Source organism: Theropithecus gelada, chromosome 12 (assembly GCF_003255815.1).
Source record: "Theropithecus gelada isolate Dixy chromosome 12, Tgel_1.0, whole genome shotgun sequence".
In the NCBI taxonomy this organism is placed as follows: Eukaryota; Metazoa; Chordata; class Mammalia; order Primates; family Cercopithecidae; genus Theropithecus; species Theropithecus gelada.
The window spans coordinates 112,730,269-112,874,447 of NC_037680.1; the positions used below are offsets into that span (position 1 = coordinate 112,730,269).

Consider the following 144,179-nt stretch of genomic DNA (forward strand, 5'->3'; position numbering starts at 1 on the left):
GTGTGTGTGTGTGTGTGTATAGTGAGTGGTTTTTTTTTTCTCTCCAAATAATGAACACGGAGTTAAAGAAAAGGTGTTCAGACTTGCTATCTAGTATTTATTCTGCACAGTGACTTTAAAACACCCCTGCAGGGGGAAGTCATTCACAGGACCGTATGTCATTTCCCTGCGGTTCCTTTACACCCACACATGAAGGCGGGCAATTGCTATCTGCAGGGGACACAGCCATTGACACCAGAAGAGGAGCTGGGGGCTGGTTCTGGGGGGGTCCCCTGTGTGTCAGATACCTAGTGTGACCAGGCCACAGCACAGCAGCCACCGCTGACAGTGACTTTGTGAATGGGCCTCTTCCAGGCCCTCTGCCTCCCAGCTTTCCTTCTGGGCATATGAGAAAAACTAGTATGGGAAATGAACCAAAGTCAGAAGCTATCTGGCTTGTCTCCACCTGGACAAACCTGTTCCCTGAAGTCTGTGACAATTGTGAACATTGAAGCTTTAGAAGGAGCTGCAATTGATCATGGCTCAGAAAATGACGATGATTGGACTGGATATCATGTGACCAACTTTGATACCTTCATTGAGTTCAGGGACTTTCTTCTTCTTCTACTTACCCAACTTCATTCCCTCCCCATCTCCTTATTTTATGGAGGTGAATGTTGTAGAATCTAATTGTTACCGTGATATTCCTAGTCTATCTCTTAGTTATTATTATCAATTTCCCCTTGTTCTCTAGTTTCTTATAGACCCAGTTAAAGCACAAACAAGACAATCCTGGAAACCTTAAGAGATGAGAGACTTTTTAAAGTTTAACCAAAAAAGTTTCACATTCAGTTCATTCCCCATATTGTTAGTTATTTGGAAATTTATACTTTAAAATGAAGTGAACTTCATAATGTAGTTTTACATTATATTTTTAGCTGTCTAACAAGGTTATTCATATCTGTAAACGTAACTCAAATAAGTATTATAGATTTTATAGTTAATGAGGGAATGGCAGGAAACAGTTCTATTTAAGGCTTCACAATTTCTGAAGTATTAACCTGAAGATCCTCGTGGGTGTGCAGGGCGCTCAAGCACCCGGAGCGCCCCCTATGCACCACGTAAGAAATGGCATCCGCGGTGGAGGCTGGCTGGGCTCTGGAATCCAGGGTAGGATCCGACTGTCCATCCCCAGGGGTCAGAAGGGCCGAGAGGTATGTCTTTCTCACGCCTATAGTTGGACAGGAAAAAGATCTCCAGTTTCTTTTCATTTTAAACACCCAGGCCACCAGAGAAGGCTTTGTCATAAACGATGGGGAAATAAAATCAGACCTCCATGATTGCTGAAGGTGTAAGAAATACTGTCAGATTTTGGAGGTGATCTTAGAAAACCCGCCTCGGCTTCCTTATAGAATCCAGGTAAGGTTCTCCAGGCTCTGCCTCACCCTGAGCAGGTCCTGGAAGGGGATAGATAGGAAGACCTCGGACGCCTGGGCCTGAGGGTCCTGGGCTGCAGCTGAGGCCACCCTCCCTCTGCAGTTCCATTTGCCTAGTGGGCGGCAATCCCCGCTCTCCTCCACCAGCGGCTTGACTGTGTCCCCCAAACGGGCATAATTAATATAGCACGAGTTGATGTGAGCACTGGGCACTGAACTCTATCGTGTAGCACACGTGGGCCAGGAGCCTGGCCCAGAGAGGATGCTCGGGAGGGCAGCTGCAGGAGCAAGCAGGCTGCAGGGAGCTTGGGGAGCGCGGGCCAGCCAGGGGCGAAAGCCTGTACTCTCGGAGTGAGAGTATTCGTGGGAGGGCAGCCTCTGGGCACCAGATTCTGGGGCATTTATTATTAATTGACTAATTAATTTTTGAGACAGAGTCTCACTCTGACACCCAGGCTGGAATGCAGTGGTGTGATCTCGGCTCACTGCAACCTCTGTCTCCCAGGTCCAAGTGATTCTCCTGCCTTAGCCTCCCAAGTAGCTGGAATTACAGGCACGTGCCACCACGCCCGGTTCATTTTTGTATTTTTAGTAGAGACAGGGTTTCGCCATGTTGGCCAGGCTGGTCTCGAACTCCTGACCTCAAGTGATCCACCTGTCTCGGCCTCCCAAAGTGCTGGGATTACAGGCGTGAGGCACTGCGTCCGGCCTCTGGAACATCTAAAAACAGATCAGAGGCCACCCAATGGAACAGGACGCAGTGTGACATTTCACAACACACGATGCCTCTCCCGGGAAGGGAGAGCCCGCGAGCGCCTCTACTGGGTGGGCACAGCGCCATCCCCATTGCACGAACTGAGACGGAGGCCCCGGCCCTGGAGAGTCCTCCCTCCCGCGTTTGCTCTCAGCACCAAGTCTGGCATCGCCAGGGCGCCAGGCATGGCCTTCCCAGGGAGAAGGCTTTTCTGTCATTTTTTGGATTATTTTACTTTAAATATGTGTGCAAAACCTCAGCTACATTCTTGTGGGCCGGGGAGAGGCAACGCGTGCACCTAGGCCTCCTGCTTGCCCCCACACTCGGTCTCCCCAGGGCCACCCCCTTAACCCCCCCATGCCATCAGAGTTTTGAACACCGCTGGCGATGGAGCGTGGGGGGACGGAGGGGGGCAAAGTTGGGGGCGGGACCCGAACTGCCGGCCAAGGACCTAGGGCTGGCCTCGCCCTTGGCTCCCACCGGGCACCGTTCTCGCCGCGGGACCTTGGCTTGAGCGCGCCCCCTGCGGGCCGCGGTGGGGATCGGCCCCTTGCAATGAGGGAACTGGGCCGCGCGCGCCGGGGCGGGAGTGGCGCTGCCTTCAGGTCCTCCCAGGTCCGGGTATCCCCTCCGAGATCCTTGAGGGAACCCGTCCCGTGCACTACCGGATTTCCGGTCTCTGACCAGCCGGGACTTCATTTCTACGCTTCCTTTTACTGTTGTCTTCCTCCTCCGGCGTTTTTTTTTTTTTGAAAGGAGCAAACATTTCCAGCTTTAATGCGGCCCAATTATCTCGTTTGCACGACTTAAAATGTTTCTCTTTAACTCATTTCAATCTAGTAAATATGCTTCAGCAAGTAGCTAATTTCTCAGGGATGGCTTCGCCTCGCCATTTGCATATAAAGCACGTCGGGGCCCGGCCCCTTCGAGTGCGCGAGTCTCTTCTCCCGGTAAGCGGGTGGCAGGCAGCCAGGCCTCCTCGTCCAGGGAGGTCACCTAGGTTTGGCCTAGGGAAGGCGGAGGCTGGGGTTCGCGACAGTGCCTGGGGACCAGGGTGGCAGGGAGGGCAGGGAAGCTTGGGCCGGGGAGGGGCCAGGACCTTCTTCGGAGTCCCCCAACCCCCGCACCGCCCCGGCCTCCGCCGTCCCGTATTCCGAGGAGGGGCGCCCGTGGGGTAACACGTCGGCGCGAGGGTCGGGGGCGCATTTATCCTCAAGTGCGTTTATTAAATCGCGTCTGGAGATGGATGGACGTGGATACAGGAGAGGAAATCTCAGGGCTCGGTCGAGCAATCTCCTGGCTTTAAATTCCGAATAAAAGTCTCAAATATTCCCGGGTCATGGGGGCACTGTCTCATTAAAACCACTCTCGTCCTGAAACTGCAATGCAGACATTAAAGTGCAGTATTTTTCAATTAGAGCTGACGAATTCAATCAAAATTCCATAGATTAGGATGAAATGAGGCATGGGTCATTTACAGGGGAATTTAATTGCCGAGCCATTAGACAAATAGTATATTTGCCATTCCCGCGTTATCCATCATTTTCGACATCAATACCGGGGCCGCATCTCCCCGTCCCGCGGCCGCCCGGCGTCGGCTGTAAACACTCCCTTCCCTGTGTCTTCTGATTATATCTGATTTCATTTAGGGCCATGGGGGATTATAAATGTTCACGCAATCAAGTTCATTAGGACTTCAAATCGCATTTCTGATTGGGATCGCTCTGCCGCCGTCCTCCCAGCGCCTTTCAAACCCCAGCGCGTGGCTTTCAAAACATCTTTTTGAATTTAAAGCCTCACATCCTTTTGTCTTGCGACGCCCCCTCCCGCCCCACCCCGCCCGGCGGCTCCCAGCTCTTCGGGCCTCCTTCCCGGGGGAACAGCCCTGAACCCCTCTTGCTGCGAGCGGGTCTGGGGAGAGTGGGGCTGGGCTCCGCAGGCTGTCGGAACCCCCTCCCACGCCGCGCAGCCGCGGGGCGCTCGTGTCCCTGAGGCCTGAGCTGGGCGTGGAGGACGGGCCATGCGTGTTCGCGGATCGCTAGTGGGGGCCAGCCCCGCACCTCCCGTCCCGGCCGGGCGCTGCGGGTAGGGGGAGCGGAGCAGAGGGGCCGCCTCCCGCCTTTGAATCTCCTGGCTGAGGGCCTCTGGGTAGCGATTAGACCCACCCTTGGGGACTGGCGCTGGGGACCCCTTCCTGGGCTGGTCCCTTTCACTCCAAAGCCCCAGGTGAAGGCGGTAGCCGGTGGAGCAACGCGCTCTTCCTATCAGCAAACCCAAGAAACAAAGGGGGAGGCTCTTCTAGGGAGAGCGCGACAAGAAAGGCTCAAGACATCCCTTCCAGCACAGCTGAAAAATAATAGCTTAATATTAACTGCTTCTCATAAAAATATACTTTCACAGAGACACAGTTACAAGAAGCAAACCCTCATTTTATCCCGTACTTTGTGCTCATGGCTGTTAGCTGCCTCAGTAATTTAATTGGAATGGAACGTGAGAAATGTGTCATTTTTGAAGAATTTATGCATCACTTCCTAGAAATCTCATTGTGTTAACTAGGAGCCTACTGCGTTCTGTTTAGAACCCATAATCACATTTTTATGTGTCTGTATTACGAGTTAATGTGACCTCCTGTCTTTAGCAGATAAAAAAAAATGTTCTCTTGCGGTAACATCTGTATCAAACTCTGGCTTACATCAATACGCCACAACCCTGGTTTTCCAAGGTTCTCCAAACTTGTGAACTTTCTTAAGAGCAGGGAAAATAAATGTGAATGGAAAAAGTGTCTACCAAATGAATAATTACCCACTAAATTAAAACCCTGTGTTAAACATAGTCGACAGCAAATACTGCATTCTCAATCATGTTTATTGCTTACAAATTGCATTACAAAGAAATCCACTGTTTTTATTGGAGTGATTAAGCAGAGAATGTTAGGACTGCAGAAATACTATTCTGGAAAATTAGACGAAGGCTGAAAACCCAGCTAGTTACATTGCAATAGTAAATGTGTAATTTTGTTAAAGAACACGTTTAACACACAAATGAGTATTGGGCTGTTATTATGGTATCATAAAAGAGTCAACTGAAAATTATATTTATTTATAAACACATTGCCTATAAACTGCACATATTTAATACAAAGGAAGCAGGCAATTCCATAATCAATATTTTAATTACTGAGTTTTTTATTATGGCAGCACGATTCTATACGATAGTTTACGAATCTGTAGTTTTCTAGGCTCTCCTCCCCTTTACCGTGTGAGCTAAGATCTTCCTGTTTTCCTCGTTTTTTAATTCTGGGGAGAGTAGGGTGGTGGGCGAGGGTAAGACCGTTTGCTTATGGCGCCACCTGCAGGCCTCTCTGAAAATGAATTTCAATACCTATGCAATCTTCCGCGGGGTTCTAGATTGCTCAGGCTTATTTTAGCAGTTTAGTGAAATTAATTTTTGTTTTAACAGAGAAAGAGGTTAACAATTTCAAGGCAAATCCCAGAGTTTGAAAAGGATTTTGATGTTCCCAAACTACACTTAAATCCTAGAAATGAGATGCAGTATTGACCGTAATTGAAACACAGGGGTTTCTGCATATCCCATCTGGACATAACAAATTTGACTAAGCAGTAATTTATCCTTAAAATAATGGAATAAAAGATACAACATTCCTGGTTTATCCCTGGGTCCTAGGGCAGCCCTTAAGAGATGAAAAGCACTTGGCAAGCTAATAGTACCTGAAATTGTAGTGATTGAGCATTTCTTAGGTGCCTGGCGTGGACAGGAGGCGGGGGCGCTGGAGTGGACCAGCTCATTCCCCAAGCCTGTATTTTACACTGTTTCTGCAGAAGGTTAAGTGTTCTTTGCAAAAGTTCAACAGCCTGCCCCATCAGTATGTGTCTAAAGGGTCATTTCAGAGATTGGAAATTTGACAATTATATACAGTTACTGGGATCAGCAAATGCTCCATAGACTTAAAGAGTCAGTGGCTTTGATTTTCTTTAAACCATACTGAGTCAGTGATTATCAAGTAACTTAAATCAACATAAATATACTAAAAAGACAGGCCTAATGCTGGGCTCAGAGTTTTAAACATAATATGTCACACAGTGCTGGCTCTGTGTACTAATTGCCTGTGGACGGTGGATTGTGTCTGATGGTCCAGCCGTGATTTTTTCTTCCTGTCCTGGCATGGTTGGTGCTGACAGAGGCCAGCCACCCCAGGACCAATATTGGTGGAGAGCTTCATTTGTGTATTTTATTTTTTTGAGATGGCGTCTCACTCTGCCACCCAGGTTGGAGTGTAGTAGCACGATCTCTGCTCGCTGCAATCTCCGCCTCCCAGGGTCCAAGCGATCCTCTCATCTCAGCCCCCTGAGTAGTTGGGACCATAGGCATGTGCCACCATGCCTGGCTAATTTTTTGTGTTTTTGGTAGAGATAGGGTTTCACCAGGTTGCCCAGGCTGGTCTTGAACTCCTGAGCTCCAGCAATCCACCTTCCTAGGCCTCCCAAAGTGCAGAGGTTACAGGTGTGAGCCGCTGTGCCCAGCCACTTGTTTCTTTTTTAATTCTCTGTGGTCAAATGACAAGTAATAATCAAAGACATTCAACAAAAGTTGGAGGGAAAATATTCCTCTGTTGTCTTTTTTGTTTCTTGGACACAGGGTCTCACTCTGTCATCCAGGCTGGAGTGCAGTGGTACAATCATAGTTCAATGGAGCCCTGACCTTCCAGGCTTAAGTGATCCTCCTGCTTCAGCCTCCTGAGTAGCTGGGACCACAGGTGCATGCCACAATGCCCAGTGAATTTTCAAATTTTTGGTAGAGATAAGGTGTCACTGTGTTGCCCAGGCTGGTCTTGAACTCCTGGGCTGAAATGATCCTCCTGCCTCCCAAAGGGTGGGGATTACAGGCACGAGCCCCTGTGCCCGGCCCTCTGCTATCTTTCTTTTTTTTTCTTTCTTTTTTTTTTTTTTAAGTAGAAACAGCTGGTAAAAGCATCCTTTTCTCTTTTGTTACTTTTTGAATTTTGAGCTGTGTGAATGTGTCATTAAAAGCTAAATTTGAAATTAAAGGAAATAATTTTTTTTTTTTTTTTTTTTTTTGTTTTGAGACGGAGTCTCGCTCTGCCGCCCAGGCTGGAGTGCAGTGGCCGGATCTCAGCTCACTGCAAGCTCCGCCTCCCGGGTTCACGCCATTCTCCTGCCTCAGCCTCCCGAGTAGTTGGGACTACAGGCGCCCACCACCTCGCCCGGCTAGTTTTTTGTATTTTTTAGTAGAGACGGGGTTTCACCGTGTTAGCCAGGATGGTCTCGATCTCCTGACCTCGTGATCCGCCCGTCTCGGCCTCCCAAAGTGCTGGGATTACAGGCTTGAGCCACCGTGCCCGGCCTAAGGAAATAATTTAGGCCTTGTAGAATTGAGTTTCGATAATATATTCAGTGAGAAAAAGAATGATGTTCAATGTGAACTGTGTAAGAAAGGAAAACATTTTTAGACCCTTTAATAAAACAAACCAGAGTATATTTTGTTCACTGGAAAAGAAGTAAGCCAAGATAATTCTAGTCTTAAAGTAGAATGCCCCTTTAGATGTTTATCAACTAACCTCCCTCTCTCCTTTTTTCCCTCGCTGCTTCTCTAATTGCCTCCTTTCCTTTTCTTAGTCTTGTCTCCCTCCTCCTCTTCTTCTTCCTTCTCTATCTTCTCTTTCTTTTTGTTCTCTTTCACAAAGTCTCACTTTGTTACCCAGGTTGGAGTTCAGTGGTGCCATCTTGACTCACTGCAACCTCCACCTCCCAGGCTCAGGTGATCCTTCCATCTTAGCCTCCCGAGTAGCTGGGCCTATGGGTGCATGCCACCACACCTGGCTAATTTTTTGTATTTTTGGTAAAGATGGAGTTTCACCATATTGCCCAGGCTGGTCTCGAACTCCTGGGCTCAGGGTATCCACCTGCTTTGGCCTCCCAAAGTGCTGGGATTACAGGTGTGAGTCACTGTGACTGGCTGTTTCTCTTCTTCTTATTGATATGGTTTGATGTTTTTCCCCTCAAAATCTCATATTGAAATGTAACCTCCATTGTTAGAGGTGGGGCCTGGTGGGAGGCATTTGAGTCATGGGGCGGATCCCTCATGAATAGCTTAGCACTATCCCCTTGGTGAGGAATGAATTCTTGCTCCGGTGGTTCACATGAGAGCTGGTTGTTTAAAAGAATGTGGCATCTGCCCCTTCTTACTCTCACTCCTGCTTTCACCGTGTGACATGCCTGTTCCCCTTTCACCTTCCACCATGATTGAAGCTTCCTGACGCCCTCACCAGGAGCAGATGCCGACACCATGCTTCCTGTATAACCTGCAGAACCCTGAGGCGATTAAAACTATTTTCTTTATATATTACTCAGCCTTAGCTATTTCTTAATAGCATTCCAAGAACCGACTAATATAGAAACTTGGTACCAAAGAGGGGGGTGTTATGATAAAGATACCTGAAAATGTGGAAGCAACTTTGGAACTGGGTTACAGGCAGAGGTTGTAAGAGTTTAGAGGGCTCCAAAGAAGACAGGAAGATAAAGGAAAGTTTGGAACTTCTTTGAGACTGGTTAAATGGTTGTGACAAAATGCTGATAGTGATATGGACAATGAAGGCCAGGCTGAGGAGGTCTCAGATGGAAATGAGGAACTTATTGGGAACTGGAGCAAATGTCACCCTTGTTATCCGTTAGCAAAGAGCTTGGCTGCATTGTGTCTATGCCCTAGGGATCTGTGGAATTTGACCTTAAGAATGATGACTTAGGGTATCTGGTAGAAGAAATTCTGTTTTTTTTTTTTGTTGTTGTTGTTTTTTGAGATGGAGTCTTGCTCTGTTGTCCAGGCTAGAGTCCAGTGGCATGATCTTGGCTAACTGCAACCTCTGCCTCCTGGATTCAAGCGATTCTCCTGCCTCAGCCTCCCAAGTAGCTGGGATTACAGGCATCCACCACTGTGTTTGGCTAATTTTTGTATTTGTAGTAGAGATGGGGCCTTACCATGTTGGCCGGGCTGGTCTCAAACTCCTGACCTCAACTGATCTGCCCACCTTGGCTTCCCAAAGTGGAGGATTATAGGCATGAGCCACTGTGTCCAGCCTGATAGAAGAAATTTGTAAGCAGCAAAGTGTTCAAGAGGCAGCCTGGCTGCTTTTAACAACCTACAGTTAGGGAAGCAAAGAAATGACTTAAAGTTGCAACTTATATTTGAAAGAGAATTAATGCATAAAAGTTTGGAAAATTTGCAGCCTAGCTGTGTGGCAGAGAAAGAAAAAGCATTTTCAAGACAAGAATACAAGCAGGCCATTAAGCAACCATTTGCTAGAGAGATTAGCATGACTAAAAGGGAGCCTAGTGCTAATGTCCAAGACAATGGGAAAAAGGCCTTGAAAGCACATTTCAGAGATCTCCAAGGCAGCCCCTCCCATCACAAGCCCAGAGGACTAGGAGGAAAGAATGGTTCTGTGGGGCAGGCCCAGGGCCCTGCTGCCTTGTACAACCTCAGGACACTGTTCCCTGTATCCTGGCCACTCTGGCTCCAACATCAGCTCAAAGGGGCCCAGGTATAGCTTGGGCTGCTGCTTTTGAGAGCACAAGCTGCCATATACATTGGCGGCTTCCACATGGTGTTAAGACTGCAGGTGCACAGAATGCAAGAGTGAAAGAGGTTTGGCAGCTCCCACTTAGATTCCAGAGAATGTAAGGAAAAGCCTGGGTGCCCAAGCAGAAGCCTGCCACAGGGACAGAGCCTCCATAGAGAACCTCTACTAGGGCAATACGGAGGGGAAATGCAGGATTGCTCAGCTGCTGAATGCAGTTGTGGGAAGGGGATCTCCACCCTCCAGACCCAAGAATGGTAGAGCCACTGGCAGCTTGCAACCTCAAGTGTGGAAAAGCTGCAGGCACCCAACTCCAACGTGTGAGAGCAGCCATGTGGGCTGCATCCAGGGAAGCCATAGGGGTGGGGCTACCCAAGGCCTTGGAAGCCCAGCCCTCACACCAGGATGCAGGATGTGGAGTCAAATGAGATTGTTTTGGAGCTTTAAGATTTAATGACTGCCCTGCCGTTACAGACGTGTGGGCCTGCTGACCCTTTCCTTTGGCCAATTTCTCCCTTTTGGAATGGGAATGTACACTCAATTCCTGTACCACCATTGTATCTTAGGAGTATATAATTTGTTTTTGACCTCCTAGGCTCATGGGTGGAAGGCACTCCAGATGAGACTTCGGGCTTGGCACTTTTGATTTAATGAATGAGCTAAGGCTTTGGGAGGCTATTGCAAATACATAATTGTATTTTGAAATGTGAGAAGGACATGAAATGTAGGGGTCTAAGGCTAGAATGATATGATTTGGGTATTTGTCCTCTCCAAATCTCATGTGGAAATGCAGTCCACAGTGTTGGAGGTGGGCCTGGTGAGTGATGTTTGTCCTCTCCAAATCTCGTGTGGAAATGCAGTCCACAGTGTTGGAGGGGGGCCTGGTGAGTGGTGTTTGTCCTCTCCAAATCTCGTGCGGAAATGCAGTCCACAGTGTTGGAGGGGGGCCTGGTGAGTGGTATTTGTCCTTTCCAAATCTCATGTGGAAATGCAGTCCGCAGTGTTGGAGGGGGGCCTGGTGAGTGGTATTTGTCCTTTCCAAATCTCATGTGGAAATGCAGTCCGCAGTGTTGGAGGGGGGCCTGGTGAGTGGTGTTTGGATCATGGGGGCAGATCCCTCACGAATGGCTCAGTGCCGTCCCCTTGGTGATGAATGAGTTTTCACTCTGGTTGTTCACATAGGATCTGGTTGTAAAAGAGTGTTGCGCCAGGCATGGTGGCTCACGCCTGTAATCCCACCACTTTGGGAGGCTGAGACGGGCAGATCACCTGAGATAAGGAGTTCAAGACCAGCCTGACCAACATGGTGAAACCCCGTCTCTACTAAAAATACAAAATTAGCTGGGTGTGGTGGCGCATGCCTGTAATCCCAGCTACTCTGGAGGCTGAGGCAGGAGAATCGCTTGAACCCGGGAGATGGAGGTTGCAGTGAGCCAAGATTGTGCCATTGCACTCCAATCTGGGCGACAAAGTGAAACTCCATTTCAAAAAAAAGAAAAAAAAAAAAAAGAATGTTGCACCTCCCCACTCTCTTGTTTCTACTCTTGCCACATAATGCACCTGCTCCCCCTTTGCCTTCCGCCATGACTGAAGCTTCCTGAGGCCGTTTCTGAGAACAGGTGCTAGCACCATGCTTCCTATAGAACCTGTAGAACCCTGAGCCAATTAAACCTCTTTTCTTTATAAATTACTTAGCCTCAGTCATTTTTTATAGCAATGCAAGAACAGACTAATACGCTTATCTATATGGAATTATGCAAGTCCTTTAATTGTAGAACTTCCTAACGTGTAACACAGAGCATGGCTAAACACAGTCATTGAAACAATATTTTTGTCAGGCATTTTATTTTATTTTTTGCTTTAACAAAGCAATTTGCTAGCAGTAAATTCTACAAAACTATGAATAAGTTCCATCTCATCTGATGATTAAGATAGGGCCAGAGAACCCACTAGCCATTTTTGTCTTACAGAATCACAGCCATCCATAAATCAGGTACAATATTTAGCACATCTCGACAGCCACTAGAACCCAGGTGACTCAGAACTCATTTCTAGTGCCAGTTGATTTCCTACCCATTCTCTTGCAGCTGTGATGTATGTTCCTGAGAAGTTAGGGGCAGAGTGAAGGATTCTTTCTGAGGAAGTTCAGTTAATTGCTGTATGACTGCTGCACATGGTCCATGCTGACCAAGAGCACTTGGCTGAACGTCTGGTTGCCATAGTTCATGTGATATTGACTTGGCGGAGTGGGACTAAGGGAATGCTTATCACAGAAATCGCCTGACTGCTTGTGGGACACTGATGAGAGCAATGGCCAGGGAAGCCACACGGTGCACAAATTGCCACCTGCCCTGGGAATATGACAGCCCTCATTCAACACAGGCCCATAGGCAGAGAGAACATGGCCAAGAATGGGAGCCCTTCCTCTCCATGCCTTCCTAATATGCCCAAGTTTCTCCAGCAGCCTTGAGACAAGCTGTCCTATATTTGGCTGTGAGCACCAAAAGCAGGAGGGTACCAGTCAAGTCTGTCTTGCTGATGATGGATCCTTGGCCCCAAGCACTGGGCTCCACCCCCAGCAGACTTTCAAAAGTGGTAGTTAAATGAGTGAGCAAATGTCAAGAAAAAAAAAATAGAAACCCAGAAAATAGTTACAGTTGATGAGCATGTGGGGGAATTGGAACTCTTGCATATTGCTGTTGGGAAGGTAAAATTGTGCAGCTGCTATGGAAAAATAATATAGAGGTTCCTTAAAAGATTAAATCCAGAATTACTGTGTCATCTGGCAATCCCACTTTTGGGTATATATCTAAAGGAATTGAAAGTAGGATCTGGAAGAGCTGTTTGCACACCCATATTCATTGCAGCATTCTTCACCACAGCCAAGAGGTGGAAACAGTCTAAGTGTCCATTGACAGAGGCGTGGATACACAAAATGTGGTATATACAACAGAATATTATTCAGCTTTTATTTTTTATCTTTTAATTTTTATTTTTGTTTTGAGAGGGAGTCTTGCTCTGTCGCCCAGGCTGAAGTGCAGTGGCACGATCTCGGCTCACTGCAAGCTCCATCTCCTCGGTTCAAGCAGTTCTCCTGCCTCAGCTTCCCGAGTAGCTGGGACTACAGGCGCCTGCCACCACGCTCGGCTAATTTTTTTGTATTTTTAGTAGACACAGGGTTTCACCATGTTAGCCAGGATGGTCTCGATTTCCTGACCTCGTGATCTACCCACCTTGGCCTCCCAAAGTGCTCACTACAGGCGTAAGCCACCACGCCCGGCCTATTCAGCTTTTAAAAAGAAAGAGGCCAGCCATGGGGGCTCATGCCTATAGTCTCAGCACTTTGTGAGGCCTAGGTGAGAGGATTACCTGAGCCCAGGAGTTCAAGACCAGCTAGGGCAACATGGCGCGAGACCCTGTTTCTACAAAACATTTTTTTTTTTTTAAATTAGCCAGATATGGTGGCATGTGCCTGTGGTCCCAGCTCCTCAGGAGGCTGAGGCAAGAGAATCAGCTGAACCCAGAAGGTCAAGGCTGCTGTGAGCTGTGTTCATGACACTGCACTTCAGCCTGGATGACAGAGTAAGACCCTGAATCCCCACCCCCACCCAAAAAAAAAGAAGGAAATCCTGTGGCATGCTACAACATGGATGAATGTTGAGGACACTATGCTGGATCAAAGAAGCCAGTTGCAAAAGGACAAATATTGTATGATTCCATTTAGTAGGAGGTATTTAGAGCAGTCAAAACTATGGGCACAGTAAGTAGACTGGTGGTCGCCAGGGCTGGGGGGAGGGGAAACAGGGAGTTGCTTTTCAATGTGAAAAAGTTCTAGAGAACTATTACACAGCAGTGTGAATCTACTTAACACTACTGAACTGTACCCTTAAAATAGCTAGGAGGAAATTTTTTTTCTTTTTTTTTTGAGACGGAGTCTCACTCTGTCGCCCAGGCTGGAGGGCAGTGGCGCGATCTCTGCTCACTGCAAGCTCCACCTCCCTGGTTCAAGTAATTCTCTGCCTCAGTCCCCCGAGTAGCTGAAATTACAGGCGCCCGCCACCATGCCTGGCTAATTTGTTTTCTTGTTTTTGTTTTTTTTGTATTTTCAGTAGAGACGGAGTTTCACCATCATGGCCAAGTTGGTCTTGAACTCCTGACCTCATGATCCACCTGCCTTGGCCTCCCTAGTGCTGGGATTACAGGCATGAGACACTGTGCCCAGCTGGGAAAATTTTATATTATGTGCTTTTTACCACAATAAAATGTAAAAAAAAAAAATTAAAAATAGGCCAGGCGCGGTGGCTCACGGCTGTAATCCCAGCACTCTGGGAGGCCAAGGCAGGCGGATCACGAGGTCAGGAGATTGAGACCACCCTGGCTAACAGGGTGAAACCCCACATCTACTAAAAATACAAAAAATTAGCCGGGCATGGTGGTGGGCACCTGTAATCCCAGCTACTCGGGAAGCTGAGGTAGGAGAATGGCATGAACCCAGAAGGCGGAGCTTGCAGTGAGCCAAGATGGCGCCACTGCACTCCAGCCTGGGCAACAGAGCGAGACTCCATCTCGGAAAAAAAAAAAGTAAAAATAAAAATAAATAAATAAATGAACAAACGAGTGAATGGTTTATTCCAAAGGAACTTCATGGATTAACTCTTCCCAGGAGCATCTGAATTTTAAAATTCTTAGGGGTAAAAATAATGAAAAAGAAATAATTCCTCCATGTTGACAAAATTTCAGGCAGCTATGGGGAGACCTTTGGGGATCATTGTGGGAATCATGTTGCTGTTTTTAAGCTGCAATTTGGGGAAAAATAAGTTTTTGGAAACCTAATAATTGATTATTATTTATTAGATTTTTAGAAGTGTAAAGTCAGTATGTATGTATGTATGTATTTATTTATTTAAACAGAGTCTTTTCCTGTCACCGAGGCCAGAGTGTAATGGCGCAGTCTTGGCTCACTGCAACCTCCACCTCCCAGGTTCAAGTGATTCTCCGGCCTCAGCCTCTCAAGGAGCTGGGAGTACAGGCAACTGTCACTGTGTCCCGCTAATTTTTGTATTTTTAGTATAGACAGGGTATTGCCATGTTGGTCAGAGGCTGGTCTCGAACTCCTGACCTCAGGTCATCCACCCACCTCTGCCTCCCAAAGTGCTGGGATTATAGGCATGAGCCACCATGCCCGGCTAAGTCAGTATTCTTTTATATATTTATTTTTTGAGATGGAGTCTCCCTCTGTCGTCCAGGCTGGAGTGCAGTGGTGTGATCTCAGCTTACTGCAACTTCCACTTCCCAGGTTCAAGTGATTCTCCTGCCTCAACCTCCCGAGTAGCTGGGATTACAGGCATATGCCACCATGCCAGGCTAATTTTTTGTATTTTTAGTAGAGACGGGGTTTTGCTGTGTTAGCCAGGATGGTCTCGATCGTCAGTATGTTTTAAAAGAGCTCTGCATTCTTCCAGGACTCTTCAATACATACTTACAATTTTAGAATGTCAACCAAACCGTTTTCTATGGTAGGGTGGGGTGGAAGGCGTGGCTGGAGGGTATAGTCTTAGAAGACAGGCATATTTCCATTTTCAGAATTCAGTGAGGACTGGGCTCCTTGAAGGCCATGGTGGCTGTATTTCTTACTGTTCTTACCCATGCTATTTAAATAACATTGCTGGCTGGGCATGGTGGTTCACGTCTGTAATCCCAGCACTTTGGGAGGCTGAGGCAGGCAGATTGCTGAGCCCAGGAGTTCAAGAGCAGTCTGGGCAACAAAGCGAGACCCCATCTCTACAAAAAACAAAAAAATTGATGGTGTGCACCTGTAGTCCCAGCTGCGTGAGGGGCTGAGGCAGCAGGATCACTTGAGCCCAGAAGGTCGAGGCTGCAGTAAGCCATGTTCAAGCCACTGCACTCCAGCCTAGCTGACAGCGTGAGACCTTGTCTCAAAAAAAAAAAAAAAAAAAATTGCTATTTTTCCCCATTTTTTACAGTCTCTATCTTAATATTGGGCTGTTTTCTTCTTCTAATGATAAAACAATCCTAAAAACAGAAGGAACCATGGATCGAATTCCTTCTCCGGGTTGGGCTCTGGGCCTGGGTTTTTGCAGTTCCTCTGCTCAGTGAGGCCTGCAGACCAGGATCCAAGGTTAATAGAAACCCAAATGCTTGGAGCCACAGAATCTGGGCTCCGCTGCAAACCTCTAGAGTCTGCACCTGCATTTCAACAAGATCGCTTCAAATTTGGAGAAGGCCTGCCTTACATCAGACATCCTACTAATTCCTAAGTAAGTGAGAGAGGCGCAGACACGTTCACTTCCCAGGTAAGCAAATTGAGCCAGTTTCAGTTACGTCATTGTTCTTGTTCAGTAGAGAAGCTCTGTACCTGTCTCTAAGGCGTTACCTTGGGCTGCTACTCATCTTCCAGTGCATTGCATCCCTTTCTGGGACAAAGCGATCTTCCTAGAGTCCCACTGAGACCAAACCTGCTCACCTGCTTCGTGGTACCTCATAGCCTGTCCAGTGAAGTTCAGAATCTTAGGTCTGGAAGCCAAGTACCTCCTGATCTGCCCCCACCTTCTCCAGCCTTGCCTCCTTCCAGCTGCCAAAGCGTGGGGATCCTCCCAGCCAGGAGGGTAAATCACTGTCCCTCCATGGAACCCTGTACTTCCCTGCACCCCTGCCTTCATTCAAGTTTTCCTTTGGAGGCAGTGGTAACTCCTGAAAGTCTATGTAGGAAAGGCTTGGGGAGAATCATCTGCCTGGGATGGGGATCTGAGGGGTCTTGAAGCTGAGTTGACATAGCCCTTTTGTAGGACAGATCAATTGTCTATCTCAAAGGGTGGGTGAAGGTGGGTCAGCTGATGGAGCTGGGGGATGCTGTCTTATCACTCCCTGGGCAGATCCACTGTGTTAAAACTTGATGGTCCACCAAGCTACAGCCTGGCTACCTCCTTCATGATGCCCATCCTCACTTCCTGGGCTCAGGCTGGGCCCCCCTTTCACTCCATAATGGGGTATACTCATGGTGCATACAACATCCCACCTCACCCTGCAGTTATTTGCTGGGGTCTGAATTCTCTTTCCAGACTCTACCAATGAGAGGGTAGTATGGTTTATATATTTGTTCCTTCCTAATCTCATGTTGAAGTTTGATCCCCAGTGTTGGAGGTAGGGCCCCATGAGAGGCGTTTGGGTCACAGGGCCTTTGTGCCCTCCCTGCAGTGTTGAGTGAGTTCTTGCTGGATTAGTGCACTTGGGAACTGATTGTTAAAAAACCCAGCCCCTCCTCCTCTCTCCCTTGTCCCTCTCTTGCCATGTGACACACTGGCTCCCTTTCACTTTCTGCCATGAGTAAAAGCTTCTTGAAAGGCCTCACCAGAAGCAGATGCTGGCACAATGCTTCTTGTACAGCCTGCAGAACTGTGAGCTGAATAAACCTCTTTTCTTTATAAATTGCCCAGCCTCAGCTATTCCTTTAGAGCGATGCAAAAACAGACCAATACAGAGGGAGTGTCTCCTCTGAGGTTCGTCGGAGCAGGAGAGCCACTGCTTGTCCTTGGAGGATGACCATGAAGAGTGTTTGCTTTAAAATACAATGTATTCATAGACAATTCGATGTCTCATAGGCCAACAGATCAGGAGATGATTGCTGTTGAAAAGGTGTTTTACTGCACACTGTTCCTAAGAGCAGAGGGCATGCTGTGACATGGGGCAGCCCATGGAGAAGCCTCAGGGTCTTTCAGGAGGCTGGGGAGGAATGGGCAGGAGAGGGCAAGGCTGAAGTTTGGCTAGTTTGATAATTTCAGCAGACTCTGGGGCATAGGGCTGTCCCAAGTTGTGTGGCAACTGCTCTGGAGTAGGCAGTGGTCTGGCATGTGAGAAAGAGTGGGATATAAGAGGTGGTTGAGGTGTGGGCTCTGGGCTCCAGATTGGTTGGCTAACATTGGAAAAGCATGCTCTGTGTGAAATTGTTTACTGTCTCTAAGAACTAGCTAAGCCTGGTTGGTCAGGGGGACGGTCAGCTCCTCTTGGATCAGCAAGGCCCCAGATGTCAAAGAATCTGAATAGAGAAAGTAAGCTAGGGGAGGGGACTCACTCCTGTAATCCCAGGTACTCAGGAGGCAGAGGCAGGAGGATTACATGAAGCCAGGAATTAGAGCCTGGGCAACATGCGAGATCTCATCTATTTTAAATAGAAAAAATTATCCCAGTGTGGTGGTGTGCACCTGTAGTCCCAGCTGCATGGGAGGCTGAGGCAGGAGGATCACTCGAGCCCAGAAGGTCGAGGCTGCAGTGAGCTATGATTGCACCGCTGGGTGACAGAGTGAGATTCTGGCATATATATATCTGGGCACGCGGAACCAACATACATTTTCTTCCCAGCCAGACCACTGATGGGACAAGCGGGCTTTTCTATGGCTAACTGATCCCAGATAAGTGCACTGGAAAGAGATGCACCATTTTGTGGGAACCACCCTCTACCTCAAGGTATATATATATATGGAATAGAGAAAATAAGACAAGGTTGATATAGTCCTTGATGTCTAGAGCATCTCTCTTGGCATGTGACGCTCAGGCTGAGCTGAAGGCCCCTTCAATCAACCTGTGTCTGTTCTTGGCATCTGACTTCCCGGACTGTTCCTGGAGCTGGAGCAGTGGCTTCTGGTGAAGGTGTCACACGAAGACTCACACAGGATGGCAACTTCTCACTCACCATCCTGCTGGTGTCCTCCTGGGGAGCTCTGGACTGTAACGTGCTTGGGAGCACTGAGGGGAGCTCTGGACTGTAACATGCTTGGGAGCACTGAGGGGAGCTCTGGACTGTAATGTGCTTGGGAGCACCAACAGGCCCTGGGCAGGTGTGTGTGCGGCGGTTGTAAGTGTCCATTCTCAACATGCAGGTCCGTCGTGATCTAGGGTACAGAGCTTCCCTGGGTGGTCGGGCCCCAGCGGGGTGAGAGGCCTCTCTGTGAGGGGAGGGTCCCAAGGCTCAGGGACAGCATGAGGGCTGCTAACACATTGGAAAAATATGTATACAGCAAGTCCTTAAATAATGTTTTGTTTAACATCATTTTATTATAACACTGATGAGAAACAAAACTGATTCCTGGTCAGGGCCACTGTCTGTGTGGGTTTTTTCTGGGTGTTTCGGTTCCCTCCCACATCCCAAAGCTGAGCAGGTGAGGTGAGCTGGGGTGTCTGAATTGCCCCAGTGTGTGTGTGGGGGTGGGTGTGGGGGTGTGTGAGCACCCTGCAATGGAACAGCACCCCGTCCAGGCCTGGTTCCTGCCCTGCACACTGAGTTGCTGGGGTGGCCTCTGACCACCCATGACCCTGAACTAGAATAAGCACGTTAGAATACGAATGAATGAATACAAATTATTGTAAAGTAAAAATTCATAAGGCATACAGTAATCATCCAAATGCATGACAATAAATGATGCGGTATGAGAGGGCCTAGCAAGCCTGCCACATTGGTGACTGTTCTGAACTTCGTGGTGGCAGGAGGTGCTCCTGACAAGGTTCGTTTTGCAAACATTTATTCCTTGATCTAACCCACGAGCAGGACAAACACCATCACTTACTGATTCACTACAAATTGGGCAAATAATTATCTTACTTGTTATTAATCTCTTAAGGGGATGCGTAGCTTGCATTTATCTCAATGTTTACCATTGGAACTGTATTGGTCTTTATTTAGAAGCGTGGCAATCTTTTTGTGACCAGAAATACGCTGTGGGAACATTACTCTTGTTTATATCAATTAACCTCGGGAAAACTGGTTTTGTTACACATCATTTCGCTTACAGCTGGTTCCCAAAACCTATCGAAGACCTTAGGCGAGGACTCACTGTACCTTTTGGCTTAACTGTTGTTGAAAGGTACTTTCCGAGGCCAGGTGCTGTGATAGTCACGATTTCACTGGATTTTCACAAGCGACCCTGAGAGGCAGAAAGGGCTTTTGTTGCCAATTCCATTTCGAGGTGAACCTGCAGCTTGGCAAGGTCTGTGCTTCACCCAGTCCCACCGAGAGCACTTGGGAAGGGAACTGCCATCACCTCCATCTTCACCAGGGTGCTCTCCTCAACACACAGCCTCCACGGAAGGGCAGCGAGGAGAACAACAGCATTGGTTGCAGCGTTGTTTCAGTGCAAAACACCCTGTGGTTCTAAAAGTACATAATTCTGCAGGGGCTTTGGCAAGGGTAACAGGGGGATGAGGTCAAAGCACCTTTTGCCAAACAGTCTGCGAAGGGCACAGCGGCAAAGATGCTGCAGGCAGCGTGGGGTGTGGGCCAAGGCAAAGAGGGACTGGTAGAATGGCTTGTGCATCTGGAAGGGAAGGCAGGTGGATTAGAAATCTGGGCACGTGAAACCAACATACGTTTTCTTCCTAGCTAGACCACTGATGGGACAAGCGGGCTTTTCTATGGCTAACTGATCCCTGATAAGCTCACTGGAGAGAGACGCACCACTTTGTGGGGAACCACCCTCTGCCCCAGGGGCTCGTGTGCTCTCCCAAAGCACAGTTCCTGCCAAGCGAGAGGGGATTCTGACTGGGGTGACTTCAGATGCTCCAGGTGGTCTTCCCGAATTCCGTTTTGCTCTATCCTCTTTGCACAGCAGCCCTGCAGTTCCGGGGTGGCCCTGTTCATCTCCCCCAGTCATGACCAGCTCTTCCCTTTTGCCAGGGAGGGGCTCAGGAGCGAGTGCGTGGCATTGGTCTGGTCGTCAGTCATGCACACATGACTCAAGTCAGTGAAACAGAAAAAACACACACAACTCTTCTCACTCTCGTTCTCTTTTTTTTTTTTTTTGAGATGGAGTCTAGCTCTGTCACCCAGGCTAGAGTGCAGTGGTGCGATCTCGGCTCACTGCACCCTCTGCCTCCTGGGCTCAAGCAATTCTCCTGCCTTAGCCTCCTGAGTAACTGGGATTACAGGCACCTGCCACCATGCCCAGGTAATTTTTGTATTTTTAGTAGACAGGGTTTCTTCATGTTGGCCAGGCTGGTCTTGAACTCCTGACCTCAAGTGATCTGCCTGCCTTGGCCTCTGAAAGTGCTAGGATTACAGGCATGAGCCACCGCACCTGGCCTGTTCTCACTCTCTTTTAATGGGCAGTCACCTGTGGACTTTGTTGTGGATAGATGTAATGCCCACTGCTTCCTTGGTCATATCTTGAGCAGCTGGAGCATGAAGCTGATTCACAGGGCCGGAATAGTATGTCCTGACATGGAGCTAGGCCCGTGGACTCAGGCAGCTCCGGCCTTTCTTTGGACACTGGTTAAGAGAACCCTGGCGTTTTTCAGGCCAGCATGGGGCTCTGTGCTCCTTGAGGCCACGACACTGCAACTACTATAACAAGCTCCTGGCTGTGTGATTATGGAGCCTCCAGAAAAAAAAAACCTAGAAATTGTGCAAATACACCCTCATTTCCCATTCTTCCTTTTTCAGATGTATTACACTTAGCTGAATATCAGTGCAAAACTCCCCATGCAAAGAAGCAAAAACAGACAAGAGTTTTGGACTAAAGGCAGGCGGAAAGGCAGCTCTCTTGCCTGGAATACTTCCTCAGGAATCAGTTCCTTCCAGGACTCTGACACGCAGAGCTGAGGGTAGGAGTTGAAAAGCACCTCGACGACCCTGGGGACCGACGCGCAGGTCTTCAGCACCTGGTGGGAAGAGGTGAAAGGCGCAGCGTAGGCTGACTGGGTTCTGGGTCTCAGTGGGGAAGGGGTGAGGGGGGGGGTGCGGGGAAGCTCTCCCTAGCTGTGTGACCTCCCTATGCCCAAGTCACACAGGAAACAGCAACAGAGCAGTACCACAGGGTTGCTGCAGGGATCACCTGAGTTAGTGCACACAAAGACACAAGGCAACGGCTCTGCAAGGGAGCCCTTCTTCCTGTGATGATGGCCACCCATGCGAAGTCTGGGCCAAGTGCTTAAGCATTCAGTTTCCGGGGGGGCTATGTTGATGGCTTGGTATGCCTTCTTGGCCCCCCAGAGAGCTGCTCAGAGAAAAGGAATGAAGTTCTGTTAGGAGGAAGTGTGGCCCGCGGATGCTCTTCCCAATTTCTTACCTCAATTTTCAAATATGTCAGGAAATTGAGAATTGGGGGAGAGGAATCGTTTTGCTGTTGAATTTCCTTTTGACTTGGCATTTCCATTTTATTTTCACAGTCCCCACTGGCAAAGATTCCTATTTCCTTACTCGCAAATTTATAATTCAAGTCCATTAGCTTCACCATAAAGATAGGAACACTATTTGCTTTTAAAAAATAAACTTTTTTTTTGTTGTTATGGAGAAGTTTGAACCTTCATACACAAAAGTAGCACCAACAGTATGATAAACACCCATGTACCACCCCTCCCATCAACCCATGGTTAATCCTGCCCCATCCACTTCCCGTAAGATTAAAGCAAATTCCATGCATCCTATAATTTTATCTGTATTTCAGTGCATCTTTTATATGACCCTGTGAAGAAACAAAGAGAATATTATAGCACCTGAGAAATTAACAATAGTTTTGTAATATCATGTCATATACAGTGTTTAAATTCACAGATTTCTCTTAAATGCCATTATATTAACAAAATAATTTGTTGGTTTGAATAATCATTCTAGTTAAGGCCGACATAGTGAGACTGGTTGCTGTGATGTATTTTTAGATTTTTTTTTTTTTTGGTTTCATGTGACTTATTTGTGGTGGGAACTGGGTTATTCGTAGCGTTTCTCACTGTGGGGCTTTTGCTGATTACATTCCTGTGGGGTTTGTGGACATGCTGCTCTTCCTCTGTTTTCTATAAATTAGTAGTTGGATTTAGAAGCTGGACCAAATTCAGTTGCCAGGCGCAGTGGCTCGCGCCTGTAATACCAGCAGTTTGACAGGCTGAGGCAGGCAGATCACCTGACATCGGGGGTTGAAGACCAGCCTGACCAACATGAAGAAACCCCGTCTCTACTTAAAATACAAACATTAGCCGGACCTGGTGGCACATGCCTGTAATCCCAGGTACGCGGGGGGCTGAGGCAGGAGAATCACGTGAACCCGGGAGGCGGAGGTTGCAGTGAGCCGAGATTGTGCCACTGCACTCCAGCCTGGGCAACAAGAGTGAAACTCAGTCTCAAAAAAAAAAAAAAAGGAAAAAAAAAAAAGAAAAAAGAAGCTGGACCAAATTCAGATTAGATTTCGGAGAGGTGCAGGGCAATTTCATAGCTCTCTCTTTTTGAGGTCTAAGATTTGCCAAGTGTTGTACAATTTGTTCTTTCTACTTCTTGGTTGAGAAACCTGAAGTTATGCAACTTTACTAAGACCAGCTGCCATATATCTGCAACAATGACTTGAACTACTACCGGGGCCTGCCCTGCTTCATGTCTGCTGGGGCTCTATGGACACAGAGTCAAACAGAAGAAAGTATTGAAGTCACTCATACTGGCTGCTCACTTCACAACTTGGCTCCGTTCTCCACAGCTCCAGGCCTAAAACCCCTTTAAAATACAAATATGACAAACTAAAAAAAAAATATTCATATTCCTTTGGTCAGAAATAACTACTATTAACATTTCGTGTAAGCTAATGTTTTATGTGTTTTTTTTTTTTTTTTGAGACGGAGTCTCGCTGTGCTCCCAGGCTGGAATGCAGTGGCGTGATCTCGGCTCACTGCAAGCTCCGCCTCCCAGGTTCACGCCATTCTCCCGCCTCAGCCTCCCAAGTAGCTGAGACTACAGGCGCCCGCCACCACGCCCGGCTAGTTTTTTGTATTTTTAGTAGAGACGGGGTTTCACCATGTTAGCCAGGATAGTCTCGATCTCCTGACCTCGTGATCCACCCGCCTCGGCCTCCCAAAGTGCTGGGATTACAGGCTTGAGCCACCGCGCCCGGCCGTTTTATGTGTTTACACAGAAAATTAATATATATGACAACAATGGGTGAATGCTTTGCATATGATTTTGAAATCTGATTTTTTTCCATGCAGAATAGATTGTGAATCTATTTACAATCAAGTATTCTTTTTTTTTTGGATGGAGTCTTGCTCTATCACCCAGGCTGGAGTACAGTGGCGTGATCTTGACTTACTGCAACCTCTGCCTCCCAGTTCAAGCTATTCTCCTGCCTCAGCCTCCCAAGTGGCTGGGACTATAAGCAGGTGCCACCACACCCAGCTGATTTTTGAATTTTTATTAGAGACAGGGTTTCACCATGTTGGCCAGGCTGGTCTCGAACTCCTGACCTCGTGATCCGCCCACCTCAGCCTCCCAAAGTGTTGGGATTATAGGCGTGAGCCACTGCGCCCGGCCCAGTATGGACTATTTACTTTTGTTTTGTTTGTTTGACCATTTGTTTTTCTTCCTTTGTGAATTGCTCAATTATGTCTTTTGTTCATTTTTCTATTGGTGTGTTCATTTCTTCACTGATTTGTAAGTACATTTTATTTATTAGGGTTATTTTCAGGTAGACAATACTTTTGTCTATGATGATTTTTTCCTCCTCAATATTAATATTTCTTATTACACTCGCTAGAGCTTTTCAGTTCAATGCTAAATAACAACATTAATAGCATTCATAATTATCTTATTCCTAACTTTAATAGGATTGTCTCTAATGTTTCACCATAAATATAACCTTGAATATTAGTTTCAAATAGATACTCTGTTCTAAGTTAAGAAAATATCTTTCTATTCCTAGGTTACTACAAAGTTTAAGATGTAATTTCATGTTTTGCCTTTTTCTAACCAAGTTGATAGAAAAAGATTTTCCAGGCAGACGTGGTGGCTCATGCCTGTAATCCCAGCACTTTGAGAGGCTGAGGTAAGTGGATCACCTGAGGTCAGGAGTTCAAGACCAGCCTGACCAACACGATGAAACCCCATCTCTACTAAAAATACAAAAATTAGCCAGGCATGGGGGTGCACGTTTGTAATCCCAGCTACTTGGGAGGCTAAGGCAGGAGAACTGCTTGAACCCTGGAGGTGGAGGTTGCAGTGAGCTGAGATCATGCCACTGCACTCCAGCCTGGGTGACAGAGTGAGACTCTGTCTCAAAAAAAAAAAAAGAAAAAGATTTTCCAATACTGACCCATTTTTGCCTTCATAAAACAGGCCCTATGTGGCTATTCTTCTATATTTAATGCACATATTATATATAAAAATATAATTATGATATCACTATATATCAGAGAGAGATATATGTGCTATTATATATACTAGATCACGCTAGATCTTCACTATAATAACTATGAATAAGCACCCTTTTCTCATTTGAAATAGTATAGTATATATAATACAGTGCCAGACTCAATTTACTAAGTTTTTTTAAATCTCTTTTAATAAATAAATTTGGTTTATAGTTTTATTTTTTGAGCTATTTTTGTCAGGTTTTAACATCATGTTATGTTAACTTAGTAAAACTATCTGAGAAAATTTGTTTTTTTTTTTAATACTTGGGAAGAATTTTTTTTTTTTTTTTTTTTTTTTTTGAGACGGAGTCTTGCTCTGTGGCCCAGGCTGGAGTGCAGTGGCGTGATCTCAGCTCACTGCAAGCTCCGCCTCCCGGGTTTACGCCATTCTCCTGCCTCAGCCTCCCGAGTAGCTAGGACTACAGGCGCCCGCCACCTCGCCCAGCTAGTTTTTTTGTATTTTTTAGTAGAGACGGGGTTAGCCAGGATAGTCTCGATCTCCTGACCTCGTGATCCACCCGTCTCGGCCTCCCAAAGTGCTGGGATTACAGGCTTGAGCCACCGCGCCCGGCCATACTTGGGAAGATTTTAAAAAGCAGACCATTATTGGAATTAGGAAGGCCCAGTAGATCTTGCATTTGACATTGCCTATGCCTGGCATTTAGTTGCAGGTCATAATTTGATATTTTTCATTTCTTTCATGTTTACTGGCACATTTTATTTTGATTTCTTCTTGAGTCCATTTTGTTAATCTATATTTTCCTGGAAAATAGTCTTCATTTTAAAGAAATTTAGCATTGCATAGGTACCAGTCAAGGTCCAATAGAAAAGAGATGGAGAGGCCGGGCGCGGTGGCTCACTCCTGTAATTCCAGAACTTTGGGAGGCCGAGGTGGGTGGATCACCTGAGGTCAGGAGTTTGAGACTAGCCTGGCCAACATGGTGAAGCCCCGTCTCTACCAAAAATACAACAAAATTAGCTGGGCATAGTGATGCACATCTGTAGTCCCAGCTACTCTGGAGGCTGAGGCAGGATAATTGCTTGAACCCAGGAGGCAGAGGTTGCCGTGAACTGAGATCATGCCACTGCACTCCAGCCTGGGCGACAGAGCAAGACTCAGTCTAAAAAAAAAAAAAAGAAAAAAAAGAGATGGCGAGTTCGATATGGGATCATTCCAGAAGTGTTTATTGATACAGGAACTATTTAACCAGACGTGGGTACAAGGAAACTGACAAGGGTCAGGGTAGTCATGTGGGGTTGGTGGCAGAGGTATTACCATCCTGGGCTGAAGGCCAGTCAAGTGAGCTGTCTTAGCAGAAGCAGCAATCCTTGCTTGGGGATAGACAGCTAGCCTGAGGCAAAGAGCCAGCCCAGAGAATGCATGTTCTGCCCTCACTCTCCTTTCCTCCCTCCTGCTGCCAGGACACCCCACTGGCTAAACCCAGCTGGAAGGCAGAGGGCCGAGAGCTGTAGAATGAGGTCCATACAGATCCATAAAGGTGGAAGGAAGAGATCTTCACTGTATCGATGAATAAGCACCCTTTTCTCATTTGAAATTCACTGTAATTGTGTTTTCAATGTTTTCCTGTTTAGTTTTGCTGGAGGTTTTTCCATTTTGCACCTTTTTTCAAGAAATCAGCAATGGGATTTTGTTGATCAGTTCTCTTTTAAAATATTCTAACCCATTAATTTTTGCCTTCATCATGATTAATTCCTTTCTCCGATCTTCTTAGGTATGTTTTGTTTCTCTTTCATGCTCCTTGGATTGACTGCGCAGTCAATTTCATAACATTTTTTTCCTAGAGTCGTAATAAAAGCAGCTTTTAAAATGGTATAAATTTCCCTTTGAACGTTGGTAGGGTCATAGCCAAGAGTTTTGAGGCAGTGTTTCCTTCCTTCCCTCCCTCCCGTCCTTCCTTCCTTCCTTCCTTCCCCCTCCCTCCCTCCCTCCCTCCCTCCCTTCCTTCCCCTCCCTCCCTCCCTCCCTCCCTCCCTCCCTCCCTCCCTCCTTCCTTCCTTCCTTCCTTCCTTCCTTCCTTCCTTCCTTCCTTCCTTCCTTCCTTCCTTATTTTGAGACAGGGTCTTGCTCTGTCACCTATGCTGCAGTGCAATGGTGTGATCATGGCTCACTTCAGCCTTGAGCTCCTGGACTCAAGCAATCCTCCCACCTCAGCCTCCTGAGTAGCTGGGACTACAGGCGCATGCCACTATGCCAGGCTAATTTTTAAAATTTTTGTTGTAGAGACAAGGTCTCACTATGTTGCCCAGGCTGCGCTCAAGTGATCTTCCCACTGTAGCCTCCCAAAGTGCCGGGATTATAGCTGTGAGCCACTACACCCAGCTCATCTTTCTTAATGGTCTGCAATTAAATAACTGTTGAGGCAGTAGTTATTTGGGAGTGTGCTATAATGTTTTCAAATGGTTATGTTATTTTTTAAAATTAACAAGCTTTTTACTATTAGTTTTCTGGTATATTGCAATATGGCTGTAGACAATGTCTGTTTCGGCATTAGCAGAAGTCGCATTTCATTTCTTTCAAAATATGTTTGTCACATTTATGATTTGGAGCTACTGCACTTCATTTTTTTTTCTTGGCTCACTTGGTCTGTGATAGACAGATATGAATTAAAAATCACCTAAATTATTTTTCAGTCAATTTTTCTATTTTAACACAATCTTCTTTGGCACATAAAGTTTATAATGGTTATCTTTTCACCATGGACTGTATCCTTGGTCAATATCAAATGACTATTTTTTCCCCTCTCATTTTGTGTATTTCCCTGGAATTCTATTTGCATATTGATATAAAAATACATTTTTTGGGGGTTTGTTTTTGCCAGAATTATCTATCTCTGCTCATTCTTTTTTTTTTTTTTTTTTTTTTTTTTTGAGATGGAGTCTCATTCTTTTGCTCAGGCTTGAGTGCAGTGGCGCGATCTCAGCTCACTGCAAGCTCCGCCTCCCGGGTTCACGCCATTCTCCTGCCTCAGCCTCCCAAGTAGCCGGGACTGCAGGTGCCCACCACCACACCCGGATAATTTTTTGTATTTTTAGTAGAGACGGGGTTTCACTGTGTTAGCCAGGATGGTCTCGATCTTCTGACCTTGTAATCCACCCGCCTTGGCCTCCCAAAGTGCTGGGATTACAGGCGTGAGCCACCGTGCCCGGCACTCTGCTCATTCTTTAATTTTTTTTTGAAACAGAGTCTCGCTCTTTCACCCTGGCTGGTGTGCAATGGCGAGATCTCGGCTCACGGCAACCTCCGTCTCCTGGGTTCAAGCGATTCTCCCTCCTCAGCCTCCTGAGTAGCTGGGATTACAGAGACCCACCATCATGCCCAGCTAATTTTTGTAGTTTTGTAGAGATGGGGTTTCACCATGTTGGCCAGGCTGGTCTTGAACTCCTGACCTCAGGTGATCCACCCGCCTCAGCCTCCCAAAGCGCTGGGATTACAGGCATGAGCCACCACACCTGGCCTCATTTTTAAATTTTAACCTTTGTTTCAGTTTGTTTGAAATGTGTTTGCGAGTCTGTGTTGGTAAGAGGGTAGTTTAAGCGATTTTCATTTATTGTTATAAATCAAGTGTTTGGTCTCACTCCAGTCCTACTTTATTCTTTTTGTTTTTTTCTGCTTCTTGTTTCCTTTGTTTTCTGGTTCTGTTGTACAGGTTTGTATTTTCTTTGGATTCATCTTCCATATTTTGGAAGTATGCACTGTCTTTAAAATGCTATTAGTTACCTTCAAAATAAAAAAATACCAACCTAGGCCTGGTGCAGTGGCTCACACCTATAATCTCAACACTTTGGGAGGCCAAGGCGGGCAGATCATGAGGTTAAGAGATGGAGACTATCCTGGCCAACATGGTGAAACCCTGTCTCTACTAAAAATACAAAAATTAGCTGGGTGTGGTGGCATGCACCTGTAGTACCAGCTACTCCGGAGGCTGAGGCAGGAGAATCGCTTGAACCTGGGAGGCAGAGGTTGCAGTGAGTTCAGATCATGCCACTGCACTCTAGCCTGGGTGACAGAGTGAGACTCTGTTTAAAAAAAAAAAGAAAAAAATCTCTCTCTCTCTCTCTCTCTCTCTCTCTCTCTCTAAAAACCTATGGTTCTCTAAAAATCTAAATAGTATCTTTTATGTTCTGGATATTCCATCACCCTTTCTCTCACATTTCTCTCTTAACCAGTTCTTCTCCCTTCCTTTCTTAATAATACTGGAGTTTGGGTTCAGTTTGTGATTATTACATGATCATATTTTATATTGCATATCTCCTTCAGTAACCATTTTGGTATTTGCATTTAGTTTTACAACTCGCTTCCCAATTATTTGTCACTATTCTAGCTTGGTTGTATGCTCACCACCTGTCCTTTAAGTCATCCCTTCTGTAGGTATTTGCCGAGCTCCTACTAGAAGACAGGGATTGTGTTTTGTCTGCGTGTTGTGATGGCCAGCTCCACCTTCACAGAGCTTTATGGTCCCAAACATAACAACAACAATGCAGGTGCTGTGGTCATATGAGGGGGAGTTCAGGGGAAGATTTCTGGATGAAGTGACATCCAAGTTGAGCCCTGGCCGTGGAGCAGGAGTTAGCGGGGGGAAAAAAAGGCATGGAGAGTTCTGGGGACAAGAGCGTTCTAGGCAGAGAAAACATATTACGCCAGGTTTGGGAGGTGAGAAGGAGCAAATAATGTTGGCTGGGGAATGAGTCTGACATGGGGAGTGCTCGGCAATGAAATAGGAGAGCAAAGCAGGGAAGACTATGGAGTCCATTATCTGCCTGAGAAGGAGGCTGACACAGGGAGCACTTGCCGGGTATGAGTGGAGGAGCGGCCGGGTCTGATTTTAATTTTAGAGATATCACCAAGGCTGGGTGTGGTGGCTCAGGCCTGTAATCCCAGCACTTTGGGAAGCCAAGGCAGGCAGATTACTTGACTCCAGGAGTTTGAGACCAGTCTTGGCAACATGGAGAAATCCTATGTCTACAAAAAATATTAAAAATTAGCTGGTCCTGATGGTGTGCACCTGTAGTCCCAGCTACCCAGGAGGCTGAGGTGGGAGGATTGCTTGAGCCTAGAAGGTCGAGGCTGCAGTGAGCTATGATTGCACTGCTGTACTCCAGCCTGGGCAACAGAGTGAGGCCCTGTCTCAAAAACCAAACCAACCCAACCAACCAACCAACCAACCAACCAACCAACCAACCAAGGAAATATCACCAAGGCTGAATCTGGGGAAGAGTTTAGAGGAGACAGAGAGCCCAATGAAGAAGATGTGTCCATCTAGGGGAGAGATGGTGGTGGCCTCACCTCAGGTGGTGGCAGTCAGGAGGGTAGGGGATTTTGAGAGATATTTAAGGGGCAGAGTGGGGAGAATCTGGGGATTGATTTCCCCATTCCTGAGCTCTTCTTTAGTGTTATCTCTTTGTCAGCTGCAGTACGTCCACCTCAATGGGCATTAGCCCCAGCCATTCCCCCATACTGTCCTTAACAAAGGCACCAATGCTGCTCTTGGCCCAGGCTCTGCCTTGCCAGTGATCCATACTCTGCCTCACTTTACTTGCTGTGTCAGCCATGCCTGACATGTTGACGATGCCTTCTACCTCAATGCAGCCTTCACTTGGCTTCGAGGAAGGTGTGCTCTCATTCTTTCCACCTCGCTGGTTGCCCCTCTTCAGTTTCCTTAGCTGCTGTCTCATCTCCATCCTTCAGATGTTGGACTGTCTCTGCATTCAGGCCTGTTCCTTTTTTCCATTTACTCTCACTTGCTGGTGATCTTGTCTAGTTTCCTGGCTTTAAATACAATACCATCATTTTTCACTGACCCTCAAAGGTATATCTCCAGTTGGCCAAATCTCTCCCTCTCAGATTTGGGCTTGAATACCCAGCTGCGTACATTGTAGCTCCACCTGACTGTATCTCACACTCAACATACCAAAAACTGAACTCCCTGGTTCACCAGGTCCCAATCCCAACCTGCTGTGCTACCCATAACCTGCCCCATTCCCAGTTGACAGCAAACTCATTCTTGCAGTCTCCTGGGCTGGAATCAGAGTCATCCATTGCTCCTGTTTCTCCTATACTCCACATCCAATCTGTTAAAAAAATCCTGTTGGCTCTACCTCCAAAATATATCCAGGGTCAGATTGCCTTCCTTGTTCACACCACCATCATCCCTCATGTGAACCACAGCAACACCCTCCTAACTCATCTTTCCATGTGTGTTCTCCTCCTTCTCAAGTATCTGCTTAACATGGTGCTGAGGGGAAGATCTTTACAAAATATTGTTGGATTACGTCACTCCTCTGCTTAAATCCCTCCAATGGCCAAAGTCATTACAATGTCCTGTAGACCCCACACAACCTGTGCCCTCTCCCCTACCCCCCCAATCTCATCTCCTACTCCCATCCCACTAGCTCCTTCCACCTCCGGCCACACTGGTCCTCTGTGGTTCTGTGCGCAGGGCCGGCCCACTCCAGCCTTAGGCTACAGATGGCTGGTCCTCTGCTGGACTGCTCTTCCCCAGATATCCGCACAGTGGGTCTCTCACGTCTCTCAAGTCTTTGTTCAGCAGTCACTGACCCTAACTGCCCAACTTAAAATTGCAACTGCCTTCCACCCTTTTAATTTCTCTATAGTCCTTATCACCTTTTTGGTCTGCTGATCATGCTCAGTGTTTAATGCCTGTCTTCCCCATTAGAATGTAAGCTCCACATAGCAGGAATACTTCTTTCCCTCATAAGTTCACTCACTTATCCCATGTGCCTAATATGTTGCTGGGACATGACTGGTGCTCAGTAAATACTTGCTGATAAATAATTGAAGTATTTTTTTCTTTTTCAGAAAATGCATTAGAAAGGCATGTTTTTGAACGCTTGATATCTAAAAGTGTCTTTTGTCATCAAAATGAAACTATCTTCACTGAGTCTAAAATTGTAGTGTCCAAACTTTTCCTTTCAAAATCAGTAGATGATATTTCATTGTCCTATGTTACTATTACAGTAGAAATATCTGACTCCAGCCTGGTTTCTATTCCTTTATGAATAGCCTGTTTTCTGCTTAAATACTTTGCCAGATTCTTCCATGTCTTTTTAAAACATTTTTGTTAGAACATATATAGGTATGTGCCTCCCGTCATTGATTTGCAGAGAGCACCCTTTCGATTGCCAACCAAAAGTTAAGACTTTCAGTGCAGCTAAGTTTTCTTCTATTATATCTTTGGTTATTATTTCTGATCCATTTGTCCTAGGCTCTTCTGCAGTAACATCACTTATGTGTGGGTTGGCTCTCTACTCTGTCCTTTATTACCATTACTTTCTCTTTTAGTTTCTTGTTTTTGTTTTTGTTTTGCACTTAAGAAGAGTTTTTAACATTAGTCTTTCATTATAGTGAACATTGAGGTTGACTTTCCAACAATTGAGATGATGAGTTTAATCCAATCATGGTAATCCAATCTCTTTTGCCAGTTATTGGTTCAGAGAAGGGCAGGTTTAAGCCAACTGATGACACTTCCTCAGGGTTTCTAGAAAAAAGGAACAACTGGATATGAACAAGGAAATGGACCCATTGTTGCTGGAAGCCATCTTGTGGCCATGAGGCAGCCATTCTGAGGACAAAGCTGACTCACTGAGGGTGGCACAGCAGAGAGTTGGGAAGCACCAGGTTCTTTGAGGACATCATCCAGACACTGAAACAACCAATTCTGAAGCCTGCTACTTCTGCACTTACTGATATGTGAGATAAAAAGATACATTTCCTTATTTAAACCTGTTTGAATTGGGTTTTCTGCTACTTGTAATTTAAACCACCCGTATCAGAGTCCAATCAGGCAAAGGAAACCAATCCAGGTATTTCAACCAGAAACAACTTTACACATGGAATTGATTATACAGATAATCAAACCGCTGAGATTCCAACAAGGGGAAGGTGAAGTAGCCCAGAGATTAGCAAAATAGAAAGCTGTCATTACTCTTAGAGTTGGTGGGACAGTGGGATGAGGTAGCCTAATCAGAGTCCAGAGAGCAGGGCCATCTGCTGGAACCAAGTTGAGTCAGGGGCTACCCACTGGGGACTGGGGCCATGAAGGGAGGGGCTTCTGGTGGGTGTTGGTGTCACAGAGAAGATGCAGGTCCTGCTGGCGAAGCTACACAAGACAGAGACAGAAGAGGAGAAATACTTGGCTTCTTTCTTCCTCCACACTCGTTTCCCATGGCGTCTCCCACTGGCTGAGTCCAACTAGAAGCCAGCTGATGGGGGCTCTGAGGGCAGTTTGAGGGGGCTTTCCCTTTCCCCCTGTCCCCCAGGATGCAGAGCGGGACCCAGGAACAGCAGGAAAAAGGGTCTGAGGGCACAAGGGTCAATGGCCCAGCACCCATGGATTTGATTCTTTCTTTATGAATCAACTCTGCCTTTTCCTTCTTTAGTGTATACTTCAATCTGTGCTGTTAGTTTCTTGGTATACTGTCTCCTCCATCTTCCGTTTCATGTCACTCTATTGAGTTTTCATCTTAACTAGTACTGTTTCGATGGATCCCAGAGGCAATGTCTTCTTGTACTCCGTAGAGGACGGCATATACTTTCTGAGATTTTCTTGGATCTCCTTTCTGTTTTCTGGATACTGTCTATTTTTCTTTGTTTGTCCTCTTTTCCCCCATGAATCCGTTCCTTTTTCTCCTTATTAGTCTTTGATTAAGGAGAGAAGCAGATGCAAATTTTGCCAACATGCAGGGGAAGTCTGTGGTCCTGCTCTGTGCCCACCCGGGAGACTGCGGAGGGACAGCGTGCAGGGAGGGGGACGAGGGCCTGGTCCAGCCCCGTTCCCAGTTGGATGGTTAGCCCGGTGCACTTGAGCTTTGGCCTGGAGGCTTCCTCCTGCTACCCTCTTCCTGCAGTTGGCAGGTTGCTCTGAAACCGGGATTCCTGCGATTTTCACCTCTGCACTTTACTCTGGCTTCACAGGCGTCCCCCACTGCCTGGCTGACCTTTTTTTTTTTTTTTTTTTTTTTTTTTTTTGGTAATGTCTGCCTGACAGCCTGGAAACTGACGGCCGTGCAGCAGAAGGACATTGGGTCTGGGTCTTCCTAGACTCAGACATGAGGTTGCCTTGTTGTTGCTGTGTGGATTTCCTCTCTCTCTTTCTCTCCCTTTCTTTCTTCCTTCCTCTAATCTGTGCCTTCAAAGCTATTTTTTAGAGGACAGGAGCTGCTCTTTCTAGACTGGGCATCATACTGACACTGTAAGAGCTATTATCGGTGGTCCCCTCCCCACGCCCAATTATTTTTGTTCTCATCCATTACTGTCACTGAGTCAGGCTTAGCAAGCTTTAGGGAAAGAGAGAGACGGAGCATGAACACAGAGACACGGAGAGACCAAGCCGCAGAGGGAATGCCTGGCAGGTGGCCTGGGGCCGCCACAATCTTCCCAGTCCATCTCGCCAGCCCTGTCCCTCTCTGCGCCCCACACATGTTGGTATTTCCGGCTATCATGAGCCCCACTAACATGCCATTTCCTTGTGCACGGCAGTCTCTGATTTCAATTATCCCCTTCTGTGTTGGGAAAAAATCACGCCATTAAGAAAGACTCACGCTGGACCCCTCGGGATGGAGTCTGCTGCTATTTATCTGGTACCCTAGGCGATGCTCAGGTCTTGCTCATCGCAGCCCTCCAGCGACCCTCCCACTGGCCCTGTCACTTCTCTGCAAAATGTTAAATGGCTCCCAGGGACCGCAGGTAACCCAGACATGCCCCACCCTGGGAAGAGCTGCCCTTCCTTAGAGCAAAAGCACCGCCTCCTCCCGCCCCTCCCCCACCGGGTCACAGACTGTGACAGAGTCTTATTGCCTGTCTCTGGGAATTCATTTTCTGTCTCTCCTCTGTTCCACCTCTCTGGGGCTCCCTGCCCCTCCCCGTCCTCTGCATCGTGCCCCCTCGTGTTTGCCAGGCAGCTGGCTGCCTTCATTATTTTTACGCCAACACAGTTTAAAAAATCTCCGCTGCCTCCTTGCTGTCTGCAGAGAGGCGGCTGCCACATTACTCTGACATGCTGATGTCATTAGTATCCACGCGCACTCTCTTCAGCTAATGAGGCGGCAGAAAGAAAATTAAGGGGGAAAATCACACAGGCACATTGCTTTATATGTAGATGGAGAAATAAAACAAGAGCAAGAAAAACACAGGCGCCCTACTTATGATCTCTCCTCCCTCCTCCCGCTGGGGACCGGGTGCACTCGGCTCTGTGAAAACGGGAGGGGAAGCCCTGGTTTTTGACTACTGCTACCTCAGAAATCTCCCACTAAAAATCCTGTGGAATCGGGATAAGTGAAGTCTCTTTACCTGATTCTGTAATTAGGTTAAAAGAAAACATGAAAACTGTAGGTCTCCATTTGCAGTATGGTTAGTGCTCAGAAGCTGAGACAAGACCAGAGATTTGCAGATGTTTCTAGAATCTGTTTTTTTTTTTTTTTTTTTGAGACGGAGTCTCGCTCTGTCGTCCAGGCTGGAGTGCAGTGGCGCGATCTCGGCTCACTGCAAGCTCCGCCCCCCGGGTTCACGCCATTCTCCTGCCTCAGCCTCCCGAGTAGCTGGGACTACAGGCACCCGCCACGACGCCCGGCTAATTTTTTGTATTCTTTATTAGAGACGGGGTTTCACTGTGTTAGCCAGGATGGTCTTGATCTCCTGACCTCGTAATCCGCCCGCCTCGGCCTCCCAAAGTGCTGGGATTACAGGCGTGAGCCACTGCGCCCGGCTTTTTTTTTTTTTAAAGACAAGGTCTTGCTCTGTCGCCCAGGCTGGAGTGTAGTGTCTCGATCACGGCCCACTGCAGCTTCCACCTCCTGAGTTTAGGTAATCCTCCTGCCTCAGCCTCCTGAGTAACTGGGACTACAGGTGCATGCCACCATGCCCAGGTAATTTATTTTTAATTTTTTGTAGAGATGGGGTCTCACTATGTTGTCTAGGCCGGTCTCAAACTCCTGGGCTCAGGTTATCCTTGTGCCTCCCAAAGTGCTGGGATTATAGGCACGAGCCACTGCCTCTGGCCTAGAGTCTGTTATTCTTGCATCAACCTCCATCGCCCATGCGAGCTATGTGAATCCTTCACCTGGACCACCACCACCCCCTACCTTGTGTGTTCTCTACGTTGAGCTTAGAAATTCCAAAATACTGATTTGATGATGTAATCTCCTTCTTTGAAAATTATGTAATCAACTCCTAATATTCCCAAGTCAGAGGCCCAGGCCCTTAAGGCCCCACTTGGCTACCTAGTCTCAGCTGGTGCCCCCTAGCTGTTTCCTCTCCAGCGACTGGGTCATTTTTCCAACTGCACAGGACAACCGTGCCTGTCCTGCTCCAGGACATTTGCCCAGGACGTTTGTCTAGAATGTTTGTCCCCTGTTTCACACAGCTGAGCCTTCAGCCTTCAGATCTTGGCTCACTCATCACACACTTGAGGGAGCCTTGGACCCTGCCCCCCAGCCAGGTGAAACCCCTGTTCTGTGCTTTGCAGCACTTCTCACCACAGCAACTTCACCTTGGTGTGTGCACTTGGCTGATCCACGTGACAAGCAGCCTCACCAGGGTGGGAAATACGTATGCTCCTGCTCCTCCCCGTGACTCCAGTACCAAGCACCCGAGTTCCCCCAAAATGTTTGTGGAATGAATACATAAGTACTAAAGGGATGCCCGTGGGAAGCACAGCCAATGCCTACATGACTTGGGGGAAAATGTTCATTACTGGTGTTGTCCCTGCACGTCCCCGACTGGTGGACAAGTTTGAGTGTGAAGTATTATTAGTATTTCATTTTTACACAGGGGAAAGTGGAAATGCAGTCCCTCTCAACCACAAATCATGCAGTTTCTGCATCTATGAGTTTCTCGTATCTGGGAAAACCGTGCGGGTCATCAGACCTGGAATGCAGTCCAGAAGTCTCACCCTGAGAAAACCACCTTTGTGATCATGGCATCTCCTCTGCCAGGTGGGAGCCTGAACTCTTTACAGCCACCTGCAGGTGCGCTTCCCCGGGCTGCTGCTGGCCTCTGCACCACAGGAAACAGAAGGGCCTTTGGGAAATAGCACAAAATAGGAGACAAGGTAGGAGGGGCTGGAATGTGCTGGCTACGCATGCTGACTGCGAATGAAAAGTGTTCATGGACGGGCGTCATGAACAAATAGAGGAACAAATAGAGCTGGCCATGTAAACTGAGCCAGTGAATCAAGGAGGTTCCCAAATGAACACCTGTGAAGGAGGCAGGGGAGGGCAGGGGTGTGAGCCCTGGCTGGGTGCTGCTACCATCAGCTCTGTGTCCCATCTTGGAGTGGGGCTAGACTTACACCTTCCCACACTCTTTGATGCTCCATCATTTTCTGGGGTGGAACCAGAAATATGCTCTTCAAAGAGGTGAGAAGAGCAAAGTAGTGCTTCCTTGGAAAAAGATCACGTGGGACTTCATGACTGTTTCACACATTTGTCTTCCAGCTAAGGAGAGGCTGAAGGAAAGAGACCCCTAAGCACAGCCTTTTATCCAGACCAAGCATCCAGCCCACAAAGTCACCTGTGGCAGGTGCCAAACAAATTCAGGTCCACATCTGTGTGCGCTTCTCTGCCTTCCTGCCTGCTGCCCAACAGGCCCAGCCCCAGCCTGTCCTGACACCTTCCAGAATCCAAACCTGCCAGAATCCACAGCCTGCCCCCTGTGCCTGCCCTCGACGCCCTGTCCCTGCCCCCAGTGTTAACGAGCGGTCAGCCGGGCAGAAAGGCCTGGCACTGTCAACATGCGGGCTTCCGAAGCCGTGACACTGCTTTGATTCTCAGTGCAGAGCACTGCGCCGGCTCGGAAGGATGCCCTGTGTCCGCCTGCCGCGGCGATGGTGCCTTTGTCTGGGCATGGGGAGCTGTGATTTATGTCATAAGCTCGCTGTGAAACCTTTTGCCTCAGTAATTCTGTGCTCCATGGGTGTCTCTTTACATCTATTCACAGTACGGCTGCTGCCCACGGACGGCGTGCCCTGTGACAGTGCTGGTGGCTCTGCGCTCGCCTCGCCATGGCGCCCGTGTGGTGCCTGCCCAGCATCTTTGTGGCCGGCTGCAGCGTCTGTTGGGTCTGTTGCTTTGATGTCGCACATGATTAGATGCTGTCCCTGGAGGAGCGATTGCAGGGAGACTGGGTGGAGGAAGAGGCTGCCTCTAGCTTTCCAGAGTGTTTTGCTTCGGTTGTGGGGACAAGGCTAGAACATGACAGGCACTGCTGCCTTTGCTTAGGGGATTCTCAGCATGGTGAATGTGTCCCCATCTGCCACCCTCTCCTGGCCAGGTGTAGGGGTACCCGCTGGAGGTTTGGGGGAATCCCCGTGCAAAGAGGTGGACTCCTTATTTACAAAGATTTAGTGCAGGCCATGAGCCCGGAGTGGCTGGAATCCCTTCATTCATTCAGCAAACACTGGTGGAAGGTCGGCACTTGCGGGCGCTATGTTCAGGGAGGCAGTGGTGGGCAATGCTTTTTGGTAAAAGCCTCAAGGTATTAAGATTTCTCCAGAACAAACTGTCCCCCAAATCTAAACCTACCCCCAACCTGAATGGAGGATGAGTGGCATCACTGACTGACCCCATTCCTGTGTGGCTGACATAGTATTGGGGATCCCATCCCAGAACAGGGCCCCTGAACACCCGGAGAGGAGGCACTGTGCTTTGTCCTGCATCTCTAGTCAAGGCAGGGTAATTCCTACAGCCTTGGGAACAGAGTCCAGGGGTCAGAGGTCCTGTTCCAAGAAATGATGCCTGTGGGGCTGCCCCTAGGACTTGAAAGCCTGGTCAGAGATCACTCACATTGAAATAACTTCAAGGCTAACAAAGGATTACTTGTAGTCACTACTGAAATATACTGACTCCTTTCTTTTTCTTTAAAATAAATTGCCCCATTCTGTCCTGGAGAAATAAGTCAGAAAAAAAAATTGCCCCAGATATTTTCCCCTCGTGGCCCATCCTGTAAAGTTTGTTTTCTCTTTTCATTCCTTTTTTTTGGAAACAGAGTCTTGCTCTATCACCCAGGCTGGAGTGCAGTGTTGCTATCACAGCTCACTGCAGCCTCCACATCCTGGATTTAGGTAATACTCCTGCCTCAGCCTCTTGAGTAGCTGGGACTACAGGTGCATGCCAACAGGCCCAGCTAATTTTTAAAAAAATTTTTTTGTAGAGATAGGGTCTTGCTATGTTGCCCAGGCTGGTCTTGAACTCCTGGACTCAAGTGATCCTCTTGCCTCAGCCTCCCAAAGTGCTGGGATTACAGGTGTGAGTCGCCATGCCTGGCCTCTTTTCATTCTTTATGCAGTTTCATATGACAAGGGTTGAAGTGTGTGTTGGTTTAATGCAGACATAACGTGCATGGGAAGGGCAGTGGGTGAGTCTTGTTTCCATGTTATAAGTTGATGGACTAAGCCTGCTAATGATGGGAAACATTAAAATTTAAATAATAAATATAAAAGGTAGCTGTCACAGAACATAAAAATGCTCGCATTTCTTCCCTTTCAGGAGTCCACCATATTGAAATCACTGCATTAGTGGAACACCACAAGACAATTACCCATAGAGGGGGTGAGATGGCATCGGGAAAGTGCCATCCTGTTTGTCAAATAAGGAAACACGAGGGGAGTTGTCTTCGGGGATTTTCTAACTTTTCCTAGATAGAGTCTTTACTCTGAACGCATCTATAATGGAAAGTTAGCATTTGAGAGAAATGTGTGAATCTCACTTCTTAATGGTTCAGACCACTGAGAACACTGTCCTTTTGCATATTAGCTTTTCAGCTATTCAAAACTAATCAAGCAAAAATATGTCTTATGCCTATGAGTGATGAGTCTTGGTTGATGAATTTTTAAATGAAAAACATCCGGGTTTTACATCTAATGGAATGACTCCTTCAATGAAGTCTTTTGGGGAGGACAACCTCTTACTCCAACCAATATTTTGGAAACATTTTCAGTCTTTTGGGTATTTTCTGAGGTGAGAAATCTTTGTTCTTTATCATTATTATTTCTTTTTTCTTTCTTTCTTTTTTTTTTTTTTTTGAGACGGAGTCTTGCTCTGTTGCCCAGGCTGGAGTGCAGTGGCACAATCTCGGTTCACTGCAAGCTCCGCCTCCCAGGTTCACGCCATTCTCCTGCCTCAGCCTCCCGAGTAGCTGGGACTATAGGCACCCGCCACGACGCCCGGCTAATTTTTTGTATTCTTTATTAGAGATGGGGTTTCACTGTGTTAGCCAGGATGGTCTTGATCTCCTGACCTCGTAATCCGCCCGCCTCGGCCTCCCAAAGTGCTGGGATTACAGGCGTGAGCCACCGCGCCCGGCCTATCATTATTATTTCAGGGTAGATCTGACGGGTGGAACAAGGATGAGTTGTTCAGAGTCAAGTCTGCAAGGGTGAGCCATCAGAATGGGGGTGAGGTCCCAACACTGCAATGACCTGGGCAGGGCACTTTACCTGGCCGAACCCCAGGTGGAGGGAGAATATCACCTGCCTCTCGTGTTTCACTGCAATGTGGTGAGGACCGAATGAGAGAAGTCTGCAAATGTACGAAGCGCTCTCATTAACAAGGTGGATGATCAGATTGGGTAATTTCGTTTCACATCAAATGCCAGATGCGGCAAGAGACTGATTTTCATTGTTCTGAAAATTATACCTAAAGAGAGCTGCCAAAATATTTTGAGCTCTGACTGCATCATCGAAATAAGTGCCTGGCGTCCGTCCCCACGTGACTACTTTGAAAGGATGCATTCTTGACATGCAACCCCTTAATTCTCCAGTGGCTCTAATCAGAAGGCTTCTAGGCTCCCGCTCCTCAACATGGGGTCCCAGGACCAGCAGTCTAGGCCACACCCGGGAGCTTGTTAGCAATGCAGGCTCTCCCACCCCAGACCCCCTGAGCAGATTCTGCATTTTCACAAGTCCCCCGAGGGTGCCTGGGCCATTACAGTTTGAGAGCGCCGCATGCAACCCAGCTCCCAGGCCGGTCACTAAGTGGCAAAACTCCAGGGCACGTGCCAGCCCGGCTGGATCCTGCCTTACCTTGGGAAAGGCGTCGGGCCACACAGTGGGCGAGCCGTGGTTGAACAGCGCCTGCACCGTGCGCTGCGGTGCGGCCTGGAGCGCGCAGGCTGCGGTCTGCAGCACGCGGGCCAGCGGCGAGGCCCCGCCATAGTCGAGCGCGCCCGCGTCGGCGCCGTGCCGCAGCAGGAGGCGCGCCAGGCTGTGGCTCGCGTGGCCGCAGGCCTTGTGCAGTGGGCTGCGCTCGTCCTCGTCGCGCGCGTCTGCCTCCGCCCCGTGCCGCAGCAGCAGCGCGCACAGGCGCACGCAGCGCCCGTGCTCATCGGGTCTCCGCGCCGCCCCGCAGGCCACGCTTAGGGCCGTCTCCCCGCAGCCGTTCCTCGCGTCCACGTACGCCCCACGGTCCAGGTAGAGGCGCGCGTGCTCGTCCAGGCCGCGCTGCGCCGCCACGTGCAGCGGCGTGTCCCGGCCCTTGCCGCCCACGCGCTGCACCGAGGCCCCGTGCTCCAGCAGCGCCTGTGCGCACCTGTAGGAGGCCAGGGCCCATCACTTGGGCGCCCCGCAGGACGCCCGCACCCTTCCACCCCCGGCCTGCTGCTCCAAAATATCAAGTGATCCCTGAATGAAAAGATATGCTCCGCTCTCCCATACCAAGGCGTCGGGAATTCAAACTAAGCTGGAAAAAAAAAAAAAAAAAAAAAAAAGAGAGAGATTATGGCACCACCAGTTCCCGAGTGGTGGAAATAGCCAAGGACATGTCATAAGAATTTACGTGCAGAGTTACATTTTATAAGGAAATGTTACCTGCTTGGAGCTTCCTGGGAGGGTGATGTGGTTCAAATGACAGTGCTCCATGCACTGGTTACCTGGGCTGTTTGTCACACCCGGAGGTTAAGCGTTTGGCAGTCACAGTTCTAGGGAGAGGCCCTTGGGAGTCAGATTCTTTCTCGGCCCCCAACTGGCCCTTCTGGAAACCGCTCAGCTTTGTGAGGGTGTGAGGCGAGCCTTGCCTTGCACCACGAAGGGACTTTCCCCATCCCTCAGGACACTGACTCAGCCTGGCACCGCCCTGTCCTCTGACAGTCCGGGGAGCATTAGGTGGGAAGCACAACCATGCCCTGTTGTGAGCCTACCTGTGCTCCTTGAACAGACTGGATATTGGCTGCATCCAAATTCCCCAGTGGTCTCTAGGAGCTTCTAGACCCCCATGGGAGCCTGTGGTCTCCCCCAGAGATGACTGTCTTTCTTCTGCTGCCTCCAGGAGCATGACTGTCCTCTACCCCAGACACCAACGCTTCCTCAGAGCCTCTCCCATCCCCTGGGGGCACGCTAAACAGCTCAGCCTCGCTCAGATGCCTGGTGAGGAGTGTGCTCCAGCCTGGAAGCGGGAAGACACTCATACAGACCCTCCTCCCTCCACTGGTCCTTGTCCTTCACGGACACTGAAAAACACAAGTCCACCCCCAACTTCAGCCACCTGCTCCCACAGTCACCTGCCATCGATAAGGCCGCTCCAGCCCTGGAAGTCTGCAAACATGCCAACTTCAGACTACAGCCCCGGTCCTCTAGCTCCCCAGCGCCTGTTGGTCCTACTCGCCATGTTTGCTCTATAGAGACCTAAGCCCTGGACCTCTTGTTTCTCTCTACCCTTCCTGGCTTCAGTTCCTTTCCTGGGCAGCACTGTGGTCACCTCCTCATCTACAACCTCAGTTCCCTTGAATGGAGGGGACCATGGCCATCCCCTACTCAAATGGCCGAATCTTCAAGCCAGCGTCCATTCTTCACCCCCCTCCTTTTCTCTGCCGGTCTGCCGAGCCCTGTTGGAGGACGTAGCATTCATGGAGCTGGACTTGGTCTCAGTTGGGCCTCAGTTAACTGATACCTTTCAGTGTTAAGGCCACTTCCTCCTGCCTTGCTCTTCACTAGCCACTCCTAGTGTTGACCTTGGTCCTCAAGCTTCCGCCCTCTTTCCGCCTTCCTCCCTCTTAGCTGTCTGCACTGGCTTCATTCAGGGTGCGGCTCCCAGGAACTCCCTCACCTGCCTGCCTTCTGCAAACACATCTGTTTCAACACTGATTAGAATCTGTTTTGACAACTGCTGTTGCCTCCCTCTTCCTCATGCCTAAAGAAGGCACTCCCTCTCGATCATCTTGACCCAGAGTTAGTCCTCTTTGGCCTCTTTGGGGTCTTGCTCTAGATGACTTGCTCCTTGCCATTTTCATGTCCTTCTATTTCCCTGCCCCATTTCAACTGGTCACTGAGCCGTGCTGGGTCCATCTCATCACCTGAACTGCTTCCCCCCTCCACTCCCACTGTCACTGTCCTTTGTTGAGGCCACATCGTTTCTCTGAATGCTTATGAGTCTCTTTATTTGCCCCTTGCTGCAATCTAGCAAGCTGCATACTATGTGGAAGGAACCTTTCCAGTGCGGAGCAAATATGTGCCTGCCGACAACCCCACCACTCCCCCTGCCTGCTGCGCGAAGCCCACACTGCTCTCCTCAAGACCCAGGACACATCATGATCCAGCTCCTGGGGGCCTCACCGGGTTCACCTCCTGAGGCGCCGCCTCTCCATGCTTCAGTTCTACCTGACCAGGTATGGTGCTGAGAGCATACGCTGCCGTGCCATGCCCCCACGCCCTCTGCTTGCTTCTTCCACATTGCCCCGCTGCACGCGACGGCCCACACAGTCCCATCTTTCCTTCCTTTTAGAAACCTTCCTGTGCCACCAGGCAGAGGAAGGGGGTCACACCTCTGTGTTGTCACATGCCTTGCACTATGTGCCCAGGCACCACATTAGTCACCCCATATTTCATGAGCCAGGCACGGTGGCTCATGCCTGTAATCCCAGCACTTTGGGAGGCTGAGGTGAGTGGATCACCTGAGGTCAGGAGTTTGAGACCAGCCTGGCCAACATGGTGAAAACCCATCTCTACTAAAAACACAAAATTAGCCAGGCGTAGTGGTGGATGCATGTAATCCCAGCTACTCGGGAGGCTGAGGCAGGAGAATCACTTAAACCCAGGAGGTGGAGGTTACAATGAGCCAAGATTGTGCCCCTAAACTCCAGCCTGGGGACAACAGAGCGAGACTCTGTCTAAAAAAAAAAAAATGGCACTTTGAATTCCTTGGGTGTAGAAATGGAGGCTTTGTTTATCTCTGATTCCCAGTGCCTACCACACTATTGGTATTCCCTAAAAGCATGTTGAACAAACACATTCCATTAATTAACACCTTTCAGCTTTTCTTTGCCGCTGCTTTTCCTACTATATTTACCTAACTGGAGCTCTGAACAAGATCATCCATTGAGGGTTTCCCGGCTGTCCTTAAATCCATTTATATTTTTACCTAGAGGCTCTCAATATTTTAAATTCTCCCTTTGGACTGTCTGGTTTCTACATCAGCAGTGTCTTGAGAAGTGGTCTGTCTTGAGTGAAAGATCTTTACAAACAAGTACAGTTTGATGTGGAGTCCTTTGGGACCAGGATTGGCTAAGGGAGGATGCAAATTTTACAGTAGAGTGCTTCACTTTGCTTCCTACTTGCTTCTCTGGGAGGAGTTTTGAACAGTGCAGCAGGAGGTTAGAAATCAAGGGTTCCATCTCGTTTTGCCACTGAGCCTGTGAGCACTTGCAAACAATTACAAAACATTTTCTTCTTTTTAAAGAAAAAAATCTTTTAAGCAGCTCAGGCTCTCTAAAGAATTCCACAGGGAAATACGACCAGTCCCCTTTTCCACGTGCACAGCCTGTAGCTGGCTAATGGCCAGGCTTTTCCACATGCACAGCCTCGCTGGCTAATGGCCAGGCTGCTATTTGCAACATAGATACCTTTCAGAGGAATGAGGACACTGGCCCACCCTCTGGAGGGCTGCAGATGCCCTTTTGGTTTTTAATGAAGAGCTTCTAATTGGCTAAACCTTGGCACTTTTTTAGAGTGGGCAATGGTTTAAGTTGCAGAACCACAGGCATGGGGAAGAAACAACACAACAAATTGACTGGGGCATGTCTCTGCTTGCACACAGTGGCAGTCATTAAAAATGAAGGTGTGAGAGCCTATTTAATGGCATGAAATATATTTGCAGTGGATATGTGAAGAGATCAGGTTACAAAATAGCACCACTGTACAATCCCATTTTGAAAAAGCATAAATATATCTATGCGTATATGAAGAATACCAGAAATTGGCCGGGCGCGGTGGCTCACGCCTGTAATCCCAGCACTTTGGGAGGCCGAGGCAGGCGGATCACGAGGTCGGGAGATCGAGACCATCCTCGCTAACACAGTGAAACCCCAGCTTTACTAAAAATACAAAAACTTAGCTGGGAGTTGTGGCAGCGGCTGTAGTCCCAGCTGCTTGGGAGGCTGAGGCAGGAGAATGGTGTGAACCTGGGAGGTGGAGCTTGCAGTGAGCTGAGATTGCGCCATTGCACTCCAGCCTGGGTGACAGAGTGAGACTCCATCGCAAAAAAAAAAAAAAAAAAAAAGAGAATACCAGAAATTTCTCATTTCAGTTTTTAATTGATTTTAATTTTAATTTAATTTTTTTAGAGACAGGATCTTGCTCTATCATCTTGCCTGGAGTGCAGTGGCACGATCACGGCTCACTGCAGCCTTGAACTTCTGGGCTCCAGCAGTCCTCCTGCCTCAGTCTCCCAAGTAGCTGGGACTATAGCCGAGTGCCCCCATGCTCGGCTAAATTTTTTATTTTATTTTATTTTTGTATTGACGGGGTCTTGCTATGTTTCCCAGGCTGCTCCGAAACTCCTGAGCTTAAGTGATCTTCCTGCCTTGGCCTCTCAAAGTGTTGAGATTATAGGCATGAGCCATTGTGCCCTGCCAAAAAACCTAGAAATTTAGAGGGCAATGTGTGTTTATCGCTGGATGATGGGCATAGTGGGAGCTTCTGTTTCCTTTCTGCCTGCATGTATTTTTCAAGTTTTCCAAAATAAGTCAAGGTGCAGTTTGATACAAGAACCACAACAGAGGTTATTAATAACAAAACCCTCCCTACCTGCTCCAGCAACAGCTCATGGATTCTAAGAATGCCCCTTTGGCTTTCCAGGTTCCCAGAATACGCTTGAAATTTCCATTGATCTGTTTAGGTATAGGCAGCATTTTGGAACATATATATGGCAACGCCCATGAGAAGGTGAGGAGAGGAAAGGGCTGGGCTGGCTGGGAGCTACTCAGTGATAACAGACTTGACCCCAGGACCCAGGCCCATCCTTGAAACACTATCATTTCAATCCCTCCTATCAGTGTCACCAGTGGAAGAAATGGCCCAGTGGGGAAAGCATACTGTTTGTCATTTTATTGCCTTCTCTGTATCAATGTCACCAGGGGAAGAAGAAATAGCTCAGTAGGGAAAGCGTCCCTGAAGCTTTGCAGGCCTATGTGTGGGACCCAGCCTTGGCTGAGCCTTTTATTCCAAGGCAAGATTTTGTGAGTGGGTTTCCTGCTCTCCTGATAGGCAAAAGTCAGAAAGGCCTGGGGTCGGGGTAGAGCAGTCACTGTTGGGATCTAAGGGTAGAATTCCCGTCTGAGGATGTCAGAACAACTTTGTCTTTATCTTGCAAGGATTAAGGAGACACCATGTTGTCTCAGCAGCTTCTGATATGAAGCACCTTGGACAAACACATTCATCTCTGGGTCCCTCATCTTTGTCTTCGATAATGACTACAATGACAGGCTGTTACAGGGGCCTAGGATTGACAGCAGAAAGAAAAAGTAACTTAAGCCCAAAGGCAGGAGTTAATAGAGATGAACCCATCAGGGACTGTTGAATCAATGTCATTCCAATTCATGTCTACGGGATGGGGGGATGTGGGACTTTGGCCACTCCCTGCACACCCTCCCGTCCACCCTCTAGCACCTTCCCAAAGCACTGGCTTTTCCTAGTCCCCTCCCAGGGCACAAGGCCTGAAGGCCTCAGCCTGGGCTCTCCCACTGTTTGCTCCTTCCTTTGCCCACCTGTCTCACCCACCTGCTCCCACCTGTCTCACGTGCATGCCAAACCTCCATGCCCCCTGCACGCTCTGCCCAGATGCCTCTTCTCAGCCAGAGCCTGTCCAGGCTTCCATTCTCTCGTCTCCCCTACCTCCTGATCACCCTCTTTATTTAAAGCCCTGGAAATGCTGCTTCTCTGCCTCCTGGTTCTGAACTGAAAGGTCTTTTGGATTCCCCAGTACTTGGTCTTTTTTTTTTTTTAAACAACTATTTATCTTTAGTCCCTGCAACAACTTTGCATTGTAGGTGGAATTTACAGTTGGGGAAACTGAGGCTTAAAAGGCCAGTGACCTGCATAAGGCCATGTGGCCAGGAAGTGGCAAAGCAGAGGTCTCATTGCTTCATGTGGCTTCCCAACTGTCAGTCACACACCCCTCCACTACCCCTTCCAACTGGTTTTATTCGTTAAGCACCTTCTCTGAGGCAGGTTCCGTTCTCGGCATTTTCCACAAGTTATCACTGACCTTTTCATTCATTCAGTAAGCAGAGAACACGTGCCATGCTCCTTTCGAGGCAAGGAGAAGTGTTTCTTCTTTTATCACTCCACAAGAATTCCTGGACAGACTCACCGACAGGACACTGAAGGTAGGGCAAGGCGACCCATGGGCCTCATTCTATGGCGTGGCACAGTAACCAGTTCTCACCCAGTCCTCCCAGCTACCTGGCATGGTAGATGACATCCTCCCTCATTTTTGGTGAGGAGTTCGTCTTTGAGGTTTAAGCAGTGGTCTCAAGGGCAGGGCCTGGCAGAGGCTGGTGGCCTTGCAGTCAGTGTGTTCTGTTTGGCATATGAACTCCAGCCCCCAGCTATCCAGTGGTGAATATAAGGACTCCAAACCACTGAAAGATGATGCTGACTGAGCAATGCAACAACAACAACAAACAACTGCTAAAAATAAGGCTGCATTCAAGACTCAAACGTCACCTCTTTTGTGTGTGTGTGGGGAAAAGGACATTGCTTCTGAACATTTTGTTGGAAATGTTAAATATCTGATTTGGTTTGCTTGTGTCCCCGCCCAAATCTCATCTTGAATTGTGCTCCCATAATTCCCATGTGTTGTGGGAAGGACCCGGTGGGAGCTAATTGAATCATGGGGGTGGTTTCCTTCATACTGTTCTCTTGGTAGTGAATAAGTCTCACAAGATCTGGTGGTTTGATAAGGAGAAACCCCTTTTGCTTGGCTCTCATTCTGTCTCTTGCTGCTGCCATGTGAGACGCGCCTTTCACCTTCCACCTCCCCAGCCACGTGGAACAGTAAGTCCAATAAACCTCTTTCTTTTGTAAATTGCCCAGTCTCAGGTATGTCTTTATCAGCAGCATGAACACAGACTAATACAGCATCTGTCTCCGGAAGTCGCCGGAGTCTTTGGGCAATCCTGAGCTCCTTCTCCTGTTTTCCTTACGTGACTGCTGCTGGAATCTCTTCTGACAGACAGAAAGGGGTTGAGCACTACACAGTGTATTCAGTGGGGGTAATGGGTGTTATGAGCTCATCTTGTTGAATTACTGTTACTGCTGCTTTTCCTCCTCAGGAATGACATGGAGGCAGATGGGCTGGAGACACGTCCCAGGGGAAGTGTGGCTGCAGTTGAAGGCTGGGTCCCAGGGTGGGTGCTGGGCATGTGCCAGCCTATGAAGGCAAGGTAGGGGGAGAGCCTTGGGAGGAAAACAGAGCCGTGTTTTCTAATGAAGCTGCTGCAGGAAGGTTCCCTCCTGTGGGTCTATGCCCCAGCTGACTCTGATGAAGGACGGGGAAGCCACAGCTCCATGACTTTGATGGAGGAGCAGTTCCACTTTATTTCCCTGGACCTTCTGCTGAAGCTTTCCTTTGGGGATCTTCCATCTACCTACTTTCTGTTCTGCATTTTCTTCTCTCTCCCTCTCTCCTGGGATGCTAAGTTATGAGACTATCAGGCATAAATGTTTGCAATTGAAATGGCTGATATGAATAGACAAATCCATCAGGGTAGGAGGGCGACTGAGAAAGAAACTGGTTGGCCATTTCTGTCATCATGGTTTCCCTTGGAGCAATGGCTGCCATATGTTTCTCTGAAGTGTGGGATGATTGCAGTGGATGATGTTATTTTGGGCAAATTCTCTCCCCATTGTAAATGGAACCTTGGCAAACTGAAAAATGATTTCGTGAACAAGATTTGTAAAGTCAGCTCCACTGTTTGCCCCATGATATAGTTTGGATATTTATCAGTGCCGAAATCTCATGTTGAAATGTAATCCCCAATGTTGGGGGTGGGGTGGGGCCTGGTGGGAGGTGGTTGGATCATGGGGGTAGATCTCTCACGAATGGTTTAGCACCATCCCCTTGGTGCTTTCCTCACGATAATGAGTTCATGGGTGATCTGGCTGTTTAAAAGTATGTGGCAGCCAGGTGTGGTGGCTCATGCCTGTAATCCCAACACTTTGGGAGGCCAAGATGGGTGGATCACCTGAGGGGAGTTCGAGACCAGCCTGGCCAACATGGTGAAACCCTATCTCTACTAAAAATACAAAAATTAGATGGGCGTGGTGGCACACGCTTGTAGTCCCAGCTACTTGGGAAGCTGAGTCAGGAGAATCACTTGAGCCCTGGAGGTGGAGGTTGCAGTGAGCTGAGATGGTGCCACGGCACTCCAGCCTGGGTGACAGAGGGAGACTCCGTCTCCAAAAAAAGGTGTGTGGCACCTCCCATCCCTGCTCCTGCTTTCACTGTGTGGTGTGCCTGCTTGCCGTTTACCTTCTGCCACGAGTAAAAAGCTTCCTGAGGCCTCCCCAGAAGTAGATCCCAGCATTATGCTTCCTGTACAGCCTGCAGAACAGTGAGCCAATTAAACTTTTCTTCTTATAATTTCCCAGGCTCAAGTATTTCTTTATAGCAGTGCAAGAATGGCCTAATACACCTCACGTGCCCACTAAGCAGCATCTGACTTTCTGGAAGCTTCTTTGGTGCCCCTTCCTCAGTAAGGCATGCGTAACTTTTCTTCCTCTTTCCCTCATCCCCTGGTCCCAATACACTAGATGAAGAGGAAGATGCAGTAGCATCGGAGTGAGAGGAAAGAAAAGGAGGAAATGGAGGTCAGAGTGGAAGCAGGTGTGAGAGGGTCCAGCAGAAGCAAACATGGCTGCCAAAGTGTTTGAGTCCATTGGCAAGTTTGGCCTGGCCTTAGCTGTTGCAGGAGGCGTGGTGGACTCTGCCTTATATAATGTGGATGGTGGGCACAGAGCTGTCATCTTTGACCGGTTCCGTGGAGTACAGGACATTGTGGTAGGGGAAGGGACTCACTTTCTCATCCCATGGGTACAGAAACCAATTATCTTTGACTGCCATTCTTGACCACGCAATGTGCCAGTCATCACTGGTAGCAAAGATTTACAGAATGTCAACATCACACTGCGCATCCTCTTCCGACCCGTCACTAGCCAGCTTCCTTGCATCTTCACCAGCCTCAGAGAGGACTATGATGAGCGTGTGCTGCCGTCCATCACGACCGAGATCCTCAAGTCAGTGGTGGCTTGCTTTGATGCTGGAGAAGTAATCACCCAGAGAGAGCTGGTCTCCAGGCAAGTGAGCGACGATCTTACAGAGCGAGCAGCCACCTTTGGGCTCATCCTGGATGACGTGTCCTTGACACATCTGACCTTCGGGAAGGAGTTCACAGAAGCGGTGGAAGCGAAACAGGTGGCTCAGCAGGGAGCAGAGAGGGCCAGATTTGTGGTGGAAAAGGCTGAGCAGCAGAAAAAGGCAGCCGTCATCTCTGCTGAGGGTGACTCCAAGGCGGCTGAGCTGATTGCCAACTCACTGGCCACTGCAGGGGATGGCCTGATGGAGCTGCGCAAGCTGGAAGCCGCGGTGGACATCACATACCAGCTCTCACGTTCTCGGAACATCACCTCCCTGCTGGTGGGTCAGTCCGTGCTCCTCCAGCTGCCCCAGTGAGGGCCCACCCTGCCTGCACCTCCGCGGGCTGACTGGGCCACAGCCCCGATGATTCTTAACACAGCCTTCCTTCTGCCCCCACCCCAGAAATCACTGTGAAATTTCATGATTGGTTTACAGTGAAGGAAATAAAGGTAAAATCACTTCAGATCTCTTAAAAAAAAAAAAAAAAGAAAGAAAGAAAAGGAGGAAATGGAAAAGAAAAGACTCTTAGCTTCTTAGACAGGGATGGGGTGAGGTGGGGGGAGCTTTTTTTTTTTTTTTTTTTTTTTTTCCCCGTGATGGAGTCTCGCTCTGACTCCCAGGCAGGAGTGCAGTGGCTGGATCTCGGCTCACTGCAAGCTCCGCCTCCCGGGTCTACGCCATTCTCCTGCCTCAGCCTCCTGAGTAGCTGGGACTACAGGTGCCCGCCACCTCGCCCGGCTAGTTTTTTGTATTTTTTAGTAGAGATGGGGTTTCACCATATTAGCCAGGATGGTCTTGATCTCCTGACCTCATGATCCGCCCGTCTCGGCCTCCCAAAGTGCTGGGATTACAGGCTTGAGCCACCGCGCCCGGCCAGGGGGAGCTTTAAACTCGACGAGAGAAACGTTGTATGCATGCAGGTATATATATATATTTTAATGCAGTATCTTCTGTGAGGTACACACACAGAAATGCACAGGTCTTAAGAGCACAATTGAAGGAATTTCAACAAAGGACTATACCTATGTAACCAATACCTCCATGAAGATGTAGAATATTTCTATTTTGCCAGGAATTTCTCTTGTATTTACCACCAGTCAGTCATAACCCCCATAGGCAACCACTGTGCTGATTTTTCTCACAGTGGGTTAGTTTTGCATTTTCTAAAATTTTCCACTGTTTTGTATCTGGCTTCTTGTGCTCAGCATCATGCTGTTCACATTCATCCATATTGTTGCATGCATGGAGTAATTCATTCTTTTTTAAAGTTGCTGAGTCGTATTCAATTGTATGGATATACCATCATTTTGAGCCATTTTCTCATTGATATTGATGGACATTTGCATGTTTCTATTTTTTAACTATTATGAATAAAGCTTTTATGAATGTTTTTGTATAAGTCTTCCTGAGGACGTATGTTCTCATTTTTCTTAGGTAAACACCTAAAAATGGAATTGCTGGTAGGTATGTATTTAGCTTTGTAAGAAACTGCCAAACAGTTTTCCAAAGAGATATCATTTTACCCACCCAAAACTGTGTATGAAAGTTCTAGTTGCTCCCTAATCTTGTCAACATTTGGTGTTGTAGGGTTTTTTTTTTTTTTTTCCATTCTAATGCATGTGAAATGGTGAATATTTCTTTGTGGTTTCATTTGCATGTCCTTGATGATTAATGATGTTGAGCACCTCTTCATTTGCTTATTGGCCATTTGTATGTTGTTCAGAAAGTGTCTGATCAAGGCTTTTGCCCAGAGTATAAAGTTTTGATTTGGCATGGACTGGCTTTTGGGTATTAAAATGGGACTTGCCAAGTGACCAGAAAGCTGAAGAATGTGCCTGGGATGCCACTGAGGGTCAGGGAAAGGGACACACTTGTAACAGAGGATGTTTGAAGGGAGGTGGCCAGAGATAAGTGGACTACTTCCTGATTATAGACAGTTTTTGGGGAAAAAAACTTCAGTTAACAAAGGAGAGGCAATCTTTTAGCGTCGTTCTCACAAACTTTGGCTTTGGGTCCTGGCTCTGCTGGTTTCTGTTCCTTGCCACCTTACCGGCATAACACGGACTCTCTCTGAGCCTCGGTTTTCTAGTCTGTACCATGCCTTGCAGGCCTGAGAGGTTCAGAGGAAATAAGACATTTGCAAATGCTCAGGAATGTGTGACATTCTGCAAATATTAAATCATCTACTGGGGGCCGCCTTTCTCTGACATCTCATTCTTCAGTATTCCTCAAGATGCCTTAAAGTTTTATTGAACAAGACCATGTTCTCCTCTCTACTTGAATAACCAATAGTCACTCACCTGGGATGTGGAAAGAATGTATTGTTTTCTGGATTGTGTATCAATGCCTGTGAACCTGGCATCTCAGGCAGGTGAACTTCCTGTTCTTAGGTGGAGATTACTGGGTTCCCCAACCCATAAGATAATTAGCTGCTTTTATAGATCCAACTCCAGCTGATGAATCATTTTTTGTTTGTTTGTTTGTTTGTTTGTTTTTAAGACAGAGTCTCACTCTGTCACTCAGGTTGGAGTGCAGTGACGTGATCATGACTCACTGTAGCCTCGACCTCCTGGGCTCAAGTGATCCTTCAGACTCAGCCTACCAAGTAGCTGAGACTACAGTTGTGTGCCACCATGCCTTGCTAATTTTTCTCACTATGTTGCCCAGGCTGGTCTCAAACTCCTGGGCTCAAGTGATCCTCTAGTCTTGTCCTCCTAAAATGATGGGATTACAGGCATGAGCCACTGTGCCCACATGAATTATTTTTCGTTTAGTTGAATTAACACACCTGAGACAAAAAAGTAAACTTGCATGCTTTTCATTAATAAGTTCCATGAGGAAAGCAAGTCATCCTCACTTTTGTTTAAATCAAGACAGCTATAGATAAGAAAAAGAACAGGGCATCAACACATTATTTTCTTATTTTAATTATCTCGAATAAAAAAGGATCAAGGAGAGGAATCTGATAATAAATAGGGCGAGGCTAGCATGCAGGCTACTGATGTGAACACAGTAACTTTACTGGAACTTTTCTTTTTGGGAAAATCTCTTCAAAAGGCTCCTAGATTAAAGCTCTGATATCCCTTTCAGTGTGTTGAATTCTGAATTCTGAAGCTTGCTGGTTGGAAGGAAGCACAGGTAATTTTTTTTTTTTAATCCCAGGAACTCAGAGACTCAAAGGTTTTAAAGTCCTGTGCCCATGGCGAATTGCCAACTAAAAGGGGATGGAGCAGAACAGGGTCCCTAGGTGTGGAGACCATTGTCATCAAGAGTCAGAAAATGGAATGGCTCTGTATGTAGGTCAGCGACCCCCTCTCTACTGTGAGGTAAAAAAATTAAGGATGACCTAAAATCTACTGTGTTTAAAAAGATTGCAGAGAAAGTAGCTCTTTCTTGTCAAAGTGATAATGTTTATACTACCTGAAGCCAGACCTCCTCAGAGTATGACTTTAGGGGGACTCTTTAGAGCTGAAAAGCCATGGTCAAAACCTCAGGCCCTTTCGACATCTATTAACTTTTTATCCTTCAAGGTAGTTGGCTGTGTTATTGTAGAGGTGTTCAATGGGACCTGCCAGCATATTCCATTATCATCATTGATATTGAAGGGATTCTAAGTCAGCTATTACAGAGTTCTGCCTGAAATGCTGGTTTATTCATCACTTATCTTAAACATTCCCCCAATAATCCGGATTTAAATAAGTCAAGAGGGTCAAATTAAACAGCCAAAGGGAAAGATTCCCATAGAGCAGCACAGAGAAGAGAAAATGAAACAAGAAAGAAGAAAGAGGAGGAAGAAGAGGAAGACAGAAGAGAGATTTTTTTAAGTCCCCACTCTAATAAAAAGACATTTAAAAAGTCCTTATTAAACAATGGCCTGGGCCCGTATGATTTTTGTAAAACCAACGGAAGCCAGGATATTAGATTCTGTTGTGCAGCGTGTAAGCTGAGTAGCTCTGGTGGTCTGCAGGATATTAGATTCTATTGTGCAGCGTGTAAGCTGGGTAGCTCTGGTGGTCTGCAGATGGCATCAGCCCCTTATGGTGTCCAAATGTAAGCTTGTTGGCTTCTCTTCAGGAGTACTGTAAGGGTTCACAGCATTTGTGTTTATTTTGTGCTATGATTGGGTGCTGCATTCTCATTTCTTAGTAAGAAGCAATACTTTTCTGATCCTTTAAAGTGGGAGAGAAGTTGGGGCCCAAGGTGTGAAGCAGACTTGATTTTTAAAAACCTTTTTATTTTAAAATTATTTTAGATATCTTTAGGAAAGATAGCATAGAGAGTTTCTCAATATCCTTCACCAGCTTCCCCTAAAGTTAATATCCAATATTATTATGGTATATTTGTCAAAACAAAGAAATTAACAATGGTACAAGACTATTAACCAAACTGTTGACTTTATTTGGATTTTACCATGTTTCCCACTAATGTTCATGTTCGATTTTAGGATCCAATGCAGGATACCATGTTGCACTTAAAGAACTTAATTTTGAACAAGAGAATAATAAATATAACCATGCATTTTGGCAAGGCAGGGAGGGAGGAATGGTGAATACCCTAACTTGGAATATCATCAAGTGGGTTATATTTTCCATAGGAACATGTTATAATGGGGAGTTTATATTCTTGACTAAAGACATTATAGCAAGTAAGTAATAAATGACCAACAACTATGGAGATAAAGAAACATCAAGCCCCCAAATGAATTTGAAATAGTAAAATATAGTTTCAATTCCCATAAAAGAAATACAGTGATTAGACATGAGGCCCCAGCAATTGCAGTCAGCACCTGCGTAATTCTATTTGGTAGGTGCTCTTCTAAGCAAATTAGCTATAGCTATAGTAATTCATTCAATTCTCATAACCATCCTATGTAGTAGGCTCAATTATCATCCCTATTTTACAAGTGAGAACACAGAGACCCAGAAAAATTAAATAATGTGTCCAATGTTGCACAGCTAGTAAGTGTTGGAATTAGAATTCAACCTGGGCCTCAAATGTGTTAAATATGTAAGTATAGATATAAAATTGTATCGTATGAAAATGTGATCAAACTTGAATGCATTCAATGCACAATTGAATAATTTTGCCTCTTTTCTTAGTATATAGAAAGACTTTTGCAATTGATTTGGTTGGCTTCCGTCCTTTAATAAAGCTGATGCTTCTTTCTGTCTTAGAAACTTTCTGGTAGAAATCCACCAGCATCCCATTCTCAACCTCCATGCATACAATATATTTGACATATTTCTGGTCCAATGTTTGGCACATTGCCATATCATTACCTTCCTCTCCCCTGAAACTGCAAGCACTTTGAGGGCAGGGACTATGTCTAATGCAGCCCAGCTTCAGCCCCTCACAGGGTTCAATAACTGGTGATTGAATGCTTGCAGGAATGGAGTCAATATTGGTTGACCTTGGAGCTGTGTGTTTCAAAATAAATGGAATTTCTATAATTTTTTCACAAGGTGACACTTTTTCACATCCCAGCAAATCATCTATCAGATGAGTCAAGAACGAAAATTGCAAGTGAATGCAAGGTAGAAATTAATCCATGTTTAATTAATAATTGGAAAGAAAACCTGCTGGTGGAAAGTGGAGAATGCCTGCAGCTAAGGACAGAAATGTGTCACAAGGTTGGAACTTACTCCCCAGTATGATTGGCAACATTGGATTTCTCAACCTCCCAAAGGCCTTCTGGGCTCCCAGGCTGAGGGTTCTATGAAGAGGATCCAGGCAGAGCCTGGTGAGCTCTCTGAGTGGAGGAGATGGCACTGGAAGTCTAGGGATCCCAGGGCAGCTGGAGTTTGTAGGGTAGGGTGCTGGAGAGGAGAAAGCTTCACACAGAAAGAGCTTCACACAGAAAGAACTTTGCAGGGGGCCCCCTTGAGTATTCAGCTCCATACTAAGTAGTGTGTGGGCATGAGGAAACTGCCTAAGCTGTGGGAAAAAACCACCTGAAAGGAAGGATTAGAACCGACTGAAATGTGTCAAATATATTGTGTGCATAGAGGTTGAGAGTGTGGGCTGGTGGATTTCTACCAGAAAGTTTCTAGGACAGAAGTGGTGCAGTGCTCATCACATGCACAGGTTCAGGAATAGTGGCTGTTCTCAGCAACCAAAGTGTGAAACCTTACAAATAATTAGGTATGGAGCGAGTACCAAAATGAGTTGTCTCAGTTGTAGAAAAAAAAAATGAACCTTAGACTAACCACCGATTGAATTCTGACTAATAAAGCTTAAAAGCAAGACCCCAAAGGATCAAACTATTTCCAAGTACCTTTACATTCCTGAGCAGAGATCAAGAATATTGACAGGAATACAAAAATATCAAACACCCAATGAAATATAGAGAAAAAAAAAAAGCACAAAAAATCAAAAGTGACCCAGAGGCTGGGAGCAGTGGCTTATGCCTGTAATCCCAGCACTTTGGGAGGCTGAGGCAGGAGAATCATTTGAAGCCAGGAGTTTGAGACCAGCCTGGGCAGCAAAACAAGACCCCAATTCTACAATAAATAAATAAGTGACACAGAAATGACACAGGTGACAGAATTAGTAGGCAGGGCCATTAAAATAGTTGTTATAATTATATTTCACTTGTTTGAGAAGCTAGAAGAAAGACTGACCATGTTAAGTAAAATACAGAAACGTAAGTCCTAAAATTGGAATTCTGAAGTTGAAACGACAATGTTGGAGATAAAAATGTACTGGATAAGGTTCATGGCAGATCAGGTATTTCAGAAGATCAATCAATCAATCAATCAATCAGAGAGAGAGAGAGAGAGAGAGAGGCTGAGCAAAATGAACAGAGCATCAGTGAACTGTGGAACAATTTTAAGTGGCATAGTATATGTGTAATTGAAGTCCCTGAAGGAGAGTACTGGTTGTATAGAAAAAAATGTGAAGAAATAATTGCCAAAATATTTCCAAATTGGATGAAAAGCATATAAACCCACAGATCTAAGATACTCAATGAATCCCAAGCATAAGAAACATAAAGAAAACTGGCCTGGCATGGTGGCTTACACCTCTAAGCCCAGCACTTTGAGAGGCCAAGGTAGGCAGATCATCTGAGGTCGGGGGTTCAAGACTAACCTGGTCAACATGGGGAAACCCTGGCTCTACTAAAAATACAAAAATTAGCTGGTGTGGTGGCATGCATCTGTAATCCCAGCTATTTGGGAGGCCGAGGCAGGAGAATCATGTGCATCCGGGAAGCAGAGGTTGCAGTGAGCTAAGATCATGCCACTGCACTCCAATATAGGCAACAGAGTGAGACATCATCTAATAATAATAAAAAAGAAACATAAAGAAAACTACATCAAAGCACCTTATAACCAAATTGCTTAAAACCAGTGATTACAGAAAATCTTAAAGCCAGATAAAAGGATATTTATTAGATTATGAAAGAACAAAGACAAGAAGGGGATAGCAAATTTCTCATTTTAAAAAATCCAAGTTAGAAGACAGTACAGTTATGGGTCTAAAGTGCAGAAAAAAGAAGAAGAAAATAAAAAACTGAACTGTCAACTCATAATGCTGTATCCAGCAAAAACACCTTTCAATTACTCAGGTGAAATGAAGACTTTTTCAAACATACAAATGCTGAAAGGACCCATTACCAGTAGACATACAGTGCAAGAAATGTTAAAGAAAGCCCTTTAAGCAGAAGGAAAATGATACTAGATGGAATTTTGGAGCTACACAAATACATGAAGGGAACTGGAAGTGGTAACTATATGAGTAAACACAAACACTTGTTTCTTATTACTTCAATATATTTAAAAGAAAATTCTCTGTTTAAACAAAAATAATAATGTATTGCGGGACTTATATGTAGAAGTAAAATGTATATTACCAATAATAGCACAAAGGCCAGGAGGAGAGAAATGGAAGTATACTGCCATATAGTTTTTATACTACACATGAAGTCGAATAGTATTACCTGAGGGTAGAATGTGATAAAGTAAAGATGTATACTATAAACCCTAAAGAAATCACTTAACACAACAAAAAGTTATATCTAGTAAGCCAAAAAAGGAAGTAAAATGAAATCATTAAAAATGTTCAGAATAGAAGAAGTTAGAAAAGAAGATAAAGAGACAAATAATAGATGAACCAAACAGAAAAGAAATAGACATTTGCTTTGAACCTAACCGTATCAAAATTACATTAAATATGAATGATCTACACCCAATTAAAAAACAGAAACTGTCAGATTGGATTAAAAAAAGCAAGACTCAATTATAATCTGCCTACAAGAAACCCACTTAAAAAATAAAGACACAGGTAAGTTAAAAAATGAAAGGATGGTGTGGTAGGCAGTCTCTAGCATGGTTTCCCATTGAAGTCTATCTTGTGGTATCCATGCTTTTCTCTCCTCTCCTTGAGTGTGCGCAGAACCTTTGATTTGCTGCTAATCAACAGACTATTGCAAAGGTGACAGGAGATTGTTTCTGTGAATAAATTACAGAAGATTATAACTTCCATCTTGCAAGCAGATCGTCTCTATTGTCTCCTCAGTTTGCATACTTTGATGAAGCAAGTTTCATGTCAGAGAGATCCACATGACAAATGCTGTGGTTGAAATGTTTGTGTCCCTCCAAAATCCATGTTGAAACTTAATTCCCAATGTAATAGCATCAAGAGGTGGGTCATTAGGCAGTGATTAGGCCCTCATAGATGGGATTAGTGCCCTTATAAAAGGCCTTGAGGGATTAAATTTGCCTCTTCCATTTTTTCTGCTCCTCTGCCATGTGACAATGCAGCAACACAATGCCATCTTGGAAGCAGAGAACAGGCCCTCACCAGACAGTGAATCTGCTGGCACCTTGATCTGGGACTTCCCAGCCTCCAGGACTGTGAGAAATACATTTTTATTATCATCACCCCTGGCTAAGGGTTCTCATTATGTTGCTCAGGCTGGTCTCAAACTCCCGGCCTCATGCAGTCCTCCAACCTTGGCCTCCCAAAGTGCTGGGATTACAGGTGTGATCCACTGCACCTGACCTAGACCAAAGAATATTACTAAAGATAAATAATTTCATGATGATAAAAGGTCAATTCTTCAAAAGGACAGAATAATGCTAAGCATTTATGTACCTAATAATAGAGCTTCAAATTACTTGAAACAAAAACCAATAGAACTGCAAAGAGAAACAGACAAATCTACAATTATACTTAGAGAGTTTGACACTCTTCTTTCAATAACTTGTAAAACAAGTCCAGTGAAAATCAGCAAGTATATAGAAATCTTAAACAACACTGTTAGGCAACTTGATTTAATTGACATTTATCACTCCATTGAACACTCCATTGAACATTGAACATGAGAACACTCCATTGAACTACTGCAGAGTATACATTCTTTTCTAGTATACATGAAACATTTGCCAAGGAATAGCATATCTTGGATCATAAAACAATTCTCAATAAATTTAAAAAGGAGTAAAGTCATACAAAATAAATTCTCTAGCCACAATGGAATTAAATTATAAATCATATCTGAAAAATCCCCACATATTTGGAAACACAATAACATACTTCTATATAACCCATGATTCAAAAAAAAAAAAAGAAAATTAGAAAGTATTTAAAACTGATTGAAGGAAAAAACACTCATACTAAAATTTGTGGGATTCAGCTAAAATAGTATGTAGTGAGACATGTATAGCACTAAAAGCCTATATTAAAAAACATGAAAGTTCCTGACTCAATGACATTAGCTTCCACCTTAAGAAACTAGAAAAGAAGAGCCAATGAAACCCAAATGTGAGCAAGAAAGAATAATAGAGAGTGTAGTGGAAATCAATGAAATAGAGAAAAACAATGAAACCAAAAGCAAGACTTACTAGGGGGAAAAGAAGACAAATTCTAGTATCATGAATGAGAGAGGTGATATCACTATAGAATCTACAGCGCTTAAAAGGATAATAAGGAACAACTTTATGGCAGTAAGTTCAACAACTTAGCTGAAAGAGGTCAATCTCTTAGAAAATACAACTATTAAAGCACTAAAATGCTCACTCAAAAAAAAAAAAAAAAAAAAAAGAGAGAGAAAGAATCTGAGTAGCCCTATAGCTAGTAAAGAAATTAAATTCATAGTTAAAAACCTTATCACAAAAAGACTCCATGTCCAGATAGCTTTACTGATGAATTCTACCAAACATTTAAGGAAGAAATAATAATTCTACACAAGGTCTTCCAGAAAATAGAAGAGGAGAGACTACTTCTCAAATTATTTTTGAGGCCAGCATTACTCTGATACCAAAACCAGACAAAGATATTACAAGAAAATAAAACTACAGACCAATATCTTTCATGAACATAGATGTGGATATTAAATATTTTTTCCAGTAAATCAAGCCCAATAATATATAAAAAAGGATAACTCCTCATGATCAAGTGTGGTTTATCCCAGGAATGCAAGGTTAGTTTAACATTTGAAAATTAATCAATATAAAGTATTATATTAACAGACAAAACTTACATCATATGATTATCTCCATATGTGTAGAAAAAGCACTTGAGAAAATTAAATATTAATTTGTAATACAAACTGTCAGCAAACTAGAAACAGAAGAGAGCTCTCTATCTCTGAAAAAAGGAATCTGCAAAATTTTACAGCTAATATCATACTTAGTGGTGAATTAATACTTTCCTTAGGATCAGGAACAAGAAAAATTGTCTGCTCTTACCACTTTTATTCAGCAGCACACTGAAGGTTCTAGTCAGTGCAATAAAACAAGGAAAAGTAATAAAAGGCATCTAGATTGTAGAAGAAGTAAAATCGTATTTATTTATAGATGACATGATTGCTTACAAGAAATCCTGTGGAATTCTACTAGAACAGTGAGTTTAGAAGGGTTATAGGATACAAAGTCAATATGCAAAAATAAATTATTATAAATTTTATAGAGTAGCTACACACAATCAGAAATGGAAATTTAAATATACAGTTGACAACAGCATCAAAAATGAAATAATTAGGGATAAATCTTACAAAATATATGCAAACCCTGTACCTTAAAAAACTATCAAACACAGCTGAGAAAAATTAAGGAAGAAATAAATAAATGGAGGAGTATATTGTGTGCATGATTTGAAAGCCTTAATATTTTTATTTTTATTTTTCTCCAAATTGATTTATAGATTGGACAACATAACCCAGCAGGCTATGTTGTAGAAATGGATGAACTGAATCTAAAATTCATCTGGAAATGCAAAGGAGTTAGAATAGCCAAAACAACTTTGAGAAAGAAGAACAATGGTTGAAAACTTATACTACCTGACTTCAAAATGTATTATAAAGTTACAGTATTCAAGACAGTATGGTATTGGTGTTAAAATAGGCAAATAGAGCAATGAAACAGAATAGAGATGAAGGGGGATGGCTCTGCCGTGGCACCCTGGTGACCCTGCACATATCCACATAGGCCACAAAGCAAACCAGTACTGAATCTACGTCTCGGCAGAACACCTGGATACTCCTGGGTTGGAAGCTTGTAAGGAGTTGCTATAAGGCCCTTGCCCCCTCGCCTGGCTATGTCCCCTAGGAGGCTGCTATAAGACGGTTTCTCAATGCCTTCTGGATCCTGAGGAGGCAGGGAGCTTCCTGCTTCAGCCCCTTCAGAATAGAGATACAGGCTATGAACCTCTCAGTTCAGAGCTAGGCATGGCTGCTCAGAAATGGGGTATTCTTCAACTTGCGTTGACGTTATCCAGCCCCTTTTGTCTAGGTGTTATCCTTTTTGGTGTGTGGGATAAAGACCGTGAGGAGCCAACACCACTGGCTACTCTTCCTTTCACTGTTTATGTAATAAAGTGGCTCCTCACGTCTTCACCAGGTGAACCAGTCAGACCTTGCCCTGTTTTGCACATGCGTGACAAGACAGCTTAGAAATAAACTCATGCATATATAATCCATTCATTTTTGACAAAGGTGCAAAGACCGTTTGGTGGAGAAAGGAAGGGTTTAGATGCACAAATACTTATTTTCGACTAACAGTGCTGGAACTGTCAGATATCCACATGCAAAAATAAATAAATAAATCAAAAGCTTCAATCCATACTTCACATCATATTCAGAAATGAACTCAAAATGGATCACAGACTTAAATGTAAAATGTAAAGTTATGAAATTTCTAGAAGAAAATATAAGAGAAAATCTGTGTGACCTTGGGTTAGGCAAAATTTTTTTTAGATACCATAACCCAACATAATCCTTAAAAGAGAAAAAATGGATAAACTGGACTCCATAAAAATTAAGAACTTCTGTTCTTCAAAACACATTGCTAAGAGAATAAAATCTAAGCCAGAGACTGGCAGGTAATACCTATCAATCACATATCTCGCAAGAGATTCATATATAGAATATCCCAAGAAACCTCAAAATTAAATAAGAAAACAAACAACCCAATTTAAAAAATGGGCAAAAGATTTGAACAGACACTTTATCAAAGAAGATACAGTCATGTACCTTATAACAATGGTTTTAGTCAACAACAGACCACATATACAATAGTGGTCCCATAAGATTATACTGTACCTTTTCTATGTTTAGATACACAAATACTTCCTATTGTGTTACAATTCCCTACAGTATTCAGTACAGTAGCATGCTGTCCAGTTTTGCAGCCTGGGAGCTAGAGGCTAAACCATATAGCCAAGGGGGGCAGTGGGCTATACCATCCTGGTTTGTGAAATACACTCTATGATGTTTACACAATGATGAAACAACACATTTCTGAGAATGTATCCCCACTGTTAAGCCACAGATGACTGTATGTGAATGGCAAGTAAGTTCATGAAACGATGCTCAACATCACTAGTTAGCAGGGAAATGAAAATTAAAACTATAATAAGATATGTCTACACACCTGTTAGAATGTGTACAGTTAAGGCCTGACCATACCACGTATTGGTGAGACCATGAAGCAACTGGAACATGCAGACATCGCTGGTGGGGATGTAAAATGGTACAACTTTGCAAACTAGTTGGGCCATTTCTTAGTTATTATTATTGTTATTATTTTTTTGAGACAGGGTCTCAACTCTGTCACCCAGGCTGGAGTGCAGTGGCGTGAACAGGGCTTACTCCTGTGCTCAAGCGATCCTCCCACCTCAGTCCCCTGAGTAGCTGGGATTACAGGTGCATGCCAACATGCCTGACTAATTTTTGTATTTTTTGTAGAGATGGGGTTTTGCTGTGTTGCCCAGGCTGGTCTCGAACTCCTGAACTCAAGTGATCTGCCTATCTCGGCCTCCCAAAGTGTGGGAATTACTGGCGTGAGCCATTGCACCTAGCCTAACAGTTATGTTCTTAATCATATCATGTGACCTAGCCATTCCAATCCTAGGTATTTATTCAAAAGACATAAAAGCATATGCCCATTCAAAGGCTGGCACACAAATGTGCATGATAACTTTGTAAAAGACCCAGACTGGAAACAATCAAATGTTTCCCAACATATGAATGGATGAGCATACTGTGGTTCATCCCTACCACGGACCACTACCCAGGAATAAAAGGAATGAACGACGGATACACACAGCAACATAGATGAATCTCAAAATAATTATGTCGAGCGAGAGAAGCCAGATAAAAGACTGCAGATTCCATTTATACAAAATTCTAGAAAATTCAGACTAAGCCAAGTAATAAAAAGCAGACGCTAGGGATGGAGAATAAGGAAGGGGCCAGTGGGAGGGAGAACCGTGGGCACCGCGAGGCCACAGGGACAATGATAAATATCTGCCCTCCACGGACTGTGGGGTGTTGCACGAGTGTATAATCTGCGGAATTTATCAAATTGTACGCCTTAAACACGTGCGGCTTGCTGAATGTCAATCACACTTGGGTAAAGCTGCTTTTAAAGAGCTTTGCTAGAACCTTGTTTCCTTCCTCATTCACAAGACTGGCGGGGGTCCACGTGGCCCTCTGAGTCCCCCCTCTGAACTCAGGTGACCTTTCTTAGGTGGGTCCCCTGGCTGGGTCCCTGAGTGCCCAGTAGCCCCGCCTGCCTGCATTGCCGCCCCTGCTGGGCAGGACATCCAGCAGCTTTGACAGTCGGTGGAGAAGCAGCAAGGGCGACGCGGTTTCTGAGAGCCGCACGGGTTCCCAGCGCTAAACGTGGGCGACTTTCCTTAATCTTCCCCTAGAGACAGAAGGTCACGCAATGACAACTCCAAGGGCAGGGGCTGGAGCATTCTGACTAACAGAAATGTCAAGATGACACAATGCAAGCCGAGAAACCCCACCACGAGTCCCATACAAAGACACGTGGCCCCGCTTCTTCTCCGAGCCCCGGAGCACCCGCTGGGAGGGCGCTCTCCAGGGACGGGAGCTGTGGGACCTCCAGACCCCGCGCCCGGGCGCGAACTGGCTGCGCGGCCGCTGGGCCTCCCTAGAGGCCGGCACAGCTCCGTTTCCGAGCGGGCCTGGAAGCCCCGCCCGAGGAGCTAACCATTTATGTCACACTGTGACAATTATTCTGCATAAAATTATCATTAAAAACCCTAATTTTTCAGCCTCCAACCCCGCCAGTGGCCTTTTAGCATCCCCGGCGCCGGCGGCTGGGCCGTGATCACCGCGCTCATTACCTCGGCGTGGCGCCTCCCGCGCGCGCTCGCAATCAAGCGCTAATTAAACCCGCGGGGGCCGGGGCGCGGGACGAGGGCCGGGAGGTGCCGGGTCTGGGGTCCCGGGTCAGGGGTCTTGGCTCTGGGTCCCGAAGCAGGGGCCAGGGTAGGGACGGGGCGGATGCGGCCCTGGGGATCCAGTGTGCAGAGTCAAGGGTGCAGGGTCTGGGTCCGGAGGCGGGGGCTGGGACGGAGGCGGAGGCGGGGTCGGGGGCCTGGGGGAGTGGTCTGGTCTTGGGGTGGGGCGGGCGCCGCGGGCCTGACCTGAGGTCCTTACCCGAGCGAGGCGACCGTGCGGCAGAGGTGCAGAGGCGCCAGGCCCTCGGCGCTGAGCAGGTCGGGGTCGGCGCGGTGCTGCAGCAGCAGGCGGGCGCAGGCGGTGTGGCCCCCGAGGCAGGCCTCGTGCAGGGCGCCGCGGCCGCCGGGGCTGGCGTCGGGGTCTGCGCCGCGGCCGAGCAGGTATCGCACGCAGGCGGCGTGGCCGTGGGCCGCGGCGATGCACAGGGGCGTGGTGAGCTCGCGCTTGTATTCCAGGGTCCAGAGGCCTGCGGGGAGGGAGGTGGAATGTAAGGTCAGGGGGAGGTTAGTGGTGGTGGTGGTGGGCGGTGTTCGTTAAGGCGGAAAGAGGGTGAAGCGTCTCTTAAAGGTAGGTACCAGGTGGGCATGTAGGGAGAAGAGCATAGAATCAGAGACGCACACAGAGACAGAGAGCAGAGAGACGCACTGGGAAGAGACAGGCGGAGACAGAGGAAGAAATACAAAGGAGAGATAGAAGGCTAAAACGGAGCCAGAGAGATGGGGCGCCAGGTATTGAGAAGCAAGAGGGTTTTGCCAAATACGGGGGTGACTGGGAAATGGGGTCAGTTAAAAGCTGTCCAAGCAGGGTGCACGGTAGGCGAATTTAAGTGAGGAATCCACCCGTTCCAGGCCCTGAGTTAGGGCAGCTTGAAAGAGGAAAGTGGGTTGTGGAATTTTCCCGAATCCAGTACTCCCTTAGCTGAGCCCCAAACTTGTCCCTTTGTCATTAAGAAGAGACAACGCACAAAACAAACTGACCCACACATCACCAAGGTTGTTCAAGAAAAGGACTCAGAAAGTTGAGCTCTCTTGCAAGTGGCTGAGTTTTTAGAAGCACGCTTTGATGTGGCGGTCCACATTCAGCACAATTCTGGTTTGTTTCTTTGCGCCTTTTAGGGGTGTGTGTGTGTGTGTGTGTGTGTATAGGGTTGCTCTTTCTTGAGGGATGAATGGAGCAGGTGCTACACATTTTTACTTCTCTGAAAACTTTGGCACTTTCAAAAAGCCCGTGGAAGGTTGTTAGCGGCCAGGAGCGCTCGTGGAAATGGGGGACGTAGTCCCTGGTGAATACACATCAAGGGGCAGGATTTCACATGGCAGGAAGGCCTTCTGATAATGATGGAAGAATCGATACCGTGGCTGTAATGAGCCGCAGAGGAGACCCTTTTCACAGGCCACCTCCTTCCTGGGACCCATGCTGAGCAGCCTTGAAAGCCCATTCATTAATTACCTACCTGCATGTGGTGCCGAGTTCCAGCCGCCCTGAGTCCCCAAGGCCCAGCCTGGAGCTTGTTGCGCACTCGGTGGGGGAAGGGGGAGCTGTGGGACTGGCGTGGAATGGTGGTGGCCAGAGGCTCCGGGAACGTGGACCTGCATGGGTTTGAGCTGCCCTTCCCGGTGAAGACCAGGTCCGATCTGGAGGGGGTGATGGATGTACTCTATCTACACTGTTATCCCGGTGGTAACAATAACCTACATTCCTGCAGGCGCCAGCTCTTGGTTTTTTGATTCGATTCGTTTTTTTGAGAGATGAAAACTACTTACTGCCTTCTCTGGGGAATGCTAAGTCCCCAACCCAGCCCCACCTGACCCTAGCAGGTCAGTAAACCCGCTCTGGATTCCTGAGTCTTCCCAGGGACTGATGGGAAGAAGCCGTAGGTGGGGATCTAGCTCAGCCACAGTATGGGCCAGCACCATCTCCATGTCCTTGGTGATGCAGTCAGGAAGCCTGAATCCGCTTTCTGTAACTCCCGCCCTCTGGTCCCAGTTCTGCCACCAGGAGGGACATGGATTAAGGCTTCTCTGCATGTTGTACGTCCCTCTAAGCATCAGCTCACCCATGTCAGTGCTCTCTATGACTGTGGGCTGGATGGGCCGGCATTCCATCACAGAGGGGCACTGAGGTGGTGGCCACTGGGGACCTGCTCCGTGTGCTCAATTCCCCACCAGGGGAGCTGGAATTGGCCACCGGGAAGTCTTTTCATGGGAGAGCACGTGGGGCCACTGTTTTCAAACAGGGTCTGGTCGTTTCTGCTGCTGGATCTGCTGCCGGGCAGTCAGGTGGCTGTGCTGAAGGAGACTGGAATCCAGGCAGCCTGAGCTTGCCTTCCTCTCTTCCCAGCCTGTGCGGAGGCCTCGGGCCACTACTCACGTTGTGGCTGCGGTTTCCTCCATATCAGCCCACATCCCTTCACTGTGGGCGTGCCCTGGTGTCCTGTTGTCCAGGTGTGCCACAGGACAGCAGCAGAACTTAGGGGTAGGAAGACTCAGGAGGGAAAGAGGAACCTGATTTTGGATACAGAATGTGCAAATGATGGGTGAACATGACTATCTATTTGAAACGGTGACATTTGTGTGTGTGTATGTCCAGAGCTGCAGTTGGTATTTTTGGCCTGGGATAGGTGAGGGAGAGGAGGCCCAGAAGGACTCGGCTGGGACATGCAGCCCTGACAGGAACTGCCATTTGCCTTTCTCACAGCCCCTACCGCCTCACTGATTGGCAGAAGCTGCTTGGCCCACTGACAGTGTTTTGAGTTTATTCTCTTCTCCCATGTGAGGTATAAACAGAACTGTGTCAGTTCTTTGGAGGCCGACCTTCCTCATTCTTTGCCTGCCGGAGCTTAAGAATCAGGGACATGGGACACTGGCCACCGGCCACTGACCTCAGATTCTCAAATCCCATGATCTGGGAGAGCTGCTGTAGATTCCAACGCATGAACCTTCCTGGTAAATATGTTGCATCTGAGCCGGTGGCAGGTGGGGTGCCCAAAGCAGTGCCAGCCGAGAAAGGCCTGGATGCAGCATGGTGGTCAGCAAGCATCTGCACATCCTGAGTAGGCAGGGGGAGGAGGGGACCTCTCTCCACTTGGGAGGTCTGCTTGTCTGCCCAGCGCACAGTCACCATGTTCAGGCAGCAAGAGCACCTGCAGACATGTACGAAGTCAGGACCTCTGGTTGCTTCCCCTTTCCTTCCCCATTCTTGGGATTCCCTAGATTCCAGGAGGAGGATCTACAGAGAGCCCTGGGGTCCTGCCTCTACTGGTGCTGGCTGTGCCCCGGTCACCCTGCTGTAGCTGTGGCATTTGCAGATTCATAGAAGAACTTCACACAGAGCTGTGTGCCAGAGGCTGCTCCGGGCAGAATTGAAGGAGAGACTTTCCTTCTTCAGCGCCCGCCTCCCTGGCTGCCAGATGCAGGCACAGGCAGCTCTGCACCCAAACCAATGTTCCTTTGTAAAGACAAGAGGCACACACAGCGTCATCGGACAGGCATTCCCGCCAATCGCTGCTTTGCCTTTCCAGTTGGATCTCTTATAGGCCATCACCTAAAACCTACACTTTAAAACTACTGCAGAGCAAACTTCGTCAGATGTCCTTTCCCTGTATAGGTTAAACCCAGTGCCACTGTGCCCAGTCTACACGCGGGAGCCTTACATTCCAGGAGAGTATTAGTAGCCCCTTAAAAATAAATGACTGAGCTTTAAAGAACAAGGGTACCTGACAGTCCAAACGTGGCTGGAGATTTCACCTGCCATTCCATCTCATCCTTATTGATCTCAAACACCACATTGGCATCTTGGAAGAACTGGTCCATGAGGGGCTTCAGATGCTCCAGGTCCCCTGCGACCAGGGCGGTGTGATATTCCAGCACTGGAGACCCTGCTCTAGCTTGCGGCTCCTTCTCTGTCTTTTGAAAGATTTGAAGTTTTCCTCTCTCTGGCTCTGGCTGTCTCTCCATTACGATACCGTCGATTTCAGTTCAGGAACGGGAAAGATGGTCTTATGGAGTGTGAGCTATTTCTATTGTCATTACTCAATTGTCATCCAGTTGGGGCTCGATGGTGGTGTATTTATAACTCCTGTGGGCTCTGATGTGATAATGGTTACTTGATATGACCAGGGGCATGTGAGCACTGGGATGTTGCAGTGCTGAGCCACCCCCTTTGTGATGATATAGATGCTAATTCCGGAGACAGAACACATCTGGATAGCTCCAAATCTACTCTCCATGCACTGAGGGCAGACTCCCAGCACACATTTAATTGTGATGGACTTGTTTATCCTGCTGTTGGGCAGATGATTCCCCAGTCTTAAATAGCATTGAATTTACCTGTTTATGTGGAGTAAGAGACTCACTTATAAATATGATGTCAGTGACCAGAATACTTAGCAAATAAGTAATATCTTCTCAGATTTTTTTTTAAAGTACTATATTTAGAATCTGGAAATAAAAGTCTTAAGCTCAGAGGAAAGAAACAAATATTTATGAAGCACCCATTGTATACCAGTTTCTTTTTAAGTATTACCATATTTATTTATTTACTCCCAATAACAACCACATGAAGGAAATAGCATGACCACGGCCTCTTGGCAAGCTAGCAGCTATGCTGTGATTGGAACTCACGTGCGTCTGTCTCAAGAGTCCGTCCTCTGTCCCCCACACCACTCTGCTGGCTTCCAGTTCATCAGGTAGGACCTACTCAGAACTGGGTCAGCACTGTCAGGAGCCACTTTCCAGAGAGGGCTCTTGGCTGCCCAGGATTTAGTCTCTCTCCAAGTGAAGGCGGTGCCACGTAGCAGGACCTACTCACAGGGTGATAGGGCTGAAAGGGTCTGTCTGCTGTCACTAGTCGGCGCTCTCCACTCCCAGCTCTTGTATGGTTTGGGTGCTGCAAATGGTTTCTACATTTATAAATAGTTGGGAAAAATCAAAAGAAGAATAATGTTTCATGATACTCACGGCAACCCTCCACCTCCTGGGTTCAAGTGATTCTCCTACCTCAGCCTCCTGTGTAGCTGAGACTACAAGCATGTGCTGCCACGGCCAGGTAATTTATTATTATTATTATTATTTTTTTTTGTAGAGATGGGGTTTCACCATGTTGACCAGGCTCATCTCGAACTCTTGATCTCAAGTGACCCGCCCACCTCGGTCTCCCAAAGTGCTGAGATTACAGGCATGAGGCACTGTGTCTGGCCAATCCCAGCACTTTGGGAGGTCGAGATGGGAGAATTGATTGAGTCCAGGAGTTTGAGACCAGGCAAGAGAGCAAGAGTCACCCCATCTCTCAAAAAAAAAAAAAAAAATTAGCTGGGCATGGTGATGTGCACCTGTGGTCCCAGCTATTTGGGAGGCTGAGGTGGGGAGGATCATTAGAACTTGAGGCTGTAAGGAACCATGATTGTGCCACTGTACTCCAGCCTGGGCAGTGAAGTGAGACCCTGTCTCAAAAAAAAAGTAATTACTACCTGAAATAAGTGAGCCTTCTCTTTCTTGGTTTGAAGTGTGTCTTTTTGCTTTTTATCCCATTCATGTTCTCTGTTGCCATGACCAGTAATGAGCAGATGTGTGTTCCAAGGGTTGTGGCCAGCCTGAGGATGTGTGAGGGAGGCCCCACTGGACACTGCAAATGACCAGGTTCCAGATAAGTGTCCCTGGGTGTTAGGAGGCTCCATGGGACAGATAGGGGGTTCCCAAAGACATGATCTGGGGTGCTGGTACCGGTGAGGTTCTTCCAGGGATGAATAACTGATCCCCAAATGTGTGTCCCTTGCTGAAGATGAGAAATGCCATATTTTTTTTTTCAAATGAATGGTAACAGTTCTTGATTAGTAACTTATGAGTTATTTACTAAGGTTTGGTTCAGGGCTTTATTTTATTGTCAAAAAATTAAATAAGCTCATTTTTTTCCTTGTGATATAAATCATATGCAATTCCTTCCTTCTTTTTTTTTTTTTTGTGACAGAGTCTTACTCTGTCACTCAGGCTGGAGTGCAGCAGTGTGATCTCTGCTCACTGCAACCTCTGCCTCCAGGGTTCAAGTGATTCTCTTGCTTCAGCCTCCTGAGTAGCTGGGATTACAGATTCTCACCCCCACACCCAGCTAATTTTTTTATTTTTAGTAGAGACAGGGTTTCACCTTGTTAGCTAGGCTGGTCTCAAATTCCTGACCTCAGATGATCTGCCCACTTTGGTCTCCCAAAGTGCTGGGATTACAAGTGTGAGCCACCGTGCCTGGCCTGTTTTTCTTTCTTTCTTTCAACCATTCTTGTTTTTCCCCACTAGGAGGTTGGAATGGGCCAATGATGGTGAGCGACAGAGTTCTTTGGCTTGTGCACATGAGTTACAATACAAACTATGTGAGCAGAGGCTGGAGGGAGGTGAAAGGGTCAGGAGAGCTTTGCCTGGATGAGCAGAGAGAAGGGCAGTGGAGTATGTGCCCGGGAGAGCTAAGCAGACCCTCGCCCAGGGAGGTGGGCATTAGCATGAGCCCCCATTTGCTCATGGCCAGTGTTAGACCTGGGGACCCATGGGATCCCATCCCCACATGGTGTTGCAGGAAGCAACAGCAGAGAAGCAACAGGAAAAGAGATGCGAAATAAAGGAATACAGCTCACTGGGCTGCGCATCCTTGGTCACAGTCGAGCTTCCTAAGCTTCCTCTTATGCTAGTTTCTTCTCTCTCATTCTTCTCTGCACACAAAGGCTGCCCTGTGACTCCCCCTATCTCTCGTTAAGTGCCCCCCGACCTCTGAGTGTCCAACCAGAGCAGGCTTTCTATGTGGGCTCTTTATTTGGAAGAGTAACCTGGCCTTTGGGTTGCCCCTTTCACCAATATCTTTTGTAACTAAGGGGTGCCCAGCAAAGGGAGACCTTTGATTTTCCTTACAAGAGGTTGCAGCAAAGGGTAGAGTAGAAATCACACACATTTATGGTTTGATATAGAGGTATCTTGACCTTTGTTGTAGAACCCTTGTTCTGACCCTTGTTACAAGCATGAGTTTATGTGCACAGACTGACCCCAGGCCTGGAGGTTCACCCAAATGATAAAACCCACCTCTCTTCTACAGAGGAGGGCTGCAGGGTGCTGGGTGGGGAGGGACGAGGCCACGTTTGGACATCTATGATGCAGGGGGGTTAAGGGACAGGGGCTGTGCCATGAAAGCTGAGGAGCTCACACGGGTGAGAGTCAACCTCAGCTGGGTATGGGGGGAGGCTTGGCCACGACCCCAGTTGGTTGCCATGGGGGTCGTGAGTTTGTTTTTTTTACCATGTTTATCTGACCTCTGGGCAAAGACTCAGTTCTGAGGCTGCAGAAGGGCCCACTGGGCTTAGCTCTTGGGGGGTCAGGGCCAGCTGCCCTCGGGGGCTACTGCTCCCTGGACACCCACTGTTAGAGACTCTGTGTCAGATGTATCCCTGCAGGTGGTTACCCTTGAGGTCATTTGCAGGTGATGAAACTGGTACTCACAGATTCAGTTACCTATCTCAAGGTTTCTCAGTCCTGACAAAGCTGTGCCCAAGCACCTTCCCGTGAGTACAAGGGCTTCCTACCTTGCCCTCACTGTTGTCCCTGGAGCACGCCACACCTTAGCATAGGGATCTGCGGTCCCCGGATAGTGCCTTCCTCTCTGCAGGTGTCTGTGCAGGCTGTTCCTTCTGCCTGCGGTTCTTATTTTCCCCTCCTTGCCTGGCCAGCCTCATTCATCCTCCAACACAGTTTAGCCTCCCTTGACCTCCAAGACCAGTCCTGATGTCTGTCCTTGCACCCTGACTGTGGCACTGGGCACTCTAACTATTACTGCTGGTTCCTTGTCTGTGTCCCACTTCACCATGCGCTTTTTGGAGGACGGTGGGGGCTGCCTCTTCCTCTCTGGGAAGTTCTCCATGCCCTGCATGGTGTTCCACACAGAGAACGTCTTCAGTGTCAATAAGGGAGAGAGCGAATGGACTGGACTCTTTGAAATTTGCTCAATGTTAAAATTCCTCTGTAGTTCTTGCTCTTATTCTTGGCCATCTGTTGCCTTTCGCCCTTAGGGAAGAACACCATAGTAACGTGGACGCTCCGCTGGCCTGGGGCAGATCTCGGGTGCTCAGTGTGGGGACTTAGCTCAGATCTGTGGACCTCACTGCACAGCCCATCTTCTCCCACCTGTAGAGATCCTTACCAGGTTTTGTAAGAAGACCTGGTCTGGCACAGTAGGTCATGCCTATGATCCCAGCACTTTGGCGGGTGGATCACTTGAGGTCAGGAGTTCAAGACCAGCCTGGCCAACATGGTGAAACCCTGTCTCTGCTAAAAATACAAAAACTAGCCTGGTGTGGTGGCACGCCCCTGTAATCTCAGCTTCTAGGGAGGCTGAGGCAGGAGAATTGCTGCTTGAACCTAGGAGGCATAGGTTGCAGTGGGCCGAGATAATGCCACTGCACTGCAGCTTGGGTGACAGAGTAAGACTCCATCTCAAAAAAAAAAAAAAAAAAAAAAAAATCTTGGCTACCGTATGCTCCCTGAGAACTCTTTAAAACCTTGTTTCACATGTTTTTAAAGTTTATCTCCCTTATCCACGTCATCAGTAGCAAAAGCAGCATCAATGTCATCAGTGGGAACAGCAGAGATTTTTTTCAAAGAGCCCACTGTGTGCATAGGACTCTGCTGGGGCAGTGGAAAATGCATCAGTAAAGAAGAAATGGACCGTATTTGTTAGGAACTTAGAGCCTTCATTGGAGATCAAATGCGTTTGCATGCATAAAATGACCAACAGTAACACAGTGGAGACCATGTCCCTTCTCAAATGTCCACCAGAACAACATGATGGGCTTCGGGCTCATCTCCTTCCCCTTCAGTTATGTATTCCGTAGTTGCACTATTCATTTCCCCGCAATATGAAGCTCTCGGGGTCTTTCCTTTCTCTAAGCATAGCCATTTTGCCATTTTAGTTTTTCTCGGACTGATTGTTCGTGATTAGATACATTTCTGAAGGACTTACTCATGCACAGCTATAATCTGATCCAACTTGAACCTGTGTTTCACTTTAAACTAGCAAATTTTCTGATGCCTGATATAGCTTGTCATTGGTTATTTTTAAAAGGGGTGGGACACTGGAGGTAAGTCCAGGGATAAAAGCCATTCCACACTGCACCAGATGCTAAATTTAGCTTTCCAGTGTTATTTATCAACAGCTCCCTAAATATCCAAGCTTGATTTCAGTAGGTAAGGCATCGTAGTCAAGAAACAGACTTTTTTTTTTTTTTGAGAGCTTTAAAAATAGCTCATGGTAGATAGCATTAGTTCATAAGTAGGACATGCAGATGACTTCATAAGCATGGCAGAGAGCTGTCTTTTTTTTAAAAAGAACAATAATAGCCACATGTTGATGACTGCATTAAAACAAACAAACCTGAAAACCAACCCATTCATTCATTCATTTTCATTCATTCATTCAATAAGCATTTATTTAATCTTTTTTATGTTTTAGGGTGAGTCTTAAGGTTTGAGGGTTTGAAGGCAAAAAACCTAACAATACCCCTGCCTGCAAGGATCAAACAGGAGAAAGCAAGGAGCGGAGGACTCCAGCAGACAGAAGTTCTTTAGTTTTCTTTCCCAGCAGCTGAACGATGCCCTGTAGTGGCGTGAATAACACTGTTTTCTGACCCAGTGCTCTCGACTGTGGTCTTTGTTGCCTGCCGCCTTCACATTATCTATAGCTTGCTTGGGTCAGGTCATTTTAATCTCATTATTTTTTTGGTCCTCACCCTTCTCCGCTTAGTCAAAGCCAATACATAGCCTCAAGATACAACTCAGGTTTTATCTTCTTTGCCAACTTTAGCACATATACAAATTCAACTTCTTTCAAGAGTGAATTTGTGTATGAAGTTGCTGAACAATTGTCAAAGTCTTTGAGGAACTGTGATAAAACAAAAAAAGGACCAGAAGTCTAGAGGTTTAGTTTTCAAATGGAAAGAGACTTTGGATTGCTCAGACTGATGATCTTGACATTAGACCTGGGCAAGATCCCTACACGGATTATGAAAAAGATGGTCTGGAGCATTTAGAAAACGGAGTGGAATCACCTGGAGCTCCGTGAGCCACTAGGAACACGTCGGGGTGGACTAGAATTTTCTTCTGTGACAGGGTTATCATAAATATGCGGAGGGGGTATAGACAACAACCTGCAATGCCAGTTTCATGACAGCCTCTTGGAGGAGATGGAAGCAGTGTGAGTCTTTCTTTAGGAAACTTTGGCTAAATAATGCAAACTGGAGAAATAATGCACACGATGCCTTGACAGCAGTGGTTCAAACCTTGGCTGCAAAAATGAATCACCTGGGGAACTTTAAAAAACACGATGCCTGGAGCCCACCTGGGAGTTTCAGGCATAATGGGCTGGAGGTGCAGCCTGGGCATCAGGACTGTTAAAAAGTCCCCCGGTGGCTGGGCGTGGTGGCTCACACCTGTAATCCCAGCACTTTGGGAGGCTGAGGCAGGTGGATCACCTGAGGTCAGGAGTTTGAGATCAGCCTGGCCAACATAGTGAAATCCTGTCTCTGCTAAAAATACAAAAATTGGCCAGGCAAGGTGGCATGTGCCTGTAGTCCCAGCTACTTGGGAGGCTGAGGCAGGAGAATCACTTGAGCCCAGGAGGCAGAGGTTGTGGTGAGCTGAGATCCTGCCACTGTACTCCAGCCTGGGCAACAGAGCAAGACTCTGTCTCCAAAACAAAAAAATAGAGTCCCCAGGAACTTCTACCATGCAGCCAAGTTTGAGAACCATTGCTGTGAAAGGCAGGCGTGGAATCTGTGACCCTTTCAATGCAGTGTGGAATGGCTTTTATCCCTGGACTTACCTCCATTCTGTGTGATACATATCGTGATTTGAATGCATATGTGGAAAGTTAGCGATCAGATGGGTGGCATGGAGCATGACACAGCCAAGATTCCAAAAGGTCTCAACAGATCAGAGCAACAGGCTGAGTCAATCAATGCCGCAAGGCAGCGTTCAAACCCCAGGCCCATAGGAATCTGTTATCCTTGCGAATCGCGTGGCTGAAACAGTGACTCACTGCTATGGGTTCCCTGTTTGGGGCACTAGAAGTTTATTTCTCTTGTTTTCAGGTTCAGATGTTGTTGGTTGTTTTGATGCATTGATATTTATACCTGAATTTAGATGGCATAAATGCAGCTAATTATTTGAAAACATTCAAAGCATGTCTGTACAGTAAGAGTAACTCATGTCAGACAGATGACCATTTAAGTTCCCTTTCTCATTGGCACTCTTGGCTTTGTAGAACTGAGAGTCCCTCTGAGAACGCCTGAGAGCCCCTGTGCTTTGCTTCCTGGTGTTGTCCTTGACCTCTGTGTTTGCTTGCACTATGTACCTTCCGCTCTCCTCCCACAATGGTGGCCACCATGGGCTTCTTTGATTTTTCTTGGTTGGTTGGTTTGTTTTCAAGCTAGCCCACTAATAGCATCACTTAGTGTATCTGGCAATCACAGTGAGGATGTGAAGGGGTCCATCACAGTTTGCACAGCCTTATTCCACTTTTCACTTCCATGTCTGTTTCCTTTCTCTCGGGTACAGCCATGGAAATCCTCCCCCTTTTTTCTTCAGTGTTGTTCTGTGCGTTGCCAGGGCCCGTGGGGTTCAGGGTGCAGGTCAAGGAAAGTCAAGGAAATGCTTCTAAACAAATACAGTGCCCTTCTTGAAATAGAGGGATTCTGATGAATGTAACTTTCTCCAAGGCAGTACATTTAATAGTTTTAGTTTTTCAAATGGTGTACTTAGTTGATGAGGAAGCTCATTTGTGTGGGTGGACCATGGCAGAATACTAAACAAATGTAATTGCTGTGGTCTTTTGTTGCAGACCATGAAGTGAATTTAGGAAAAGGAAGGCAAGAATCTCCAAGCAGGAGAGGAGGCCCGGCTTGTGTCTGGCTAACTGAGTGAATAGACCGAATTTCTCTAGTATTTGCCGGGTAAGTCAACTGGATTTAAATATAATTTTGCAAAGAATATTTTGGAGGCTTAAATAATAAGCATAATGTTTCGTCTGCAGGAGACATAAACACTAGTTCTTTGTAACTGAGTCCTATAGTGTAGGTAGCTAATGAGAGGGAGTTTTTGCCTCTGGATCAAATGAGATGAAAAAGGTAAAATCCGCCTTGAAATTATAATGGGGTATCCAAACGGTAGTGTTTGAATGGTGATTATTATTTTCACGTGACATTGGGATCTTTGCTTCCTGCCATTGAGTTGACTAGTGATTTTCTTTTCCCCAGAAGCCTCCAAGGATTAATCCAGCTGAGGCTGAAACCTGGGGCTGGCGGGCTTTGTGGCAGGGTCACGCTCTTTCTCCATGGTCACAACTTTCCATGCCTTCAAGCCAAGAGGTAGAGTTTTCGAGGCTGCAGGACACCCTGCCGTTTTCTTCTGTTCTTGGGGAAGGGCAAATGTTCAGATTCTTTCCTAGGTCATTGGCAAATGTCTGGCTTCCTTCTGGAAACGTCCAAGTGGACAGACAGGGGCAGAAGGTCATTACCCTTGTGGACATTGTGAGATTCCGTGCACTCTTTCTTAAATATGCCAGTGCACGTTGTTGACCTGGTCAATTTCCTTCTCCCCTTTTTTACCTGAAGGGTTTCTGTAAATGGCCGTGTACTAAGTCTGATTGGACTCTGCGATAGTAACATCACTACAAACTGGTGCAGCAGCCCCAGGCCTTTTGGTGGGGTTACTTTCTCACCCTTTTCTGGTCTTTATTCTTCCTGTTTTAATGTCTAAAGCCACCTTTCTTTCACCCCACTCCCTGAAGAATTAAAAAAAAATTAAAAATAAGAAGCTGGGCAGGTATATAAAGTTCTGCTTTTAAGAGTTCCAGGACACATCCATCCACCAGAGTTAGTCACACAGACATTAATATCAAAAATGTTAAAGTATCTCAACCTCCTCTCTGAATAACAATGTTAGCACAGCACACCTCATTTAACAAAACATTAAAACATTTTACTTCCTCAGATCAAGTGCATCTATTAATAATGACTTAAATTATCTGTGCTGATTTCACATTATTAAGAAATCTCATTTCCATCAAGTGGAGGAACACAATAAGGGAGTTTCGAAACCACCTCACTAACTTATTTTCCCGTCAGTGCTACCAAGCCCAGTGCAGATAATGCAGAACAACAGTCGCTTCTCATTATTAATGTGATCTTATCCAAAGGTCAAGTGCTGCTTTCATTGGCAGCCCAGGAGGGCTTTTTTGGAAGCTCAGAAACAAAGGTGCCCTTGAACGCCGTGTATCCGCTGTGGATGAGTGCAAAACGCAGCGGCCCAATCCTCAGCATGCACAACCACGAGTAAATAGCCCTGGAAGGACATTTATAGACTCTGGGGACGTTGCTGGAAAGCGTATCATTGAAGCTCTCCCTTATAAAGGTGACGAAGTTTCTTTACAACTGGCGTGGGGATTTAATTACATGATAAAATTGCAGCTCCTGCCTCTTGAGACAAATTGCATGTTCAGACTGATTGTTTTTTATGAATCTCACACAGAGAGCAAAATACTTCTCTCTTGACGTTGGTTTGGTCTGATTGTTCTGCCCTGTGATCCTTTATATCCCTTCTAGAAACAAGAAGTTTACCTATCCTGCAGTGGAGAAGGGTGGTCTGGGAGACAATTTGGTCAACACTGCATACAGCAAAGTGAGGCCAGTTTTGTCTGACGGAGTTAAATTCCAAAATTAGAACTTTAAACTTCCAAAAAAAATGATGAGAACTATAAGTGACGTAAACCACAGGACCGCTAATCACGTTCAGTTTGACTAACTTAAAATGCAAGTTAAAAATGACAAGAGATCTTTTTGCCTATTGTGAAAGATTTTTTAAAAGTCAAGTTTTTGAAGAGTTCAGTGACACTAATGCTCTCCCAGTTGGCAGGTGGGAGGGTAAATTTCTGTTCAGTTTGGAAATGTTCTATTCGGAGTTTACATGTAGAGAGCACTTTTCAGGTACTAGAAGCTTACAGAAATAAACAGAAATCTGGCCAGGCGTGGTGGCTCACGCCTGTAATCCCAGCACTTTGGGAGGCTGAGGCAGGTGAATCACCTGAGGTCAGGAGTTCCAGACCAGGCTGACCAACATGGTAAACCCCTGTCTCTACTAAAAGTACAAAAATCAGCCGAGCGTGGTGGTGTGCGCCTCTAGTCCCAGCTACTCGGGAAGCTGAGACAGGAAAATTGCTTGAACCCGGGAGGCAGAGGCTGCAGTGAGCCGAGATCGTGCCACTGCACTCCAGCCTTGGCAACAGAGCGAGACTCGGTCTCACACACAAAAAAAGTAGAAATCCTTGCCTTTAAGGAGTGTTGAATTGAGTGGGAGGGCAGACGGCCACCATTAACTAGCGGTGGAATCAGATCACTGCTCTATGGAGGTACAGGTATTAAGATGGGGATGCCTCAAATAAGGAATCAGAGCAATGGGCTAGGGAAAGGGCCCGCTTTCCCCTAATGTGGCATCTGAGCAAAGCGAGAGGGAGGTGCAGGACACAGAAGGTGCATTTCCTCCCCAGAATGTCTGTTTCCTCCTCTTGATCTATTGCTGTGGGGAGCTGTACCCTATGTTCTGGCCTGAGCAGGAGGCGGGTGTCACTAGCCACCATGCTATGGTGCATGGGGACACAGGTGCAGTCAGGAAGGCAGCCAGCCCTTTGATGACGCGGAGGGGTCAGGCCGACGGGCGCCTGAGCAGGAAATGAAGCCGCCACAGACAGCAGGCCTGTGATTCAGGACTGAGAGGAGAGGAGGGGCCTAGATGGTTTGGTGGACACAGAGATGAGCCCCCCAGGCCCCAGGTGTAGGGAGGACTTGTCACCCCAGCTGTTAGCTCCTCCACGGTTTGCCTCAGCTGCAGAGCTGCCTCACCCAGGAACACTCCTCCCAACGTGGCCAGATCCAGTGATGGATCCAGGTGCCGCTAGAGCTGTCCTGCCATTTTGGCCCCAAGCAGGGAAACCTGTGACAGGTCATCTCTGTTCCAGAGCTGCCCCTGGGGTCAGCCAAGGCATGGTTAGGCGGTGTAAAGGATCCCCACTGCCCTTGCCAGCCTGGCTTTCTAGGTGTTAATCCTATGAAGTTTCCTGCGAAACAAACTCTGCTCAGCATCCAACGCTGACCCCTGAGCTCACAAGCCACTGGGAGGATGGTGGGTGTGTTGCTGGCACACAAGAGGACGGGAAGCAGCAGAGGAGGTGGCTGTGCAAAGGCCAGGAACGGACTGGGGACTGAGGTGTTGTGGAGATGTGGCTTGGACCAGAGTTTCTTAAGCACCCGAGGTGAGGGACCACGAATTTTCTTTTATTTTCTGATTCTAATTTGTTGCAGTTTGATTCTCATTCAAGGGCTCAGTCTTTATTTTTGTTTTTATTTATTTATTTATTTATTTATTTATTTATTTATTTATTTATTTTTTTGAGACGGAGTCTTGCTCTGTCGCCCAGGCTGGAGTACAGTGGCCGGATCTCAGCTCACTGCAAGCTCTGCCTCCCGGGTTTACGCCATTCTCCTGCCTCAGCCTCCTGGGTAGCTGGGACTACAGGTATCCGCCACCTCGCCCGGCTAGTTTTTTGTATTTTTTAGTAGAGACGGGGTTTCACCAGGTTAGCCAGGATGGTCTCGATCTCCTGACCTCGTTATCCGCCCATCTCGGCCTCCCAAAGTGCTGGGATTACAGGCTTGAGCCACCGCGCGCAGCCTGTTTTTATTTTTTTAAGGACAGCATCTCACTCTCTTGCCTAGGCTAGAGTGCAGTGGCACAGTCATAGCTCACTGTAACCTGAACTCCTGGGCGCAAGTGATCCTTCCACCTCAATCTCCTGAGTAGCTGGGACTAGGGCCACTTGCCGGTTAATTTATTATTATTATTATTATTTTTTTTTTTTGTGGTGGGAGATGGGGTCTCACTATGTTGCCCAGGCTGGTCTCTAACTCCTGGCCTCAAGCGATCCTCCCACCTCAGCCTCCCAAAGTGCTGGAATTACTGGCCTGAGCCACTTCACCTGGTCTGATTCTCTTTCAAAGTACAATGAAATTAGTTACTGGCAGAAATAAAACTGAAAAACAACAGGTAATTACGAGTCTGCAAATCAAACTCATAGATGTTACGTTAATGTGTTAAGTTGCCGTAAATATGTCTAAATATTTACTGTCAATTTCGGTCAAACACTTCCCACAGTAACTCCTGCCTCCCACCACATTCAGAGTAGCCCTGTGACTAATCAGCCTCGGTGGGTGCAGGGATGTGGGGAGAGAACAGCAGGGATGCTGGGAGAGAATGGCAGAGAAGCCAGGAGAGAACGAACAGCAGGGCTGAGTTAGCTCAGGGTACATCTTTAGGCCTTTGGATGCCTGTTATAATATTTAAACTGTGTGCTGTTGGACAGGAGTCACCAAACTTTTTCCATAAAGTGCCAGACAGTAAATATTTTACATTTTGCAGGTCATATGGTCTCTGTGGCAACTGCTCAATTCTGCCACGCTCACATGAAAGCAGCCATAAAGAATATGTAAATGAAGGAGGTGGCTGAGTTCCAATAAAACTTTATTCATAAAAACAGGCAGCCAGCCCACAGGCCAGCCTTTGCTGTAGGCAGTACAGAGCATGGCAGGTTTGTGGGAAGAAGAGTTACATGATGCATCTCCATATATCGAACTGATTGCACCCTTCTCTCTGCACACGTTTCACCCCTTCACTCCCATGGAACCTGCTCTTTATTCTCCGAGTAAACTTGACTCAGCAACAGGAATTGAGCACCCAGACATGTGAGCCCACACAGCTGACTCCCTTCTGTCAACTCTGCCCTTCTTCTAGTTGGCTGAACTTCTTGGATCTATAAGCTTATGTTTTTTACCACTAAATTTGGGAAACGCTTGGTAGTTATTTCTTTAATCGTTTTTTCCACACTGTTATTGTTCTTCTCTTTCTTGGACTCCAGTTGTGTATGTTAAACCTTTTATCTTGTCCCACAGACCCTGTTCATTTAATTTCCCATCATTTTACTTTCTCTTCTTCAGATCAAATATTTTTCTATTGATGTTTTCAAATTTGCCGGCTCTGTCTTCTGTCCTCCTCCATCTGCTGTTAAGCCCATTGTTGATGGGAACAAGACCAGCCCTAGCTTCAAGGGAAGTGGGTGATACGGTTTGGGTTTGTGTCCCCGCCCAGATCTCAGGCGAATTGTCATTCCCAATGCGGGAGGTGGGGCCTGGTCGGAGGTGATGGGATCATGGGGGCCGAGTTCTCAGGAATGGTTTAGTGTCATTCCCTTGGTGCTGTTCTCAAGACAGTGAGTGAGTTCTTGTGAGATCTGGTTGTTTAAAAGTGTGTAGCACTCCCCACCCCACTCTCTCTCCTGCTCCTGCTCCTGCCCTGTAAGCTGCCTGCTTCCCATTTGCCTTCCGCCATGATTGAAAGTTTCCTGAAGTCTCCCCAGAAGCCGAAGCCGCTATGCTTCCTATACAGCCTGCAGAACCGGGAGCCAATTAAACCTCTGGTATTTCTTTTTTTTTCTTTGAGATGGAGTCTCATTCTGTCGCCCAGGCTGGAGTACAGTGGCGCGATCTTGGCTCACTGCAACCTCCGCCTCCCAGGTTCAAGCGATTCTCCTGCCTCAGCCTCTTGAGTAGCTGAAATTATGGGCGCACACCACCACGTTTGGCTACTTTTTGTATTTTTTGTAGAAACAGGGTTTCACCATGTTGGCCAGGCTGGTCTTGAACTCCTGGCCTCAGGTGATCCATCCACCTCAGTCTCTTAAAGTGCTGGGGATTAGAGGTGTGAGCCACGGCGCCTGGCCTGGTATTTCTTTATTGCAATGTGAGAAGGAACTAACACAGTGGGGAGATGTGTTCCTTTCTTCAGGTGGGCACGTTGCGCGCTACAGGATTTTGCTGGTAAAGCAGAAGAGGAGGGTGGTTGTGAGGGGACAGCTGGCAGCTGGTGGCATCTCCTGGCACTTGTCCTTTCTCCTCTATCTTCTCGTTAGGTAAAAGAGTCAGGTGTTTTCTTTACAAATTAAGATGACCTCATTCCTTTGCTGAATGGCTCCTCATGGCCTTTCCAAGTAAGTGTAAACACCTGTGCCTAGAATTTGTGGCCTCAAACAATATCGTCCCAATCTCTTTGCCTGGGGCTTCCTCTCTTCTCTGAGTTACACACCCAAGTCCCAGTTGGGTCCCACTTCCCTGTCCCACGTGCCATGCCTTGGGGGCCCTACGTTTGCTGCTGGCCTCCCTTTATTTGGGCTTCCTTCCTTTGGGTCACAGTCTCCCAGGAACATGCTCCTCTTTCGAGGGTGGAGCCAGAGGATTTCTACTGTGTTCTCCCTGTGCTATTTGGCGCATTAATATTTATTTCTTATTTATTTATTTTTAACTTCTATGTATTCATTTGTTTTTCGGAGACTGACTTTCACTGTTGCCAGGTTGGAGTGCAGTGGCGCGATCCCGGTTCACCGCAGCACCTTCCAGCTTAAGTGACCCTCCTGCCTCAGTCCCCCAAGTAACTGGGACTGTAGGTGTATGCCATCACGCCCGGCTAATTGTTGTACTTTTTGTAGAGATAGGGTCTTGCCATGTTGCTCAGGCTGGTCTCAAACTCCCGGGCTCAAGAGATTCACCCACCTCAGCCTCCCAAAGTGCTAGGGTTACAGGCATGAACCATCATGCCCAGTCCATAAATATTTATTAGGTACCTACTATGTGCAGGATGTGTCAAATAAGACAAACCTAGTCCCTGTCCAATCTCCAGGTGCAGAGGCTGGCATTAAAAGATAGTGGGGCATTGGATGGGAAGCTGGAATCAGGCTATAGAGAGCATGCCTGCCATTTCCAATTAGTTCCTTCGGAATGTTTATTTCTCAAGCCGAGCACTTGTGGCAGGAAACTGTCGTCATCTTGGAAAGGTAGAAAAGCTTCTTCGCTATTATTCTCATTTCTTTTTGTTCTTTCCAAACTCTCCAGTGTGCTTGGGAGTGATGCTAATAGATGTATGTCATCAGCATACATTATTTCTTTATTAGCCCGTTTCTCAATTTTGATTCTGAAAATATCCTGATTTAGTCTAATTGCAATTTCACTGTGTTCCACGGGCAGTGACGGTTCGTACTTGGGGGGAGCTGAGACGCAACCCTGTAGGATTTTTTTTTTCTTGCCCATATGCCTTTGAAGCCGGACCATTAGCTCTAAGGCATGCATCTCATCTCATCACAGTGTGATTCAACCTGCTTCTGGGGGCAAAAAAAGAGCCTAGGGTGTGTGTCTCATAGAAAGCAAAGAAACATTTTAATTCTAGGTGATGGGAGATATTTTTCTGTATCTAAAGAGAGGGCTGCTGCTGCAGCCATTTTATTCCTAAATAATTTAACTATATTCAAAGATAATCTGATGTTATTGTAGGAAAGTGTATTTCTAATAAATTCCACTTGATCTGGGTGAATCAATTCAGGCAGCGCATAATTGAGTCTGTTAGCAAGGACTTTAGCAAGAATTTTGCAATCAGCGTTAATTAAGAAGATGGGACAATAATTTGTGCATAATTCCGGATCTTTTCCTGGCTTGTGAATCAAAGTAATAAGAGCAATGCTCAGGCTGGTGGTGGGATAGTGTCATTAGGTGCTGATTTATAAGTACTTAGAAAGGTTTAATTTCATTTTGCTTCGAGCAGGGTCTCCCTGCCCCCACGCTCTCTGGTGGGGTGAGCAGTCAAGACAGCAGAACGCTTCTCCTCCTGCCTGCCCTGCCGTGGGTGACCTCTCGCTTCCCATTTCTGTTTTTATTCTCCAGCCTAGCACCCCACTCACTTGCCTGTGATTTTTTGGATTATTTTTGCTCAAAGATTTGAAACCAGGGACTCCATCTACTGAGATTGTGTGTGTGTGTGCATGTGTGCATGACTGTGTGTGCGCATGTGTATATATGCATATATGTGCATCACATCAGATTAAAGGGTTGTAGACAGCTTCACTGGGAAGTTTTTTCAGGGACCTTCCTGCAAAAATATCTCTGGGTGGGTAGGCAGCAAGAGTCCCTGACTACAAGTCAGGAAGCATAGCTGCTCCCACTCGGCTCCTAACTGGCTGTCGACTAGCAACACAGGTGAGCAGCAGTGTTCCCGTCTGTAGAACGTAGCTGTGGGATGAACTACAGGTGCCGTGGAGCACAGGAAAGGGCACTGGGTTTATATCGCCGACTGTGGAACCCAAGGTGTGTCATGCAACTTCTCCAAGCCTCATTTTCCTCAACTGGAGGAGTGGAAAGGTGAGAGCTCTTGGAGATGATCTCACCTGTTCTCCAGGGAACAGCAGGTCCTTGAGGCATTGCCGACTCCTCCTTCTTTGCCTCTGTTTGCCCAGTTTCAGTTTGAACATGCCCTGATTTGGGGACTTATTCTTCCTAAGCCTTGAGCCAAGCTGCTGCTTAATCTGTGCATATGAGTTCGTACAGCAGCTTCCTACGCACCTTCCAGCTGGTATCCTCACTGCCTCTTGACTTGAACCTCACCACTGGAGCCCTTCCTTCCAAGATGGGGTGTGGCCCACACAGGCCCCTGTTAGAATCCATCATCCTGGGAAGGCAATGGGGATCGGGAGGCTTTATTCATCCCCTCCACAAACACAAGCCATTTGTCTTAGAACCTGAGTTAGTCCAATTGGTAAAGATGCTTAGAGATGATCCAGACCAATCCATCTTTGAAAATGACGAAATTAAGGTTCAAAGAGGTGGTCTGACATGTTCAAGGTCACACAGGTCATGGGAGAGCTTAGGCAAGAACCTGGGTCCCCTTCTTCTCAGTCCCTTGCCCTTCCCATTACACCACGTCTCGGCACCACCATCAGTGGGTACGCTCTTGTCATTGCGTTGGAAAATGGTTCCTCCAAGGCAGGAGCTGTGCTCATTTAACTTAGAGTCAACCATTTGGTTTGTCCTGAGTGATGTTATTCTCCAGGCATAAGGAAGGATGTCTGACTTAAAGGAGCAGGGGATATGGCCCATGTGTCATGGTTCGCCCCGCATCAAGCCTTAGATGAGAAGTCTAATTCTGCAAATGGACCCCATTTTCACATGTGTGCACATGTCCGTGGTGTGTTTACCCGCACTCATTCCCCACCTATACATGCGGCTGGTGAGATCTCTTAATAAAAACTCAATTAGTATTTCTTTAACTTTCCTCTGGATGCTTAAATACCATTACCCCAAACACAACATAATGCCTCTATTTTTCTATTTCAATCAAGAATTCAAGTAGCATCTTGACTTGTATATAATATATCAGCAGCAAAATCATGGAATGCTGACATCCTTAATAATAGCAATTAGTAATCAGTTGTTTCTTAAGTCGTTTGATTACACTAGTTACCAAATTGTACAGTTGATGCATTTGAGGGGCGAGATGGGTCTCACTGCCCCTCCCCCAGCCGTCCTTTCTCCCTCTCTGTGTTCTCTGCAGCTACTGAGCCAATTGGTATTGAAAAGAGGCAAGCACAAATAATGCAGTTGTTACTAATATTAAACAATAGAGACTTGGCTTTAGCAGAAAGTAGAATTAAATATTTCTCTGCAGAAACACAAATCCCGATAGTGTCTGTGGAAATGCAGTCTGTGCCCACCCAGCTGAAGGTGAGCAAAGGAGCTTGGCTCCTCCATGCCAATCACTGCACCCAGAGTCCGAGCTTTCTCTCAGGGCTAAAACCCCGTGCTAGGCTCTGGATATAATCGAGTGTTAGGTGAGGTTCTTGCCCTGGAGGAGGTTGCATTTGGGTTTGAATTGTCCAGTCGGTATATAAAAACCAGCCTAGCAAGGCCATGCATTTCAGTAATGGATGGAGACTAAAGGCATTATGCTTTCATGGAGGGAGGATGCAAGATTTCTGTCCCAGAGCTCAGGGATGGCCTTCCAATGGAGGTGACCTCCCCTGCTTGGGGTCTGGAAGGATGAGATGGCAAAGGTGAGCAGAGGAGGTGCAGCCCTGGCTGGGAGGATCCTGTTGGGATGGGGAGGCTGACTGTAGGGAGTTGGGGGGTTAGCCTCAGTGAGCCCAGCAGGATGTTGAGTGTCCCAGGTCCATCCTTGCAGGAGAGCAGGTGTCTTCGCAAGGGCACGGGCCAATTGCCTCTTTAAGAGAACTCGGATTGATGGCCATTCTCCTGCCTAATGCCTGCCTCAGGGTATGTTCTGTGCTTTGCCCCAATGTCTGCTAGGGCTAAAATTTTCAGTTCCTTTGACTTCTGCCTGCACCAAGGTGGGGGCACATGTTCACCTGAGGGACTTCTCCAGAAAAAGTTCTTTCCACCATTGGATACCCCTTTTTCTCTATGCTTTTTTTTTTTTTTTTTTGTGGTGATGTTGACATGGATGCATCAAAATATATTCTGTTTCTTTCTGTTCTATTTGGTGGAAGTAATAAGTTTACAGGCCAATGAGCATGGTGATTGCAGTGCAAGAGGCAACGTCCTCAAGTGATCATGTTAACATGCAGAAAGAATGGTTACTTTTCTTTTTCTTATTTTTTCACATTGTCATTTTTTGAACAAAACTCAGAGTTCTTCTGTCTACTGGGGTTGTCCTTGGGATAGAAACCTCTTCCCTCTTCTTTCCCCCAGGTACTTTTGCCAACATGAGCCTTGACCCTTGCCTTCTCCTGGCCCGGGTGGGCATCCCTAGCTCTGCCCCCTCTCTTGGCCCAGCCCCGTTTTCCTGTGTTATCATTCCTTCCTTTTCACATTCTTCCTCTCGGGGATTTAGATGCTTGACAGGGTCTATTCCCAATATGTGCTGCATTTCAAGGTCATTGTGATGAGTTTTGACCACTGTTCAAAAATTGTAAAGACCCTACATGTAGCTTACAATCCAAACAGCTCTTTCTCCCATGAAAGATGGTCCCCCCAAACTTTCCCTTGCCTTGAGAAAGAGAACATTTGTTCCCACAGGAAAAAGGAGCCTACACCCATTTTAGGCTGCGACAGTGAGTCTTTGGGATTATGGCTTCAGGGAAGCATGGAGAAGGAGGGAACCTAGATGATCCAAGCCAGCAGCAGTTCCCCAAGAGCCTCTGCAAATCACCAATTCTATGGGTTGTCAGCAGACATGAAAGTGAGGTTCTGGGGTGAGATGAGAAACCGCGCCAAATGCAATTGCAATCCTTAAGTCCCTTTGTGGTAAAACTCCTCCAAGTCTTTGATATGTCATCGTGGCAATCTCTGAGGGGAGGACCCAGCAGAAAGCAGTTCCCAAGCTCATCCCACCATGGAGCTTTTCTCAGGAAGCTTGTGGGTCTCTGTGTGGGAAGCAGTGATCTAATCTCATACCCTTGTTAATAAGTGGAGACCTTGGTCTGGAGAGAGAAAGTGACTTTCCTGAGCTTACATAGCTCAGTGGAGTAGAGGTTCAATAAATCATCATAATCCCAGATCCCTCTTGTTTCTATCTTAGCCGGTGGCCCTATCCTCTTCTCATCACCACAGCCTTCCCATTGAGCCTCCCAAATATTTGTAAAGATGCTTAGAGATGATCCAGACCAATTCCATTTTTGAAAATGAGGAAATTAAGGTTCAAAGAAGTGGTCTGACACGTTCAAGGTCACACAGTTCACGGGAGAGCTTAGGCAAGAACCTGGGCCCCCTTCCTCTCATCTTTGTCACTTTGCCTTTGTGTCTTCCTCTGCCTTGGCTTAGACTCTTGCCATTTCTCACGTGGGCAACTGCCTTCAATGAACTCCCAGCTAGATTCATCTTCTTCCTAGCCTTTCTCTGCCTCCTTCAAATCCTAGTTTCCCATGTTAGCCAGAGTGGCATACCCCAAACGAACGTCTGACTGTATTGCTCCCTGCACCCTCATCCTGAAGTCCAGCCTGCTTTCTCTGTGATAAAGTCACTGATAAGGCGTGCCCTAGGATCACCTGTTTAATCATTTAGCATACCATCATCCTGAATTGAAGCAACCTGGAGAGACCCAAGCACTTTAAACATGTCATCAGTATCAAATTGTTCCTGCACTGCTGAATCATTAGGTAGGAAAAAGTACATGTGTATGTGTATCAGTCCGTTTTCATGCTGCTGATAAAGACATACCAGACATACCGGAGACTGGGTAATTTATAAAGACAAAGAGGTTTAACAGACTCACAGTTCCACATGGCTGGAGAGGCCTCACAATCATGGCAGAAAGCGAGAGAAGAACAAAGTCACGTTTTACATGGTGGCAGGCAAGAGATAAGGAGAACCAAGCGAAAGGGGAAGCCCCTTATAAAACCTTCAGATCTTGTGAGACTTATTCACTACCACAAGAATAGTATGGGGGAAAACAGCCCCCATGATTCAATTATCTCCCACTGGGTCCCTCCCACAACACGTGGGAATTATGCGAGCTATAATCCAAGATGAGATTTGGGTGGGGACACAGCCAAACCATATCAGTATGTAATTTATAACTTAATGGATTCATTGTGGAAGGAATGTAACTTTCCTATCACCATTTTCACAGTTTCAAGTGTTTGGTAAAATGAGACACACAGTAAAGATTTTGCAGGGCAATTAGTAATGTGAAAAGAAAGGATATTTAGGTTCAAGATTCCCAATACACAAATCTTCAACCGACTGGGACAGGTTTATGAAGGAAGAGCTGTTGAGAGGACGCTTGCTGCAGTCAGGATCCCAGCAGAAAGCAGATGGCATGAGCTCAGGGCATGCTGAAGGCAGGCAGGGTTACAGGAGCTACAGGAGACCACCTACAGGTGGCAGCAGCCACAGTGGGTGGCCATTCCTAACCCTGTACCTGATGGCACAGGAGGGGCAGGAGCTGCTGGGAAGGAGCCCAGCCTTCTGCAGAAGGAGGTGCTAAACCCAGCAGCAATCTGGCAAGGAGGGCCGGGGAAGCACTCGCCCTGCCCTCGCTTTCCCCCAGCTCCTTTCATTAGTGGCACCCAACAGGAGCCAGAGGGCAAGTGGGACTGATGCAGTTTGCAGAGATCAGCCTCTGGGGCTGCTTGGGTACGGTGGGCCTTGAGGGCGAATGCAAGATGTACAGCTCAGCACTCCCGGTCCAATCATTGCTTGTGATGACAACCTTCCCTAACCACATCTCCCCAGGGCAATCATCTAGAGAGACGGAAGGTACCAAGTTTTGGATCATGGCTCCTGACCCCTGCCAGATATTAGGAAAACCAAGGTGAATAGGAAGCAAGAGAAGGTTCCTTCCTAAAGCGGCTTGCTTAAGTCCCCGCTGCAAGGCAGCCCAGGAAGTAGACCCAAACCAAGGGGGTAGGGCGGACCCCCTCAGAAGTTCCAATCTCAGACCTCAGTACCTCAGCACCCTGAAAGCTCCATTCCCTAGCAGCAACTCTCATGCATGTCCCATCCGTGTTCCTCCTGCATGTTGCACACATGTGTGTGCATGTGTGCACCTATGTTGGAAGGGAGAATGGAGGTGAAGAGGAGCCCTCAGCGTCCCTTAGGGGCCAAGACTAACCTCGTCCCCTAATCTGACAAGCTGGGAAACAGCACAATACAACTAAAAGTAAATCACAGGTCAGGAAAACGCTTTCAGGAAGCACAACAAAGGGATGATTTCTATTGCTACATAAAGAAGTCCTACAAAATGATAAAAATGATTCAAAGAAATGGAGAGTTCCTGCCCAAGACCCAAATAGACAAGTCTTGCACCTGATGAGGCCTACAAAGAAAAAATCCTGTGGACAAGACTTCGTCCAGACCTGCAAAGAAAGGATGGGCGCAGGCAGTGAAGAATTACCAGTGTATGCTTATTAAATGGCGATTTAATACAAACATTCATTACCAGCGATGCTCCATGGTGAGGCTGTGGCAAAACACATCACCTCACTGTCAGAGGGAATAGAAACCCTTGCGGAAAACAATTTGGAACCAATTTAGAAACAATACACTTTGAAAAAATGTTATGTTCTTGTTCCAGTTATATGGCTCCTAGGAATTTATGGTAAGGATATAATCCCAAATAAGAAAAAAGCCATATGAATCCTAATAAAGATGCTCGTTACAGCATTATTTATAGGAGCAAAAAGGTAACCAAATATTATATTTTTGTAGGCATTTGGTTTAAGTATTTCAATAGGGGATTGAAATTACGAAGACTGGCAACATAGAAGATACTTTAGATTTTTTAGATCTCAGGGGAGCAGAACACACAATTATGTGTATGATATGGTTATCAGTGGGTGAAATTTACACATGCAAATGGACAAGCTTGGAAGACAATGGAGCCACAGAGCAGCCACTGTGGTGGATTATGGCACCAAGGGTTAGTTTTTTTGTGTTGTCTTGCACTTGTTGCTTATGTAGCACACGCATGTACGCGGTCTATGCAGTACGCGTGTATGCACGTATGTACGAGATTCAGATATCCGAGTACATATCATTTGCTTTTTTCAAACATTTGCCCCTCTACCTCCAGGATCTGCCCACCCACCAGCGTAACTTAGTAATAAAGTCCCAGATGCAGCAGGCTCGTTCTGGTTACCTAGCAGCATGCCGGGGGGCAGCTGAGCCGAGGGGTCTTTCATCCAGTCGTCATTGGCCAGTTCTATCACGGCGTCCACGGGCGTGACTTCAGTGCAGATTAAATCCCCCACTCTCTCCTCATCTTTGGCATCCAGGGCAGACTTTAATCTCTTCACTAAATCTGAGTTGAGTGGGTAGTCTGGAAGGTAATCCGAGTTGGACATTGTTATGTCGTTTGTGCAGTGACCAGCCCTTCTTTTCTTCCTCTAAAGTGACTCCAAAATCAGCAGCTGTCCGCGAGAGTGGCGTGAGGGCTGCTATAAGTAGCAGCACCCTGGCTCCTCTTACAGTCCCTGGGGAGGGCCACCTGCCAGCAGGGAGGTGTGAAGTAATCTTTCCAGAGGCCTCAGTGAAGGATTATTCTAGAGATGGGGGCAGCAGACATGTTTGTGAATGGTGCAAGAAGGAGAGACAATATTTTCAAAGAGAGCTTTCATGGGTATTGTGGAATAATGTCTTCTTTTATCAAAAGTGAGGCTCTCTCCTGAAACTTTGAAAACCTCTTCCTGGCACTGGGCTTGGAAGTGAGTTCTGCAGAGAGGAATATTTTCTAATATTCTACCCCTTGTGTTCCTTCACTTCCTCTAAAAGGAGCGTCTGGTCACCTGTAAATTGGACATGCCTCAAACTGCATAGAATAGAATGGAATCTTTGGTTTCCAAATTCAGAGAAGGACTGGCTGATCTCAGGAAGAAAAAAGCATCACAGAAGTGAGAAAAAAGTAACCTAAATATTACCTGCGACCTCCCCATGCCTCAAGGCTGGTAAACTTGGCTCAAAGCCTATAATTCCATGACTTGTGGAAGTGCAGAGCCCTCAGGTAGATTTCTGTGCACTCCTGGGGCAGAGGTGGGGCTTTCTCTCCTTTACCTGTGTCTTCAGTGTGCTTGGGTCTCTGCATGACAACTTGTGCCTAAGCACAGCTGTTCCTGCAGCTTCTCTGCTGACACGAAGTGTACTGTGGTCTCTGAGGGCCCAGTGAAGGCCGTGGAGCTTACAGGGCCTCCTTCGCTTTGCCTCACATCTTGCCACCTTTTCCATTCCCCACTTTCTCCTCCCCTGTGCTTAATTTTCTGTCTCAATTTGGCCGGGACCACAGTGCGCAGAGACTTGGCCCAACGCTAGTCTAGATGTTTCTATGAAGGTGTTTTTGGGATCAGGTTGGAATTTCTTGAACTGGCAGACTTGGAGTGAGGCCAATGGCCCTCCCTAATGTGGTGTGGGCCTCAATCAGTCAGCCGAAGGTCTGATTAGAACCAAAGACTGACCTTCCCTGAGCAAGAAGGAATTCTGGCGGCAGACAGCCTTTGGTCTCAACCTCAGGTCTTCCCTGGGTCTCCAGCCTGTCAGCCCAACCTGCTGATGATGGATTTATCAAGACTGCACAATAGTATGAGCCAATTCTTGAAGAGAAATTCTCTGTCTCTCCCTACATAGTGTTGGTTCTGTTCCTCTGGAGAACACTGACTAATATACCCTCTTCCTCCTTTCAGCTCCTTTGTGTGATTTTCCAGCTTCTATTCCATCTGCACTTGAGGTGCCAGGCACTGTAGTTCCTGCCCAACATCCACTCTCCTTCCACCTGCCGAACAAGGCCTGGCTTTCTTGGTGGGGGCACTGTGCCCAGTCCCTGGGGATGAGTCACGTTGATTTAGGTCGGTAATGTCAGTCGCAGTCTCCTTTGCTTGCTACTCAATGTCCAGTCTCCCTTGCAACCCAATTCTGGCTGGCGGTAGCAGGCATGGGCTGCGGGGGTGAGTCTGGGAAGTTACCTGCTTTCCTGATCAAGAAGGACAGAAGTGGCTGGCATCTCTCTTTCCTGTTCTTGTTTCCTTAAACATGGACATGGTATCTGGAGGTGCAGCAGCCACATCACAGCCGGGAAGCAACAGATATGAAATGAAGGATTATCACACAAAGGAGAGTGGGACGGAAAGTGGGAGAGAGACAGGGGATGACATTTCTGAACCCCTGCCCCAGCTCTGGAACACCAGCCACCAGACCTCTTGTCTTTATGCCGTAAGCACTTTCTGTGTGTTTTCTGTTACAGCTGAAGGCATTCTTGATTGATACAGCTAGTGTATTTACTCTGCCTTTCAATCATGGAAATGTCCTGGTTTTAGTCTAAGGAGGTGCAGGGGGAATGGCTCAGCCAGTGAAGAACTTGAGTTGATCCTCCCAAGCCTTCTATTCTTTGATAATAGTAATGCCCTGCCTTCTATGATAAAACCCCAATGGATTTTTTAATGACAAGAGCCAAATCCAGACTCCCCGAGTGGAGGAGCAATGGCACCACAGGTTGGGCTCATGAATGAGCAGCAGCCAGTGCCACTGGAGTGACTGCCTTTTAGTGTCACAGACCCTGACAAATGGACCCCAATGGAGACATCCTTGGAATCTCTGGTAATGGACTCTGCCCAGAAGGGAAATACGAACTCCGAACATCTGCCTGCTGTTCAGAGGCTTGACCGAACTGCAGAGTATAATTGGTCTCGGCTTCTTTCTTTGGCCCAAGAACTGGGGGTTTTGAAGGAGATTTTTGAGCTTAAATTTCCAAGCACGAATACTTTGCAGCATCAAATATCTTACATGTAGGGAGAAATCTAGCACTGGTACATTTGTGTAGGTACAATGAAATGGGGGGTAGTGACCATAGGAAAATGATCAGCACTGCGGCAAGGCAATTTAAAGAAACAAAACGAGAATTATTAGAGACTGCTATCAAACTTCAAATCAGAAGGGAGGTAAAGATGAAGCACTTGTTAGGCAGATAATAAGATGACAAAGCCTCAAAATACGACACTCACTGATCTTAATTACCAAGCTATCTGCTGGGTGTTTAATCAGTGGCACATACACTATGCTAATTAATCCAGCTAATTTCGTTATAATGCAATTCTTTATCAACCCTGCTATGTATAAATTAGGAATTGAAATGTAACTAACACAAATTATATTTAAGGCAACATGAATTTCTTTATTTCAGCATGAAATCTTCTAGTCTCTATTTCTTTCTTTTTGTGATTATCTAATGTCAACCCCTCCCCACCCCAGTCCCCTGCAGCCTAAACCATCATTTGAGGAGAAAGGAACCCAGCACAAATATTTCCCCTTTTAACTTCTAGGAAATCATCTGTTTGACTTTCTCCTTCAGCGATTGTCCTTGAAAGGTGTAGAATATATTTCAGCAATCAGTGACAGACGGATCCTGGCTTTCTCTGCATAGATAAAGATTGCTTTATTGTTCTATTTTAATTTTTAAATAATCATTGGAGGGTACCATAATTTATGTATTTTCAGTGACATATTGTATGTAACTTACATCAAGTTATGTTTACAAATGTGTTTAGATGAGGACTAATAACACGTATCTTATAGAGAAGCATAAATATTGTCTGGAATTTTTAATGTCATACGGCTCTGCATCCAAAGAGGTCAGGACTGCCAGGCTTGTGATTTTCTCCTCCATCAATACTTTTGGTTTTGAACAAATTTGCAGCAAAATAACAAAGCCTAATAAATTAGTTGATAAAACTGGGGTCTAATTTAGTCCCAGCACTAAGTCCATTGCCAAAGGAAGGCCATGGTCTGGGAGAAATGAACAGTCCCAAGTCCTCAGACCCTCCTGTGACCTCAGAGTGAGGGACAAGCACTGTGCCCATCTAGACTCACTCAAAGTGACTGAGACATAGCCCTGTCTATGGATTCACTACTGAGACTCATTTCTTCTTTGGGCCTGAGATGTCCCTGCTTTTCCCTGAGAGCGTGGAGAGCAGCTCCTTCATCCTGTGGTGCCCTGAGTGCTGTTGGGTGTTTCCTTGCCTCCAGATCCAGCTGCTGGGCCCTTCCCACTCTGGGTCAGCTGGGGCTTTGCTCCCAGGACAGAGGCTTCCATCATCTCGCATCATCCTCTCTCCTGTCTTTGATTCCCACTGTCTTATTTTCATTTCTCCTAATTCTCAGCTCCAGTGACATAGATGTTTCTCTTTGTGGTCAGAAGCTTTTTAATTTTGCTAAAGATTAATTTTTTTTGGCAGAGTCTCACTCTGTTGCCCAGGCTGGAGTGCAGTGGTACAATCACTGCTCACTGCAGCCTTTACCTCCTGGGCTCAATCTAATCCTCCCACCTCAGCCTCCCGAGTAGCTAGGACTAGAGGTGCGTGCCACCATGCCAGGCTAATTTTTAAATTCTTTTTAGCAGAGAGAGGGTCTCACTATGTTGCCCAGGCTGGTTTCAAACTCCTGGGCCCAAGCAACCCTCACGCTTCAGTCTCCCAAAGTGCTGGAATTACAGGTGTGAGCCACCATGCCCAATTTGAATTCCTTTTCAATGAGTCTTTTCTAGCTTTTCTGTCTTGACAGGTTTGACCGAGATGTTTGTGTGAATGTATTTTCCATTCTGTATGGGGCCAGGCTCACCCGTCAACCCACCAGGCTGCAGTAGCCACTTTGTAGTGCAATCTTGGTACTTGAACTTGGTTCTTTGTGCAATGAGAGAGCAGGGGCCACTTTCATTTCCCCTGTGTCTTCAGAGGCTGGAAACAATGCAGTGGGATGTGGGCACAGACTAGACGTGAAGAAAGTCATTGACAATTCTTGAAATATTTTTTTTCTCTATTGGGGCATGATTTGTGATGATGCAAGGATGGAGTTGTACAATTGGAGATATGGGTATTTCCTACGAATATAATCATCAAAGCCCAAATAACACACAAATGATTTTCATTCAGTAAACACCTTTTGAACCCTGGTTAATGCCAGGCACTTCTTGATGTGTATGTTGATTATATAATTCACAATACATGCCACACACTTTCTAAAGGTGTTGCAAATATAACTTGTTTTCTCCTTTCAATGGTACTGAGGTTATTATCACTTGAGAGATGAGGAAACTGAGTGGGGAGCTACTGCTGAGGCCACATGGCTATTAAATGGGTTAAGATGCAAACACACAGCTGGCTGTGCATCCCAGTGTTGTGTGGTCCTGCCTCTTGTTCTGTGCCCAGTTCTTCCATCTCCTAGTTAGCGTCTTCCTCTTCCTTCCTGATATGGTTTGGATTTGGGAAGAGTGGTTTAATGGGCCAGACCCAGGGCCCTGCTGCCCTGTGCAACCTCAGGACACTGCTCCCTGTGTCCCAGCCACTCTAGCTCTAGCTGTGGTTAAAAGGGCCCCAGGTGTGTCTCAGGCCTCTGCTCCAGAGGGTGCAAGCCAGACGCTTTGGTGACTTCCATGTGGTGTTAAGCCTGCAGGTGCACAGACGGCAAGAGTTGAGGCTTGGGAGCCTCCACCTACACTTCAGAGGATGTATGAAAATGCCTAAATGTCCAGGCAGAAGTCTGCTGCAGGGGTGGAGCCCTTATGGAGAACCTCTACTAAGGCAACATGGAGGGTAAATGTGGGGTTGGAGCCTCCACACAGGGTCCCCACTGGGGCACTGCCTAGAGGAGCTGTGAGAAGAGGGCCACCATCCTCCAGACCCCAGAATGGTAGACCCACCAACAGCTTGCACCATGCACCTGGAAAAGTGGCAGGCATTCAATGCCAGCACTTGAGGGCAGCCATGGCTGCCTCCACCCTGGGTGCAGGCACTCTCCACCCTGCAGAGCCACAAGGGTGGAGCTGCCCAAGGCCTTGGGAGCCCACCTCTTGTATCAGTGTGACCTGGATGTGAGACATGCAATCAAAGGAGATTATTTTGGAGTTTTAAGATTTATGACTGCCTTGCTGGATTTCAGACTTGCACGGGGCCTGTAGCCCCTCTCTTTTGGTTAATTCTTCTCTTTTGAAATGAGTATATTTACCCAATGCCTGTACCCCATTGTATCTTGGAAGTAACTAACTTGTTTTTGGTTTTATAGGCTTATAGGTGGAAGGCACTTACCTTGTCTCAGATGAGACTTTGGACTGTGGACTTTTGAGTTAATGATGAAATGAATTAAGACTTGGGGGACTATTGAGAATGAGTGATTGTATTTTGCAATGAGAAGGACATGAGATCTGGAAAAGGCTGGGGTGGAATGATATGGATTGGATCTGTGTCCCTGCCCAAACCTCACATTGAATTGTAATCTCCAATGTTGGAGGAGAGGCCTGTGGGGAGGTAATTGGATCATGGGGGTGGATTTTCCCCTTTCTGTTCTCGTGCTACTGAGTTCTCATGAGATCTGGTTGTTTAAAAGTGTGTAGCACTTCCCCCTTCTATGTCTTCCTCCTGCTCCTGCCATGTAAGATGTGCCTGCTTCCCCTTCACCTTTGGCCATGACGGTAAGTTCCCTGAAGCCTCCCCAGCCATGCTTCCTGTACAGCCTGTGGAACCAAGAGCCAATTAAACCCCTTTTCTTTATAAATTACTCAGTTTCAGGTATTTCTTTGTAGCAGTGCAAGAACGGACTAATACACTTCCTGTCGGTTATTTTGATATGTAGTTTTGTGAGAAAAGATGTAGAAGGGGTGGGAGGGAAGAGAAGAGGGGCAAAGGCTAAGGCAGGGACCAGGAGTATCAGGGGAGACTTCAACAGAAAGAGGCCTGAGAGTAGGTGGGAATTGGATAAAGAAAGAAAGGCCATTACTTTGATATAATCTCTTGGTTGCTGGATGGTGTTTTCCTAATCAAGATGCTTATTTGAGACTAGACCACAAGGGTCATGGCTTTTAAAGAGTTATTTAACTAATTATGTGAGTCTCTGCTGTGAAAGGAAAATCTTGGGACCCCAACATTACTAAGCTGGGAACTGCTCAGGACAAACCTGCCTCCCATTCTATTTTAAGTCATCCCTCTGCTCACTGAGCTAGATGCATATTCTGATGGCCTCCTTTGGAAAGGCTTATCAGAAACTCAAAAGAATGCAGCCATTTGTCTCTTCATCTCTCTGTGGCTTGGAAGACCCCTCCCTGCTTCAAGTTGTCCCTGCCTTTCTGGATGGAACCAATGTACTTCTTACATATACTGATTGATGTCTCATGTCCCCCTAAAATGTATAAAACCAAGCTGTGCCCCGACCACCTTAGGCACGTGTCATCAGGACATCCTGAGGCTGTGTCATGGGCGTGTGTCCTTAATTTTGGCAAACAAACCTCCTAAAGTGATTGGAACTTGTCTCGTCATTTTTTCCTCAACTGACACTGTCATTGGCGGTAAGAGGATCATCAGTCAAGCACAATGATGTAAGATGAAAAGTCTGCCCTTTGATAATTAGAGGTTAAAATCATCCTAATAGATCAAAGCAGGACAGTGTAAAGTCACTTAAAGGATGAAGAATAATTTGAGAGAGCATATGCTTTCAAATTTAATCCCCTACCTCCATCTCAAATCATCTTTGAAATAAAGGAAAATGAGAAAAATGGAGAAAATCTGTATCAGTGATTAAACTTAGGACAAAGTGCATCCCTGTGACAAAAAGTTTAAGACATTTCTGGCATCAACCGGGTGGGCAGGCTTGAGGAAGGGTAGACCAGCTGGCCAAGGGTGTGAGTAGACAGAAATGCAAGCTGAGGCCCTGGGGTGAGAGTGGGGCAGATCTTGCCTCATTGGCAGGTTCAGAAAGGACTCCTGAGCCCCACAGTGTGCCCAGAACCTCAGCATCTCATGTCACGCTCAGCTGCTGGCGGCAGTGAGCAAGGTGAGGAGGGCTGTGGTGGGCACCTGGGGGGCAGTCATGCATGCTTCAGAAAGGCGCACAGCGCCTGCCATTCAGGATGGTATAGATTAAAAAATGAAACACACAAGAAACAGGAACGGAATACCCTGCCTTAGTGGTGAAGGTCCCTGGCCATCACTCTTGCTAGTTTTTTTTTAATTTCCACGCCTCTGTTACAGAAAAATAAAATTTCCATAGGATTAATGTCTGTCCTCTTCTCTTTGGGCCTGAAAATACTTGACCACAGGCACACATAATCGTGATCCAACCCATCTGTGGTGGGCAGCCTTGGAGATGGCCCTCATATACATGCCCTTGTGTAACCTGCTCTCACATGGGCTGGGCCACGCTTTGTGACTTGCTTCTCACAGATATGGTGCCACTAAAGCAGAAGTGACGGGTGGCCACTTTTGTGATTAGGTTATAAATTATAAAGACACTTTGGCTTCGGTGTTGGGTGCTCTCTTTAGCTTCCTCCTCAGTAGCTCCCCTTGGGGGAAGCTAGCTGCCTTGTGGTGAGTCAGCCCCAGAAGTGGGGCTGGGGAAGGGGCAGGAAAACCTTCAGCCCTAGTGGAGCCTGAGGGTGATGACAGCCTCCTGAAAGACAGAACCACCCACCAAAAGCCATGTTCAGTTTCCTGGCCTGCAGAAATTGTAAAATTAGGAATGTTTGCTGCTTTAACCCTTTAGATTTTTGGAGTAATTTGCTATGCAGCAGTAGATAATTAATATACCACCTTAACTAGCATTTGAAGAAAGTCACAGACTTTATCCTTCCCTTTCTCATTCTCTCCTTCCCCACTCAAGGATAAGCAAAGCATGAACTCTGATTCAACAGTGGGAAAGAATGGATGATTTTTGAGTCCCAGGGTAAATGTCTTTTTATGAAACAAGAGTTGCTGCGAGAAGTGAGAAAATTTGTGAAAATCCCAAATCCATACTATCACTGAGAATCTAGATAAACATTGTCTGAAAGAGGAATGAGAGAGGACCAAGGAAGAGTCCTCTGGGATGAAAACCATATTTCAAGTTTTAAAATGAAATTTATACAGTGATTGAGACTGCAGAAAACCAAGTCAGTGATTTTAAAAGACCAGACACAGAAATCCTCTCAAACTCAGAGTATGAAAGGAACAAAATGATGCACATAAAGAAAAGTAATGCCAAAGACAGATTCAGGAAATGTGTATATCTTAGGAGAAATAAGAGTAGAGAGAACATAATAAGTAAAGAAGTAATACAATATACCTTTTCCTATGGACTGAATTGTGCCTCATGTCGCAGGTTACAAAATCAGTGTACCCAAATCAGTAGTACTGCTATACACCAATAAAAACCAAGCTGAGAATCCAATCAAGAACCCAATTATTTTTACAATAACTGCAAACAAAATCTAGGAATATACTTAACCAAGAAGGTAAAAGATCTCTACAAGAAAAACTACAAAAAACTGCTGAAAGAAATCATAGATGACACAAACAAATAGAAACATATTGCATACTCATGAATGGGAAAATGACCATACTTCCCAAAGCAATCTACAAATCCAATGCAATTCACACAAAAATGCCATCATCATTTTTCACAGAACTAGAAAAAAAATCCTAAAATTTACATGGAACCAAAAAAAAGAGCCTGCATAGCCAAAGCAATACTAATCAAAAAGAAAAAAATCTGGTGTCATCATATTACCCAACTTATACTACAAAGCTATAGCTAACAAAACAACATGGCACTGGTATAAAAAAAACGAATGTAGACCAATGGAACAGAATAGAGAACCTTGAAATAAAGCCAAATACTTACAGATAACAGATCTTCAACAAAACATGCAGAACATAAATTAGGGAAAGGACACACTATTCAATAAATAGTGCTGGGAAAAGTGGCAAATCACATGCAGAAGAATGAAACTGGACCCCCATCTCTCACCTTATACAAAAATCAACTCAAGATGGATCAAAGACTTAAATCTAAGGCCTGAAACCATAAAAATTCTAGAGGATAACATCGGGAAAAATCTTCTGGCTGTTGGCTTAGGCAAGGAATTCATGACTAAGACAAAGAAAGCAAATGCCACAAAACCAAAAATAAACAAATGGGACCTAATTAAACTGAAAACCGTCTGCACAGCAAAAGTAAATAGACAACCCACAGAGTGGGAGAAAATAGTCATAAACTATGCATCTGACAAAGGACTAGCATCCAGAATCTACAAGGAACTCAAACAAATTAGGAAGAAAAAAAACCAAATAGAGCTTATCCATGTAATAAAAACCCACCTGTACCCCAAAAACTGTTGAAATAAAACAGTTTACCACAAGCAAGAAAAAAAACCAAATAATCCCATCAAAAAGTGGGCAAAGTTCATGAATAGACATTTCTCAAAAGAAGATATACAAATGACCAACAAACATGACAAAATGCTCAACATCATTAATCATCAGGGAAATGCAAAATAAAACCACAATGAGATTCCACCTTACTCCAGCAAGAATGGCCATAATTAAAAAGTCAAAAAAACGATAGATGTTGGCATGAATGTGGTGAAAAGGGAACACTTTTACACTGCTGGTGGGAATGTATGTTAGCACAACCATGATGGAAAACAATATGGAGATTCCTTAAAAAACTAGAAGTAGAACTGCCATTTGATCCAGCAGTCCCACTCCTGGATATCTACTCAAAGAAAAAGAAGTCATTATATGAAAAAGAAACATGCACTGAATGTTTTATAGCCACACAATTCACAGTTGCAAAGATATGGAACTAACCTGAGTGCCCATTGGTATATATACACCATGGAATACTACTAAGCCATGAAAAGCAATGAAATAATGTCTTTTGCAGCAACTTGGATGGAGCTGGAGGCTATTGTTCTTTTTTTTTTTCTTTCTTTTTTTTGAGACAGAGTCTCACTTTATTTCCCAGGCTGGAGTGCAGTGTCGTGATCTCAGATCACTGCAACCTCCACCTCCCAGGTTCAAGGGATTCTTGTGTCTCAGCCTCCCAAGTAGCTGGGATTACATGCGCCACCACACCCAGCTAATTTTTGTATTTTTAGTAGAGACGGGGTTTCACCATGTTGTCCAGGCTGGTCTTGAACTCCTGACCTCAAGTGACCCGCCTGCCTTGGCCTCCCAAAGTGTTGGAATTACAGGCCTGGGCCACTGCGCCTGGCCTGGAGGCCATTATTCTAAATGAAGTAACTCATGAATGAAAAACCAAATATTGTATGCTAAGCTATGAGGATGCAAAGGCATAAAAGTGATATAATGGACTTTGGGTACTCGGGGGGGATATTGGGATGGTGAGGTATAGAAGCCTACGTAGTGGGTACAGTGTACACTGTTCAGGTGAGGGGTGCACTAAAATCTCAGAATTCACCACTACAGAGCTTATCCATGTAATAAAAACCCACCTGTACCCCAAAAACTGTTGAAATAAAAAAAAGATAAAAAATTGAATCTAAAAGATCAACAAATCAAATCCAGGAATGTGCTCAAAGAATAATACATATGATCAAATAGTTTATTGTAGGACTGCAAAATTTGTTTAGCCTTAAAAACACTATTAACATGTTTTACCATCCTTTGGTATATTATGAGATAAAATAAAAATAAAATATGATAAAATACGATTGTATCTCAATAGATGATACAATAACATTTAATACCATTCAATATCCATTTCTTATTAAAACTAGTGAGCTAGAATTAAAGGATATTTTCTTACATGGTAGAGATTATCTGTCCAAAAGTAACAACCAACATCATATTTAATGCTGAGTTTTACTATGGTCAAGAGCAAAACAAGCAAGCTCACCATCATCACTTCTTCCCTGTCTCAGTTTGAAATCAGTTGAGAGGAGTCATCAGACACATGGGTCAAAATGTCAGCTTCATTACTGATAAAGCCAACTGCAGCATGTGGCTTTAGATCTGAAGCCAGAAGAGCTTGCCAGCAGTCCCTGAATTACACAACATACCACAGTCACTGGCAGCTCTGACTCTCCCCACCCATACCCAGCTAGGGCTGGCTCTTTCAGGAAGCAGAGAAAACCAGACAATGCTGCCTTCTCAGGTGGCAGATTCAAAGAGAATCCAGAAGAGGCCAAGCCATGCGGGCAAATTCTTTCTCCCAAACAAATGCTCCCAAGAAGGAAAATATGAGAATTCGAGGAAGGTCAGGAGCATCACAGAAATGTAACCTTTACCATATGGGAGCATGTAGTCAAGGGGACCCCTAACAGTATTCTACACTCTTTGAGAAGTTTTAGCCATTGTGATAGGACAGGAAAAAGAAACGGGAATGGTAAATATCTTAAAGGAAAATCAAAATGATTGGTCGTTATCTGCAAATGTTATAGCTATTTAGAAAATCCAAGCAAATCAATTGAAAAACATTAATTAGAGCTTACAGAAGTGTTTGGTAAGCTAGCCTATTGCTTTCCTTAAATGACAGAATTAATGGCTTTTCCCTATACCAGCAAAGTTAGAAAATTGGGCAAGTTGTGGAAGGAGGGATCCTGGGAAAATAAATTCATAACAATGTCCAATAAATACAATAAAAGAATTTTGGAAGAAAATCTGCCTTGCCAAACTGACAAAATATGTTATGAAGCTACAATAATTCTTAAAGTGTGGTAGTGGCAAAAGAATCCATGCAAGATCAAGGGAAGAATACTAAATTCAGAAACAGAACTAACAAATAGGTTTAGAATATGACATAGTGGCTGTGATGGTTTGAATGTGTCCCCTCCAAAATTCAAGTGTTAGCAATGTGATGGTCTTAAGAGGCAGGGCCTGTAAGATTGATGAGGCCGCGAGGGTTCCTTCCTCACGAATGGGATTTAAGGCCCTTATAAAAGAAGCTTCATGCAGTATTCAGCCCTTTTTGTCCTTCCACCTTCTGCCCTGGGAGGACACAGCGTTTCTCCCCAACAGAAGATGCAGCATCAGGGTGCCATCTTGAACGTGGAGACCAGGCCCTCAACAACGAATCGCCAGCCTCTCGATCCTGGACTCTCAGCCTCCAGAAAGGTGAGAAATAAAATTATGTTGCTTTTTAACGACCCAGTTGCAGGTATTGTTCTGTAGCAGCCCAAACAAAAAGAGTGACATTTAAAGTCATGATTCTAGGAAGGATTGTCAACAAACGCAGTTGGCATAACTGAAAAAAATACAAGTTAAATCTGTCATCCCACACACCAAAAGAAATCCCGGATCATTTAAAAATTTAAACAATGAAAATGAAATCATACCACCACTAAAGGAGACTGTAGATACACAGTTTTATTACCTTGGGCTGAAGAAGGCTTCCTAAACTTCAAGACAAAGGTAGGATATCGAAGATAGATTTGCCCACACAAGCGATTTTAAACTTCCAAATACCAAAAAACCTTAAAAATTAAGTGGAAAGGGCACCTGTGAGAAATGTCACAGAGGGTCAAACCTTCACATGTCAAGGGCTTCTTAATATTCAGTAAGGACACCTCCACATCTCTGATGGTAAAAAGGACCAATGACAATTACAGCCAATTCACGTGAAAGAAGTCAAAATGCCAATAAATTTCTAAAAGTGATGTTCCATCTCACTAATATTCAAAGAAATGCAAACTAAAATATTAAATTGATAAAACTTTGAAAATGTGTGTATATATGCTGGGATACCTATAGAAAAGGGGCATTTCTGTACATTTCTGGTGGGCATAAAGTTTCTGTAGGATGGAATGCATGGCATGACATGATTTCATTTTTGGTAAAGTATATTTAAAATTATGTTTAGAGAAAGATGGGAGATTCCAAATATTAACCATGGTTATCTCTAAATGAGTGTTTACAATTTTTGTGTGGTCTCAGTTTTCTACCACAAGATGGTCTTATTTTTGTAAACATACTGAAAGCTTTTTTTTTTTTTTAAATAAAAGGATACATTTATGAGGCTACTTTAGAAAACTTTGAGGAATGAGTAAAAGATTGGGGGTGTCCTAGAAGGTACAAAGTGACAGTGATTAGAAGTGTTGTTTGAGTGTGGGAATTAACAGACTAATGGAGTAGATGAGATGGGCTAGAAATAGTCCTCGGTGCATATTAGATCTCAAGACTGTTGAAGCTGAAAAACTGTCATTTGGAAGATTGCAAGCGATTCCTGTAGGGGGAACTTTCCCTGGGAGGGGCTGCTTACTAAACCCCTTTAAATTGGAAACAACCCAATATCCAACAATGGGGAATTGGCTAAGTAAACGATGGTACGTTGATTCATTGGAGTTCTATGTGGCCATACAAATGCTGTGTTGGTAGAATATTTAATGGCATGGAAATTTGTTTACAGTTTATTGTTAAGTGCACATCTGGTTTCAAAACCGAATGCATATTATGATCCATATTTCCAAAAAGTATGTATTTATTTAGAGAAAAGACTTGAAGGATGCATTTCATTTTTTTCTGTTGACTTATCTGTATTTTTTCTATAGTGACATCTATTTATTTTATAAGAGAGTACACTGTAGATGCAATTTATATATAAGTTTACATAGAAATGTAAAAAGAGAGGGAATGGTTTTCAGGTTGGTAAGTCTCAGCTCTGAGATGACACAATGAATCAATGCACCCAGGAAGGGTGAGTCACAAGGGGGTTTGTCAGCAAAAGGCCAGGGGGCAAGTGCTATTGTGGGCCTCCTAAATCCTGTCCATGGGAGAGCACCCTGGCCTCCAAAGAGTAAAGAGCCACAGGCTAAATCCTCTATCCTGTGAGGCAGCAGCTTGAGGCCATCCTGACCAGGAGTCATGTGACATCTGCTTCATGTCGCTGGCTCTCTGGTTCTGGCTCTGTGCACTTGGCTAACTGCTGGTGGTGTGGGCTTCCCTTGGACTGTGGAGAATGGATTAATGGGACATTATCTGGGACAGGAGGCCAGCTGAATCATGCTTCCCTGTAGGGAGATGAGCAATGACTGGAGAGTCTGAAATGACAGTGAGGGAGAGGCGTTAAGAGCCACAGGGCTGTGTGCCTGTGGGGTTAAGGGCAGGTGGAAACACCCAGGAGAAGAGGAGAACTGTTCTGAGAGGGGAAATGATGGAACAACTTTGAACATGTCGCACCTGTAGACCTGCAGGATGTACAGATGGAGATTTCTTGGGTGTGGTAGGATGTTCATGTCTGGGAGGATTCTGGACCAGAAGAACAAATACAGGGTCATCAACAGATGATATTCTTGAAGGAGGTCACCCAGGAAACCCAGAGAAACAGAGAAGCAGCTAAGGACAGAACCCCAGCGTTTCAATACCCAGAGGTGTGGAGGGGAAGGGGAGCATGCACAGAAGTGTGAGGGGATGCTCAAAGAAGAGGGGATCAGCACGGAACCCAGGGCAGAGCGGGATGCTGAGGCCAGGGAGTCATCAGCGGTGTTTAGTGGCACAGAGCAGTGTAGAAGGACAGAGGATGAGGGAAACCATTTTGGTCAAACCCCAGGGGCAGAAGGCTGCACCTTGCTGAGAATTGGACCAGAGGAAAGAGAAGACTGAGTGTCCACTGTCACAAGGAGGCAGGATTTGAAGGGAAAAGGATGGACCTGTCATCCTTTTGTGTGGGACTGCAGAGCTTTGACAATGCTTGATTCCCAAAAAGTAAAAGTGCCCACAGAGAGACTTCATTGTATGGAAGGTACTGCAGCCAGTACTGCATCCAATACAATGATGGAGCAGAAAGGCTGATGATCGCAGAGTCAGGGGTCTCACCTCCAGCTGAAGCAGGAAAACATCCACTGGTTCAGGAGGGAATAAGGATGGACAGACAGATGTCAGTTTGTCCTGGGAGTCCAGATTAGTGAGAGAGGAAGTCTAGTGGTATCTTTTAATACAATAAGAGTCAGAATCATTTGCTGAGAGAGAGGCAGAGATGGCTGGGCACAGAGCTTGCACAGCAGTAAACATTAGAAATGGTTGTTGTGGTTAGTGGGAGAGTATATTAGTCTGTTCTCAGACTGCTAATAAAGACACACCCAAGCCTGGGTGATTTATAAAGGAAAGAGTTGTAATTGAATCACAACTCTGCAGGGCTGGGGAGGCCTCAGGAAACTTACAATCATAGTGGAAGGGGAGGCAAACACATCCTTCTTCACATGATGGCAGGAAGGGGAAGTGCTGAGCAAAGAGGGAAGAGCCCGTTATAAAACCATCAGATCTTGTGAGAACTCATTCACTATCATGAGGACAGCATGAGGGTAACCGCTCCTCCCTTATTAAATTACCTCCCACTGGGTCCCTCCCACAACACGTGGGGATTATGGGAACTACAATTCAAAATGAGATTTGGCTGGGGGGCACAGCCAAACCATATCAGAGAGGTAGCTGATTAGGAGCAAAGGGAAAATGGGAGGGTAGCATGGAGAGACCATGAGTGTTAGTGGCACCTGCAGTAAGGGATGCTCCCTCCTTTGAGCCTGTCACAGGTCTTATTCTCTGATCTATCATGAAGGGTTAAGGAGAGACATGGTCTATCTTTCAGTTGTCCTTAATCCCAAAGAATTATTCTAGTAAGCCTCTGCGCTAGGCTTGCAGAACAAGGTTCATGGTCTCTAGGGGCATCTAGCCAAAAGAAGTGGGAAGATAAGAACATAAAATAAGGAACTTGATCAGCCCGGGCAATAAGTGGTGGTGAGGGGGAGGCAACTTCTTGCTATAGTAACCACAGAACTCATGGGCAGGTGGCTTTTGCACTGGAATCCAAGGGATGGGCATAATTTTGGAAGGTGGAAGGTTTTCCTGGTTGGAAGGAGGTGGGTGAGCAAAGGGATATGATATGGAAACACCAACAGGTGTGTAGAACAGACCAGCAGGAGAGGAGGGCACGAGTGAGATGGAGCCTCAGGAAGAGGCTGGGGTGGCAGGGAGGGTCCTGAACGCCAGGGATCGACTGTTCATGAGCAACTATATAATTTTTTGGAGAAAGCTTGTGAAACGACCAGGGTGCTGTTTTAGGAGGGTGAATCTGGCATAATTTCTAGGAAGGAGAGGAAAGGAGAACCTGGGGGCAGAGAGATGGCTCCTGTGTCACCGATCTCTAAAGAGTGGCTAATGAGTGGCAAAACAATGAGATTAAACAATCCACGTGATTATGCATTTACACTTCTAATTTTAAATCCAGCACCCTAATTAAGCATAAATTATTTTGTCATTCAAATGTATTCTAGTTCGAAGCTCCCTCTCTGTTGGTGATGAGAGGGAGGAGGGTAGAGGGGAAGTAACCACAAGACAACAATCAGGATAATCTGTCGTTTCTACTGAAGAGTTCTGAAGGCCATGCAGCTGTTTCCAGGTTTCTTGCCTTCTAAACGGTGCTGGCCGCTTGCCATCCTGACCTAGCTGTACCTTCTTTGAGAGGTGGCCGTTGCCGGAGGTGGGTTGTGTCCTTTGGTTGTGACTGGTTTTTCATGTAACCCCCCCAAGTCTCTGCCTTGTAAAGGACGGCTGGAGTACAGCATGGGAGAGTCCAGTTGCCCTCATGTCTAGAATCAATTAGAAGCCCAGTTATCACCAAGAAGAACGTCCAGGCACCAAACAAATTTATACAGGATGCCAGACATTCCCTCTGTGACAGCCAAGGAAGGGGATGTCTGAGCCCAGCTGGGCAGGGAAGTGCAGCCCATTCTAATCCCGTCAGTGGTGCAGATGGCCTGAGGGGAGAGCTGGGTAGGATGGAGGGAGGGAACCCAGGTAGGAGGGGAGGGGATGCTGGGTTCACGTGGATCTGTAGGACCAGCCTGCATGTTTGGGAACTTGTGGTTCTGCAGAGCTGCTGCTCTCCCTCTGGTGGATGAGCTGCGGGCCTTGTTTGTCCTGCAGTGGTAATCCCCTTCCCTCACCTGTCCCACCAGCGGGACAAAGCCACTATTGGGGTGGGGGAAATGTGTGCCCAAGAAGAAGAGGGGCTCATTCTCCTGGTGCCTTCCAGACTGCCTGGGGTTGTAGGGACTTGGGCCCCCCACTACTGACGGTAGCACCCCTTGAGTGGCCCCCTCTACTCCTGAGTTTAGGACCTCTCAAGTGTGGATGTCGGGGCAAAATAGTTACTGTGTTTAACAAGTGTGTGCTTCATGTCTTTTCAGTTCCAGACTCTGTAAGAGGGCACAGGATAGAAACATTAAAACCAAATAATCCCTCTTGCCGAGGCTTTATAATATGGCTGACAGCCAGTCATAAGTCTAGAGAACATTTTAATGCATGATGTCAAAGGCAAGGGTGGTAGACATGATATGTAAGTGATGGAAGAGTTCATAAGAAAAAAGATGATTGTAAGTTTGGATTGTATTCTGAAGACTTCCTGGAAGGGGTGACATTGAACCTGCTCCAGAGCGGGGTATGATTTAGAGAGGCAGAGTGGGGCTTCCGGAGGAGGGGCGGGGCGGGAGAGCCCAGCAGAAGCAGGGCAAGGGTGAAGAAGGGGACTGAGCACACACTGGTTAATTCAGGAACTCAGTTAGTGATCCTGTGTTCCAGGCATCAGGGTCACAGGAGTGAACAAGAGACAAGGTCCCCATGCTCCTATGGGAGACAGTGAACAAATAAACACCTCAGAGGCCACAAAGTGCCTTGAATGAAAATAAGGATGGGGAGCACTAGAGGTGAAGGGTGGCTGCTTTCTGATGTGGCGTGATCTGGGCGCTTTCTTGGATAAAGTGACATTTGAGCAAACACCAAGGGAAGAGAGGAAGGAGCCATGCAGATATTGGGGGTAGGGGTGGGTGGAAGAGTGTTCTAGGACAAGAGAACAGCAGGTGCAAAGACCCCTGGGCAAGGAATGTGCTAGCTGTGTTTGAGGAACAACCAGGAGGTTCACTGGGTTGGGGTGCAGTGAGATGAAGGGTGGCTAAGTCATGCAGGGGCTTAAAGGTCATTATGAGGAGGCTGACTTTTCTGCTGGGGGAGATGGGAAGCTACTGGAGTTCTGGAGCAGAGGATGACTCGCCTGCTTTGGTTGCTGAAAGGATCTGAGGGTGGACTACAGAGGGCAGGGGTGGGACCAGGGAGACACTTAATGGAGCTACTGCAACAATTCAGGTGAGAGTTGGTGGCTTGGACCAGGGCAGTAGCAGTGGACGGCATGAGAAGAATTTGGAAACTGAAAATATGTTAAAGATAGAGGAGTCAGGATTTCCTGATGGATCAGATGTGGATGTGAGAGGAGGAGGAGCCCAGGGTGACTCTAGGCTTTTGGGCTGAGCCACCAGAGCTTGGAGTGTCCATGACTGGGATAGGGAAGGCTTGGGGAGAAAAAGGCATCAGTGGGCAAACCCAGGACATTAACTTTGGACTTTTAAAGTTGGAATTCATCATTATATATCCAAGGCAGGGGTTGAGTAGGCAGTTGGAAACACTCCACTATTTTTAGTTTGAGGAAAAGGTCCAGCTGGAAGACAGAAATTTGGAAGCCATCAGCATTTAGATGGCATTTGAGACCTTTTGTTGAGATGATGCTATACAGAGGGTGAGTGTGGATAGAGAAGAGACAAAGCCAAGGATGGGGCACCTGGGACAAGAAGACAAGGGGTGGCTAGTGAGAAAGAAATAGGGAGACAGGTTGGCTGCCGTGGACACAGTCTTGGGAGGGGGACTGGGAAAGAGAAGGTCAGGGCTGACAGAGAGCCACAAGCAACAGTGGGGCGTTATCCCTTGATCTAGTAGCATTAGGGTCTTCTCAGCACTTCCTTGCCTGGAAACTATCCTACCGAGCGCACCCGTCTACACCAGTCGCCAAATCACCACTGGAAGGGATCACAAAATTGCAGTGAGCAAACTCGGGTTTCCACAGGATGATTTGCAAAAAACCAGACAAAGTACATGGGTCCACCTTGCACAAAAGAAAACATTGCCAAGTAAATATATATATATATTTTTAAAAACAACTTTATGGCCAGGCATGGTGGCTCATGCCTGTAATCCCAGCACTTTGGGTGGCCAAAGTGGGCGGATCACCTGAGGTCAGGAGTTTGAGACCAGTCTGGCCAACATGGCGAAACCCTGTCTCTACTAAAAATACAAAAATTAGCTGGGTGTGGCAGCAGGCGCCTGTAATCCCAGATACTTGGGAGGCTGAGGCAGGAGAGTCGCTTGAACCCAGGAGGCAGAGGTTGCAGTGAGCCTAGATAGTGCCTCCGCAACCTGGGCAACAGAGTGAGACTCCATCAATAAATAAATAAATAAATAAATAAATAAATAAATAAATAAATAAACAAACACAACTTTATTGAGCTATAATTGACATACAATAAAATTCCCTCTTTTTTTTTTTTTTTTTTTTTTTGAGACGGAGTCTCGCTCTGTCGCCCAGGCTGGCGTGCGGTGGCGCGATCTCGGCTCACTGCAAGCTCCGCCTCCCGGGTTCACACCATTCTCCTGCCTCAGCCTCCCGAGTAGCTGGGACTATAGGCGCCCGCCACCATGCCCAGCTAATTTTTTGTATTTTAGTAGAGACGGGGTTTCACCGTGTGAGCCAGGATGGTCTTGATCTCCTGACCTCGTGATCCGCCCACCTCAGCCTCCCAAAGTGCTGGGATTACAGGCGTGAGCCACCGCGCCCGGCCAAATTCCCTCATTTTAAGTGTAAGATTTGACTTTTGACAAATGCATGTTGTCGTGTACGCACTGTCACAACTGATATGCAGGATGTTTTCACTACCTTAAAAACCCAAGTAGGAATTAAAAAATATTCTTCCCCCACTCTGAGCCACTACTGTGGGTTATTTTTGTGCGATGTGTTCGTATCTTGCTTGGTGCAGCGTAAACATCATAGAACCTGAGGCCAGCCGGCTGCCGAAGACTGAGTGTAGCAGTCAGCGTTCACAAAAATTCTGAATCTAAATAGTGCAGAAATAAAGGACTTATTTTATCATTTACATTTTAAATGGATTAACTTACTTCCCGAGTAGGAGTCTGGTTCAGGAAACGTCCCTGATTGTAAACGCTGACAGACAGTTTTTATGAAAGGACATGTTGATCCCCACTGGACTAAGTATCTTACAGACCAATACAGTTAATGGAATCTTGGTTTGAGTTCGGCCGCAGATAACTGGCTGCTCAGGTCCTGGGCTCCATTTTGACAGGACTCCGCTCCCTAACCACTAGGAGACACGACATGGAACTCTTTCCTGCGATGAAGGACAGGTCACATCTAGGGCTTCCAAACTGGCACAGGCCACACGAGAAAGCTCAGTAAGGCTCTCTTCAGGAGGTGGAGAGATCCTCTCACAGCTCTTCTGCTTGTGCCTTGCCAGACTCAGAGCAGCTGGGGAGAGAGGAGCTATTTTGATGGGAGGGATGTCCTTCCACCACTGGCCACTCACAGAAGTGACCAGAAGCCTGTCCCCAGGGGCTCTCTCTCCATAGTAGGCCCTGGAATGTGGCTGATGAGCCCAGGTCAGGTGAGCCTGGGGCAGCAGCCCCCAGGTGTCTCTCCTGGGGCCAACCGCTGACCTCCTGGCCTCTGCTCACACCTGCTCAGAACCCGCAGAGCTGAGGCCTCGGGAGAAGAGGCCTTGCAGGTGGTGACAGGACACACCCATCAGGATGCTGTAGAAGGGGAGTGGGGTTAGCTGTAAGAGTTGGATCCTAAATCAATCAGCCTGAGGTTGAGGCAAATCCCCCTTGTCACTGGAGTCTTTGGAACTCGCCTGGGTTAACATCCCTCACCAGCCACGTGTCATGGGGTGTAACCTGACATCTCTGTGCCTCAGTAGTCTCCTCCATCAAATGAGGGGAACATAACGCTCTCACGTGCGTTAACACATGAACGGTGCTGGCTCACGGCAAGGACTCAGTCAATGCTCTCTTTATGATTATATGAATGTTGTTTAGTGAGGCGTCAATGTGACACTGTACACATTGGTGTGTACAGCGGTTCAGCCAGGACTCTGTGGCCGTGGGTGTAACATTTGTGAGGACAGGAGTTTCTGAACTCTTCCTGGGAGAGGAAAATAGATCTATTTAGCTGAGAGCCTCATGTACATGATGGTAAAAATTATCCGTGGTTGGGTCAGGCAAGGTGGCTTATGCCTGTAATCACAGCACTTTGGGAGACCAAGACAGGTGGATCACTTGAGCCCAGGAGTTCGAGACCAGCCTGGGCAAGCTGGTGAAACCTTGTCTCTGCCAAAAATACAAAAATTAGCCAGTCATGGTGGTGCATACCTACAATCCCAGTTACTTGAGAGGCTAAGGTGGGAGGATTGCTTGAGCCTGGGAGGTTGAGGCTGCAGTGAGCTGAGATCATCCCACTGCACTCCAGCCTGGGTGATAGAATGAGACGTCATGTCAAAAAAAAAAAAAAAAAAGAAAAAAGAAAAAAAAATTCATCTCCGAATGGCCACAGGTAGGAAATTGAGGTGTGTTTCTCCCAGGGGCATTTGACTACAGTAACAGCCTAATTGGGGCCTGGATGGTGTGATAAATGGAGGGCTGAATGCCCAAGGTTGGTGTAGGGCCATGGACAGCATCCTGGGTCTATCCCTTCCTGCCCTGATAAGTGGTCTCAGTTTCTCCATATGGACTATGATGAGCTTGGATGAAATTATCTCTGGGGTCCATTCTAGCGCCGAAACCCTTGATCTCTTAAGAGTTAGTGCTTAGACTCTCCCCAGGCAGCGTCCACTGGATTTGATAGAGATAAAAATGTGAACAAGTATCTATTTAATACCAACAAGACCTCAATTTCCCTTAAATTCCTGCTCCAAAGCCAGTTTTTTCCCGCAGCTCCGAAGGGCAGAGGAGCATTGCCAGGTGAGCCTCATCAGGCTGGACTCAGCTGCTGGCAAATTGGAAAGTATTCTTTGCTTCAGAAGGTAATGAGAATTCGTTGCCAGATCGTTAAACTTTGCTCTTTCCTGGAGGTGTGGGGAATCAAAACAAGGCACTTTGGAGCAGGCTCAGCCAGTGACTGGGAAGGCCACAGATCCATGTGTGTCCAAAGTGGACAGTCCATCTTTCTTCCTTTCTTTCTTTTTTCTTTTTTCTTTTTTTTTGAGATGGAGTCTTGCTCTGTCACTTCACTGCAACCTCCACCTCCCAGGTTCAAGTGATTCTCCTGCCTCAGCCTCCCGAGTAGCTGGGATTACAGGCATGCACCATCATGTCTGGCTAATTTTTCTATTTTTAGTGGAAATGGGGTTTCATCCTGTTGGTCAGCTTGTCTTGAAATCCTGACCTCAAGTGATCGGCCTGCCTTGGCCTCCCAAAGTGCTGGGATTACAGGTATGAGCCACTGCGGCCGGCATTTTTCTTTCTTTTTTTCTTCTTTGAGAGAGAGTCTCTCTATTGCCCAGGCTGGAGTGCAGTGGCATGACCTTGGCTCGCTGCAACCTCCAACTCCTAGGCTCAAGTGATCTTCCCACTTTAGCATCCCAAGTAGCTGAGACTATAGGTGTGCACCACCACACTCAGCTAACTTTTCATATTTTTGGTAGAGACGGGGTTTCATCATGTTGCCCAGGGTGGTCTTGAACTCCTGAGCTCAAGTGATCCACCCAACTCGGCCTCCCAAAGTGCTGGTGGGATTATAGGTGTGAACCACCATGCCTGGCCTCGTTTTTTGTAAGTCGTGGTAAAATACACATAATGTAAAACTTGCCATTTTAGCCTTTTTTATTTTATTTTTATTTATTTATTTATTTTTTAGACAGAGTCTCACTACAGTCTCACTCAGGCTGTAGGGCAATGGCATGATCTCGGCTCACTGCAGCCTCGGCCTCCTGGGCTCAGGTGATCCTCCCACCTCAGCCTCCTGAGTAGGTGGGACCACTACGCCTGGCTAATTTTTGTATTTTTTTGTAGAGATGGGATTTCTCCATGTTGCCCAGGGTGGTTTCAAACTCCTGGACTCAAGTGATCCATCCGCCTCAGCCTCCCAAAGTGCTGGGATCGCAGGTGTGAGCCACTGTGCTTGGCCTCATTTTAGCCATTTTTAAGTTCAATGGCTTTAAGCGCATTCATACTATTGTGAGGATCATCACACTGTCCATCTCCAGAACTCTTTCTTCTTCTCAAAATGAAGCTCTGAACCTATTGAACAGCTCGCATTCCCACCTGCGCCAGCCCCTGGCAATCGCCATTCTGCTCTCTGTCTCTATGAATTTGACTATCTTACATACCACATCTAAGAGGAATCAAACATTCTTTGTCATTTCGTGACCTGTTTATTTCACTGAATATAACGTCCTCCAGGTTCATCCATGTGTGAGGATTTCCTTCCTTTGAAGGCTGAATAGTATTTCGTTGCGTGTAGAAAATCACATTTTGCTCACCCACTCATTGTCAATGGCCATGCGTGTTGCTTCCACTTTTGGCTATTGTGAGTAACGCTGCTGCGAACATGGTGTGCAGGTGGAAAGGGCGCTTCTTGTGCCTCGTTTCATCGTGTGTCCCTTGCCCCTGCTTGGAGGGGCTGAAATTCCTCTCCCTAGAGTTGGGACTTCTCTCAGATACGGCAGCTCCAGTTTGCTTATTTTCTCAAATACCCAAGTGTCTTTCAGAATGCTACAGCACAGAGCAGAGAAGGGATGATCGTGGCTGGGCAAACGGTAAGCCAGGCGCCCCTTAATGTCCATTTCTACCAAAATAGCTTCCTAATGTGATGCTCATCACACACTGTATTAGGATTGGGACTGCATCCTAATGGACCCTCTAGGACACATTAGCCCTATTCTCAACACACCTACCCCCCTTCAAATAGGCACAGACGCTGACCTGTGGAAGAGCATCACATAGGAATATTCTTCTGCAGCCTTCAAAGAACTTGGCAGAAACAACTGAGGCTTCGGCTTAGGTTATTTAAATGTTCTTCTTGACAACAGTTGTTCAATAAACTCAGCTAATTCTTCTGGCCGTTTCCGCAGGTCCATGAACGTTTGAGGAGGCACACCTTCCGATTTTTTTTTTTCTGCTCGGGATTCATGCTTCCTGTTCCCCTAAAAGTAGCACCACATTTTTCAGTTAATTAAATTTAGTTAAAAGAAGGGAAAGTGGGCAAAAGACATGAACAGACAAGGGTAAGTACAGATGGCAAATATGCACACAGAAATATTTCACCATCATTAGCCATCAGGGAAGTGCAACTTGAAGTGACAATGAGTTATGGCTGCACACCGATCAGAATGGCTAAAATAAAAAATTGCGACATCACATGCTGGTGAGGATGAGAGAAACTGGCCCCCTCATTCCTGGCTGGTGAGTGTGTAACACGGTGCAGTCACTCTGGAAAACCAGTTTGGTGGCGTCTTCGTAAACTAAATATGTAATTTCCATAGATCCAGCAATTTCACTCCTGGGCATTTATCCCAGAGAAATGAAAACTTATGTTCACCCGAAAACCTATACATGAATATTCGTAGCAACTTTATTTGTATTACCCCAAACCAAAAATAACCCAAGTGTCCTTTAATGGGTGAGTGGCTAAAGCAACTGTGGTGCAGACATACCGTGGGGTACCGCTCAGCAATGGAAGAGGCACAGACGTATGCAGTAACTCGGATGAATCTCACGGGCATTATGCTGAGTGAGAAGTCAGTCCCTAAAGGTAACACACTGTCTCATTCCATTCATATGACATTCTCGAAATAGCAAAATTACGGAGTTGGGGAACAGATAGTGGCTTCCAGGGCTAAGGGATGGGGGAGGGCAGGGAGGTGGGTGTGCTTGTAGGAAGGCAACGAGAAAGATTCTTCTGGAGGAAATGTTCCGTGGCGGTGGATACAGGATCCTACACATGATAAAATTGCATAGAACTAAGCGCATGTGCACACACACCAATGAATACACAAAATGAGGATAATTCGAGTAAGATCAGTGCTTTGTATTTTTGTCAGTGTTCTTGTGATGTTGTATTATAATTTTGCGAGATGTTACCATTGGGGGAAACTGGGTGGAGGGGACACGGGATCTCTCATCTCTCTTGTATTATTTATTACAACTGCATGCGAATCTGCAGTTATCTAAAAATAAACGGTTTAATTGAAAAACACGGGAAGGGGCTAAGCCATTAGACTCCTATTCGTCCCTCTGAGATGAAGTTTGTTTGGCCAGAGGGCAGCACCCACCCATCCTGATTCTCAAGGCGTCCATGAAGTCGCTAAACAATCAGGAGGATCGCTTGAGCCCAGGAGGTTGAGGCTGCAGCAAGCTATGATCATGCCACTGCACTCCAGCTTGGGTGACAGAGCAAAATCCTGGCTCTCTAAAACAAAAATACATAACTGTAGTGCCTGGTGAACCCCAGTTTAAGGCTTGGGGTTCTTTATGTATGGTGTTGGGGCCTAAGAGCCCAATGTCTTGGTTTAGCATCCAGCTCTGCCCCTTACTGCTGTGTGAGTTTAGGTGAGTCCATTTACCTCTACTCCCCGTCTGTAAAGGGGAGAGCAATACTACCTACCTCACAGGCTGCTGTGAGGGGCAAATGATGTAACACTTGGAAAGGGCTTAGATGGTGCCTGCTGTGTTATCTGGGCGTGATACCCACTACCATACTCTTAACTACCCCTCCCTTTCAGGTCTCCATTTACAAGTGACATGGGCCAAATTAGATGGGGCATTCTGGCATTCAGTTTTTGTTTTTGTTTTTTTTTCTCCAAGAGCTGTCATTTAAAAACTGCCAGGGTCACGCTCCCTACTCTTATGTAGCTGGATATAGCAAAGCAATCTGGAGCAGAGATTTTTGGTCTTGAGGAACCTCTCTCAGTTATGTACATACGAGATCAGGGGGCAAAGGGAACTCCGTCTCTAGATCGGAGCGCCTGGAACACACAGGTGGATTTTATCAGAGATTTTCTGATGGATTGAGGGGGTGCTGACTCCTGCTGATGGGAAATGACAGAAGCCCCGTTAGCAGGCTGAATGGTGGCCCCCAGAAGATATGCCTCCTGGAACCATGAATGTGACCTCATTTGGAACGATGGTCTTTACAGATGCTGCTACGGGGAGGATCTTGAGATGAGACCATCCTGGATTATCTGGGTGGATCCTAAATCCAGTGACCAGTGTCCTTGGAAGAGAAGAGAAGGGGAGAGACATAGGAAGGTCATGTGGTCACAGAGGCAGAAGCTGGAGTGAGCCAAGACACAAGCCAAGGAGCACCCAGGATTGCTGGAAGCTGCTGAGCCAGAGGGAAGCAGGGGCCAGATCCTCCATCACAGCGTCCCGGAGAAGTCACCCCCACCCATGCCTTGATTTCAGACTTCTGGGCTGGAGAACTGGGAGAGAATAGAGTTCTGTTGTTTGAAGCCATCCAGTTTGTGGTGCCTTCTGCTAGCAGCCCCGGGAAACCTCCCATTTCCTCCAGCTGGCTTCCCGGCCTGGGAGGGGCAGCCTGAACCGGAGGCCCAGGCTCAACACTGGGCTGTACATGGAGTTTGGGATCCACTGGCTTTCGTGTGGGCCCCCCTCAGGGAAGGGCTGAGCCTGGGAGTAAGGGTCAAGACCTGTCACCTGGAACCTGAGCAGGACTCACCTTGACAGAGAGGGGCCCCAAAAGAGGAGACCCTTCTCGCTCTGGAAAAGAACTGCTACAGACAGGCAGGAGGTTGGACAGACAAGGGCCCAGCAGTGGAGACAAAGGTCAGCACCATGGGAAAAGGTCTGGCTGAATGCAGGGCAGCCTCAATGGCATATGACCTTGCCCTCCTATCAGTGAAGACAATGCATGTGCAAAGCATCATATGCACACTTGTTCACTTGTTTATGCGGCATATAGACGGACTGTGGTTGACACATGTGGTTGGTGTTTAAAAACTTCACTTCTGGCCGGGTACGGTGGCTCACACCTGTAATCCCAGCACTTTGGGAGGCTGAGGCGGGTGGATCATGAGGTCAAGAGATTGAGAAAATCCTGGCCAACATGGTGAAACCCTGACTCTACTAAAAATACAAAAATTAGCTGGGCGTGGTGGTGCACGCCTGTAGTCCCAGCTACACGGGAGGTTGAGGCAGGAGAATCGCTTGAACCCGGGAGGTGGAGGTTGCAGTGAGCCGAGATCGCACCACTGCACTCCAGCCTGGCCACAGAGTGAGACTCTGTCTCAAAAAAAAACAAAAAGCAAAAGCAAAAAACTTCACTTCTTCCCTTTTTCAATAGACAGTTGAATACAAATAAAAGTTTTAGTATCTCCTTTCTATATCCCAAGGGACTATTGTGAGCACCCCTGAGGTTCACGCACTTCCCTTCAGAGCCCACCGTTGAATGGATGGATGGGATTCTTTAGCTCCAGTTTCTATCAGCGTAGGAGAGGCGATATATTCTGGATATTTGTCCCTGCCCAAATCTCACTTTGAATTGTAATCTCCGGTGTTAGAGGTGGGGCCTGGTGGGAGGTGGCTGCATCATGGGGTGGGTTTCTCATGAATGGTTTCCACCATCTCCTTGGTACTGTCCTCAAGACTGTGAGTGAGTTCTTGCAAGATCTGGTTGTTTAAATGTTGTTTAGACATCTCTCCTACTTCCTCTGTCTTGCTCTTCTCCTGCCATGTGAGACACCTGTTCCCCTTTCCCCTCCACCACCATTAGAAGCTCCCTGAGGCCTCCCCAGAAGCAGATGCCAGTGCCACGCTTCCTGTACGGCGTGCAGAACCATGAGCCAAGTAAACCTCTTTGCTTATAAATTACCCAGTCTCAGATATTTCTTTATAGCAATGCAAGAACACGTTCATATGACAGATGTCACTGGAGGGAGGTGAGTGGGTTCTAAGAGATGCACAGACTCCGCCTTCAGACACATGGGCTCCCCTAGTGAGGAAGTCAGTTGCCCATTTTCGACTGTTTTTAACAATAAGAGATGAGGACTCCTTTGGAGTGAGAGCCTTTGCAGACAATCATATCTCGCTAGAATTTTGTATTTTTTGTTTTCATTTTGTTAGTTTTCTCCCTCCCTCCCTCCCCTCCCTCCCTCCCTAGTTCTTTCTTTTTTCTTTCTTTCTTTTCCTTTCTCTTTCTTTTTTCTTTCCTTCCTTCTTTCTTTCTTTTTCTTTCTTTCTCTTTCTTTCTTCTTCTTTCTGTCTCTTTCTCTTTCTTTCCTTTCCTTTCTTTCTTTTCTTTCTCTCTCTCTCTTTCTTTCTTTCTTTCTTTCTCTCTCTCTTTCTTTTCCCTCCCTCCCTCCCTCCCTCCCTCCCTTCCTTCCTTCCTTCCTTCCTTTCTTCCTTCCTTCCTCTCTCTCTCTCTTTCTTTCTCCTTCTTTCTCTTTCGCCGCCTTCAGCCTCCCGAATAGCTGGGATTACAGGTGCATGCCACCACACCTGACTGATTTTTGTATTTTTAGTTGAGACCAAGGTTCACCATATTGGCTAGGCTGGTTTTGAACTCCTGACCTCAGGTGATCCACCCACCTCAGCCTCCCAAAGTGCTGGGATTACAGGAGTGAGCCACCGCACCTCGCCAGTGTAGTTACTTTCTACTTAGGTCAAGCGAGACTGGTCTTTTTGTTTAAATTAGTTATTTTTTTAGACACAGCCTCACTGTTGCCAGGCTGGAGTGCAGTGGTACAATCTTGGCTCACTGCAACCTCCACCTCCTGGGTTCAAGTGATTCTCCTGCCTCAGCCTTCCAAGTAGCTGGGATTACAGGTGCCCACCATTGTGCCTGGCTAATTTGTATCTTTAGTGGAGACAAGGTTTCCCCATGTTGGCCAGACTGGTCTCAAACTCCTGACCTCAGGTGATCCACCTGCCTCAGCCTCCCAAAGTGCTGGGAATACAGGCATGAGCCACGGTGCCTGGCTGAAACTGTTAATTTGGAAATAAAAGCAATGCAGTCATATTCTCAATCAAAATTATAGCATTCAATGTTCTTGGTTACCTAAGCAAACACAGGTGATAGGAACCAGAAAAAATTAAAATAAATGAGAAAAACAGAGCCAGGCATGGTGGCTGATGCTCGTTATCCCAGCCTTTTGGGAAGCTGAGGCGGGAGAATTGCTTGAGACCAGGCATTCGAGACCAGCCTGGGCAACACAGAGTGACCCTATCTGTACAGAAATTAAAAATTTAGCCAGGTGTTGTGGAGCACTCCTGTAGTTCCAGCTACACGGGAGGCTGAGAAGTGTCCATTTAAATTCTTTGTCTGTTTTTTTTTAAAAGTGGATTGCTTACCTTGTCATTATTGAGTTTTAAATATTCTTTATATATTCTAAGTATAAGTCCCTTATCAGATACATGATTTACAAATATTTTCTTCTATCCTGTGGGTTGTTTTTCCACTTAACTTTTTTTTTTTTTTTAATGTTATTAGGTGTGTTTGTTTATATCTTCTTAAAGCAACAGAAAAGCAGCAAAATAAAAATCAGTAAAGTTGTACATTTTGAACATTCAGATTCTTAGACCTGCGATGAATCTTGGACTAGTCAGATGACTGGTTTTGGAGACTAAGCAACTGAGGTTTGGGGAGACCGAGTCTTGCCCGAGGTCTGTCTGTGCCTGTTGGTGGCAGGATTGGGCTTCACTGTTCTGTGTTTTTTTACCGTCCTCCTTTCCTGCTTCTTGTTTTTGTTGCTTTAGATAAAACATATGTTCCCTTTTATTTATTCTTAGTTTAAGGAATTATCTCTTGCTGATAACCTGTAGGGTTTTACTCAAACTGGTCAGTAGGAAGATTTTAAAAATGTTTTTCTTTTTTTTTTCCTTTGAGACAGAGTCTTGCTCTGTTGCCCAGGCTGGAGTGGTCATGTGATTATAGCTCACTGCAGCCTTGAACTCCTGGCCTCAAGTAAGCCACCCAACGTCTGGGAATATGGCATGAGCCACCCCATCTGGCCTAAAAAGTGGTTTTCTTTGTGTCTATTTCTGCATCTATTTCCCTTTCACCAATTATACAAGCAATGACTTGTTTCCTGCAAGACATAAAATCAAAGCATCTGGAAGTATTTTAGTTATTTTTTTTTCTTTCTTTCTTTCTTTCTTTTTTTTAATGTGTGTGTGTATGTGTATTTGAATTTTCACATAAACACAGATGAACTTGACTTGTCAAAGAAATTCCATGTTCTGGTGCATCTATATTTTAACAAAAGACCATTTGGGTTCCTTGCCTTTTTGCCGTCATGTACCCGTTTTTAAAATTATTTTCTCATATAGCCAGGAATGGGGAAGGCATGTCTAATGTCCATTTCTGACTCTGGCTTCAGTTACTTCTGAGAAATGGTGTGTCAAATTACAGGACAGTCAGGTCATGAAAGAGCATGGCCAATTCTTTGGGCTAGCACCGTACACCTGGCCTAATAGATCACTCTGTCAGCTCCCGACATTTGGCGTCTGAACTTTGCCCATAGAGGTGAGTGATGGGTGAGCAACCGCTCTCTGGTATGGAACGCATTGTTGTCTCTATACTTACCAGGTAACCCAAGCACGGTGCCAATGCTTAACCCTGAATATTTAGAGCAGTGGGATAAAAAACTTGGACAGACACGGGTTTGTACTGACGGAAACAGGTCTGTGATGTTGGGACCGATAGGAGAAGTAGGTTATCCCTTTTCCACAAGGTGGGCCCAACGACTGCAAGTAGGGACAACGATCGCATATGGCACCATGGGCCACAGGAACTGGAGCCATGACATTCCTGAAAGGCCACCAGTGTTTATCTGCAGCCATATGGCCCGTTGCCACTTAGGCCAGTGTCTTCACTTAATTTTACAAACATAAATGACACCCAGCTCAATCAGTTATCCTGCCCATGCATCTGCTCAGACATAAGGACAATCACGAGAAAACATATGGATAGGTCAGTGAAACTGAATCCTAACCTCAGGGCTTCCCTTGGAAGTACCTGGCAGAGGCCGTTGGAATGTGTACACCTAGGCAAGCCCAGGGGTTTGGACATGTGGACACAGACACACATGTACACATGCATACACATGTACACACACCCATGCTATCACAACTTGGAAGCATTAAACCTCAAACACAAATACAAATCTAAATGTATTATACCTTCATGATAGGGAATCAGAAAATACACAGAAACAGAAAATTATAAAACTACAAATAATCCTATATTCCTGTAATAACCACATTAATATTTCTCCTTTATGACCTTTTCAAAGATAGCATCATACTTAACGTGTTTTGTAACACTCTTTTTCATTGACTCATATATCATGGAATTTAAAATCAATAATAGAAAGAATAGATAATTTGGTAAACAGTATTGGGATGAATGACTTCCTTCATTGGAAAAGTACAGTTAGATTCTTAACTAACAGCACACATATAAATATATTCCAGATGTATTAACTAGATTTTAAATAAAACTATAAAAGTAATAAAGTAAAATAAAGGAAAATTTTAAAAAACTTTAGAGTGGGAAAATGAACAAATTTGATTAGGTAAAAATGACAGATATTTGTATGCAGATATTTGTATGTGGAATCAAAAGACAAAAGACAGACTAGGAGAGAACATTTAGATTTTATAAAACAACCAGAAAGAGTAATACTTTCAACATATGAAGAGGTACTCTAAGCTAATAAGACAAGGATATTCACAGAATATTCCAGAATATAGAAAAAAAGTTCAATCTCTATGAAAGTGAACAAGAAACTAGTTACAACAAATTAAATTACTGCTACATCAATATCTCTCCAGGTCTGAAATTTGCTGAGGAAGCAGTAAGGAGGAGGGTATTCCAAAGATAAAATTCACAGGCTCCTGCTTTAAGGAAATTGGTTTATTATACCGCATTTTATAGAAGATTTTTAAAAAGTTCTTGGATAATGAGCACTAAAGTTGGCATGTATTGCTATAGGCAAAGTGAGAGCCAGGGTGTTGACTGCTGGGAAGACCCTGGCATTCTGAGCGTTGTCTTTGCAAGACAGTTTTCCTGAGCGGAATACCAGCTTCCTCCAGGTCCTGCTGACTGGGAAATGGATTTTACTTTATTTTATTTTATTATTTATTTATTTATTTATTTTGAGATGGAGTTTCACTCTTGTTGCCTAGGCTGGAGTGCAATGGCGTGATCTCAGCTCACCACAACCTCCGCCTCCTGAGTTCAAGTGATTTTCCTGCCTCAGCCTCCTGAGTAGCTGGGATTACAAGCATGCACCACCACACCTGGCTAATTTCATATTTTCAGGAGAAATGAGGTTTCTCCATATTGGTCAGGCTGGTCTTGAACTCCTGACCTCAGGTGATCCACCTGCCTTGGCTTCCCAAAGTGCTGGGATTACAGGCGTGAGCCACTGCTCCTGGCCGGGAATGGATTTTAAATGGCAAGTGCTGCTGAGCTTTGTAGAACCCAGTTGCCTCTCAGCCACCATATCTGATCCAGCTCCATTAGGTTCCAGTTACTGTCCTCACTTTAGCAAATGCCTGAGCACCAGTGACTCAGTACACTTGAAATGAGCAAACTCAGGGACCCTATGGAGCCTTAGTGTTTCAGCTGTCAGGGTACAAATCCATTGTGGCGTAGACTCCACCAGATGAATGGTGAATGTCTTAGTCTGTTCTGTGCTGCTACAACAGAATACCTGAGACTGAGTAATTTATAAAGAATAGAAATGTATTTCCCACAGTTCCGGAGGCCAGGAAGTCCAAGATCAAGGCTCTGACATCTGGTGTCTGGTGAGGGCCTTCTGGCTGTGTCCTCTCATGGTGGAAGGTGGAAGGGCAGGTGAGACAAACTCTCTTTGCCACGTCTTTTTATAGGGGCAGCTAATCCTGTTCATGTGAGAGGAGTCCCCATGGCCTAATCACCTCTTAAAGGCCCCACTTCTTAATACTATCACCTTGGCAACCCCTGAATTTTAGGGGGGACACATTCAAACCATAGCAGCTATCAAGCCATGGAAAGGCAATTCAGTCGGCAGCTTATATATTACGTCCTAGCTGCTTCCAGGCGTGGTCCATTCGTAAGGGGCCTCTGGCTGTTTGTCTGGTGGCAAGAACGCCCACAATCTTCTTCAGTTTCTCCTCTTTCTGATTTTCAGTGAATAAGACTGGGTGTCTAAACAGAACTTCTGAAATCTTAATGTGCATTTGAGAGTCACCTGGGGATGTCATAAACAGCACATTCTGATACAGTAGGTCTGGGCTGGAGGACGTGATCCTGTATTTCTAAGAGCGTTTATGGGGACCTGCAGCATCAATATCACCCGAAGACTTGTTAGAAATGCAGTATCTTGGGGTCCTACCTTGACCCACTGATACATAATCTGCTTTTTAACATGAGCCCCAGGAAAGTCAAAAGCACCTCCAACACCAAGAGGCGCTGCTCAGGGGGAGGGTGCAGCATGGCACATGTGGGATCCTGGAGCTGCAGGCGAACATCTCTCAGGCAACCAGTGCCTCGCGTTCTGCCAGGGGCCCTCCCATGCACTGGGGCCCTAGTCAGTTTCTTTAAGCCCAGTCCGGATCTTCCATCATTTTTGCTTCCAGGCGACATGCGCGATTCACTGCTCTCTCTTCGTGGTGTCTCCTGATGACATCTGCAGGGGCCCCCTGTGAACTCTTTCTAATTAACAGGCATCTCTTTTGTGCAGTGAGCCTTCCTGTCCCTACTTACCAGCTGTGTCTGCCCTGCAATCCTAGGGGCCCTGGACAGAGACGGGGTCCAGTGGGCAGGGTCTGAGGATGTTTTATTGACCTGCAGCTGTCCGAGAGCTCTCTGGGCGGTCGCCACATGAGGCCACATCATGCCATCCCTGCCAGCGCTCCTCCCCCTCACGGCTGTCAGGTGCTGGGCTCCTGGGGTAAAGTGCAGGGAGAGAGAATCTTAGGAGGTTTATTGGCCTAATAATGCCAGCAGGACACCCTGGATGATAGCGGTGTCATGTCCTCAACTTGTATCCAAGAAACCAGCTTTCAAGAAGATTTTATTGGCCCCAATATATTCACATCAGCCTTCCTCTTCTGATCCAGCTCCTCTTATCACCCCGACAATCTCCATTCCACAGGGACTCACCCAGGCAACAGGAGGAGGACTTGGAAACTCCATCTTGTTCAAGGGGCCCTTGCACGTCTTTCCACAGTCAGTGGAAGTCATTAGGATGTCACATTTCCAATTAGACATGTCACCCCACCCCACAATGAAACCAAATTAGATATGTCAACTGAAGTGTGTGTGCGTGCCCTGGATGTGGCGGGGATGGCGGTTTGGTAAGGTCAAAATAACTGTCATATTCTAATATAACTGGCCGAGACAAAGATAAAGTCGTGGACAAACACACATTTATTTAGCTTTGGGGAAGGCATGTCAGATCCCTCATTCTAATAAGGAGAGAAGAAGGGGTCGATGTCAAATTTTCTATTCCTAAGCATTTCTTCCACATTCACTCAAATACGAAGCCTGTCTGGTTAATATCACACCTCTTCAGACATCGGCTCTTGCAGCCTTAACTTGCTAGTCTTATCCTGTGTGTAAATTATCATAGAGGCTCAAAGAGGTTATGTCTGTCCCACTGTATAATCCTCTCCCGTTCTGCCCCCGCTTCTTACACCATTGCAGCCCCGTCCTGTAATAAAGTGAGGGAAAGGTTAGGAGGGTGGGGCGGGGTGATTGTGGGATGGAGTCTTCACTTGACCATCAGAGAGGTTTGTCCTCAGAGTCAGGTCCTTCCTCCTCACGTGAGTCTTTCCATCCCATGCACACAGTACTGCCCACACTAAGCAGTCCTGTCCCTAGGGTTTTTGAGATTCAGGGCGGACACTTTCCGGTGGATTCGTCAATTCGTGGATTGTCGGTGCTCAGGACTTGCCTCTTCCACATCCGGCAGGAGAAGAACCCGTACAGAGCATGCATCTCAAGCAGACCCCCTGGCTCCTGAGACAGTGCCCCAGGCTTAGAGGCACGTGGGAGGTGGAGCCTGCAAAAACACCATCCAAAGGAGAGGGGAGGCCGCGAGGAGGGAGATGGCAGAGGCCAGTGCCTGCAGATCCCTGTCCCTGAGCCAGGGCTGTTTGAGCCACTCCCTTTAAAATGCTATTTTTAAAGCTTATTTTTAAGCCTCACAGTGACTTGTCAAGACAGCAACTTCCTGGCCCCCTTGCAGTTAGAAGGCCCTCTCCCCATTGCCCATTTTTGATTGAATTCTGGTGTTTTCCTGCAGCCCAGCTCAGCATCCTAACAGTGGCTCAAAGGGTGGTGGCAGGGATGTCCTCTAGGATCATCAGAGGCAGGGGGTGTGAGGATGCCAGACTCTTTCAGCAACATTCTATGGAGCTGCCTTTCAGAAATGTTCATCCCACCAGTGATGAGGGCGTGGAATTAAAATCTAATGGAAGCATTTTCTCTACTCTCAATGTATTTGGAGTTCATTTCAGCTTTTCCCTGACAATAACTTCCCTGCTGCTTTCTTCTTCCCTTTTGCGTCTGGTGTGGCTGGGAGGTCCTGGGGCCTTTTAAATGCACAATGACACAGGTGTCCTCATATGCTGTGGGGGCACAAGCATCGTAGTGTGCTTGCAGTGACACAGGCGTCCTCATGTGCTTGCAGTGACAGGCATTGTGGTGTGCTTGCAGTGACACAGGTGTCCTCATGTGCTTGCAGTGATGCAGGCATCCTTGTGTGCTTGCAGTGACAGGCATCGCGGTGTGCTTGCAGTGACACAGGCATCCTCATGTGCTTGCAGTAACAGGCATCATGGTGCGCTTGCAGTGACACAGATGCCCCTTGTGTGCTTGCAGTGACAGGCATCGTGGTGCACTTGCAGTGACACAGGTGTCCTCATGTGCTTGCAGTGATGCAGGCATCCTTGTGTGCTTGCAGTGACAGGCATCGTGGTGTGCTTGCAGTGACTCAGGCACTGCCGTGTGCTTGCAGTGACACAGGCATCCTTGCATGCTTGCAGTGACGCAGGCATCGTGGTGTGCTTGCAGTGACGCAGGCATCGTGGTGTGCTTGCAGTGACTCAGGCATTGCCATGTGCTTGCAGTGACACAGGCATCCTTGTGTGCTTGCAGTGACGCAGGCATCGTGGTATGCTTGCAGTGACAGGCATCATGGTGCACTTGCAGTGACACAGGTGTCCTTGTGCGCTTGCAGTGATGCAGACGTCCTCATGTGTTTGCAGTGATACAGACATTGTGCTGTGCTTGCTCTGCCAACTGAAAAGTGACCTGGGAGAGGGTGGAACCAGCCAGTGTCTGGGTTCCTCTGAAGGCATTTACAGACATTGACAATTCAGGAAATGTCTCCAACCAGGCCTTGCTTCTCTCAGTGTGGAACACACCTGCCTTTGGGCAGTTCCTCTGATGGCAGGAATGATTGACAGGCATCCTCTGCTGGGGGTGTCCATCATCGAGGAGATGGGCTGGCAGGAGGCTGTGTCCCCTGGTCTATGACTTTTATTCTTCACCATCTTCTGCGTGTGTGAGCCTCCACATAGCTGTGCCACTTTTGGGAACCTACCCAGCAGACCCAGATGCAGCAATACACAGAGATCTCTGCGTGGGGATTCTTGTGGCACAGTTGTGAGTGGCCCAGGTGGGCAGCTGTGGCAGCTCACGCTAGCACTGCTGTGTGATAGTGAGCCCTCTGTGGCCAGTGTGGGAGCTCTACCTTCCATCCAGAAGGAACATGCAGCATTTGTCCTTCTGTGCTTGGCTAATTCCACTTAACATGGCATCCTCTAGGCTCATCCACATTGTTGCAAAGGAATTCATTGAGTTTTACGGTGGAATAGTATTCCGGCTGTGTATATACCACATTCTTTTAATCCATCCCTCCGTAGATGGACGCTTGGGTTGATTCTACACCTTGACTATTGTAAACAGTGCTGCAATGAACACAGGAGGGCAGGTCTCAGACCACCACACTGTACCCCATAAATATGCACAATTATTATCCAACAGTTAAAATAAAACTCAAAGCAATGAAACAACAACCACAATGAAGGAACAAGTGCTTCTGCTACAGGGGAGCTGTGAGCGGGAGCCTCCAGCTGTTGGGACCTCTGGCGTCCACCTTTAAGCCAAAGTCTTTCTCTTCCTTTCTGGGCAGCACCTGGCAGGTGATGTGATGAGAAGCCAAGAGAGAAGGCTGGTGGCTTGATGACCAGGTGAGACCCACAAGAGAGGCATCAGAATACACGTGTTACCTGCACTGTGCGTTTCCTACAGGACATAAGCAGCCACACAGTGGCTGAGAACTCCCTCGTGGTGGCTCCCTGCTCCAGGCACTCCCTGAGTCTGCACTGTGCCCTGGCCCAAGTCCAGCCCTGTCAGTCCACACTTCAGAACCACACCGTGCATCACAAGGTCGATAGCTACTGGGGCCTTGCACAAAATCGGCCCAGTGAAAATGTTCATTAAATGAGTGTTTCTTTCAGCCCTAATCACCCTTCCTTCCCTTTCCACCAAGGCCAACCCCTCCCGAGAGGTTCCAGGGTCCCAAGGAAGAGACATCCCGTTTACTCACAGGTGGCCATTGCCTGTGAGCATTTGCAGAGTGGGTGGGAAGGCAGGGGCAGAAGGATGTGTGGAGGTCCCCCTAGCAGGCTCAAAACAGACATTCTTGACATTCTTTAAATATTTGTCCAACATTTACTTATTGGAGATGGCGAATAGCTTATTTCCTGTTAGCAAATAAATATACTCATCCACAAAATGCCACGTCTCCATCTTTATATTTAGAATAAGAGATTTCTCACACACATGGGTCATCCTAGAGCATGTTCTTAATCTGGAATTGATGGAGAGCGGTGCCTGCAAGTCTCCACTTGAGGGCACTGTGACCCCAGTGTTGTGTTGGTGTCCCTTTCAACTGGACCCCTGGGCAGGTGCCCAACGGTCCATCTCCTCATCCAGCTCCCACTGTGCTCCTGGAGGACGGAGGGGTGTTTCCAGCCTCACCAAGGAGGGAGGCCTTGAGCTGAGTGACCGGCATCTCTGCTTGGGCACCCTTGGCCACCGGAGGACCAATGCTGGTGGGAAGAGCTCGTGGAAATCCCCGCAGGGCCGGCAAGCTCTCTGGTGCTGCCCGTGCACCCGTGCCTGCCCACAGTTTGATCAGTGATGGGTGCAGGAGACGCTGGGTCCACCTTCCTCACAAAGCAAAGGGTGTAGGGCAGCCTGGCCACCAGCAAGGTCACTGCTAAGCCTAGGAGGACAGGCCCATGAAGCAGCAGTGGGCATCCTTTGCTGTCTGGCTGCCCCCTTTGCCTTGGTTGACCCTGGAAAGATCGACACTGCTCCCTTTCCTGGACCCAGGAGAAAAGGCAGGAGCTGGCTTCACCACGGCCCAAGGTATCCCAAATCCAGATGCTAAGCATTTGGAGGACAACACCGAAACATCTGCAGAAGAAACCCAGTCCTGGCAGTCCAGAAGTTCCTCCCCAACTGGACATGGCACTGCCATGCCCCAGAGACATACAGGAAACCTCGACGGTTCCGGTTTCATCAGCTCGTTATTATCAGCATTATTTAATCCTGGTTGTGCCTTAATCCTTTCCCCTGTGTATGTGTGAGTATGTATTATGCAAGATTCAAAGTCACTCGATGTCATGAGGAAAATAAAAAGACTCTGCATAGAGCAGAAATAATTTGCACAACCAACTTGGGGTAGAGTGTTCTCAAATGAACTCCAGTGGTCCCTGGGCTTTCAGAGGGCCAGGCAGGCACCACCGTCGAAGGGCTGCGTAACAAAAGGCCCTGGCTGGGTGCATTATAATTTGCTCCAACCAGTTCCAAAGTACTCAGATTTCCAGTGATGTGAAGAGAAATACTAATGTCACAGGACGTGGGCATTGTGCCTCATATAAATACACACACAAAAGCTAGGCGAGGGTATTTTGGATGTCTTGTTGGGGAGGATATAATTAAATTTCCCTTAGAGAACACTCTGAAGTCTGTGGCTCACTGTTTTATATAAAAGTAACTTCCCCGTTCGCCGATCTGTCAGTTTTAGAATTCTAGCCAATTGGGAAAGTTGCTGAGGGAGAATCAATTAGTTTCCACTTGGAGTAAAATCTATCTTTCAAGAGGGAGCTATCATGCCTGCCCTGGCTGCTTGAGTCAAGCATCAACCAATCTCGCCTTCTGGGACGACACACTGTGCTCAGGGAGCCTTGGGGGTCCCTTGGCCAAGTGCAGTTCTCTGCACAGCCCCCAGGTGTGTGCTGTGGGGAGGCATCGGTTTCCAGCTGGTATCAGCTTCCACCCAGGCCTCACTGCCACACAATGAGATCTCTCCACTCCTCTGAGCCCCACGCACATGGGAGCCTGGCTGGCAGGGCAAGCGCCACACCTGGGTGGGTTGTGTTGGAGGTAGCAGGTGGTGGTGCTCACTCCACAGGGTCGGAGGCAGCGGGCAGAGCTCAAGCTCCCTGTGAGCTCGGGAATCTGCTGGCAGTCCTGTGTCTACCAGTTTCTCCCGATCCCAGGGAAGAGGTTCACAGTGGGGCCTTGCTCCTGTGTCTTATCAAGAGCGAACCTTGTCCTTCACCTTCTCTGTCTCATTCCAGTCACATTTCTCCAGACATGGCCAGAACTGACCTTGCTCTGCATCCAATATTCCTGTTTTCTTAGGATCCTGGAGGTCTGATGGTTGCTGTGGTAGCAGAGGGTGGTCCCAGTGAAGCAGATATTGGGGTACTAGGTTCAGAGCAGAGGTAGTGCAGAGCACAAAGGGGACCAGCCAGGACAGGCAACACTGTGGGCTTGGCCAGCTGGATAGGGGTGCATATGTGTGTGTGTGTGTGTGTGTGTGTGTGTGTGTGTGTTTGTGTGTGTTGGGGCGGTTACTGGGGCTCACTTTTGTCTCACTGGGTCTCCTCTTTGAGACAAGCTCATGCTTGGACATGCAATCCTAGGCTTTGGAGTGTGACAGGATGCTAAGCCAGGCCGGAGAGAGCAGCGGCTGCTAGTAGGGGATGCATGTGAGGTTTGCAAAGGATGAAACTGTGCAACCCCTTTTCCTCCTATTTCTTCTCCTCTAGTGTTTTCATTCTACAGGTATATTAAGGTGATGTGTCTCTTCACTTTCCAGGCCATTGTTCAGCTAAGTAGATACAAGCTTTTGTATTGTTTTCTATAATATTTTAAATCATTAATTGATTCCTTAAAACTCACATTTTCCATTATTCAACAGGTTCACTTTACAAAAACCTATCCTAAGATTCCAGATGTGCTCCCTAAGGACATATAGAGATAAGGATTTAGTACAAAAATTAAAATTAACATCAAGACTGAGACACCACTGAATCTGCTTTTCCACAGTTACTCAATTTATGGAACTTTCAAAGCCATTTCCGTCTACCATGCCTTCACACAGAGCATTATAGTGGCCCAAACCTCCATTTTTGAATTGTGATCTAGTTTCTTTTAATTTACATGTGTACATCATAGTTCTTAAATATATATATATATAGTATTCTAATTGCAAATGTAGTATGTATTACATAGAAAAAGCCTGTAAAGTGACAAAGAAAATAAGCATTCCCATGACTGATTTCGATATATGCCCCTCTAATTCTATATGCACAGAAGTATAGCCTAAAATGCATAATGATAACTATATTTCATACTTGGAGATTAAGGAAAATCTTAGTACCTATCAAGAGATAGATTTTCCGAAAAAATTGTATAGGTCTAAATCTATATAGTGAAAAGAAAAAAGAGTAAAAATTAATGAGTTAACTATCCTCAAGAAGTTAAGAAAAGTAGCAGCAGTTAAATCCCAAGAAATAGAAGGAAAGAAATGATAGAGATAAGAGTAGAAATTAATAAAGTAAAAAAATTATAATAAAGACAGCCATCAAATTAAAAAATTGGCTCTCTGAATTTTTATTTTTAAAGGAAAGATAAAGCCCTGATGAAACTGATTGAGGGAAAAAAGAGAAAAGGCACAAATAACTAACATCAAAGAATTAAAAATAGGATATTATTTCAGGTCTTACAGATATTAAAGCTAAGAAGAACATATAGTGAAAAACTTTATGCTGATAAATTTGAAAATCTAGATGAAATAGACAACTTCCTTAAAAAACACAACTTACCAAAACTGACACTAGAAGAAATAGAAAATCTGAATAGTCTTAAATTCATTAAGAAATTAAAATCCTTTCTATACAGATGGATTTACTCATGAATGCTACTAAACCTTTAAGAAAATATAATACTAATCTTACAGAAATTCTTGCAAAGAACAGAAAGAAAGAATATTTTGCTACTGATTTTATGAGGTCTTGATATAAAGACCTAACAAAAATATTACAAGAGAATAAAGTTATAAAACAAGTCTCATTTAAGAACATAGATGCAAATATTCTAATATTCTAAGCCAAATATTACTAAAGAAGATAAAATGATATATGAAAAAAATACACTATAAACATAACTTTGTACTTGAAAATGCAACACTGGTTTAACCATTATCAATCAATCAATTATTACATATATATCAGGTAAAAAATTGTGACAATACCAAATGCTGATGAGGATGTGAAGAAATTGGATCATTCATATGTTGCAGCTGGGAATGTAAAATGGTACTACCATTATGGAAGACGGTTTGACAGTCTTGACAGTTTCTTATAAAGCTAAACATACATAGAACCAGCAATTGCACTCTTGGGCCCTTATCTCAATTTTTCACTGAAAAACATATTCACACAAAAACCTGTACAGAAATCCTCATAGCAACTTTATTTGTAACAGCTAAAACTTGGAATGAGCCCAGATGTCCTTCAACAAGTGAATGGTTAAAAAAACTGTGATGAATCCATACCATAAAATACTATCAAACAATAAAAAGCCATGAACCTTTAATACATGCAACAACATGGGACTTATTCCCATGGAATTATGCTGAGTGAACAAAGCCAATCCTAGGAGGTATCGAACTGTTTATTCCATTTATATAACATTTTTAATATGATGCAATTTTAGAAATGGAGGATGGATTCTTGGTTGCCAAGGGTTAAGGGAAGAGGAGTAGGAGGGAAGTAGATGTGGTTAGAACCGGGCAGCATGAGGGATCCTTGTGGGGTTGGAATTGTTCTTCTGTATCTTGGCTGTGCTCATGGATACACAAACCTGAAAAGATGATAAAACTTAATACATACATATATACACACACAAATGAGTACAAGGAAGACTGTAGAAATCTGAATAAAATTGGTATATTTTATCAGTGATATTATACTATAATTATGCAAAATGTTACCAATGGGGGAGACTGGGTATAACCTATGCAGGATCTCTCTGTATTATTTAAGCATGTGAATCAATAATTATCTCACTGAAAACTCAATTAAAAATCATTCAGTAAAATCAACCATGGTAACAAAAGGAGAAAGTCACATGATCATCTTCATTGAGACAGAAAGAGTATCTGCTACAAGTCCACATCCATACATGTAAACATTGTTAGCACACGAAATGTGATAAAGTATAGTTTCAAAACTTTGTACTAACTGATAAAATGTTGAACATTTTCCTGCTGAGGTCTGAAACAAGGATGTCTTCTATGGTCACTTCTAGTCAACATCATAACTAAATGGCCAAGCCAGTGCAATAAAGCAAGAGAAACAAAAAGCTATGAGAATTGCAAACAAATAAATAAAACTGTCATTTTCCAAAGGCAATATGCCTATGGATGTTTAAAAAACACCATAGAATCTAAAAATAATTAAAATTAGATAATAAGTTTGGCTTGTTGCTAGATATACAACCAATTCAAAAAGTCAATTTTATTTCTATATACCAGCAACAAACAGGTATAAAGGAAAACTTCAAAATGTAATTTATAATGGAAAATTATCAAATACCTCAAAGTGAATCTAAGGAAAGATGTGTAAGATATGTAGACAGAAAATTACAAAACATCATTAAGAAAATTTAATGGCTAAACAAATGCTGGGAAATATCACTTTCGTGGACTGGAAAACTCAATAATGTAAAGATGTCTGTTCTTCTCAAACTGATCAATATAATTTACATTAAAATACTAGTTTTTTGGTGGAAATGCCTAAGCTGATTATAAATTCCTTTAGAAGTGCAAAATGTCAAGCATATCTAAGATACTTTGGAGAAAAAGAAGTGGGATGACTTACTCTGTGGATGCAAACCATTATTGTAAAGCTACATTGCTCAAGTCAATGTGATATTGGCAGAATGATAGATGCAGTAGCTCAGAATAGAGGATTCATAAGCAAATCACTGTCTACATAAACACTTGTTTTCATTGTTGTTGTTTTTAAATACTTGTTTTCAATGATAGAGGGCACTGAAAAGCAGTGGGAAAAGAACAGTCTTTTCAATAAATGGTGCTGGGTCTTTGGGTCAATCACATATTCATATGGCTATGAAACAAAACTTGAACCATGAACAAAAATCAATTCCAGGCAAACTGGCAGATATAAATGTGATAAGTGGAACAATAAAGCTTCTGAAAAGGGGAGAAATAGGAACGTTTTCACACCGTTGGTGGGAATGTGAATCAGTTCAACCATTGTGGAAGACACTGTGGCAATTCCTCAAAGATTTAGAACCGGAAATACCATTTGACTCAGCAATCCCATTACTGGGTATATACCCAAAGGAACATGAATCATTCTATTATAAAGATACATGCTTGTGTATGTTCATTGCAGCACCATTCACAATAGCAAAGACATGGACTCAACCCAAATGCCCATCAGTAATAGACTGGATAAAGAAAATATGGTACATATACACCATGGAATACCACGTAGCCATAAAAAGGAACAAGATCATGTCCTTTGTGGGGACGTGGATGAAGCTGGAAGCCATTATCCTCAACAAACTAATGCAGGAACAGAAAATCAAACACTGCATATTCTCACTTATAAGTGGGAGCTGAACGCTGAGAACACGGACACACGCAACACACACTGGGGCCTGTTGGAGGACGGTGGGTTTGGGGAGAGCATTAGGGAAAAGAGGGAATGCATGCTGGGCTTAATACCTAAGTAATGGGTTGATAGGTGCCGCAAACCACTATGGCACACATTTACCTATGTAGCAAACCTGCACATCCTGCACATGTACCCGGAACTTAAAATAAAAGCTTCTGAAAGCTATTAGCAACAGTAGTGTCATAATCTTGAGGCAGGCAAAGAACTCTTACATAGGACACAAAAAAACTGTAACCACAAAGACAAAGTTACCTTAACATTAAGAATTCATTTTCTTTTTTCTCTCTCTCTCTCTTTTTTTTTTTTTTTTTTTTGAGATGGACTCTCACTCTGTCGCCCCGGATGGAGTGCAATGGTGCGATCTTGGCTCACTGCAACTTCTGCCTTCTGGGTTCAAGTGATTCTCCTGCCTCAGCCTCTGGAGTAGCTGGGATACAGGCACCCACCATCACGTCCAGATAATTTTTGTATTTTTAGTAGAGATGGGGTTTCACCATGTTGGTCAGGCTGGTCTCAAACTCCTGACCGCAGGTGATCCACCTGCCTTGGCCTCCCAAAGTGCTGGGATTACAGGTGTGAGCCACCGCAAGAACTTTCATTAAAAGACACCATTATGACAGTGAGATGGAAGCTAAAGAGTGGGAGACAATATTCCCAACCGTGCACCTGCAAACAGCTTCTCACTAAAAGTATAAAATTAATAAGAAAGAAATAGACAACCCAATGGAAAAATAGCAGGGGTTTTATTTAAAAGCACGGTAATATTCAAATGATCACTACTCATATGAAAAGATGTGCAACCCAGTAGTCATTAGGAAAGAGGAAATTAAAGCCATTGTGTGATACCACACACTCCAGAGTGGGGACAATGAAAACGGCTGACCACACCACGTTGGGAGGATGTGGAGTAGTGGGAGTTTGCATGCATCGCTGGTGGCAGGGAAATTGGAGCAGTCACCTCAGTAAACTTGGTGGCACTGCGACCACATGTGATGATGCTCTGGGGTGAGCAGCTGTCTTCCCAGGCATATACAAACAGTAATGTGTGCACATGTGTGTAGAGAGACAGATACACATGTCCACAGCAGCATCATTCATAATAGCCCCAAACTGAAGAAAAATGATGGGCACTCGGCTGGGCACTATGGCTCATGCCTGTAATCCCAGCACTTTGGGAGGCTGAGGCAGGTGGATCACAAGGTCAGGAGATTGAGATCATCCTGGTCAACATGGTGAAACCCCGTCTCTACTAAAATACAAAAAATTAACCGGTCATGGTGGTGCACACTTGTAGTCCCAGCTACTCAGGAGACTGAGGCAGGGGAATGGCTTGAACCCGGGAGACAGATTGCAGTGAGCTGAGATCGCACCACTGCACTTCAGCCTGGCGACAGAGTGAGATTCCATCTCAAAAAAAAAAAAAAAAAAAAAAAAGAGGCTTTAATTAACAGTAAAATAAGAAGCCTAAGTGTGGCATCTACAAGGAGACACTACGCAGTGATGGAAGTGGACGAACTGCGGCTGTGTGCAAGGCTGCAGGAGTCTCACAAGCGTAACATTGGCTAGAAGAAGCCGGACAGAAACGAATACACACTCTTTACTTCCATGTACGTAAAGTTCAAACCCCGCTAAAAGTAACCTAGGATGCTGGGAATCAGGACAATAGTTGCCTTTGCAAATGGAGAGGGCAGTGATCAGGAGAAGGGCTTCTCGGGAGCTGGGAGCGTCTCCACTTTACATGTCGGTGGAGCCCTTTTCTGTGCTTGTGTCATAATTCAACAAAAGCATACACGTTTACACCCCTCTCACGGATACTTACATTTTTCTAAAAGACGACTAGAAAGATTTATTTCAAAATAAGGAGTCAGCAGTGGCGTTTCCAAGCACAATGAGTGCTACGGTTGAAGTATTTGCCCCTCCAAAACTCACGTCCCCTGGCATGTGGAGTGCCTCTATCTGAAGAACAAGAGGAACTCAGAGCTAGAAGCCTCTTTATGGGGATCACTCCAGGTCTTTTATTGATGAAGAAATAAGTATGGCTTCCTGGGGTCCCCTGGGAGGGTCCCAGATCACCCCTCATTCAGTCTCCATCCTGCTCCTCCCAGGCAGACACGGTCTCACGGTGCGGTGCAGGGGAGCCGCGCTGTGTCCTGGAAAGTTCATTAGCTTGTAAAGTGGCGCAGCGCTTCTGGCCTGTTGCCGGTCCACGCCGCTCTCCTTGGGTGCAGCAGGGCCCCCCACCCGCCCTCCTTGGACCCACCATGCAGCTGGGAGCCACGGTGTCTGCGTCAGCCTTTCCTGCCGCAGCTGGGGGCTCCTCTGCCTCCCACGGGGAGCAGGAAGCTGCTTTCCCGGTGCGCTCGGTGTAAACAGTAAACACATCCCAGCACCTGCCAGGCCTCCCCGTTCTGCTGCTCCTGTCCCTGCTGCAGCCCTGGGAAGAGGCTTGAGGCCCAGGGGTGTGTGTGCAGGCCACCAGCATCTGCAATGAGCCCACCGAGGAAATAATGGCGGCTGTGGGACTGCACGCATGCCTATGTGTGCATGCATGTGTGTGAACACGTGCATGTGCAGGGTGATGTGTCTGCACGTGTGGGATGTGTATATGCATGTGTATGTGTGTTTTTGTGCCTGTATATGTATATATGTATATGAGTGTGTGTGTAGGGAGTGGTCCATGTCTGTTGTGTGTGTGTACATGTACACATGTGTATGTATGTACTGCATGTGGTTTGTGTATATAGTTTGTATGTGTGCATGTGTTTGTGTAGTGTGTACAGATCACATGTGTACATGTGCATAGTGTGTGGTGTATATGAATGCCCTGTGTGTGTGCATGCATGTGTATATGCTGTACATGTGTATGGATGTGTGCGGCCAGACTGACCCAAGGTCACTCAGAAGGTCTGTGAAATTAGCCCAGCCCAGCGAGTTTCCCATAAAGCCACAATCCTCTTGACAGCACCTGGCTCATCTTCCTTTCCAGACGGGTAGGGAGCGAGGCCTGAGGAATGGTGGGCGCCAGGCTGGCCAAGGGCTCCAGAGGTGGAGCCAGGGATATTCAAGAGGTGGTGGACAGACGTGCAGGGCACCCCCAAATCTGCCCCATCAGGAGAAAGAGAGCGGAGTGAAATGAGAAGGGTGGTGGGAGGACCTGGAGAAGGGCCCCAGCTTTCTTGGGGCCCCAGGGGCTTCTCACAGGACCCTTCTGCCATGCCCCTCCTCCTTCTTCATCGCAGCCTGCACTTCCATTCCAGGAAGGTAGAGCCCGCCCCTGTGGCACCTGTTCTGCTGGGCAGGGTCTGCTTTGGGCACTCAGCAATAATTGAACAGCAGGTGGTGTTCACTGAGAATGTGCCCTCGTGCCAGGCATTGTGCCGGGTACACAGCTCAGTTTACTCCTCACGAGAGCCCAGGGAGGCAAAGATGAAATGCACATCCAGGGAGGACGCTGTGTGCTGAGCTGGGACTGATCCAGGCTCTGCCCAGGATGCAGCTGGGATGAAGCCTGAGTTAGGGTCAGTCAGAACCTTGCTGTAAACCACTAGAGTTGACTGAAGAGACTACATTTCTAGGATGCTTAATCTCTTGACCAAAAAAAGGTACTGTGTTTGTTTGCCACATTGAGGAACTGGATTAGTGGCCTTGGGAACTCTGACAGTCACCTGACAACAAAACCAGTATGCAGTGGAGAGGCCAGAACCTACCCCGCACTCCTGGGTTCCCAGTTGCCTCCCCAAAGCTCAATGTGAGAAACTCACTGAATATCTATAAAGCAATAAACACTTACTGATTGTACCTCTGTGCCAGGGACCTTGAACACACTATCTTGGGTGATTATATAGGCGGTAGGTGCAGCCGTTAAGAAGAGCCAAAGAATCAGAGAGACCTGCCACTTCGTCACGAACTCTCAGATTCTCCATCAGAAAAGGGTTCTTGCAGGGATGAAGCCTTTTCATCCCTGTGTCCTGGGATGAAACTCCTGATCCCTCAGCCTAGGCAGGGTTTTCTCTTCCTCATGTTCATTGCATGGATCTGGCCTTGCACATTTATTTGTATGTCCATTTTCTTAATGTGTCCTTCCCCCTTAGACTGCAAAGCAGCTCACTCCTGCATCCTCAGCCCCTAGCACTGTGCACAGCATACAGAGAGTGCTCGGTGGCATGAGCCAAAAAACCACTGCTGTGCTGCAACTGTGAATTTGAACGCAGCAGAATTGTTAGGGGGGCGACCCTGCATTGATGAATGAATGATTCTAGTGGTGGAGGTTTCAGGTGCCTTCACACACACATTTTGGGCCAATGTCCTTTTGCTTTCCCACATCCCGTTGCTTGGGCGGCTGCCAGCTTGGTTTACAACCCACAGGCTTTGTCTCCTTGGGTTCGTTTAGCATTACTGCATGCTTCTCTCCAATTCAAGTCTTAAGACTTTCAAGGACAGGACAAGCCACTTACGCCATGGCTTGGGTTCCATAGTATCATTAGAGGCTAAAAATCATGTCACTCCTGTGAAACAGCCCTGTGACCACCTACCACAATTACGGCCTTTGTATTAAATGTGGCTATGTGTTTTAAAAGGGTCTCAAACATAGATTCTTCAGCATCAGGGCGTTTTCAATTTGCTGTCTCTGAAGCTGTTTGGTGAAGCTCCGACAGTCTCGGTCTCAGGAGCATCTTTTCAGCATGCCCTGGCATTGGTTGTGGACCTGGGACCTACTTATTCCTAAATGCAGAGCCACCTGAGAGCTCAAATTGCACTTTAATCAGATTCCATCCCGCAGAATGCTCCCTTAATGAGGGTTAATGGTATTAATTACTGTCCCCTCCACTTCAGAACGTGCTCAAGAGGAGCTAATTGTCACATAATGGCCCAGGGCAGCTGAGGCCCTAGCAGAGGTCTGAGGAGTCCTCAGGTCCCTCCGCCGGTCCCTCCGCCGGTCCAGCCCCGCCATCGCCTTCCTCCCATTTCCTCCCACAGGGCTGCCGTGCTTCCTCTCCCTGTCAGATAAAAGTGGGAGTTCCAGGGCATGGCGGTCTAACCTTCCAGGAGGACTCTGGGTTTTCAGCATGGATGGTGAATAGGCTCACAGTTTGTTGACCTACTCCATGGATGACAAGGAACCATGCCCTTGCCTGCAGAGTTGGTGTGACCAGTGCCTCTTTACAGGACAGTCTGTCAATAGCTACCCAAATGAAAGACTCAGAGGTAATTTGGCCCAGTAATTTTCCTTCTAGGAATTAATCCTACATAATTTTTTTTTTGGTATACACCCATGAAGACTATGTAAAGGCACTTATTATAGCAAGTATGGACTAGCAGAAGGGTGGAAATAATCTAAATATCTGTCAGAGTGGACTGATTAAATAAATGATGGTGTATCTATAAAGTGGGGTAGTATGGAGAGAATACAAAATGAGGGCTGTCTGTATGTGCTGATATAGAACAATATTCAAGTTACAGAATTAAGCAAAAACAGCAAGAAGCTTTAACAGCATATATGTTCTAATGGCATGTTACCATTTGTGTAAAACACGCAGAATATGAGTATGTGTGTGAGTGTATCTAAGCGTATCTACAGCCCCTCTCCACATCCACTCACATACAAAGCAGCAGGCTGTGATGTCAATACCAGCATGTGCTGAGCTATGGCGTGTTGGCTCTGGTGGACTTTGCAGTGACAGACAAAGGGTCCTCTGATCCATGGGCAGCAGAAAAGTGTGTGCATCTTTGGCTGAGAGGCGGGGCTGGCTGACACTAGCCAAGATTTCAGACAGAGCTCATGGCCCCACGTGTGACAGGGCAGGAGCACCGACATCTCAGACAGTTCAGTTCCCTTTCTAGCCTCTTGCATTTCTAGGATATCACTTCTCTTCTAACTGCAAGCAGCCAGAAAGAGTAGAGAGTAACACCCATATAAGACAGCTCGGGCACAGAGGGTGGGGGGAAAGTCTCTTGGGTAACCAACAAACTTTACACTCATACAACGGGACCCAGTAAAACAATGGACCCTAATAAGTACATTCCTTTCCCTTTAGGTACATTCCTTTCCCTTAGCACTACGATAGGGAAGCTAAAAGCAGACTCGGTGGGTATGCCTGCAGCTGCAGAAGATGTATGGGAACAGACACACAACTCTCCCTCCCAGATAAGCGGGACAAAAAGACACAGAAACATTCCAAGCCTGTGATAAGCTCTCCTGCCCTAAACCTTGAAATACTCTTGGTCTGTAAGAGAGAATGCCTCTGACCTAACTCAGCCAGAAGCCCCACTCAGGTTTATTCTCCAAAATCAACCTGTCTTTGACTGTTGAGCTGATTTTCATGTTTCTTTCCTCTTTCTTTAATTCTTACATTGTGGAAGTAGAGCACAAACCTAGCATTGGGCAGGGCAGGAAGCCATCCTTTGGGAAAAGGCTGAGTGAGGCCCTGGAAATCACATCTCCATGTTAGTGTGCTGGGAAAAAGGAAGTGAGCATGTAGAAAGGATATTTAGATATCTTTACCAATTTTTAAACTTAAGTTACTCTGATGCCATCCTGCCCAATACACCAGTCACACCAGCCATGTGTGGCTATTTAAATGGAAATGAACATTGAATAAAATTAAAAATTCAGTTCTTCAGTTGCACCAGTCACATTTTGAGTGCTTAGTAGCCTGGTAGATTAGTGTGACTCCTACTGGGAGATCACAGATCTAGAACTTTCCATCATTGCAGAAAGTTCTATTGGATGGTGCTCTAAAGCATATGTATCAAGTTTCCATCACTCCATTACTGTTTATTAAATGGTACCTGCACAGGTTTTTATGAGTTCTGAAAAAGCGTGCTTGTCATGAAACTAAGATCAAGTGAAATGGTATTTTAAAAAATGGTTTACTTGTACCCTCATACGTTTCATTTCTTTGCGGTGCAGATCTCGTTACTTTGCAATGGACATCAAATCCTAGAGCCCTGATGTTCTCTTCTTGGGCCATAAGTGGGGTCTCATGACATGTGAAAGGATCTTGGCAGAACCATCTTGGAGACATGAATGTGAAATCACTCTGGGATGTTAGGGTCGGGGAGTCTGCCGTTTCTCAGCCCACCCTGGGCTTTGGCTAGACATAGTCTGAAGTGGGTAAGGGGAGTCTGTGGAAATTGGGGCACCTTTGGTAATGAGAAGGCAAATCAGTGGAGGGCACCCTGAAGGCAGCAGTTTGTTCAAGAGGACACTCAGGAGGAGGATGACTTCATGGGGAGTGCGGAACTGTCCAGGGCACATCAGCCTGTGACTGTCTCTGTCTGTCCCAATTTGTGTCAGTCTGCTGTGTACAGACACAGGCTAGGGGGTGTGCTGGTGGTCAGAAGACACCTGGGAACCATGAACCTTCTTGGTCATTGATGATCCAAGTCACTGGGAATCCTGGTAAAACTTGGATGCCTGACGTGGTCTATGCAGTGTGAGATTTTATGAATTTCTGTGGTCTAACCCCAAACTGTCAGACAGGGTATTCTTAAAATTCAAGTTAAATCCATCCCATCTCAGTTGAAGTTTACTTCCTCTGATTGTGTTCTTACCACAATTTAGAAGTGGGTTACTTGCTATCTTCCACCAATAACCTTTCACATCCTCACACAATTTAAATTTCTCTTTTGAGCTTTCCCTACTCTTTAATCTTTTTCTTGTTTACCCTGTTTTATTTCTTCATATAGGCTTTCTCTTCTCTGCATTTACCCCATTTTTATGCCATAGTTTTTCATCCAGTCATTGGCCTGACAAGTTTTCAGTCCTTCCAATGAGGACTAGGCGGGGCTGATGATGTCCAG

General features: G+C 46.2%; 1 protein-coding gene and 2 pseudogenes across 1 annotated transcript; 1 reads left to right on the forward strand and 2 right to left on the reverse strand.

Moving 5' to 3' along the window:
• Positions 1-19,920: 19,920 nt before the first annotated feature.
• ASB18 (ankyrin repeat and SOCS box containing 18) lies at positions 19,921-92,066 on the reverse strand. The gene is made up of 6 exons (XM_025404921.1): positions 91,862-92,066; positions 69,040-69,162; positions 65,523-65,790; positions 41,008-41,512; positions 21,335-21,448; positions 19,921-20,106 (listed from the first exon to the last, which is right to left on the reverse strand). Exons 1-6 carry the CDS (start codon positions 92,064-92,066, stop codon positions 19,921-19,923), a joined length of 1,401 nt encoding a protein of 466 aa, XP_025260706.1.
• On the reverse strand, positions 36,756-36,930 carry LOC112636854 (annotated as a pseudogene).
• Positions 50,108-51,086, forward strand: LOC112636309 (annotated as a pseudogene).
• Positions 92,067-144,179: the final 52,113 nt, after the last annotated feature.

Bases quoted from the DNA above. Each gene is read 5' to 3' on its own strand.
- ASB18 (XM_025404921.1), bottom strand. From the start codon at position 92,066: ATGTCCAACTCGGATTACCTTCCAGACTACCCACTCAACTCAGATTTA. The intron at 69,163-91,861 runs GTAACCAGAACG...CCCTGGTCGCAG, and splicing joins GCCCCCCGGCATGCTGCTAG to GGGACCTGGAGCATCTGAAG. The intron at 41,513-65,522 runs GTAAGGACCTCA...GGCCTCCTACAG, and splicing joins CGCACGGTCGCCTCGCTCGG to GTGCGCACAGGCGCTGCTGG.